The sequence below is a fragment of the Pseudorca crassidens genome, chromosome 15 (assembly GCF_039906515.1).
Source record: "Pseudorca crassidens isolate mPseCra1 chromosome 15, mPseCra1.hap1, whole genome shotgun sequence".
NCBI classification, from domain to species: domain Eukaryota; kingdom Metazoa; phylum Chordata; class Mammalia; order Artiodactyla; family Delphinidae; genus Pseudorca; species Pseudorca crassidens.
In genome coordinates, this window is record NC_090310.1 from 84,695,449 (window position 1) to 84,836,488 (window position 141,040).

Here is a 141,040-nt window from a genome sequence, read left to right on the forward strand (position 1 = left end):
GAATCATAGAATATGTGGTCTTTTGTGCCTGGCTTCTTTCATTTAGCATCGTTTTCAAGGTTCACCTACGTCATACCATGTACCCAAACTTCCTTTCCAGTTGTGGCTGAATAATATTATAGATACACCACACTTTATTTATCAGCTCATCAATTGAAGGGCGTTTGGGTTGTTTCCACATTTTGGCTCTTGTGAAAAATGCTGCTATGAACATTTGTGTGCGAGTTTTGGTGTGGACATGCGTTTTCATTTCTCTTGGGACTGTGCCTAGGTGTGGACTCACTGGATCGTACAGCAATTCTATGTTTACCTTTTTGAGGAACTGCCGAGCTGTTTTCCAAAGCAGATGCACCATCTTACATTCCCACCAGCAACATGTGGGTGTTCCGACTTCTCTGCAGCCTCGCCAACGCTTGTTATTGTCTGTCTTTTTGATTCTAGCCATCCTAGAGGGTGCGATGTGGTATCTCACTGTGGTTTAGGTTTGCATTTACTTAGCACTTTTAGCATACTGCTTCCTCCTCTACCAAACGAAAGAAGTGGTCTTCCTTTCCCTCCTCCTCCAAATCCCCTCTCCCTGCATCACAAGACACCCTACTGAGCAGAACTCGTGAGGTTTCAGTGGAATCTCCGAGCAGGTCAGACTGAGTCTCCTTCGTTGTTAAGAGTCAATCGACAGGTCTTGAGTGCGTGTGCCTGGTCCTGCCTTGGGTAGCGGGGTTGGAAGGTGAGAGCAGGTGCTGTGTTCTCTGATGACACAGGGTGTGTGGGGAGAGACACAAACACTCCATGGGGTCGTGTCCTTCGAGGAGGGCCCTGAAGAACAAGAAGACTTTTATAGGAAGGGGGTGAGGAATAAGAGACTCAGCACTTTTTCCTTTCATCTTTTAATAACTATTCATTCATCACCGATCGTGTGCTGGGCATCGTACACGGAGGCCAAAGGCACAGAGGTGGGACCATGCCTGCTTTCTGCCTCTCCCCCTAGGAAGCTGGGACTTGGGGAAGGCAAGCTTATTTTCCATCTTGACGCAATCCCTCCAGCTATGTGAGCGGTCCCTAAGTTGCAGGCCAGCTTGCGTCTATAACAATTGCATGCAAATCACAGTGATGAGAACAGCTGACATTTGTGACCAACAGGACACACTTAGCAGCCACCAGCACCTTTGTAACCATTAAACACAATGGCCCGTGCAGCGGGCTTCTAATTGCTCCTGCACTCATATGGAAAGTTCCCTTTTGGACCCGGCTAGGTCTGCCCAAGCGGCACCAAGCTCTGTAGTATGTTGAGATCCTGATGCTTTCCATCTTGGTAACAGAAGCTCCTCAGCCGTTCAGAGAACAGTTCCACGTACAGAAGTCCCTCCCCCAGTTTTAGATTTTTATTTGATGGGGTTTCCAAGTTCCTTACGACAAACTGTCCTGGATGCAGCAATTATTTTGTTCAAGGTCTCAATCCTTCACTCCAGGTTAGGGCCGGGGCATAGGACTCTGGGGTGCAATTCCTGCCCTTCGGCGGGGAGCTCAGGGCTCTGGACGAAGCATATCGCCCATCCGAGGTCGCCCTCTGGTTTCCTGGTGAGGGCCCGAGCGTCACATAAAGTCTGGCTGTAGTAACTGCACAAACATCTCCAGTCATCTGCTTGCTGTCTTTCAGGCTTTGCTCATGATCTATGTGTTTTCCGGATGTTCAGCATATACCCTATTTCTGTCAGGACTTCCCAATGAAAAGTGGGTTTGTTTACTTTGTGTTAGGGATGTGAGAAGCCCTTTCTTTTTTTCCTTTTCACTTAAACGACAACGGCTGTGTTTTAGAAGATGGTGCTTGAACAAGTCAGCAAGGGGAAGGGCCCTGACCGTGACCGTCAGGAAATGTGAAAATAAAGGCCATCTTGGGGGGCTCTGCAGCCATGCAGCTGGTCCAAAGGCCTCGGGAGGAGAGAAGCGTGGGCTCAGCTTGCTAATTATATTTCAAGATCTACCCTGCCTTCGACAAACTGGCTGTGTAAGTTGAGACAGTGCCTGGGGGTCCCCAAGCTGAGGGATGCTTTCCCTCTGCCCCTGATTGCTGGGGTGTTGACTGAGCAGTTCTTTCTCCTCGAGCCCTACTTGCAGTGTCCACTCTGGATTGCAGACAAGCTTCCCCAAGTTCAGGCTTCTACCAGGGCTGGGGTTCACGGCCATAGTAGCCGAGGGGCCCATCTACCTGCCCAGGCTCCAGGGTACCACTGGGAGAGAAGCAGAAGCAGAGGAAATGAGGGAGAGATGCCCTGAAAGGTATAAGGTTCCAGGGCAAGGACTGGGGTGCATCCCAGACGTCAGCAGCCTCCCAGGGCAGAAGCAGCTTTGGAAATCACCGGGCCCGACCCCCAGCTCCCAGATGAGCTCACACTCCCTGGTCTCCGCTCGGACGGCAGACAGGAGGGAACACGAGGCCGAGCAGCCTCCTTGGCGCCCAGAGCCTGACTCCGTCCTGAGCATCCGAAGCACACGTGGTCGGCCCTGAGCCCTCTCAGCCTCTCGGCCAGGGCCCTTCCTGCAGCCCCCGGAGCTCTGGCTCCCCCGCACCTCAGCTGAGGGGCTGGCTGGGTAATGATGCTCACAGCTCCCTGCCTGGGCCTCCCTCTGAGGGTCAGACACGTAGCAGGTGGCCGGGGCCCGTCCTGTGCAGTGAGCCAGAGCCGGCTTGGCACCCTGCCCCTCACTTACTAAACTGAATCTGCTGTTCGGTCACCCAGTGATGATTTTCAATCAATGTTTATTGACTCCTGTCACTCACTTGGGCTGTGCTGGACCCCCGATGTGCAGCGGGGAGCAAAGCCCAGCCCCGCCCCATCAAAGCTTCCAGTCTGGTGGAAGAAACAAAGGAAGCAAAAGAACCACGCACATAAACATCTAATTACAAATGTGCAACGTGCCATGAAGGAGAAGAAAAGAATGTGATGACAGATAATAACAAAGTCTACACGTTTCAGACAGGGTGGTGGGATATGGCCACATGTTTACCAAGCTCTAAGGGATAAGTAACAACGACAATAATAATAATAATGTTAACAGTAATCAGTAATTTTTTGAGTGATTAATGGGTGGTGTGGGAGGCATTCTAGTGTATTGTCTTTGTATGTATTGACTTATTTAACAATGGCAACAATTGTATGAATAAGTACTGTTGTGATCTCCATTTTGCAGATGAGCAAAATGAGGCATGGAGAGGACCAGAGACTTGCCCCTGGTCTCAGGGTTGGTACAAATGGCTGGGATCAGAGTGGAAGTAGGACTAACATTTTCTCAAGCAGAGGCCATGCCTGAGTCAGTGCTTTTCAGCTGGGAAATGAAGGCACAGGGATGCCAACTCTTCCCTGAGGGCGGAGACCAAGCCTCAGGCCCCTCAGAGCCTGGCCTACAGGACCCTCCAAAGGAGCCTCGGCTCCAATCCTGTTCCCGCCCATATTACTGCCCAGGGTGAGGTCGGGGCAGGAGAAGCCTAGCTTCCAGGCCAGTCCCTGGTGAGGCCCGTGCGTTCCTGACTTGGTGGCAGAGGTGGGGTTCTCTGCCTGGCTCCCCTATGCCAGAACAGCCGGTGGCACGGGACCTGGTGCAGTGGGCAGGCTCCGTACTGAAGCTGAGACGTTTGCAGGGGACCCTAGGACAGCTGTGCTCCCAAAACACCTGGGATGGCAGAGCGTGCGTCCCCGGGGTTGGGAACGATGAGATAGATCAGGGCGGCTGCCCGCAAGCAAGTGTGGACGCCTCAAATCCCAGAGCCCAGGCCTGCATCCCCGGAGAGAAATCATGCTCCTGGGCGGGCGAGCTGGGAGGGGGTGGCTGGACGGGCGGGGACCAGTGTGCGCTGGGCAGCCGAGATTAGATAAGAGCCTGGGAGGAGCGAGGATGGGCGGGAGCCCGCCGTCTGCTTCCCTCAGCGGGAAGTACGCTGGGTTTGGGTGTCTGATTTGGGGCGAATTCCTCCCCCGCAGCTCCCCACTCAGAGGATTAAACAGATTGGAGGAAGTGGGGTAATAGCGTCGTGGTGACAGCCCAATTTGCTTCCTTTCGGAGGGGATCTCACGTCTCCTCCGTCCTAGCTCCCTCTTTCCCAGAGCTCGTCGTCTGCGCCTCCCTTTCCAGGCAAAGGCAGGTCCAAGGTCATCCCATTTTCCCCCAGGCAGCCTCTGGCAAACTGCCATGGCCAGCGAAGGCTGTAGGAGGCAGTGAACGGAGACGTGTGAGTCCACAGGCCACCCAGGTGCACACAGACCCCGGCTCGCCCCGTCCCAGCTCTGCCCAGGGAGGCCTGGCTGTGGCCCCCACGCTGGTCTTGGGGCCCAGAACTTAAGTCTCAGTTCTGCCGGTGTTACTCGTTCTCACCGCCACTTTGTTTCTGTTTCTCCATTGGGACAATGGGTCGAGCAGCTAGCAGCGCCTCTCCACTTCAAGAGCCTGCTTTCTAGGCCCCTGAGGGCTCTCTAAGAACCTCCTCTTGGCTTTAGGGTCGGGTTGAGTTTGAGTTTGGCAGGGGTTGGAGTGCAGTTAGGGTTAGGGTTAGGAGGAGAGTTTGCATTAGAGTTCGGTTGGGTTGAGTTGGGGTTAACGTTCTGTTGGGTTGGCTTCAAGCCTGGGCTCAGATTTAGGAGTGAAGTTGAGTGGCGTCGGGTTGGGTTGCGTCGGGTTTAGGGCTGGGGTAGGGTTGGGGCTGAGGTTGAGTTGGCTGGCTGGAGTTACAGTGAGGTTTCCACTGGGCTCGAGATCACAGTCAGTGTTCGTTCGGGGTTCAGGCTGAGTTAGGGTCAGTTTGGGGAACAAAATATCTATCCTTTTGGCCTTTCCCCCTTCTCCTCCTTCCTAGGAATGACTGGGCATGACTGGGACACTGCGTGACATTGGAGCCAAGACCAGAGGACGTTTTCACCTATCAGAGCACTAACGCAAGTGAGTTTTAAGAATGTAGTTATAGGGTGTGTCCTCTTAACGCGCCTCCCATGGACGCAGCCCAGAGAGCGAGGAAGGGGTGACCCAACAAATAAGGAACCGCTTCCCCAGACCCAGTTCTGGGAGCCAAGGTGCTGGTTTGGCTCGTCTGGAGGACCGGGGCAAGCAGAGTTGCACCTCACTGACTTACAAAAGGCAGAAGCATTCATTCTATCCCCAGAGCAATTTTTGTTTGGGCAGCTCCCACCTGAATCCTTGACCTCTCTCTCCCAGACCACGCTCTCACATGACTCATCACTGAGCCCCATCCATTCTCCCTCCTTGTAGCTCTTTTTTATTTTTAGAAAACATAAGCATTTTTAATTGACAAGGAAGAGAAACAGATCATTTAGCTATCAGTTTGTATATAAACAAGGGAAAACTAATCTGAAAAATATATATGGAGTGGGGCTTCCCTGGTGGCGCAGTGGTTGAGAGTCCGCCTGCCGATGCAGGGGACGCGGGTTCGTGCCCCGGTATGGGAAGATCCCGCATGCCGCGGAGCGGCTGGGCCCGTGAGCCATGGCTGCTGAGCCTGCGCGTCCGGAGCCTGTGCTCCACAACGGGAGAGGCCACAACAGTGAGAGGCCCGCGTACTGCAAAAAAAAAAAATATATATATATATATATATATATATATATATATATATATATATATATATGGAGTGAAGTACTTTGCTGTATACCCGAAACCAACACGGCATTGCAAATCAACCACATTCAGTTTAAAAAATTAAAAAGTCAAAAGCAATTGTATATTCGCAGTTATGGGTTTGTGAAGTGTCCCTGTAGCTCTTGAATGCATTCATCCGTCTCCACCCCTACCGATACCGCTTACATGTGGCCACCGTCACCTCTCAGCTACCCCAGAGGAGTCCTAGCTCCCAGGTTTGCACTCTCCCATCTCAGCCTTGCGAGGCTCCTGGGACATGGCTGGGAACCCGCCTCTCCCTGCTGAGCTCTCTGCAGGCAGGCATGGTCCAGCCTCTACTGACCTCGCCACCCCCCTCACCTACCTCTCAACTCTACAGCCTACTCTTCATCCATCTTGATCTCCCTGCTCCCCAAACGCCCCCCTGACTCACACCCAGAACACGTTTGAAGCCTCTTTGCCAGCTTCATCCCTGTTCCTCCTCAACCTGGCCCACCTGCCCCCAGAGCCTTGCCAGGAGGGTGTCAGTGGCACCGTTGGGTCCATTCATGGCATTTCCACCTGGATCTTTAGGCAGAGGCGCCTGCCAACAGAGCTGGGCTCTGCAGGGAGCTTCCCAGAGGCCCTGGCTGGTGGGGGAGCAGCTCAGAGCACTTGTGTGATGGGCAGAATCCACGTCCTAATTCCTGGAAACTGTGGAAAGGGATGTTGCAGACGTGATTAAGTTATGGACCTTGAGATGGGGCGAGTTTCCGGGATGGTCAGGTTACGTCCAATCTAATCACAATGGGCCTTAAACACAGGGGACGTTTCCGGGCTGGAGTCAGACAGAAATGTGACAACAGAAGCAGGGTCAGGGATGCACATGGGTGCCTTTGAAGCTGGGGAAAGGGGGCCATGAACCGAGGAATACGGGAGGCAGCTAGAATCTGGAAAGACAAGGAAATGGATTGTCCGCTGAAGCCTCCGGAAGGAACCAGCTCTGCCCACACCTTGACTTTCGCCCCGTGAGGCCCACCTTGGTCTTCCGACCTCCAGGACCATGAGACAGCAGATTCGTGTTGTTTAAGCGACCAAGTTCGTGGTAGTTTTTTTACAGCAGCAACAGGAAACTCACACCACCGGCTTTGGAGTGAACAGAACTGGGTATCCGTATCTTGGCTCCGGAGCGGAGTATCTGCGTGCCCCTGGCCGAGGAGCCCGCTCTCACCTGGATTTCCTCATCTGTAAAATGTGTATCTACCTCATCAGGTGGCTCGTCCACTCAAGTCCTATTTCTTGAGCACCAACTACGTGCAGGCGCTTCCGTGTCCCCTGCCTGACGTGGAGGACGAGCTCAGCCTACGGCACCACCCGGACCCTGGTCCCCGCCCACGGCGGGCCCTGGCAGGATCTACTCCTTTGGTCTTGCTGTGGAGCTGGGGGCTGAGCAGAGGGTGTTCTGTGGACTCTGACCCCGGACAAGGGGCACAGATGGGTGCACGTGGGCACGTCGATGCTCCGTTTGGTGGGCGTGGATGGACGGACCCACGTGCTCCAGGACTCTTGAAGGCAGCCTCCTTGTCATCAGAGGGTGGGGAGGCCTGAGCTGGGTCAGTGGCAGAGGTGAACAGTGGGGTCCCGAGAAGAGCGGGAAGCCCACGTGGACGGGCGGGCTCTTTGTGACCTTGAAGGTTTGGCAACTTCTCCCTCCTCTCTCCTCTCCTTCCTCCTTTTCTCTTTTTCTCCTTTCCTTCTTCTCTCTTCCCTTCTCCTTCTGCTTCTCTCTCACTGTCTTTCTTCCACGAGTAGCAATTATGCTTAGTGAGTGTGTGTGTGTGTGTGTGTTGTTTTATTTAATAAATCTCGTATCTAAACCTGGCCCGCTCCTGGGTGGTCCCAGCAGCTATCCCCTCCAAGCCCCAGAGTATACACGAGCGAGAACAATCTGACAACACAAAAACGCTTTGAGGAGACATCTCCCGGGGCAGATTTGGGGCTCTGAACCTCCTTGCTGGGCGCCTCTCCTCCTGGTTGGGTCCCCTTCCCGCCTCCCTCCCTCGTCCTGGGGAGGCCAGCTGGGTGGTGCTTGGGGCAGAGGCCCCGGGCTTCTGAGAACCCTGCAGGAAACCTCTGTCATGCCTTCTGGTTTCATGAGGTGGTCTTGGATGCTGACTAGACCCACCAGATTGGAGCCCAAGAAAATGAAGAATGGGGTCCCGCGAGGGTCTGACCCGGTATAGAGTTTCATTCTGTTGGCTCAGATGCGCCATGGTGAGTGCTTTCTGAAACTCTGGGGGCCCCTGCCATAGCCTGGAACTAAGCACAGTGCTTCCTGCTGCCACGGAAATCACAGCCCCGGCCGCCAGCCTCCAGCCTCCCCATCTTGGCTCTCCCTCCACCTCCTCCAAAAGCCCACCCATCACCGTCTGAACTCCACCCCACACGTCGAGGGACTCATTGTCTCCTGCAGACCTGCTCATGCACCCCTGTTCTCAGGGAGTATCACCACCATCCCCTCTCCCGGCCACCCAACTTCAAATCCACGCACCAGACCTTCCTCTCTCCCCTGCTCCACAGCTGACCCTGGCCACGCCGCCTCCTCCAAGGACTCTGCTGGCCTCGCCAGGGAAGGTGTGCGCATGCGTGGAATTGGCTCTGTTGCGGTCCCTCCGTCAGCCCCCAGCCAGTGGGCAGCACCGGGATGCGGACCTTGTCGAGTTCACGGCTGCGTCCGTCCCTGGGCTGAGCACTCGGTTGGTGCCTGACGACGTCAGGATAGATCGGCAAGGAAACAAACGCGTTCCTCTGACTTGATCACAGCACTCCAGTCTCTTGCAGAGTTTCGTCAATTCCCTCTCAGAAATAAGCCTCCTTGCCACTGCATGCGGTTGAATTGTATCCCCTACAAAGAGATGCCTGCCCGGAGCTTCAGAATATGACCTCATGTGGCATCAGGGTTTTGGCGGATGTAATTAAGGTAAAACCTGGAGATGAGATCGTCCTAAATTAGGGAGGACCCTAAATCTAATGACAGTTGTCCTTATAAGAGACAGAAGAGGAGGAGACAGACATGGAGGGGAAGGTCGTGTGCAGACGGAGGCGTCTACAAGCCAGGGATTGCTGGAAGCCCTCAGCATCTGGGAGAGCCCTGCGGCAGATCTCCTCAATCTTCAGAGGGAACAGGGCTGCCAACACACCTTGACTTTGGACTTCTGGCCTCCAGAACCAGGAGAGCATACATTTCTCTTGTTTGAATCCTCCCAGCTTGGGGTAGTCTATGGCAGCCCTAGGAGACCAATGCACCCTCCTTACTGGATCTAATAACCTGCCCCAAGGAGCTCCATCAGCCCACCGTAGATCCCAACCTCTCATCTACCTTGAAACCTGGTCTCTAGCTGGGGATGTGGCCTGTTCCTGTCTCCCCAGTGCCCCCCACCTGTGAATCCAGCCCATCTCCTGGGCCCCCAGCCACCATCTCTCTGCCCCCTGTGGTTCTCTAGAGAGCAGACTTCCTTGCTCTGCTGCTGGAGAAGATGGACGTCGTTGCCTCTAATGGCCTGCCATCTATTCCCCTTCTGGTAATGGTGCATTGACTTTCCTTTAGGGGTGGGAGGCTATCCTTCCCCTATTTTCAACCCATGAGGTCTTCGTGGGGTCCATGACCCAGGGCGGCTTAATCAGAGCAGTCCACCCTCTGTCCACTATGGCTCGCTTAGAGATGGGCACATGACTGGTGGGTCAAGGAGATGCACTCATGGGCTTTGGGTGGGACTGTAGGGAAGCAAGCCTTTCCTATGGGATGGCTGAGGTGGGAAGCTATAAACTGGGATCCACCATGAGCCACTGTGTGGGGAGAAACTGCCTAAGAAAGAAGCCAACAGGGAGGAAACCAGAGCTCAGAGCAGAGCAAGATACTTACAGCACCTTTAACGTGCCTGGGTCTCCCCGTGTCTGCAATCCACCCTATCCCTCCAGATAGGCGCTTTCATGAGAGAGTGAAGCCCCACGTTTTTCCTTGAGCCACACTGAACTGAGTTTCTGCTCTTGTCAACCAAAAGAGCATTGTTGACCCAAGAAGACAAACTGTACCTCCTCCCAGAGATGAACAAAAACGAGGGAAACAGGGAGAGTGTTTTCTTCTCACACAGCCCTGATCAGCTTCGGGTTCCTCTGGCCCGAGGCCATGTCCATGGCTCTCGAGTCCCCACTGACCCTCTCCCCCCACTGTAACTAAAACGAGTCGCACTGACCTGGGAGCCGTCTCCCTGTTTTCGGTCCTCCCTCCAAATCACTGCTACACTTTTCTTCCTAAAAACCCAGGCCTCCTGTCCCCCTCACCTCCACCCCACTTAGTTCCCAGCTCTGTAACTCACTTGCTGCTCTGAGGACGCACAAGCTTATGTCTGAGTGGTTTGCCTGCCGTCTCTGCTCCAGACCTTGGGCTGCAGAGACGGGGATGGTGCGACAGCCGGGGAGCCCCGTCTGCGCGCTGGGTGCTTGTTAGATGCACGAGGCAACGACTGGTCCCAGCTCCGGGGGCCCAAACCCACCCAGAGCACCTGTGATGTGCCGGGCCTCATTCTAAGCACATCCCGTGGACTGTGATCCTGGGAAGTGGTGTTAGTCGTCTCCGTGTCTTGTAGATGAGGACACGGGGGAAAGGGCCGTGGAGTGACTCGTCCATGGCCGCATGCGGCTGGTATGTGATGGGTGGGGGAAGGGGGTCCCTGGTTCCAAAGCCCACAGCTTACCAGGAAGGAAGGTGGGGAGGAGAAGGAGAGAGAAAAGAAGGAGGGGGGGAGGGAAGGAAGGAGGGGGAGGGAGGGAGGGAGGGGAGGGGCTGTGGGTGTGTGCACGCGGGCGTGTGTGGTGTGGGTTGTATAAGTGAGCGTGCATGAGTGTGTGGGTCTGTGTGCAAGGGTGTGTGTGAATGTGGCTGTGAGTCAGAGTGAGGTGGGGATGTTTGTGCGAGTGTGTACAGGTGGGTGTGAGTGTGTGCATCCGAGTGTGTGTGTGTGTGCGTGTGTGTGTGTGTGTGTGTGTGTGTGTGTGTGTGTGTGTGTGGCGTCCCTGCTGCTACCCGCCGGCTGCCCATCACCACATGCGTTTTGCTGCTGGGCCTCATCAGTGTGCGCAGCGCATCTCTGGCCGAGCTGACTCACGCCAGCAACTCGCCGCGCCGCCGGGTGAGTCAGTCCCCGGCAGAGCCGCAGGGGTGCGGGCCCTGCGGCACCGAATCCCCGCCTGCCTCCTGTTCTCAGCCTGAGCCCGTGGTCCGCCCACACGGTGCCTCTGGCCCTCATTGTCTCGAAAATGCCACTTCGTGAGCTGGGATGGGAGGGTGACGCCCCCAGAGACTGAGGACGCTCTTCCCAGACAGACACAGAGGGCAGAGGGCAGGCAGATGCGCTGTCCAGACTGCCCGCTCAGCAGCCCCTCGGGTGCCGCTCACGTGCAGGCAGGGGGCACCGTCGAGGTCATAGCAGCCCCTGCCCATCGGGAGAGATGGACAGCAGACAGACAGACAGATAGATAAGGAGCAAACCGCACGGCGAGAGCGCTGCTCTGTGTTCCTTCGCAGGTGTTAGGGCCACCTGAGACGTCGTCCACGTTTATTTGTGTCCTGAGCACACACCCCCCAGTCAGGGCTGGACCCTGTGTCTGCCCCAGCCTTGCCCACCCAGAAGGGGAGGAGGCGGGGGTGGAGGACGGCCAGGCAGTCCCCGAGGGACGCCCCCCCCCCACTGGGCTCTCCATTCACCCCGCTCCTGGCGGTGCCCACCCAGCACTGGGCGCTGCCTGGGTGAGCTCAGTCTACGAACCACATCCAAACACCCAGATTTGCAGAGAGCAATGCAATCAGCTTGACTTTCCCCAATGAGCTTGACTTTGGGGACTGGAGAAGTGACGTGTAGCACTCTCCAAACCATTTGTAGATCAGTTTGTTACCACTGATGACGGAAAGCACGCTCTAGTGGCGGGGGAGCTCGAGATTTGGGTTTTGGCTATTTCGTACTGCACTGTGGTCCTGGCAGGGCTGTAGGCTGAAGCCACGCAGCCTTGGGCCTTCCTGCCACACATACTTCCCTTTGCCTGGCACCACCCTTGACTGGGATCCTTAGCAATTTTCTCCTCTGCAGAAAATTGCTGGGCCTCCCAAGTGCCCAGCTCGGGGATGGCTCAAGTTTGGGGTTCGAGACAGGTTTCTTGGGTGACCTGGCAAGATGGTGGAGGTCAAATCTGTTGAAATTGGTTCCATGTCTGTTTGTGTCTCAAACTTTTCCTTCTGACACTCTGGTTCCCTCCTCTCCTTCCGTGTCTTCGCCTTGGCTTTCTCCTCTCCCCACCTGCTTCCTTGTCCTCTTCTTCCTCTCTTTCGCTCTCTCTCCTCCTTCTTACAACTTCCCTGTTCCTCTCTGAGTAGAATTCAAGGAACTTTAAGGACAGGACAAGAGTGAGCTCGTCAGGGTCCCTTGCCTTGGTGACCCATCTCATACTGAGAATTGGGTTCCTTGTTGTATCTGCTGAAGTTGCTTTTCTAGAAGAGTCTGTGAGATACACACACCGGACGGCATAGTGGTGCCCTCCAAAGTCACAAGACTAGTTCGATTCCCAGCTCCCCTGTAGCTGGGAACTAACTATGTGCCGGGGCTCACTTTCTAGGAAGGAAGCCAGGCACAGTCCCAGCTGGCCTGAGCGCGAGGCAGAGGGAGGCAAGGCCAGCAGAGGAGCCGAGGAGAGGAGCGCAGGTCCAGGCTGGGAACCAATATGGCGCTGGGTGGAAGTGGCAATGGGGTGGCCCTGGGTGCGGCTCCGTGTGGTCTTGGTCAAACCCCTTCCCCTCTTGGATCCTGTTTCCTGACCAATTAAAGGGAGACCCATTCCCTCGCACGGGGATGACATGAGACATTTGTTGAGTGCCCGGCACACGAGAGGGTTCTGTCCTCACGCGAGGGCTAGACGGAGGTGTCTTCCACCGTGATTCCCACTGGGCAGAAGAAGAAACTAACGCGTTCTTTCCGCATGTTTCCCGCCTCTCTCTTGAGGGCTTCGGAGGCCAAGCTACGGGTTTGGACGCCCCCGGCGGGATGGGGGTAGGGACCAGCCCCGGAAGTCTGTGCTGGGCAAGGCGCATCTCATCCCTCGTGGCCTGTGGGGCGAGGGACCTTGGGGGCTCTGGAGTAGCCGGTATTGTTCCGGTTTCTGGGAATGTCCCTCTCAGCAGCCTCGTTGCTGGGGAGCCTCCTGTCTAGGGTCTGTGAAGGCTCGCCTCCTTGTATTTCCTTCCACACTGATGTCCTGACAGCATTGTGTGCTGGGGTGGGGGTCGGAGGTGGCTGTCAGAATATGGTTTCCCTCGAGTAGCTCACACAACTGCTGAGATATTTGGTGACGTGCCCTCTGTAAGGCCTGTGCCCAGAGACCCTGTCTTCCAGTGGCTGCCAGGGCTTTCCATGCCGGGTCACCTTTCCGGGGACCATCAATATATGGAACTTATTTTTAATTTAAGAGAACAACAGACTCCTCCCTCCCCTCCCTCCCCCGCCTCCTGCCACTGCCCCTGGCTGTCCCGGAAACACAGGGTTGTTGCTACCTCTGGGGTTTTGCTACTGTGTCCAGCCTGGAAAATCTTCTCCACCCAGCCCCCCTTGGCTTGGCCAAACTTTCCCAGGCTTTGGGGGCCACGCCAATGCCCTGGAAGGACCAGAAAAGCCCCACAGACACCCTTGACCCTTCCCACCTCCCCATCACCCCCTGACCTCTGGGCTAGCAAACTGTGTTGCTCTCTCCCTGAGCATCTCCTCTCCCTACCCTTGAGACAGTGTCTGAGAAGGAGAACAGAGACTTGGGAGGGTCTGGATGAAAAGTCCGAGGGGATGTAGCCTCGTGGAGCTGGGCGCTGCACAGAAAGTCCTGGAGCTGCCAGCGCCAGGAACGCCTACCTGGACTCTTTCTCCACACCCGCCACTTTCTAACCGCCAAGATGCATTATTTGATATCGTTCTCATTGAAAGCCCATTCTGTAGGCGAGAAAGCCCAGTCTCAGGGAAGCTGAGCGGCCTGCCCAAATAGATAGAGTGGTCCAGTGGGGACTTGACCCGGACTCTGACCCCAAAGCCGGGGCCTCCTACCTCCTCCGTGGACCGGCCCCCATGTCGAGTCCATCACGGCTGCCTTTTAAGACCCAACTGGGGGAGGGGCCCCTCTGAGTACTTAACATCAGTGACAAAATGGGTTTTTGCTGAGATTCCTTTTGTCATGAGGGATTTAAGTCAGTTAGGTTTGGGGTGGGGGAAGAGAGAAGGAGAGAGACAGGGAAGGGTGGGGTCATTGTGGCTAATTCAGTGCCTAGCACACCTCCCTCCGGGCCTCTCCTGGCTCCAGAAGCCCCCTCCCCAGCTGGCACGTCACCAGCCACCCCTGCAGATGACAGCCTGTGATTCACTGTCAGCCATCTGCTTTCTCACTGCGGGGGCCCAGAGCGGGACCCACTGGGCTGGGGGGCAGCTGCAGGTTGACCCGACGCAGCTCCTGGATGGTTTGCATTTTGGGAGACGCCGGGAGAGGCTTGGTCTCACCCAAGTCTGCAGATAGCAGCCTCTCACCATCCTGGGTTGGAGTTTCTTAACAGTCAGATAACCTCGCTCCCAGAGAAACAGCCTGAATGCCATTTACAGAGAGTGACACGATTTAATGAGCTAAAGCCTTGGGCATCCATGAACCAATGTATGGTGCTAGCCATGATGAAATGGCAGTTTTCTTAAGAGATACCCAAACCGAACGTCATCCAGAGCTCCGAGAGCTTCAGAGAAACTCCTCAGCTCTAGCCTATTGAAATTTCAGGCAAAATCCAAACACTTGTCAGTCTTATCACTACCGTGAAAATGATGTGTTTTTCTAATATTATGTGGAACCCATTTGCCAAGGGAGAGATGCCCCAGCTGCCTTGGGGGCTTAAAGCCAGCATCTTCCCCCTTGTTTCACATAATGCACACACAAAATCCCAATACCAGTTTCTAGAGGAAAGATTTTAGATGGGTGGCTTGTCCTCGAGAAGTTTAAACAGATAGAAGGGAGATAAATATTGAACTTTCATTAACTCCCAGTTGCCTCGAACTAGCTGTTCTTCTAAAGACTCCAGCGTGGGGAAACTAGAGCAAGTGGACAGCTACATATAAGACCTACTCCTTGAAAAAAAAAAACAAGAAAGTCTATCCCCCCACATCCCACCATTGTGGATCCCTCGGACAATGACCCCCTCAGACAGTAGCCCTACGGGCCCCCTTTGAAAGGGCACTATCTTCCCCCCAGACCCAGGTGTCTGTCTCTTCTGCCAGCCTTGGACAAATGGCTCCCTCCCCTGAGTTGCTAAAACATTTATCATCCCTACGATTCATGGGGCAATTAATCATGTGCTGCCTTGAACATGTCTTCTGCTGTTGTATTGAACAGCATTTAACCCTTATCAGTGGTGAAGTTTTCGATATCTTGTCTTTCTAACCAGACGTGGGCTTCCAGAGGGCTGGGCAGGCGTCCGCCTCTCTCTCCCCTGCCCGTAGCCAGAATGTGCCTGGTTTGTCCCATCGGGGGACGGGCTGTGTCTCCCGTTAAGAGTCAAGCGCTTAGCACAGAGAATGGTTACTCGTAAGCGCTCGAGAGCCTTTGGGTTAACATTATTGGCAGTAGTATTGCTATTTGGTTTACTCAGATATGCCAGGTGCTTCTGAAACCACCCGAAAACGGTGCCCGTGGATTTCCCTGAGGCCCTCTGGAATCCAGTTGGAAACTCTAGGCACTATTCCCTACAGAGAGGATGCATTTATCCCCCGGGTGAGAACTTGTCTTTCCTCCAAGGCCCTCGGTTTGTGTCAAGGACCCTTCAAGTCTGGGCAAAGGTGGTTGTTTTGGTCTCAAGAGCTGTGTGTGATTTTCAAAGAATAGAGGGTTCGTAGGCAGATCCTCATCAACTTCTTCCCCAGAGAAGTCAGGAAACGGCCACAAGGGGGGAAGTGCTGCATAGGGGGCATCGCTGGTGTGGCAGGGGCTCAGAGAGGCCCGTGCTCACTGTGGCCGGAGATACTCATCCGTGTCCCAGCAACAACCCTTCCTGGACAAGGGAGAGGGTAAAAAAGCACAGGAGGCTGGGGGAATGTGTGTGTATAGAGCAGCGTTCCCCACCCGTTTTGGCACCAGGGACCGGTTTCGTGGAAGACAATTTTTCCATGGACGGGGGGCTGGGTGGCGGGGAATGGCTCAGGCGGTGATGCGAGCGATGGAGAGCGGCAGGTGATGCCTCGCTCGCTCACCTCCTGCCGTGCAGCCCGGCTCCTAACAGGCCGTGGCCCGGGGGCTGGGGACCCCTGGTATATATAGAAACTACTTCTTTGTCATTTTCAATAAAATGGTTATCGTTGGACCATCCAGGAGCGCTCTACCTACCTCTGCCTACGCTAGCTCCCTCATCTGGTTTTTAAAAGTCCCTCTGGTTCCCGTGTGGAAACCTGGGAGCCCAGCGAGGGGACCTGTCATGATGTCATGGAGCAGGGAGGCAGCGGGGGGACCAGGCGGGACCAGATGGAGCGAAGCCGGTGTGTTCCAAAGCCCGCCTTCCTGAACCCCACACCTGGCTTTCCTCCCCCTTCCCCCAGCACCCTGCCTGTGTGTTGGTCTCCGCCATGAACAGGGGGCTCCCTGAGGGCAGTCACTCTGGTTTGACTGCCTCTGAACACTGGAAGGCAGGCAGGCCAGTCCTTAGGTCTCTTTTCCTGGTTCAGATCTTCCCAGGAATCCACCTGTGGGCTTTGATACAGCACCCGGGCCCTGGAATAAGAGGAGGCTTAGCTCCCAGGCTGTATATTATTCCAGTCAAAGCCTAGCCATGCTGGTTTGTCCCATCAGGGGACGGGCTTTCCAGTCAAAGCCATGCTGCATTCCTGCCTGGGGTTTACGACTCTCACGGGGTCCACTCTACCACCCACGTTCCAGCAAAAGCGGGATTCAGGGACAGCTGGGACCAGCCTCAGGCCCAGGAGGAGAGAGACCCACATCTCCCCGGAGGGCACCTGGCCCTGGGGACAATGGGCCCTCTGTTAGCCTGTGGTGATGTTACTAGGACTTAAAGACTCTTCCGTGGCCCTGGCTTGCTTTTTAAGAAACAAAACAAGTTAAAAACATACCACTCCAGAAAACAAAGTAAAAATCAGTGATGATGGAATCCAAGGGGCGGGATGACCCGAGCTCCATCCTGGCCCTAAAGAAAGAAGGCAACGCAGGCCCTTCCTGAAGTCATCCTGGCAAACGGGGCTGCGTAGACCCCACTGAGGGGGTTTGGTGCTGAGGAGGGGTGGGAGGTGGGAGGTGGTACCCACCAGGGCAACAAGCCAGAGGGCAGCTCTGACCGTTAATGTTGCCTTCAGCTCTGGGGCGTCTGGATCTGAGGACAGCTCTGGATGCCCAGGGGCTGCTGTCCACATCCAGCCGCTGTCCTGATCACCCCTGGCGTGGACCGAATTGTGTCTCCCCCAAATTTCACATCTATCCAGAACCTCAGTGGCCTTATTCGGAAGGAAGATCTTCGCAGATGTACCTAGTTAAGGATCTTGAGATGAAGTTATTGGTGGGCCCTAAATTATTATTCAGGTGGGCCCTAAATCCAATGACTGGTGTCCTTATAAGAAGAGGAGAGGGGACTTCCCTGGTGGTACAGTGGTTAAGAATCCGCCTACCAATGCAGGGGAGACAGGTTCGATCCCTGGTCCGGGAAGATGCCACATGCCGTGGAGCAACTAAACCTATTCGCCACAACTACGAGCCTGTGCTCCAGAGCTCACGAGCCACAACTACTGAGCCCGCGGGCCTCAACTACTGAGCCCACCTGCCACAACTACTGAAGCCCACTTGCCTCGAGCCCGTGCTCTGCAACAAGAGAAGCCACCACAATGAGAAGCCTGTGCACCACAACGAAGAGTAGCCCCCACTCGCCACAACTAGAGAAAGCCTGTGCGCAGCAACAGAGACCCAATGCAGCCAAAAAAGAAGAAGAGGAAAGGAGAAGACAGAGGCAGAGGGGAGAGGATGATGTGAAGACAGAGGCAGAGATTGGAGGGATGCAGCCACAAGTCGACGACCAGAAGCTGGAAGAGGCCAGGAAAGGATCCTCCCCTAAAGCCTGCAGAGGGGGTACGGCCTTGCCCACACCTTGATTTCAGATGTCTGGCCTCCAGAACCGGGAGAGATTAGATTCCTGTTGTTTTAAGTCACCCAGTTTGTGACACTTTGTTTCAGCAGCCCCAAGACACTGATACAACCCAAAGGAGGTTGAACTGGAGTCTGGGTGGGAAGACAGTTGCAGAAATCAAAGAAACCTGGATGGGAAGCTGCACAAAAGATGGGGGACCGGGCTGTGGGGGCTGTTCCAGGCTGCATGGGGCTCTGATAGCCAGAAAGGTGGGGAAGAAATGGGTAGCCTAGAGACCATCCAAGATGGTGGGCCAGGGCCCTCGGGCCTTCTCCAGACGTGGGCTGGGCTCCAGGTCTGTGTCTGACATGGCTTCCCACTTCAGACCAGAGGCCCTGGGATGGCTGTGGCCAGGGGCAGCAGCAGACCTTCTCGGGGTTCCTCCCAACCAAGGGAGAGCCCCTCAGCCCTGAGCCCATGTGGGGGGCTGACGCCTTGACTCTGGCCAGGCCCCACCTGCCTCCCCTTCTGAGACCCTTTGCTGCAGGGTCTCTGAATAAAGAGCACCAGGGCCTGAGAGGGTAATGCCGTCCAGGGTTGAGCCCTGGCTCTCTTGCTTACCAGCTGCGCAGCCTTGAACAAGCAACTTCACTTCTCTGAGCTCCTCTCTCCCCCTCTTTAAAATGTTGGCCAAGCCTCTCTGAGCCTCAGTTTCCCCATCTATAAAACGGAGGTACTAGGTTGTTAGAAGGACTGAAAGGAACTTGGCTGGGGGACTCTTAGCACAGGGCCCAGGCCAGGTGCATGGGCATTAGGGCTTTTGTTCATCTTATCCCGTGCTAAGGGACAATTTCTCCACTGTTTTCCATCAGCCAATGGGTTGGCCGCACCATTGCTTGCCCCCAGTGCTCACCCCACCCGCAATTCATGTGGGAATGTTGTGCAGAAGCCAGCTTCTCGGAGGACCAGTGAGCTCACTTCAGGGGACAGGGTTGCTGTACGGGTTTCCGCAGCAGAAGAGTTAACAGCAACTTCAGGGTAGTGACCAGGGTTCCATGAGATGTGCAATGTGGTTTGTTGCTTTCTAGACAGGCTTTGCAAAGGCCTCCTTGTCCCTTGCACCTTCCACGAAACCTTTTGAGCTTCATTCCTTCTTCCTTCTTTGGACAAATATTTATTGATCACCTATAGTGTGCCTGACCATCTGTGTTAGGGCCAGAGTCATGAGCTGCCCGGGCCAACTCAGATCTTTTTTTTTTTTTTTTTTTTACCATTTTCATAGCGTTTATTTTTATTTATTTTTTTAACCATTAAAAAATTTTTATTCATTCATGCAGGCATTCCATGTAGTCATTCATTTATTTTTGTTTTATTGAAGTACAGTTGATGTACAATATTATATAAGTCACAGGTATACAAGAGTGACTCACAATTTTTAAAGGTTATCCTCCATTTATAGCTATTATAGAATATTGGCTATAGTCCCTGTGTTGTGCAATATATTCTTGTAGCTTATTTTATACGTGATAATTTGTACCTCTCAATCCCCTACCCCATCCTGCCCCTCCCCCCTTCCCTCTCCCCACTGGTAACCACTGGTTTGTTCTCTATATCTGTGAGTCTGCTTCTTTTTTGTTATGTTCCGTAGTTTGTTGTATTTTTTAGATTCCACATATAAGTGACATCATACAGTATTTGGCTTTCTCTGTCTGACTTATTTCACTTAGCATATACCCTCTGAGTCTATCCATGTTATTGCAAATGGCAAACTTTCCTTCTTTATGATGGCTGAGTAGTATTCCATTGTGTGTGTGTGTGTATATATATACACCACATCTTCTTTATCCATTCATCTGTTGATGGACACTTGGGTTGCTTCTATATCCTGCAGGCCAGCTCACATCTAGTGGGCAACACAAGGTGCTGAGATAGAGACTTATGGAAAGACCCAGCAGGAGGGTGCAGCCAGAGGACTTCTCTGAGGGGGAGTCATTTGAGCTGGGACTTGGAGGTGAGGAAGGAGCCAGACATGGGAGGAGCTAGGACAAGAGCAGTTTAGGCAGAAAGAACAGCAGATGCAAAGGCCCTGGGGAGGGGAAGGCTTGGCCAGTTCTAAGAATGTATCCAAGTCTCCCATGGCTGCATAGCAGTGGGTTCCACTGAGGAGCAGGGATGCAGGATTGCCATGTGATCAGAGACAAATGCCCTAGTGAGACAGCCAACACACTGGCATGCCTCCTCCTCTAGGAAGTCTTTCAGGCTGGCCATGGTGGAGGTGAGCAGTAGCCCCTCAGGAAGCCTAGGCCTTCTGCCATGGCCTCATCTGGCCATCGGCACTCATGGCTCTGCCTCCTAAGGGTCTTTGCTTTATGACGGATGGGTGTCTAATCCTCCCAAGATACACAGGATAGGGTGACAAGACGTCTGTTACTCCGCCGATCACCAGGATAGATGTGACACATCTGGCTGGCCAAGTGGGTGACCCCTTATCTCCCAGAGCTACATACTGAGAGACCTTCCCAAGGAGGCGCAGCCCAGAGCTCTACGTCAAACAGAATTCTGGAGCGACACGTGCAGTGAATGATTAGCGATGTCTGCTAGGAGCACGGGAGGGAAGAGACGGGCAGGCATACCATGTATTCGCCATCCTTCATCACTGAGAGCCTCATTTCCCCTCCCCAAAGCCCCATATATTGTCCCCCTCCCCATTGCCCCATATATAGGTCTTAACCCAGTGGTATATACATGATAGATGTTAAAAATATTTGTTATTTGATCGATAGTTTATTCAATAGTTGTTATATAGCCTAGTGACTACAAGCTAGAATAAGCGAGGGGGAGAAGAGCCTGAGGGGCTGGGAGGATCTGTGTGCTGGAGAGGAGACTGGGCGGGGGGATGTGCCAAAGACCAAGATCTCGCCAGTCTGGGTGTAAAGGAGTCATTCTTCTACGCCTACTAAGTACAGACGACGTGGCTGGCGCTGTCCTGGATGTTGGAAGTACCGTGGTCCCCGCTCAGGAAGGCACCTTCCTGTCTCTAGTTTCATGAACTCGATACCGGGGAAACCCTGCTTGCCTCTCCCAAGGCCAGGTCCTCAGGGCTGAGATGCTGGGCCGGTGTGGGAGTCTCCGCACTCCCTACGGAGGGGGAGTGGGGATCTGTGCTGTTTGACAAACACTCTTATGAAAGCAGCCCTCGGCAGGCAGGAGGGAGAAAGGCCCTATTTAATGGGGCCGCGTGTCAGAGTCTGGAGCTTACATTTTCTTCTTGAGAAAGGAGAAATGCCATTGAGACCCACCCCCCTCAAATGCATACATGGGGGCGTGATTTATTAAGCCACACGTCAGCCAGTGTTTTCTCTGAGTAACTGTGAGATCTTTCCTCCTCTCTGAACAAGACACCAACAGTATGGTCACTGTATACCTTTTTCCACTTTTTCCAGAGCCAAGAACCAAGGGAAAAAAATTAAAAATGAAAGTGTAAGAAAAGTAAAGCTTAGGCCATACCCACCCCAGTTTGGGGAGCTGTGTAAGGGAGGTTCTCAAAGAAACGCCAGGCCCCAACTGGCCTTCCTTGTTGGGATCTGACGTGCTGGAGGGCCGCAGACCCCTCTCTCCCTGCAACTCGGGAACACATCTCGCACCGAAATGGGGCTGATGCTCCTGTAGGTCGCAGAGCAGCAGGAACATGGGGCCTTTGGGAGGATTCTCTGCGTCCTGCGGGCCTCTCTGAGCACTCAGAGGAAGTGACATCTTTTCCCAAGAGAGGGGCCTCCTAGGCAGTGATGTGTCCCGGTCCAGGTGAGGGGTTGCCTCGCACCAGCTTGGGGTACAAGTCTTTCCCGGTTCCCCACAGTGTCAATGTGCCCCAGTCCTTGAGGCAGCAAGAGCCTTCCCCTTGAAGGCCGCCAAGTCCTGACAGCTACCAGCCTTGGGGACCCCATCCAGGGCCTTGGGACATAAAGAGCAGTGGATCTCAACTGGGGGTGTCTGACAGTGTCTGGAGACATTTTTGGTTGTTACAGCTCAGGTTTTACACTGGCCTCTCATGGGTGTGGACCAGGAAAGCTGGTCAGCCTCCCAGCAGCGAACCAACCAGCCCCCAGGTTGGGGACCTGATCTAGAGAGATTTCTCTCCAGCTGCCTTTCTTTCGAATGCTTGCAGCCACGTGGAAACTCCTCCTTCTGTCTCTCAGGACTCTCCTGTGGGTCAAGAATATATGTACCCACCTGAGGAGCGGACAGACTGAGGAGTCCGGTGGGGAAGTGACCTCCTTGAAGGCCAGGGACAGTCATTGGACAGCTGTTCCCGCCCCTCCCCACCTCCCTCACTCTGTCCTACTCGGTTCTTTGATGGTGGCCTGTTGCACCTTTAAAATCAAGTGAGAGCGAGAGCGCCAGAAACATTCCTGCAACCTTTTCCACCAGAGGAAAGAACGTGAAGCCAGCTGGAGATCCGTGGTTGTTAAAAGACAAAAACAAATCAGAAAGAAAGAAAATGTTCTTAATGGTGAATCTCCCTGGAGCAGAGAAGAAAGTGCTGGCCAGCCCTTGTGTCACATGGAGACGTTCTGGAGAAGTTTTGGGAGAAGGGCCTCGGAACCCTTCCGTTTCAGGTGACGGCCAGGGCAGGCGACCACAGGGATGGGGGAATGAGACCACCCAGCCGGTGGAAGCCCGCCAGACCCAGTGTGGAAAGGAAAGGCCGACTCAGAAACTCCTCTGTGGCTGTAGCTTGCAGGGACTGGATGGGGGCTTCCAGGCCAGAGGAACTGCTGCTCTCGGACCACAGCCCTTAGGGGCACAAAACGTTTCAGAACTGGAGAGGGAGACGCAGAGGTGGCCCACAAGTAAAGACTCGAGGAATGGGCAACAGCCCGATTAGATTCAGCCAAACCCCAAGTCCTTCGGGCGACATCACAGGTGCTGCTATTCCCTCTCCCTGAGACACTCTTCCCCAGACAGTTTCTCTGCTCCAGGGTCACCTCCTCCTAGAGGCCTTCCCGGATCACCCTTCATGTGATTCTACTGCCTGCCCTGAGGCAGGGACCTTGCGTCTTGCCAGCCACGGCATCCACCGCAGCCGGCTCTGGGCCTGGCACACTCTCAGTGTCTGTCCCACCCCTGTTCCTGGGGGCTCTGCTACGGCTGTCCTCGGAGGACTTGCTTACAAGGTGCTCTTGGCTGGGCGGGCTTAACCAAGGTCATCGTGGGTGGCATTCGTAGATTCCCGCAAAATTTACAACATGATTGAGGGGCTGGGTGTGGGCCCTGGAGCCAGCCGGACCTGAGTTCCATCTTGGCTCTGCCTCTCCATGACCTCAGGAACGCTGGCCCCTAGGACTGTTTGGAGGGTTATTTGAGATGACTCGGATCGGGTGCTGAGCACAGATGTAGCACAGCACCTCCTCCCCGCAAGGAGAAGCACGGTTAGGCAGAGTTTCTTGAAAAATGGGATGCTTTTTCTTCGTGAGCCAAGAGCCTGGGGATGTTTCTTTCCCAGTAGGTCCTTTGGGGGCCACCAAATCTTTCCAGCCTCTGTGTGCCTCGATTTTAAGAACAAGGAGCTGTGAAAAAACTGCTCCCACACATGGGGAACTCAATCATGGGATTTGCATGAAAAGCATCCCAAAGCAGCCTTGTTTAGCATCCAGACATGCATGGCCCCTCCCCAGTACCCTTCCCAGGTGTTAAAGATGGCCCATCAGAGCCTCCTGCGCTGGAAACAAAGGAGTTGTCTGTTCAGTCACCGTTGCCCATGCCCAGCATTACTGTCAGGGGCCCAGGGAGCCCTGCTCCAGCCAGACCAGCCTCTGGGGAAGGGATGCTGCCCTGCCATCTCTTCGGGATACTGTCCAGGCCCCCCCGGCAATCCACCCCCCAACTCAGGAGACAAGCCCATCGACGATTCTTCATTCTGGGCTGGTGACGGCTGGCTTCCCAGGAGTGAGGAAATCATCAGGCCTGGGGGCTCCCTCCTGTCACTCTGGATCCATCTGTCGCTTGGAAAGTTCCTCCAGGACCAGGGCCATTGGCCAAGGCTGACACAGGGGGCAGAACGCCCTCATTTCACACGGAGCTGCACCCTGAGCCCGTAGCCCTGCCGCCAGCATGCCAGCTCACGCAGCCTCCGGCTTAGCCTCAAGCCCAGGCGCCTTTGGCAGGGGTGCAGTCAGCCTGCCGGGGCCTCGTGCGCTCTCCAGGAGCCAAACGCGGGGTCCGTCCCCTGCTCTATTCCCACCGTGGGGACTGCCTCTCTTCCCAGGAGGTCCATCGTTCACTTACTATTCATTTATTCTTTCATTCACTCCACAAATGTTTACAAAGCCCTCACTCTGCCCGAGCGTAATATAGAAATGCATCTGTGGCCCCGCAGCTCTTTGTGGTTCTGAAATGGACACAAGGAAATCCTTGTTTGCGGCCTCTGGGGCTCGCTGTCCCTTCTGCCGCCGGCCCAGCATCGACTTTCCCTTCTTCCACTAACAACGCCCTGATTTTCCTTGGGAAGGCCTCCCCACACCTGCCTCAGCCCTTGTGGGTGAACCAGGCCAGGCCACACAGACCCTCCCTCCCCCAGGGATAAAGATTGATTGGTTCTGGGATGAAGAGGCAGGTGACCTAACTCTGACCAATGAGGCTCAGTTCTGGGACCTTTACTGGAATGACCAATGAGTCCAGAAACGCTGGTCGAGGCCAAAGAATCCATTCGTCTTCCATCAATCCAGGAAGGCGTTTTGAAGGTAGAGCTTCGGGTCTTAAATGATGGGAGAGAAGTGAGTGCAGCCAGCCCTCCCACAGGTGACCAGTCATCTTCCGACCCAAGAGAAGCTGGCTGTGTTCTAAGCCTGTGGATGGCTTTGCTGAAGGGTCCGAGTCCTTTCCCCAGCATGTAAGTGGTTCCCTGCTTCCGTCCCCTCTGACCTGCACCCCCAGCCCACTTCCTGCTCGGGAACAGGCCACGATCTAAGTGATTTAGTGAGAAGGGAGACCCACTCTCCCAGAGACCCACACAGAGGAGATGCTGGTCTTCGTCGGGAACCCAGGGAAGGTCCTAATTCTTCTCAGAGGGACTCTAGTGTGCTGAAGGCCATGGTGGGGGTCGAGCTGGGTTCAAGGCCAAATCCTGCCACTGGGCAGTACGTGACCTTGGCCAAATGGCTTCCCTCCTGCGGCCTCCGTGGTCTCTAAGTATCTGTCTAATAAATTCATTATTTCTAAATCAATTAGATAGAAATGCTGAGGCCAGGAGGCTTGGAACAGGAGCCAGAGACGTGGAGCAATGACCCTTGGGAAGGTGGCTGCCATCTGTTGTGTTCTGAGAGGTCCTCCCTCTGCTGAAAGGGGGCCCAATTCCCTGAGACCGTTTCTCCCCTTTCGTTTTTCTTCTGTTCCAGGAAGAGCAGGGTAGGAAATTCTGTTGAAAAAAGGCAGAAGGACTCCGCGTTGCTAATGGCATCCCGGGGTAATGAAACGTAAAACCGTGTGAGTTATTCAGCTTCACATAATGCTTTTATCAGGGGCCTGGAAAGAACTCCTTGGCAGGAGGAGGTCTGATTTCCTTGGAAAGATGGAATTCTGGTGAGACCAGCAGGGAGCCGGGCCCTCCCAGCACAGACGCAGGGTGGCGAGATCTGCAAGTCAGCCCGAGGCAAAGACCAAGACGTGAAATTTCTCTCCCTCCCTCTCTGACACACACGCACCTCTCCCTCCCTCTCTGACACACACACAGCAAGACCACGGTTTATCCCCACTTCTCAAAGGAAAAGCTGTGTGTGGCCTCTCACGTGGCCAACTTTGAAAGATACCTTGACTCCAGGACGCTTCTAGAATAAAATCCAAACGCCCGACTTCCAAGGCCAACGAGGCCCTCGGCTCTGACCTCACCCCTCACGCTCTCCCCTCCTTCACGACCCGCCAGCCTGTTGGCTCCTACCTGTTCCCCAAAGGCTCTGGCTTGGCCCACCTCGGAGCCCTTGACCTCGACCTTCAGTCTGAGCCTCTACGACTGGCCTTCCCTGCTGTCCTTCAGATCAAGGTCGTTTGTTCTGAGAGGCCTTCCCTGAAACATCCCTGGTCTAAAGCAGGCCACTTTTTTTTAGTTTTCTGCTGGCGAATCCTTACTTTCTGAGATCGCATTATTTATTTGCTGTTTATTTTCTGATTCTTCCTCCTGGCAAGGGAGCTGTCAGAGGACAGGCAGCACACTGGTTTGTCCATCCTGTGTCCCAAGTCAGGAACGATGCCTCCGGAAACTTGCAAGAATCTCCTTGTGGCCCATCCCGACTACAAACATGGAAGAAAGGGGATTCTAGGAAATGTCGTTCAGCCTGGCCAAGTGCTATGGTCTGAATGCTTGTTTCCCCCCACTGCCCCCCGAAACTCCTGTGTTGAAATCCTAACCCCCAAGGTGATGGTATTAGGAGGTGGGGCCTCTGGGAGATGACTGGGTCACGAGGGTGGAGCCCTCATGAATGGGATTAGTGCCCTTATAAAGGAGGACCCGTCGAGCTCCCTCGCCCCCTTCCACCGGGTGAGAAGACACCAGTGATTCACCAGGACGAGGGCCCTCACCAGTGGTCGACCTTGCTGGCACCTTGATCTTGGGTCTTCCCAGCCTCCAGGTCTGTGAGGAGTAAATTTCTGTTGTTTATAAGCTAGTCTGAGGCATTTTGTTCTAGCAGCCTGTCTGGACTGAACCGGGCAACCGAAATACCAAGTTAGCATATCGGAGAGCCATCCTGAATCAGTATTGACTGATGGAGTGAGTGAGTGGTTTTGGATTAAGGTGTGAACTCCTTAGGCTGGAACATCATTCTCCTTATGGTGCATTAGGGTGCATCTTCTACCTGCCCATTGTCCTCCCAACCATCTTTAAGGGTCTAGGAACACCCAGGCTCGTCTGAGCGTCCCGTCCCCCAGAATACTGCTCTTCACCCATCCATTGGCTGGCCCTCAGCACCTTTTAAGATTCAAGCTTCAAGCGATGGCTCCTTTTGGAGTCATTTTACACCAAGACTGAGTCACAGCCTTCCTCTGTGCTCCCCTGCTGGCTCTCCTCCCTGGAAGCCACCATTGTTCCATATTTCTTGCATCTCTTTCTAGAGATGTCTAGTCATTTGCCAGCAAAACACATATATAATTTTTCCTCATGTGAAATAGAGCATACAGTATTTTTTTTCTGGATCTTGCTTTTTTTTTTTTTTTTTCTCTTAACACTGTATCTTGGAGACCTTTCCAAATCAATATATACTGAACTGCTTTATCTTTTTTTTTTTTTTTTTTTGCGGGCCTCTCACTGTTGTGGCCTCTCCCATTGCAGAGCACAGGCTCAGCAGCCATGACTCACGGGCCCAGCCATTCCGCGGCATGTGGGATCTTCCCGGACGGGGGCACGAACCCATGACCCCTGCCTCGGCAGGCGGATTCTCAACCACTGCGCCACCAGGGAAGCCCTGCTTTATCCTTTTTAACTGCTCTACAGGATTCCATATGGATGGACCATAACCTATTGCATCAGTGGCTTTTTGCTGGGAATTCAGATTGTCTGCCCGTTTTCACTCTGATAAACAACACTGCAGTGAACATCTTTGTACATGACCATATCATGCTTCTGCCCCTTCCCCACCTGGACAACTTCTGATGCTCTATGAGATTCCCTCTGAGAAGCCCCCATTAACCTTCATTAAGTGAGGCCAGCTGCCCCTCTCTGGCTTCCAGGCAGCTGGTGGTTATGTCCCCTGTAACACTTACTGGAAGATATTTATTGAAGTGTCTGACTTTCCTTGTGTCTGGTTCATCTCTGAACCTCTGGCACAATCCACAGTGCCTGACACAGAGTAGGCATGAGATAAGTGCTTATGGATTGAACAAATGTCACATTTAAACCCCTGACCTTCAGGGGACTCCAGATCTCGCTCCTTCTGCATGGTCACCTCCCCAGTGTTTACGGGGCTCAGTGGGGCTCTCTCCTGGTCCCTCGCCCACCTTCTTCTGAGCCCTGCTTCTTCAGCTCCGCCCATGCTGCTTCCCCCTCTCTGGAATGTCCTCCCCCTTCTGAAGCCCTTTCCCATCGTTCCAGGAAGAGAGGTCCTCCTCTGCTTCCTTCATGAGGAAGCTTTTGCTGAAATATCAATCTCTCCCTTTTCTGAACCACTGCTGCCTTTATAGTCACTTTGGCATGTTTTTTCAAGCTCCAATGCTCACTAATTTTTTCCTGTCTGTTGGTTTTGTGTCCCCAGCTAGACAGTGAGTTCTTTGAGAGCAGAGCGTCTTCCATGACCCCAGAGGCTCCATGATGCTGTGTTCATGGTAGCTGTTCAATACTTCCGTATTGGGAAAGCAGTTGGTGCCTTCATTGACTGAGTGGGATCTCAATGCCGATGGCTGGAAATGGTGCTCAGAGCACCAAGGAGGTGCTAAACATCTCAGTCCTGGTAACCTTTGAAGTAGGAGATGCGACCCATGTAGAAAAGTCTGTGGGAGCTTGGCCCCTCCCTAGACCTCTACCCCACCCTGCTTAGACTGGGTCTTCGGCAAGAGTGAGTCCCAGTTACATCAAGTCGTGTCACTCTGTGGTCCCCATGGGCCTGCACACAACTCTCCACTGAATGTTGCAAGTGGCACACGCCCTGCTTCCCCGGCTCCTTGGGGGAAAGAGGGCACCTAGAGAGAATTGAATGAGTTTCGCTCAGACTCATGCCCAGTCATATTTCCATAGATAATTTGACTCCAGTCTGACTCACTCAGCCTCTATTTCCACCAAAAAGACATGAAGCACACCGTTGATCCCGTCAGGGGAGAATAGGTGAGTCACATCTAATAGAGCCAAAGGAAACACTTAACTAGGTTTGTAACTGAACTTTGGAAGCAAAACAAGAGAAGGAGGGTGGGTACCAGAGGCATGTGTTTACCCCCGACAATCCAACCTTGAGGCTCAAATTGGTTTAGACTCTGGCTAAGGATGAGCCGGACTTTCAGAGGAGATCTGCCAATTGGAGATGCAGAATTGAGCTGGATTTTTCTCCCTCTGTCCTCAGTTTATACAAACTTCTCCTTAGCCCCAATACACCTCGAGCCATTTGGGCTTACGGATGCCTCCTGATCACAGGTAGCTGGCCCTAAAGACATCTACCCGGACTTCGCTTGGTCCGGCCTGGCCTCACAAACCTCACATCCCAAACCCTGGGCTTTGGTTGTAAAACAAGGATCCATCTTCCCACTGTGATGTGCTATAACCTGCCTCATTCCACATCCCCCATCAGCAGTGCTCAAATGTCATTCATCCAGTCACGCTCAATGAGCAAGTACTTCCCCCGGCAGTGCCTGCCCTCCCCACGGCCCCCAACGAGTGGAGAAGACAGATGTGGAGACAGACCAACACAAGACAGCGTGGCGTGTCCTCCAGGCCATGAATGGGCATGGTGCTTTGTGCTCCAAGAAGGGGAAGCGACTGATGTTGCCTGCGGGGCTGGGGACAGGCTCACTGGTGACATTGGAACCTGATCTTGAAAGGTGAGTGAGTCTTCCAGGAGGAGGGGGTGGGAGTGAAGGAAACAATCCAAGGCAGAAGCTATCAGATGTCAAAAGGCACAGAAATGGTCAAGACGGAGGGTGCGGAGAATGTTCCGCCAGGCGGAGGATTCCCCGTGGGCGCGGCTCAAGAGGCATGGGCGCTACAGGCACTTAGAGGCAAAGTTAAGGCGTTCATTTCGTCTCCACATGCAGTAGGGTGACAGAGCAGGCGTCCAATCAGGAGAGAAGCACGACCAGATTGATCTTTTTGGGAAGGTGACGGTTTAGAGAACATCCTGCATCAGGGACCAGCATTAGACGCGTGGAGACAAGGCTGAGAGGCCGCTGTTGTGATTTTCCCGGCAAAAGGGACGAGACCAGTGGAGCGGTCGTGGGCACAGAGGGGCAGAAGGACCGCCCATACGTAGGAGGAGGAATCTTTTGCATTCTGGTTGTGGACGGTACGTTGACTCAGGCAAGGAGGATCTAGGATGGTGGCTGCTGCCAGAGGCTCTGCTTAGGGGCTCGGCTGACCGGTGGTACCACCGATGATCAGGAATCCAGGAGGAGGAGCATACCTAGGTGGGAAGCCAGGGGTTCCCTGTGGGACAGGGAGGACATCCGGGAGGCTCTGTGCTGTTGGACACGGTGGAGTCTGTGGAGAGAACCTCTCACCGGGTGGTCCCTGAAACCACGGGTAGGTAAAGGGTAAGATAAGAAAAGCAAGAACCAGACATCTGGGGACTGGGCCACAGACAGACTACGAAGGAGTGAGTTTCAAGGAGAGGCAGATGGCCATGTGTGAAGGGCACAGAGTAAGGATTGAAAACTGGCTTGAGGCAGAAACCTGCTGCATGCGAGTACCCAATGTCCCTTTTCTTGGGTCCAACACACGGATTTCAGAAAGGGCGAACCTGCAGTGCATTGTGTTCGGGTGGCTCAGACCCAGCCGCCCTCACCTTCCTGAGTCCAGAAGCGGTCACAGGACCTAAGCCCGACCAATCAGATGATCACTACTTTCTGGCCACAGTTTGGTGTTTAGGGTCCAGGGATGAGGATGGAACTAAGACAGGCCAGTGAGAGTCGGTTCTAGCCTTTTGTTGAAGTTATTGAGAAAGAGAAGCGTCCTTTCTACTGGGGTTGCTATGCCATGAGACACCAGGGCTGGGCTTCCAGGTATCAATTTGCCACCTCCTGGGGAGAGCTAGCCTGAGCATGAAACCCACGCAGAGGAAGGAAGAGCTGAGAGATAGACTCTTGTGAATAGCATTTCCCCTCTGGATCCAGCTCTGCCTAGATTTTTCTTTCCTTTCTTTTTTTTTTTTTTCTTTCTTTTTTTTTTTTTTTTTACTTATTTGGGCCAATACATTTGCTTTTAAGCTGAAACCAATTTGATTTGGGTTCTGTCCCTTGCAGCCCAAGGAGTCTTGACTCTTACTAGACCACGTGGCTAATGAGAGGCTGCTGGTCACCAGGGTGGCATCTGGAGAAGACTGGGTCCAGGTCTGTACTTGACAACAACAGTCAGAATACCATGGACAGGCCAGTGGTTACCGCCACGGGAAAAAAAAAAAAAAAAGAAATAGATGAGCTGGCTGTGTCTCAACGCCTGTTAACGTGAAAACACAATGATTTCTTTTATATTTTTCAAGGGTTGAGTCATCCAGGTCAGCCCCGCCTCGGCACTTCGACTAATTGATCTTGCCAAGGAAGATGGTTAAGATGTGAAGGTTGATTTATTTGAGGACACATGTGTCAACATCATCCCACAGAAGAAAACAGAGCACAGAAGAGAATAGAATGTGTGCTTTGCTGGCATGAGCTGTTACTTAAGAGGTTTCTTTGGGGACCTCAAAGATCAAAAGCCATGAGGTTAGATATCTCAGTCTTGAAGTTGATCAAACACAGCCACATGGTATGATGGCCCAGGGCCCCAGGAGAGGATGTTCGTTTCCCAATGGCACAGACGAGGTTGGGGGACTATTTTACGTGGGGTGATCTGAGTCCTGAGTCGTGAGAAGGAGCCAGTCGTGTGAATAGACTAAGTAGGCAGGAGCGGCAAGTTCTAAGGCGGTCTGAGAAGTAGTAGGAGGGCCAGTGGAGCTGGAGCACCGTGAGGAGGAAGTGGGGAAAGAGGACCAGAGGCCTTGACCTGCTGGCATATGCTGGTCCTTAATATATTTCCTCTCATCTTTCCATCTGTCATTCATCTAGTCCATAAACATTTACGACATGTAGACAATGGGTGGCACTAAGAATTGAAGGAAGAGTTCACAAAGCAAAAGGGGAAAGACCCACAATCTAGGCAGAGAAAACCACCTGATCCAAGGCCTGGAAAGGGAAGAGCTTGCTGTTTGGGGTGGAGGGCTGTTGGGAACGGTCTTGAATGCCTGGCCTCCCTCCCCGCAGACCCCCCACCATACAGAACGCCCACATGCAGAACGCCAGGAAATGTTGATACGTGAAAAAAATGTGTCAGTGAAATTCGTGATCCTGAGATCAGTCAGATATAATCTTACACTATTTTCAGCCAAGGGGTAGCAGTGAACAAAGGCTTAAGGAACAGTGAGGGGAGAAACACTTAAGATGGAGACTATTCCATCAATTAGCTTAATCTGTTTCTGCCAACCAAGAAAAGACCGTCATTAGTTACTATTAGTGATGGCCCGGCTTGGAGAACACCTGTTTTCTGCTGAGCGTCGCTGGTGTGGGCCAGAGGGAGCTGTTTCAGAGCCTCAATCAGGCAGTAACATGATGAGAGTCGCGCTTTGGAAAGGTCACCACGGCTGCAGGGTAGAGGATGGATGGAGGGAAAGAGAGAGTGTGTGTTAGGCTGTTGGAGAAACACACATGATGAGAAGCAGCATTTGGGCAGAACAGTGGAGGCTGCATTCCTTGAAGGCCAGAGGTTTGCTCTGGTTCAGCCGTTTTAGCAGTGCCTGGCAAGAGCTAGGCAGAGCCACTGCTAGATTTTTTAGAAATGCTTCCTGAATTGAATTGTCTGCTATAAAAACCTAATGGAGTCTGGACAAAACAAAACTTGCCTCTCTCTGGCATCTCTCTGCTCACGAGAGGCATCGTGGCTGAAGGCAGACAGAGCTAGGGAGTTTCCAGAGGTTGGAAATACTCAAGGTTTTGAGGAGCTATTTGGGGAGACAGATCACAAAGCTCCTGTTTCCTAAATCTGGTCAGAATCTGCCTGTTACGTCGGATCTGTGCAAAGGAGACATTCATGAGGCTCGGGGGCTTCTGCTGCTCATCCTGATAAAAGAATGACCATCTGTCTTCCAAAAGGCGCTAGGAAGGCCCAAGGTAAAAGGGGTCCATTTGAGACTGTTTAAACCCCTTTTCCACCTGTTTAGACACATCTGGGTTCCTAAGACACAGGATAAGAATTTTGAAATGTATTCAGGGAGTACCCAGTTCCCACCACCATGACCTACTATTTGGAGTTTGCCGTGAAGCCTTCCAGGGAGAGTCCAGCCTACGTGAGCTTTGTGTCAGCAAGACGGCTCCTGAAATAAAACACGTGGCCACGGTCGGCACACTTAGTACGCGCTGGCCCCAGATGAGGGCTCCGTGAGCCCTATCTCATCTAAACTCCTTCCCTGAAGGGTGTGGGTCTGGCGCTGCTGACCCATTTTGTCTAACCACTGACCTATCTGCACTTGAAAACCTTCTCCTGCCCCTGCCATTGTCTGGCTTCAGCCAGGAAAGTCCATGTTTATGGTTCCCTTCCGCACTGATTAAGATGACAAGAAGACAATGAAACACTTGTCTCCCAAAGTGACTTCTTGCATCCACTGGCAAAATGTTAGAAAGTGGGTACAAAGCCCAAGAAACAGGACACCCAGGCTCTTTGAGCTTGGGGAGTATTACAGAATCCTATCCCAGGCCAAGAATGAGTCACAATGAAAGCTTTTAAAATATAAAACCATCAACCTAGATTTCAATTCCAAGGAAACACATACTTGGCCATGAGGGAATGCTTGAAAAAAAAAAAAATCAGTCTTGAGCCACTTGACAGGAAAATAAAACAGCCAAGGAACATTCAAATGTAATGATTTACATCCTCCCTCTCCCCCCAACCCACCTCCCTTCCAGTATGCGTCAGGGCGTACACGGACTGGACACGGTCTCCACCAGTGTGCATGCCCTGGCCAGGGCTTCCATTTCACTTAACACTGTTTCACGCACATGATCTTGTGCCTGGACGCAGCCAGGTTATAACTGCACGCTGCCATCTTTGGGTTGCTATGCCAGTCTCACGGATTCTTCATGATTTCCCTGCTCTTGGGCTCTCGGGTTGCTTGAGGTGGCTGTTTGGAGAATACAGGGATTTTTCTTCCATTATTTATGTGGGCAAGCGCCCGTTCATCTCTCTCAAAGAAATGGAAGCTTGATTGATTTCCTAAATGTAAGAACGAGATTGTCCTGCAATAAATATTTAAGACTGACCAGGAAGGGTGACCACCATCTGCTGAAACACAAGCCCAGGAATTACTTTGTTAAGCTTTCCCAGTGAAGGGAATGAATGAATAACCATCCTATATAATATCTGCTCAGTACCTGATAGTTGACAAAGGTTTTCACTTATCTCATTGGATCTTCACAATAGCCCCGAGAGGTAGACAGGGCACGGATTATACGGATTTTTAAAACCCCACATTTTCCCCTTCCTAACCGATAAGGGCTCTAAAGGCTTAAAGTCACTTGAGGGAGGTCAGAGAGTTTGTGGAGGGTATCGCGGGTCTCTAATTCATTCATGCACATCAAAACAAAACATTTATCTGGAGCCTGGCCCCAAATAGATGAAATGGCAGAGGGTACAAAGATGAATAAAACACGGTGCCTGCACAGGAAGATCACGTTCTAGCCTGGGGGAGAAAGCCAGAGATAAACACGTCCCTGCTTTGCAAGGTGATGAGTGCTCAAAAGAAAGGAACAGGGTGCGGACCACGTTTCTAATCTGATGTCTTGCCGAACACCGGTTCGGTTGTTATTTACAATATCTGTCCCCCGAAGGGGGGAGCAGGGGGCTTAGCCGTGCGCCCCGGGTCAGGTCTCACTGCGGGGATCGCACGCGGTGTGGGGACAGTTCTCTCCCTCTTTCGGCAAACAGGCACATATCTCCCGGGGTGCCGAGCTTGCCGGGGGTCCGCACACAGGTTCCCCGAATTTCCCTCCACGAGATAAGCGGGGTCCCTGCCTTTGGAGCAGCGGCTTTCTCCCGCCGCAGCCTCCCGCTCGGAGAGGCAGGCAGCTCGCTGTCCGCGGAGACACGCGGCGGCGAGACGGTTGCGAGGTTTTGTCTCCCCCGAGCATCGTCCACCGCCCGCGAAAGCCCGCGAACGAGCGCCGCTAACCCGCGCATCTCCCTCTCCCGCCGCCTGGCTCCGGAAACCACAGCCCCTTCCTCGAAACGAACGCGCCAGCCCTGCTCGCTGGCTCTCCCGGTTCTTTTTCTTTTATGCATTTTGATATATCCTTCCCAAAGATATGTTTCACAACAATTTTTAGTTACACAACCGATGCACAGAAACATTCTCCTTTAGGAAAGAAAAATGATATATTTCTATCTAGCAGGTCGCCAGCTGCCCGGCGGATCCCCGGCGGGACTCCGCCGGGCGCCCCGCGGGTGCAGCTGAGAGCCGCACGCGGGTCTCCGCGCCGCCTGGGCGGCCGCCCTTTGTGAGCGCCGACACCGGCTTTGTGTTTCCCGTTTTGCTTTCCTTCTTTTTTGCAAACCCGGAGCTTAGCACGCGGGAAACGCTCGGAAAATACACACGTGTGTGTAAAGTTTGTTTAATGCAGGACCAATTGAGGGGATGGGGGCCGTTCCCGAGTGCCGGGGCGATTTTCCTTTGTTAAGACCTCAGTCGCGAGCGTGGCACGGCGGCCCCGGCTCGCCCGGGGAGGGGAAGCCTGCACAGCCCCGGGCCCGGGCCCGGGGGAGGCGCGGCCGCCTGGCTCCGCGACCCCGACCCCCTCGGGCCCGCGCGCCCGGCCCAGGCCGTTTCTGGCTCGGGCTTCGGCCTCGGGTCGCCCAGGGGGTGACCTCGTGCCGCCGGTGGGGTGGCCTCGTGCGGCCCGTGGTGTGGCCCCGGGCTGGACACCTCTCGGGGCGACCGCCTAGTCCCTGCTCGCGCGCTCGGGCTCGGGCGGCTCGATCCCAACGCGCCCCGGCGGAGCCCCTGCCCGAATCCCGGCCACCCGGGTCCCCAACCTCCAGCCGCGGTCGTGAGGGGCTCCCCGACCCGACTCCAGCGCCGGAAAGCGGGCCGGGGGCGCGGGGGGCGCGGGACCAGGCTTGGCACGCCGACGCGTGGGCCCACTAGGCAGGGAAAAGTTGCTGGGGGCGGGGGGGGCTGTCAAAGTTTCGGGGAACTTTTCCACTTGAGATTCTACAACCCTGCAGTGCCCCCTACAGAAAGCGGCAGCCGGGGAGGGCGGGCACCCCCCACGACCCCCGACCGCAAGCGGCGGCGCGGCCCAGGCGGCCTGGAGCTCTAGCTGCAGATTTTGCTTTTGCTTTTTTTTTTTTTTTTTTTCCCTCCTGGTTGTTTTTCTGATACATCTTTTTTTTTTTTTTCAGAATTGGAAAAAAAAAAAAAAGAAAGAAAAAGAAAAAAAGCGAGCGTGAGCCTCCGCCTGCAGTGGAGCGTGCTCGGCCTCCAGAGGCAGTCGTCTCCAACTTTTCCTCTCCCGCCCCAACTCCGCGCGCCTCAAACTACGGCTCTGCAGGAGCCCAAATTTGCCTGCCGCTCGACTCCACTCTAATAAGCGCGTCAAGGCCCCTGGCGGTTGTTTGCAACGTGGGGGCCACGCTCTCGAGGCTCAGGCCCGCCCGGCGGCCCGCTCCCGGTGCCTGGGCCCAGTTGGGAAGGGGAAACCGAGCGTCGCGGGAGCACCCCGGGAGAGGGCGGAGCGCTCCCGTGCCCCGGGGCAGGGAGGGGTGGGGGGGGTAGGGATCTCCCGCGCCCGGAACGTTGCGAGCAAGGCTTATGAACGTCGCAGGGGGGCACTCGCGAGAGACGGACAGGAAGAGGGCCAGGGGGGACGCCAGAACCCGGGACCGTAGCACGGAAACGGCCCGGGGCTGAGCAGGAGTCAGATCCCAGGATGGAGGGAGCCGGAGAAGAGGAGTGAGGAGGCCGGGGAGGCAGGCCCTGCTGCCCTCCTGCAGGCCGGCAGCCTGCTGTGGCAGTGCAGGACCAGGCCGCCCACAAAGGGAAGGGGTCAGGAGGTCGGGCCTCGGCATTAGCAGGCTCAGACCAGGCCCCAGAAGGCAGCAGCAGGAGTTCAGGGCCCAGGCCTGGCTCGGGTTGTCCAAAGGGGACCTCAAGCAGGCCTCCCAGGCCCCTGGTGGGGAAACTGAGCTGGAGACAGGCCTGAGGGCCCGGCCCAGACGCCTGTGTGTCAAGTTAGGCAGAGCCGGCTAAGGCCCTAGGGGGTGTCAGAGACTAATGTGGTAGGGGGCTTCAGGGCCTCCCAGTCCAGAGCCGGATTGGCGAGTTAGACGCTTGTAGATCCAGGGTTGGATTGGGGAGGGGTCTCTGGGAAGTTGGCTAGCAACGCAAGGATTGGGGGGATTTAAGTGCTTAGAGATCGAAGGCAGGTCTTGGGTAGGGGGAGTCAGACAATCGGAAAGCCTAGGTGGTTATTTGGGGAGGGGTCTTTGCACTTAGACGAAGCGCAGAGCAGCGGCTGCTCAGCTGAAGGCCTGAGGCCTCGTCCAGAGAAGCTCCTGTGAAGGGTGGGCTAGACTAGGCCAGGCCAAGAGAAAGAAAGTGAATAAATCTGGAATCGAAGTGGGCGGGGGGGCCCCTGAGCGGGGGTCACAAAGGGTGAGACATGGCCACCAGGCGTTTAACGGACGCTTTCTTGTTGTTGCGGAATAATTCCATCCAAAACCGGCAGCTGTTAGCCGAGCAAGTGAGTAGTCACACCACCTGCAGCCCTCTGCATTCACGTAGTATCGCTGCGGTGAGTCTCCCGGCGGCCTCTCCGACACACGCACCGTGTGCACTGCGGCTCTGCCTGTTTGTCTGTCTCTGTCTGTCTCTCTGTTTAAAAAAGAAGATAAGACTAGTACGGAAATGCAGGGTCTCTTGGCTGGGGTCCGAGAGCATCGATCACCCTGGCTGGGGAAGAACCAGTGCTAGGCCCCTGCTCCACCTCTGCCTTGCACTCTCTCCTCACTTCCGCATCCCTCCCAGTCCCCCACCCCCCCCACCCCGCCTCCCCGCCGGCCGTCCCTGCGCGACCCGCAGCCTCCAATTTACATATGTTTTAGCACTAAGGTTTGGAAGCTTTGGGCCTTTCTGAAGCCTTTTCGTTCCGTTTTGTTTTAAGCTCCCCTCCCCCACTCCGCCCCCGCAGACTGAGCCTCACTTCGGTTCTGCTGGTCGGGTTGCAGGCTCGCAGACCCAAATCCTTGCAAATGCACGATGCCCTTCCCCCAAAGAGGAAGGAGTTGTTGTTTTGGTTTTTTTTTTCCGTCCGTTTTCTTTTAATGGTCTCGCAGCCCTCTGTGTTTCGTGTTCCCTGTGAATAATTGCTTCGCTGTTTTTCCTGGGGGCTCTCGTTTGTGAGGCTGTAAGGTGCTAGCTTCTTCGTTTTCCATTTCCCAGACAGGAAATTAAGCTTTTCCCTCCATTCGAACTTTTTAAAAAGAACATGGTGTGTATGTGAAAATCAACCCCCCCAAATAGCCCACGGTTTTTGATTTAATTAACCTGAAACTTTCTTTAGCCCAGGAGTAGAATCTTTTACTGGGAGGGCCTGGAAAGATTGCTGTTGCTTTTCTGTTTGTTTAAGGGGCTCCTTTCTCTTCCTGAGCCTCAGTTTCCTGCTCTGTTGAATAAGGGGGTGTGTGTGCATGATCTAAACAGGAGGAGGAAGATGAGCTCTGTGGTAGCCTAAATGGAAAAGTGAAGTTATGAAACTAGTTTGTGGTGGTGGTCGTGGGGGGTCCTTGCTGTAGACGGGCTGGGTTTGAATAGAAGCAGCATTGGAGGAGGAGAGAATAAAGTCACCCCAAGACCAGGTTCTTGGAGGTTATACTTGACATATACAGTTTGGGGAATCTCACATTTATTTCACCTGTTAGGGACTGTATTCCCTTTACATTTTTTCTTTATGACTTGATCTAAATGCGTCACAAAAATCAGGCCATCTGTCTTGATTATTGACAGAGAGTCTACAAAGACAGTTTTTCCTTTTTGTAAAAATCACAAGAGGAAAATGTATTTGGTCAGCTTGCGTATATAGAAAAGATATTGTAAACTGTGAGCAGTTTTAGGAATAAAGTCACAGTAAACTTAGGTCAAAAAGCATAGAAAACAGAGGGACAGAGTGTGTTTAGCTTTTCATTTACTTAAGAATTTGAAGGTTTTTTACGTTTGTAAACTGAAAGAAGTCGTATTATACTGAAGTAAGTGCAAAATGGGAACGGGCTAATTCCAGCGCTAATTTGGAAAAGAATGTTCTGAAATAAGCCAAGAAATAGAGAGTAGAAGTGGGTGGAAAAAACAAAAAAGATCCTCCATGAAACTTTAGTTTTGCTAAATAAGATGTAAAAATTGCATGTTCCTTAAATGACTTGATTTTATGCTACCTCGTGGGGAGAAAAAAACAACTAAAACTCCCGTTAATGTTTTCTAAGATGTCAGTCTTTAACTGATTTTAAAACATAATGTTTGCTTTAAAATTTTTAATCATGTAAGGTTCAGAATACACAGAACCATAGGATAACATGAGACTTTTTTTTTATAATCATTTGGTCAGACGGTTTAAAAACCTGGTGTCTGAGATAGGCAGCTTTTTAAAAGTGCATCTCTAAGTCAAATCTATTTTTAAAATGCTTTTCGAAGTTAGGTAAATGTAAATATATATATAAACTAAGTCAAATATTTTCAAATATATAGCTAAACTGTACAATTTGGAAAAATAGATATGTCAGAAAATGTACAGGTATATTTAGCTAACTCAGACATTTTCTTGAAAATAGATTTCTAAGTCAGACTAAAAATACATGCCTAAGTCAGAGCGGTAAGAAGTGTTTTTTACATATTATACCATTTAAAATGTTACGTATATTGGTTTGACTATTTAAAATCTTTCTCAGATCATTATGAGCAATTAGATCATTTAAAAGATCCTTGTAGTCAATTAAGACTACCTAAAATATAGATTTTTGCAGTTAAACAAAGATGGTTTGCCTAAGTTAGAATTAAATAGAAGTCACACGTTTATATATTTTAATTGTGTGCATTAAAAAACATGGCATGTCATAAATTTCCGAAGTGTTTAGGGGTGAATTATTATATTTTCAGCTTGCTCACAGTTGATTCTACAGAAACCATTTATACACACACACAGACACGCAAAATTAAATATGTCAAGATGTTAGCATGACTACATAGAGGGTACAATATTTTCAGTTTTTCTGGAAGTTGGAAAAATGTTAAACATTTTGGGGAAAACTATGTCTAACACAATTTTTAAAACTTTATTAAATAACTGATCTGATATTTTTCACTGCATGTCTAGCTCATAAAAATTTTTAAACCTCATTTCTGAGTTGTAAATTTCAAAATCATGTAGCAAATCAAACAAAATTAATGCTATAAAATTTGAATATGGACTGGGTTTTAGGAGGTATTAAGAAATTGTTAGTTAATTAAACTAATCAAATAAATTTGTTAGCTCTATTAGAGGGGTCTCCTGAAATGTTTCGTATTGAAATGTCAAAACATCACCTAGTTTATATACTTAACCCCGCCCTCCATAAAGGAAACAAATAAGGCAGAGTGTAACAAATTGTTAAGTCTACTGATGACTATGTGGGGAGAGGCTATGCCATTTTACATAGTTTTCTATATGTTTGAAAAATCATAAATAAAAACAACAAATACCTGGCATGTTAAAAACACAAGTAAAACAATTAAAAGGCAATTTGTATATATTTATCTAAAACTCAGGTAATTAAAAAAGGAAGTAACTAAATTCTAGAGTGTAACTTAATTAAAAAATCATAAACTGAAATGTCTACTTCCTAGTTAGAAGAAAAAGCTGTAGACCTTGATTTTGGGGTGTGCATATTATCTCACAATTAGAAATAAATCACATCTGAAATATTTTTGTTTGTTTGTTTTAAATCTGAATTTGCACATCCTTATTTTAGGTGAAAGTTGTGGAAATTGACTGTCAAGTGGTGTTTGTGTGTGCGTGTGCGTATTACACACCTCAAAACAAAGGGCACTTAAAGCCACATCATTCAAAGAATTTAAACAGGCCTTTTTTTGCATCCTAGTTGGAGGAAAAAAGTAGAAGTTGGTGGGTGGTGGTGGTGGGGTTACTGTGTGTACCTATACACGCATATAAAACAGGTCTGTGCCGCATTCAGGCAGATATGTCACAGCTAAGCAGGAATTTAAGGAGGATGTGCGGTGACAAAACAAACAAAACGTCCCAAGGGCCAGAAGGGACCTAAAGGTCGTTTGACCCAACATCCCCTCTGTGATAACCCCTCTGCCTGCCTTCCTTGACCGCATTATGTGATGGGGATAGGAAATTCCAGCAGCCGTCACCCCTACCTCTTACACTGCGAAAAAAAGTCCTTGCCTCTATTAACCCCATCTCTGTCTGTGTCTTGCATCCTGTGATCCTAGCCCTGCTTCTGGGCCCCCGGGTCTCTGACACAGGAAGCCTCTTCCTTCTCCTGCAGGAGAGATAACCCTGCAGCTTGCTGGTGCCCCGGAGCTTTCTCTAGCTCAGCAGTCCCGGCTCAGGCAGAGAGGTTAAGTTTTCTTGCCTATGAATGAAGTCTAGTTTCTCTGTGTGCTTTTTAAAGTTCAGCACCCAGAACTGAACAAAATTCTACTTAATTGTATTCTCGGTTGTGTTGATATTAGTAAAACTAATTGTTAAAAATAGACCAGGGGGTTAATTTTTAGACTGTCAGCAAAAATGCAGCTGTTGGCATTTCCCATTCATTCTGTTTCGGTCTCAGTTTTGGATGCCCCATCACGGTTATGCCTCAGGGCAGCGTGAAATAAAGGGAAGGGCCCTGGAGTTTAAACCTGGGAATTTAGGGCTAAGTTTCACTCTGTGGCTGACCAGAATGTAGGTCTTCCTGCAAGCTTTTAATCTCTTCTGACATCTTTTGCCTTAATTATAAATGGAGGGTTTGAGTTAAGTGATTTCTAATGGCCCTGTGGATTCAGCAGTGCTTTCTCAGATTCTGTTTCCATACATTGTTTCTCCTGACCAAGGCTTGCATCCTTAGCTTTAACTTGAAAAGGAGGAAATCACAGTCAACAGCATTGCCCTGCTCATCAGCCCGATGCTACCTCAAAAATTCTCAAAAGTAGCTCCAGTACTGTGGAGAAGAAGCTTTAACGTTCTGGCTGCCAAGTGCAGGTTTTAAGGCAGCACCTCATTCAGGTAGTTACAGGCAGCTTAGCTTTAAGGAGCTGGAATGAATTTACAGCATTAAATAATCGTTCAAAAAAACGTGTAAAGTCTTGAATGAATGATAAGTAGATGTTGAGTTGCTGTTCTGATCCGATGAGGTGCTGTGTGACTTGTGTGGTTTCCTTTGATCTCCTGAGACAGATCTTATAGAGGATTTGAGCTACTATGTCAGTGTTTACTGCTTCGTGTACTCTCTGTTTCAGAATAATGCACAATCTATAAATGGAAGCTAGAGTTAATTGGCCTTAGATTAGTTTGAAAGTAGCACATTATTTTTAATAAAACATGGTGTGCTTTGGGGGAAAAAAAACAACTGAGGATTAACTGTGGTTTTAAGAAAACTGAGGTCCTTCTTCAGTCTTGACTATAATATTAGCCAAGATTTATTGAGAGCTTACTATGTGCCTGGCACTGGGCTTAGCCCTCTCCAGGTGTAACCCTACTTCATCCTCACAGAGCTCCATCAAATAGGTGGTGTTGTTTTCTCATGATACAGATCTGGAAACTAAGGCTTAGAGGAGTTAGGAAACTTGCTCAGTATTGCCCACCTAGTGAGCCAGGGAACTGGAATGGGAACTCAGGCAGACCTGGCCCGGAGCCCTGTATTACCTGCTGGGCCGCAGGAGGCTGGGTGCTTTTCCCGGACTTGTGCTGCAGGTCCCGGAGAATGGAAGAACCCATTAAAAAAAATCTTTTTTTTTTCTTACGATGGGATTGCATCTTTATTTCATTTTACAACCATGCAAGTCCATTTTGACTTGCATATTGAAAGTTCTATGTTTTAGTCCATGCTGAGTCTGTTGGAAAGTTAGTTCTCTGTCTTTAGAATCCAAGTATGAAATCATTGTATATTTCTCTTTAGATCTATTTGCTTTTCTGCTTCTAAAGATTCCATTTGAGCAGAGAGGCATACTTGAGAATAAGGGTACTTTGTTGGATAAAAGTGAAGCAAACTTTTACTTTGGTAGTAACAGAAATAAAGTAAGTATCACTATAGCATAGACCTGTATTTCCAACTCATTTTGCTCAACTCTTCCAGACTTCCTGAGTAAACACAGATGGGTTTCCACTTATTTTTCAGTTTTATGTAGAAAGTTCTTTAGACAATAAATTCCACATGCTACTTGGAGTTTTCAGTATTTGCTCGATTGTATGCCATTGGCAGGTCAGAAACCTAGATGTAGACGTTATAAAGATTTAGAAGGTGATGGTATGCAGTACCGTGTTTTCATTTGGCTGTATTTTGGTTTTTCCTGATGGTAATTCTAAATGTTTTAATTCAGGTCTTGACAACATTTTCTGGTAAATTGGTGGCAGGGGGAGTTTTGAAAGGCCTTCTGTTTTTAAGTAGCAAAATGGGAGGGGATAATGCTCTTCAAAAAGATGACCTCCTGAATTTAATTCCCAATGTGGCATGGTAGTAGCTGCCCATCACTAGTAACTCCCTGAATTGTTAATAAAATTAGAGAAACTGGAAGGTGGGGTGGAAAGAGGCCTGAACACCTGGGTCTGTCCCCATCTCAGCCCTGTGACTTTGGGGAAATGGATTTATATATTCCGAAGCTTGATTTTCCTATTTGTTAAAAAAAAAAAAAAAAAAAGAGTCGTATCTAGCCCATGATTCTGATTTCACCTCTTGTCAACTAATAATTGTAGAAACCAAAAGATCAGGGTGTGTGCTTGGTTGATAATCCAAGAGGCCAGGCTCCTGTGCAGCAGAGATCTTAACCAGGGTTTGCAGTAATGCTTTATCCAAAGATTGGATGCCAAGGAGCCACTGCAGAACAGGCAGATGTGCAGACTGAGATACTGAATTAGGGGTTTTGCTTTGTGTCTTGTTTTATTAACAGAATCACTTCCATGCTTTCTTGCTGAAAATGTTAAGCTTTTAAAAAAATAAAGAGGTTTTCTTTTTAAAGTAAAAGGTAATTAAATCAGATTTCCATTTGACACTATCTTCTCTATTAATATCTTGTAGTACTACTGTTATGGCAGGGTGTGTATAGAAATATAGTTCTCTTGCTCTCATGGCAAAGTGTAGAAGGAATGAAGAGCACTTTCTATAGTGTCAGCCGGTTGGATTTTTACATGGAGGAATGTTGTGGTTACACTGTTATTGCTGTCATTGTTTAATAATATTTTGGCCCTGATAGACCAGTTTCATTTGCACTATTAATTTTTAAAGAAAGAAGTTATGGTTTTTTATTTTCTAAATTGACTGCTCAGCATAAAAAAAATCAACAGTTGATTATTGAAATTCACCACTAATTATGTCAGTGATCAATACTGTAAAAAAAAAAAACAAACCTAGTTGTTCAGATTATCTGTCATTAGTAAATGTCTGTTCAGAAGATAGAGTTCCACTTTGATCGAAAAAAGAACCTTTGGTTTTAAATTGAAACTTAATCTTCTGCCTGCCTGTGCTGCTTCCTTTCTACTCCTCCTTTAAAAACCAAAACAACAACAGCAAAAAAACCCTCTCCTTACCTTTTGTTTTGTTTTACTTTCCTTTATAATAGCCTAATAAATAACTGTGTGCCTTCTAGACTAATAATAAATAACTGTGTGCCTTCTAGACTAATAATAATGCATGCGAAGCAAATGGGAAGAGTTTTTCTTTTCTTTTACCACCTGTGTCTCTCTCCGGGGAAGAGTGGTTTCTCGGCTTGCTTATTACCACGGAGAAAGCCGTGTCTTCGGGATTTAATCTGTAGAGCCCTTGCATATGTGGTCACTCGAATATTATCTGAATTCGGCCATAGACAATTTGGGGGGTTTTCATTTTCTAATTTTGCTGCATTTGCAGGGCTGATTTACATGTTAAAATTTACATTTATTTGACATGGTAAAATTACATTTCAGCTTTGCTCTCTTGATTTTATCTTCCTCAGGGAAATTTAGAATCTTGTGTATGATATTTGATATTTATGAAACAATACCATTATATTTTATTGAAACTAAAGCAAGTGTGTTTTATTTGTTTCTATTGTATTTTAATTTTTACAACTATTTATTGTTTGTATCCTATCTCATTTACCAAAACAACAATCATGGTAAATAAAAATAAAAAACATAATAAGGTAAATATTGACGTAGCTTTTTTTTTTTTTTAAAAAAAAAGGAAGAATCAGAAGGGGGAGATTTTTTTAAATGCTTTGGTTAGTGGATCTTTATTTTTAGTCAACTTTACAGTTGCGTAAAAACTCAGTGTTTTCTCAACTGACCATCCCTTATCTGTCTGTCTGTCCCCATCCCTCTTTTTTTTTTGCTATCCCTAACTGGATGGGCTGATGGGAACAACATATCTCTCAGGAGCTGGATGAGGTATTGTGTTTTGACTATTTTTGTATGTTAGTTTATAAAATTATGCCTGTTTTTCTGAAATCTTTGGTCATATGTAAAATGCTAAGAGTGTACACATATTTTAGCATTTGTTTTGATTACTTCTAATTGTCGTGTTTTACAATTTAATACTTAGGATTTATTTAATGTAGTTTCACGCCAGGTGAATTGATGATCTAGGGAAGGGCTTAGGAACATTATTTACTACTGTCGGGAAAGTGTCTCAACTTTGGAAGCAGTAAAATTTCTTGCACTTAAAATAAGCCAGACTGTTTTTAGGATTATGCGTGCAGCTCCCTTGATTCCTGAGACTGTGCAGTGAGGTTGCTCAGAGGTGTAGAAGGACGTGATGTCTGGCAAAAGCCCTAAGGAAGCAGGACCCGGAGCCACTAGACCTGTTGAGATGTCTGCTGAGGTGTCACTGGCCCCGAGCGAGTGGCCCTCCGGTTGTGCTGACTGACTAATCGTTACGTGCCCCCCCCCCCCGACTTCCTAGCAGCACGATTTTGGCCTTTTCATCACTTATTAGCAATTCTCCCAGAAGATGGAGAGGGTACGTGTTCACAGCACTTTATTCTAGTCGTGTGAATAAAAGCGTTGAGGAAAAAGGGGATTGAACTGTGATTGTTGGTTTTGTGTTTCTGTTATCTTTTCAGCCATGAAGGGGTTGAAAATATTTTTCCTAAAGGTAGACCTTTTTAAAAGAGTCCTTTTAAAATTGGGGGTGGGAGAGTGTCATTGGTTTTTGTTTTAATTTTAGAAGTATGAACGGTGAGGTGGGGTTAGGGCCACTGTCTTCAAAACCAGTGGGGTCCCTTACTAGTTGATAATAACAACAGATGGGAAACAACCTAAAGGTCCTTCGTGGAGAACTGGTTAAATAAATTATATAGCAACTCTAATTCCCTGTACTGTACCTGTTAAAAAGAGTGCAGCCGGTCTCTGAGGGCTGCAGGGAATGAGCTCCCAGACACATGGCCAAGTGGGGGAGAAGCCTGATGCGAAACACTGGACACCGCGATTCCTACTCTTAAAAAAAAAAAAAAAAAAAAATTATTTTTTTAAGAAAAATAACTAACATTCAGGCTTGTGTGTACTTAGATTTCTGAAAAGAGACAGAAGAAACTATTAACAGTGGATACCTTCCAGGAAAAGTCTGGGATGGAAGGGAAACTGCCTTTCTGTTGCAAACCCTTTCCGTAGGTTGGATATATATTTTTAAACCATGTGTATCTATTACTTGAATCATTAAAAAACAATTAGTATTTAAAACCAAACCCATCCATCTAAGAATGGATGCTACCGCTTACTGAACGGTTTGGAAATGTGGGACTTGTGGCCCCAAAAAGGAAGTGGGCCGTGGGGAAAAAACAAACAGCAGAACAGCTTAAGTTTGAACACTTCTCCCACCGGGCCTGTCAAGGGTCGTCTTTCCTGAGGGCTCCGCCGTCTGAACCTATTTCCAGTCTCTCCTACTTCCTCTTCAGGCAGCAAGTTCCAGACACTGGCTCCCCCCGCAGAAATTCTCTCTGCCACGATCTCTAGCAGAGACCCCGAGTGGAGAGCTCCTTCCCAGCCACACGCACCTCACGTGCCAAGAGGCCCTCTGAGCTCCAAGCCTTTCCATTCCGGGGCCACGTGGCCCTTCGGCCACCCGAGCCACTCACTTCCCCTTCTTGTCCTTTGTCCAGAACCATTGTATCAGTGAAGTGAATTGTATGTGACCTGTCTTTTATTGACTTCATTCATTCATTCCATTTACTGTTGTCTCACGCAGCTAATTATAATTGCGTGTTTATTACCGCGAAGTGCTAGGCACTGGCCGAGGAGCTGGGGCTGTGTTAGGAACGGTGTCCAGAGCCTCACCTTGCCAAGGCTGCGGTAGAGTTTCGAATCGATCCTGGCGTGGGTCTGATGGAAGCCCACCCCTGGGTAGGTGAGGCCTGAGCACACTGTCCTGACTGCGTCACTGGTGGCCTCCTGCAGTGTGTTCACATTGGTTTGTCGTTTATCCTACTCAAACCAATTCGAAAATCTGCTGCACCTTGGGGATAGCAGGCTGTGTTCTCCAGGAATACTAAGTAAGGTGTGCCCAGGGAGAAAGCCCACCCACCGTTCACCCTTTTGCCCAGTGTACGGCCCTGTCCTCTGCTCTCTGCTCTCATCTACTCCCTGCCTAGGACAAAGTCATCTCCCAAGTTGTTGGGTTTTAAAATTCATAGGAGGAACTATTAAAAAATAACAAGGTATAAAATCAGGCTCCCAAACCATATAGCCTGGGAAGGGCAGGGTGAAGTAGCAGGGACGTGGGGGCCACAGGCTGGCTCACTGGTCCCCCTGCTGAGGGCAGCATTGAGAAGGAAAGTCTGTGAGCCCCTCGGTGTCTGTATTTGTAGAACAGGGAGCAGTCCCCTCTGCACTTTTGTTGTTGGGACTAAAATGACCAAGTCAGTGGGGGTCCAGTACCAACAGAGCGCAGGTCTTTTTTTTTTTTTTTTTAGGATGTATATAAGAGTTGAGAAAAAAAGGAAAATCAGTGAAACTAGTAACACTGTATCTGGGTGGTGTGATTGTCAGATTTTTAAAATTTCTATATGTGTTGCACATTTAAAGAAGTGTCAATTTTGAACATTTATTGTTTCATAATCAGAGAAAGTAAACACTTTTAAAACTATCACAGATTAAAAGAAAACAGAACTGTAGGGCTGACCTTCCCTGATTCTCTTTTCTACAGCAGGCTTATTCACTCCCTCAAAGAACTGAGACTTCTTCAGCCTAATTGTCTCAATTAGCCTTCCGAGCCCAGTGAGTTACGCTTGTGGTCTGACTGCATCATACACACTCCCACACTGTCTCAGGTGGAAACCAGAGCTGCCAGGCTGTAATTGTCCACGTCCCTTCTGGACTGTTTTTAAATGTTCGTTGCCACAGAACATTTAAAAAGTCCAGAATTGTCAGTACTGGTTCTTATTACCAGGGCCTTATGGCTGAACTTGGTGTGTTTTTTTACATGGGTGTGTGGCGGGGGGTGGGTGGGAGGGGCTGTGTTTGACTTTCCTAGTCCCTGCAGGGGCCCTGCCATTTCCGTAATCTTACGGTACACCAAATCGGCCTTCTCGTAAAGGCAGGGTTCGCTAAGAGGAGGAAGGCTGTATGTTTGGGACAGCAAGATTTACAAGACTGTGCTCGTGTGTGTGTGTGTGTGTGTGTGTGTGTGTGTGTGTATGTGTTCCGTCCATAGATCAAGCACTCGTGCATACTGTCTGGTACTCGTTAAAGGGACAGTTGTCAGTGTCTAAAGTGGACCAGGAACAGAAGGTAATTTTGATGAGCTGAACAAGAAGCCTTTGGGTGCGCCATTGTGAGCACCCATTTCAATCTTCCTGCCTTGATGGAGTTGAGCTGGATGACTGGGTTGTGGTCGTGCACCCTAGAGTTCTTGGAGGACAAGAGTTACAAATCAAAGAGACAAGAATTCTTAATCCTCATAAATACAATTTTATTAAAAAAAATTTTCTTATTTAAAAAGAAAGATTTTTTTTTTTACTTCAGAAGCACAAGTTCATTAAGAAAAGCTTTAATGACCAACACCATCTATTTGGGAGGGGGACACCGAATGGAGTAGGGACAAGTAAAGAGAATGAAAAGTCTGGCAGCTTTTTAAGGTCTGAACCGACTTGGATGGCAACTTGAAAACTGATACATTCTGGATCTTAAAAATGAGAAAACGTGTTGAGATTGGCAGTGAGGTTTCTGAAGTTGAAAGGGTGATTGTTTTGCATTTAAGATGTATTTTTTTAATGTTCATATTTGTTCCCATTTTTAAGTGACATTTATCTTCAATTAGGTTTTCCCTTCCCAAAACAGTCTTAAAAAAAATAGTACATACTGTGAAATATACTACAAATCCATACTGATAAAATAAATGCCACATTTCTTCTGAGTCAGGCTGCTTTTCTTTATCATGATGAGCTATTGCTGCAGATTATACCATAAAGGGGACAAATTCTTCCCTGTTTAAAGCTCTCAGTCTCAAAGAATCAGCTCTTCTGTCTTATTGGCAACATCCTGATACAGCATGTGGGAAAGCCAGGGCCAGCTAGATGGGCTAGCATCTGTCCCCCTCACGTGGGCATCTCTCGATTAGCAAGCTTCCTCAGGACACTTGAAGAGGGTGTGTTCGCACACTCTTTTACATGCGTTTTTTGGGGGAACGCATCTGTGGTGTAAAATCAAGTACTGCTTAAAAAAGAGTTGAATCCACTTCAACTGACTTTTCATATGTGATTTATAATTTCTTATTTGTTTCAGAGAAGTTGATACTAATTATCGTGCAGATAAATTCAGGTGAATGCCATCTCTGTATCCTTTTTAGTTTAATGTATATTAGTAAACCGTAACAGCAGTTCAAAATCGTGAGTTTAAAAACTCGAAATAAAACAAATTCCTATTATTCTTTATTGAGATATGGTGTCATAGTAAAACATAGTGGGTTAGGTGATAAACTGGCGTAGTAGAAACTATGACCCGTAGGTGTGGCTTTGTATGAACAGCTGGAGATTAAAGATCAAGTTCTGCTCTCGGGCAACTCTACAGTGCCTGCTGTATAGCTGGCAGACGCTGGGTGCTGATGTGTGATTTGTCCCTTCCGTTTTGGTCCTCGTGCCCTCCACAAAGTTGCATAGCTCTTGGTGACTTTGGGGCAGGACTTCTGAGGCATACACAGCTCTGTGTGGAGTGAGGTCTGCACCTTGGGGCTGCATCTGCAGCTGGTCCTCGAGAGAGGCTGCTCTGTGGATGCCTCTGTGCTCAGCCAGAGCCTGTCCTGTAGTCCCTGGCGTAGTTGGTAGGGAGTGGATCCGAGGACCGTGTCTGGTGTTATCGTTTAAGTCTGAGGGCTTGTTGTCCTGGTGCGTTTAGCAAGTTACAGTTATATTTCACGCGCCTGCCAATCCGGGTGGACGGTGCTCCTGGAGTAGCCGATCCAGGTTTTAATCTGTCACATAATACGCTGTGACCTTGGGCAAGCTAGTTAACTTTCCTGAGTTTCAATTTCCTCATTTATAGATTGGAATAATAGTTCCTAGCTCACCTAGCTTTTGTGAGGATTAAAATAATAAAGAGAATGTAAACTTCCTGTTAGTGAACTCTTAAAAACAGACGAGGTGGCTCTGGTTGAGAATTACCATGGCACAGACGCAGAGCCCCAGATAGTGCAGGTGGGATGACGCACCATTTGTTTAAGACCTGAAATGACACCGGCCCTGCAGGGCCCACGCGGCGGCGGAATGCGCTGGCCCTGATCACGACTCAGACACTCTGGGAGCACTTCTGGGGCTGCTGGTCCCCTGAGCCAGTGGGGGCAGCGCCGCCCCAGGCATGACGGGTGGCAGACGCAGGGCTCTCATTTGCTTTTAGGGACTTTGCTACAGTCCCCCTGCTCGGGATTTAGGGCTTATTACTGGAAGAGTTCTTTTAATTTAGGCTTTTCCTTATGTGATTTATCTTCCCCCTTCGTCTGAGGCTGTTAAACATTTTGCCTTGTTCCTTTATTGTTAGAAAAGCAAACAGGTATTTGCCGAATGAATGAAAAACAATAAATTTAGATAAATGCAGAGGTGGGGAGAAAAGCAATATAAATTCTTCACCCAATTCTGCAGTGTGATTTAGAAAATTTACAAAGTGTTACCTGTAAAGGACTTTCATGTGCTGTTTTCCGTTCTATTTTGATCATCATTTGCATCTTTTGAAACTGGCATTTGTAAGCGCTGGGCTCCAGAGGGTACCTCGGGACCCTTTCAGCATTTACTGCCTCCAGGCCAGAGGGCAGCTTCAGCATGCTGAACCCATGATTTCCCTCCCATTCTTAAAAGCTTCCTCCGGCAGTGTATTATGTAGGTAAAGTAAACAAGAACTATCGAGATCATTTCAAAATAAGTGAAAATGTTGCCCGTGGACATTTAACCAAAGAAAGGAAAGGACAGTGTAAGAGTGCCTTGAAATTTTAAGGATTGCTTTTGCCAAGTGGTGGATAATTTGCTGACTGTTTTAGGCAATTCTTTCACACAGTTTAACACATGGTTAATGATCTTGTGACTAAGATAACTAGATCAGCCCTATTTACAAAATAAGCTAAGTGTATGTAAGTAAACCGTGACCTTTTTGTGTTAGTTCCATTTACAGCCTAGAATTTTTTTTTAACTTGCATCTGTCTGATCAAATTAATTGCTGAGGTTCATGCCATCCCATCATAGTACAGTACTAAGGTTTTTCTTGTAAGGATCTTTTGTTGACTTTTTCATTACATTTCCATAGCCAGAGCAAGTCAAATGCATGTTCACAAGTATGCCCAAGGAAATTAAGAAGTGGTGCATGAAGAGACAGGAAAACCATTCCATACCCTAGCAGTATCAGAAGCAAGTTTGTAACACAGGGAAGTGCATTTATTCCTCCATTTCTGAATCTTCTTAGGGAGCAGCAGTAAAAGGGAGTAAGACTGTGCTTATCTAAATTGAATTTGAATAATTTTTTAATGTCCCTTTATTTCCCTGTAGCTTGCTGATGATCGCATGGCTCTGGTGTCGGGCATTAGCTTAGACCCAGAAGCAGCAATTGGCGTGACAAAGCGGTTACCTCCTAAATGGGTGGATGGAGTGGATGAAGTAAGTTGAATGTTGGTTTCACACTCTCTTATTTATTGAGGTAATTAGGACATTAACGTATTTTAAGATACCTGCCAGAAAGACTCGAATGAGTGTCCCTGGAAGTACGTTAGATTTAGGATTATTCTGTTCACATACCACAAGAAAGGGGTGTGTGTGTGTGTGTGTGTGTGTGTGTGTGTGCACGCTTGTGATTTTGGTTTTAGTACTAACTACCTGAATTATAGAAATAAACTGAAGAACTGTGTAACCAGGAGGAGTGCTATTTGAATGTCTGGTCGTTTGAATTAAAAGTTGCTCAGGCAGCTACAAGTTGGCTGAAGACTGAGCTCCGTGCTGTGAGTGTAGCCAGTTGTCTCAGAGGCAGGCAGACAGATACCTGGCAGGCAGCAGTGATGTTCTGTGATTTCATTTGTTTAGATACAGTACGACGTTGGCCGGATTAAACAGAAGATGAAGGAGTTAGCCAGCCTTCATGACCAGCACTTAAACAGACCCACCCTGGATGACAGCCTCGAGCAGGAGCATGCCATCGAAATAACCACCCAAGAGATCACGCAGGTGAGGACGGAAGGGGCCCACAGGCGGGAGCCTGCGCTTCCCAGCCTTCTCCCCCTCTCAAAATCCAGAACGCGGTCCGGCTCTAAATCAGATTGCAGATTAGTCCCAGAGTTCCACTTCCCAACCGGAGGTTCACAGAGGGACTCTAGGAGGCCCTGAGCTGCTCCAGGTGGCAGCATCTGCTCCATGCCTTGGAGGAGTGGGGACTGTTTTTCATTTGTTCGTAGATGCTACTGTGGATTGATTTGAAAATTAAATTCAGAACATTATTGAGTTCAATCATTTGGCTTTAAGATGTGTAAGTTCTATTGTATACTAGTGTGCAAAATTTTTTCATGTTAAAAAAAATGGTGGTTGTAACTGAAAGGATGGAGAGCTATTGCCCCAGACTGAGTATATTAGTATCCTAGAGAAACTCAGCATCCTAGAAATGTTTCTTGTAAAATGTTAAATTTGAATAATTTTTAAATAATGTGACTAGTGTGTAAACTAGCACTTACATCTTTCATTTGTTAAATCTCCTGTGTGGCTGATGCGCAGAGAAGCGGTGTGGTGGGTGGGAAAGCCCTGGGGTGTTGGAGTGTTTGGATCCTGGCTTTTAGCGATGTAACAACGGCATGATTCTCATTTAATCCCTTGGACTCCAGTGTTCTCGTCTGTAAAATGGGAGTGATAATAATAATACCTGCCTCTTAGGGTGGTTGTCGGGACTAAATGAGAAGAAGCCCGTAAGGAGTGATGCACACAGCGTGCGCGCGCACGCACGCACGCGCACGCGCACACACGCCCCATTTGTTCAGGTCCGGTTCAGCATTGATCTCTTGGCCATTCTCGGAGCCAGCCGGTCTGGACAGAGCGCTGTGTGTCTCACTCTGGCCGGTGAGCGAAGAGGCCGAGGGGCACCTTGGGCCATCCCCACACACACCCGCCGGCCTGCTGTGAGCGCCACCTGTTCTCCCAGCTCTTCCACAGGTGCCAGCGTGCGGTGCAGGCACTGCCCAGCCAGGCCCGCAGGGCCTGCTCGGAGCAGGAAGAGCGGCTGCTTCGCAACGTGGTGGGCTCCCTGGCGCAGACTCTGCAGGAGCTGTCCGCCCGCTTCCGGCGCGCGCAGTCGGGCTACCTCAAGCGTGAGTGTCCGCCCGTGCAGGGCCTCGTGAGTAACGGGGGTTCCGGCGTTAGAGCCTGCAACAGCTTGGTGTTTTTACCCTTCTCTTTTGCTACTAGTCTCCATTTTGTCCTGTGCCTTTCGTTGTTAGCTTTTGAGCACGTTCCCACCTTACGGAACAGAAAGGAGCTCCCTTCCGCCCCCAATGGGAAACCATGCCCAGGTTGAAACCACGGCGACAGGGTGTCTAATCGTTCTCATCTAAAAAAGAACAAAACAGAAACATAGGCCGTGTCAAGTTTAAAGTATTTGAAAATCAGTCTGGCACATTTTAAAAGCTTGTAGCTTTCTAGATGTTAGGGGTGGAAGAGCTGCTGCTAAGTAGGTAAAGAACAGTTGTAATCATGTTAAAGCTTCGTATTTGCACAACAAGAAGTATTTGAGAGAGCGTCTCAACACCTGTCCTGGGAGTAGTTTAAACAAACGTTCTCTCCCCAGGCACAGTGATTTACTCGGCCTCCCTTCCTTCCTGAATAGTGCCAAGTCAGCCCTCAGCTACACCCTCATTCTGATTACCCTATAAACTGGTTTTTCCTTTATTGCCATTGTACTCAATAGTATCCCCACATGCTCCCCCAAAACTAGTTCTCCCTCCTCCTGACAACTGGCATATTTGTGTTTTAATTTTACTATTTCTAAAATTTGACTAGGGCCATTTGGAATTCTACTAGAGATGGTTTTAGGGAGAGATGTTGATTTTTTTTTTAATGTTTTGTAACAGCAGTTAGATTAAATATTTCTGCTTCTCTTAGAGATTCTCACATGGTTGTGTCATTTTGTCATTCACTTGGCGTCCAGTGAGTTATACACATTTACGGTGTGACTTTTGTCTTAGATAACCCCAAGTACTCCATACTGTTGCATGTTTGTAGTCCTTTACTGTCCCCCCCACCTCTGTTGGAGGTGAGATAGGGCTCTTTTAAAGCTGCTAAGAATGTCTCCATTTTGACTGTTGAGTTTTACTCTAGATTTCCCCTTTTTAATGGTGGGACAGTAACCAGGATGGTTTACGTATTCAAGTAAAGTGAATTCCTATCCATGATAGGCCTGAAGAATCGAGAGGAAAGATCCCAGCATTTTTTTGATACATCAGTGCCACTGATGGACGATGGAGACGATAATACTCTTTACGATCGGGTACGTGAGGGGCTGCAGAACTGACTGCTGTGCATTTGCGCGCCGGTCTGTTTTCCTTCTCTTCGTGGACCTTTAACTTCCATGCGATGCAAATGGATCAGCCCTGCGTGACGTGCACATCCATCAAGTGGCTTTTGCAGCCGGCGGAAGAACGGTCATGGGGGCCATACTGCTTCTTCCTTTCCAAAGGCTGCAGGGAGACCTTGTCATCTGCCTTCCAGAACCTTCCGGAAAGCAGTCTGCCCACCCCACTCCTGGGAAGAACCCAGAGGTGCGCAGGCTTCTCCCCGGTGGTTTTGCTCCTTAGCCCTTGGGTAGCTGCAAACGCGGGGTTCTCTGTGTCCCCTGCTTTGGCCGCTAGCGCTTTAGAGCCCGCTTGTTTGGGGAATTCGGATCTTTCCTGTTAGGGAAGAATAAGCGCTTATCTGTGGTTTATGTGCTTTATAGCACTAGTTTCAGAATTTATTTCCTTTCAGCGACATCTAAAATGGTACACTGTAGCTTTCCTGAGGGGAGTGGAAGCTAACGCACACATTCCGTCCTTTTTGTTTTGCTAGGGTTTCACAGATGACCAGTTGGCGCTGGTGGGGCAGAGCACGCTGATGGTGGACGCGCGGGAGCGGGAGGTTGGCCGCATCGTGCAGTCTATTTGCGACCTAAACGAGATATTTAGGGACCTAGGGGCCATGATTGCAGAACAGGTACGTGAACTTACCTGCCTCCCCACCGGGCTTTCCTGCCATAGTATCTAGTCCTTCTCCAGACTTTTCTGGTTCTGCACTTCCGTCAGGAAAACGATTTGAACCTACTCCCCGAATGTATGTGTATGTGTGTGGAAGGATTGTGTACATATACTGCTATCGTTCCCCATAAAAACACTAATAAACTTTTTTTTAGATAAAAAACAAATGTCAGTGACAGTTCTCCTAGTCTCTGCCTCTACCCCAAGGGTGCTTATGGGAGCACCCCACGGTGGGGGCCTGGTTGGTCTGCCCATGCTCAGCAGTGATTCTGCCAATAGATAAGGTTTCCCTTCTAATTTTGGCAGGTTATTGTGTAATGGCAACTGGAACCACTAGCTCTTGAGTAGAATTAAATTGTTTGTTCGCTGTTGCAATCTGATTAGGGTATTTTATTATCTTGCCAGCAGGGATTTGGGTCCTGATCCCCCTGAAACCAGCCTCAGAATGGAGTGGCGAGGCTCTGGGAGATCTAGTTACATTAATTACTCCCGAGGCTCCCACGGAACTGCTCTTGCTGTCGTCTCCTAACACAGCACGTTTCCATTCACAGCCCTGTCCTTCTGCGTAGCCCAGTGTCCCTTCTTCCTGTTTGAACCAAGAGATTAAACAATTAAAAACAAAATTCTCCCTGAGGCGAGTGTGTAATTTTACATGTGGCTTGGAGCTCACCGTGTTTGTTCTGACCCGTGGAGCCACATGGTGACTGACGTTTATGGACGTGATAGTCAATTTCCAGACCTCATCGTAACCAGGCCTGGCTTAACTGGCCCTCTCTGCTTGCTTGAATCCAAGTATTTAAGCAACAAACGGGCACAGACGCAAGCCCTTCACCACTCAGAGCCTATTTCCACTGAACCGTATATTTTTTAAAGCCCCAGTAAGTCTGAATATGGCATATCCTGCAGTGGCTAAATCCAAAAAAGAAACCTCAATTTGTCAGTATCTCTTTCTCCTGAGCTAGACTTTGATTGCAACTAGTGCAGCAGCCTGCCACTGTGAGTGCCTAATATTGCACGGTGATGGATTCCAGACCTGGCAGTGTGTACCTTTTCATCACAGTTAAGTAAAACAGATAATTCTGTGGATAATGATGTCTGCAATTTGCATCTCTTATGTTTGAAGTTCCGTTTTCCCAGTTGTGGTTGTTGATCGTCTGTAACTGTCATTTATTACTCAGGGTACCGTCCTTGATAGAATCGACTATAATGTTGAACAGTCCTGTATCAAAACTGAAGATGGCTTGAAACAGCTTCACAAGGTAATGCCATATCTTTCAGTGGTTGAGAATTTGAAGAACTATTATGAGATATCAAGAATTCATGAGAGGCTTCTCTTCCATCATAACTGTCTTCGGCATTCTCGTCTGCCGTCGGCTCGAGATAGGACTGTAAAAATGCACCATGTCGTTTTATTCAGAGCCGACCACGTGCACTGTTGCCATTTTCCTGCAGTTAATGATTCCGGGTGTACCTCACACGCAGGTCTGAAATTGCCGAGAATCCCCTTTCGTGACAGGGAATTCTGAAGGAATTGGGGTTTTCTCCCTTTTAGAAAGTGTTTTATTCCTTGTTTAGGTCTTCTTGTTTTAGGAAATCGACTTGAGTGGGTATTTGTTAAAATACGTGTCGAGCATTCTATCTGCTTGTTGCTGCTGACTCAGGCCTCTCTTTGTTGTGATACTTTTCTGATAAATTGCTGGTGGGGATTCATTCTGGAGGAGATAAAAATCTAATTTTCCCTTTTAATTACCGCAGTATATCTGTGTACTACCTTGAGGAAAGAGTAGTTTGTTGAAGTGAGAGTACTAGCTCTCTGATTCTTGGCTAATAGTAAAGTGGCTGTTTCAGGAATGTTTTTCATGATATTTGTTAAAAATAGATGGAAAACATCTTAAAAATCCTGTAATGAGTTATGAGAAACATACACATACGCTGCTGAGTGACTCTCATATATAATTGGGTGCATGTTTCCTTTAAAAGGAATGTGATACTTCACAAATAAAATAAATTGTGTCCATTTCCTCATGTCTTTGAGACCTAGCAGTATCCCTAGCCGTATATAATGGTCATTTTTCCTAGTACATTCACTAACGTACTTCTCTATCACCTTTCTGAAACCAGCCACTTCCTGTGGCAGAGATGGCCGTATCTGACGGTAGTGTCAGGTTTACAGAAAGACCTCGCATAGGTCTGACCAGAAGCCCTTCACTGCCTCTTGACGTGCTTTTGTCACCACATGCCGGATGGGGAATGGCGCTCCAGCATAGACTGAGAAAAAAGAGGCTGGCCTTGTACATGCGGAGGGCTTTTTAAGCGTTGGGTTCATTCGGTTGCCAAGCTTTGTATATTAAAAGAGTGAAAACTAACTTCAGTTTGTCACTCTGTAATGCCCGGCCTTTCATATGCTGTTGAATTACGCATCGGTTTTGAAGTTTCTTAAATAAAAACTAGCGAAACTTGTTTTTTGATATAACACAGATAAAGGGAAAAAACTTTCTCCGCGCGAGTGTACAAATCTAGTGGGAACTAAAAATTTTGTTTAAGGTTCTGCTTTATAAACCGTTTTGAGAGGTTTCGAAGTATACCATTTGGTGTCAGCTTCCGTGGTGTTGCAGGTTACTTATTAGAAAACTAAGCACGCGCCGTCCTCTTTCTCCAGGCACGGCTGGCCGTTGCCTTGGCGGTCGGCTCATCTGAGGCTGATGGAGCCTTGGGAGCTGCTCCACACGGGCCGGGCTCTCCAGACGGGTGAACCTGTCTGCGCTGAGGTTTCCTCCTGTGGCTGAGTGGCTCCTGGTGGGCGGGCAGGCTCGCTTAGGAAACAGACGTCCTGGTCAGAAGGTTGGTGGGGACGGGGAAGTAGGGCAGAGGAGGCTGCACGTTCTGAGCAGGTACGGCCCTCAGGCTGTCTCCTTGCTTTCACCTTCACTGTGAAGCAGCACTGTCCACGGAAGGGCAGGACGTGCTCTCCCCGACGTGGGCAGTGACCCCCTCACGACTCTCTTCTCCCCTCTCCTTTCTGTGGGTCACATTCTGCACCACGGGCGTGCGTGTCACTGGACGCACAGCACTGGACTCGGTGGGTTGTTTCTGCGCTTGATGCCACAGGGCCAACTTTCCTGTTTCTACTTCAAAGGTTGAATTTCTTCTTGTTCCCAAATTCAGAGGAGGTAGAAAACAAGCTTCTTTGGGACCCTCGGTTCCATCCCTGCTGGCTGTGGTAACTTTAGCCAGGTGTTCGATTTCTTAGTGAAGGAGCTGTGCGTTTATCCAGAGAACTGTGTCCGGAAGTGAGAGGCTTCTGTTGAAAGAGTGGGTCCTTGTGGTCAGTGGAAGGAGAAGTAAGGAGAAGCGGCCCACAGGGATCTGAAAGCAGAGCCTTCTGCCTCTCCGGCGGCCTCCGTGTGATGGCGGGTCCCCAGCGCGGGCGTTAGCGAAGCCGGGTAAATAGGGAGCTCCGGGGTCTTGGGACTCGCGTGGATTGAACCCGCGGGAGCTGATGGCAGGGATCGTGGTGATGGAGCCGGTGGCAGAGGTGTCGGGTGTGTGGGTGCAGACAGAGGCCTAGGACTGGAAGTGAGCGAGACACGATTTGGGATTTGGGGGAAAATGACGGCCTTTTTTCCCTCCTCTCTCTGTAGGCAGAGCAGTATCAAAAGAAGAATCGGAAGATGCTTGTGATTTTAATATTATTTGTCATCATCATTGTCCTCATTGTTGTCCTCGTCGGCGTGAAGTCGCACTGAGCAGCGTGGGGTCGGTGTGTGAGGCCCGCGTGGACCCGGGTGCGCGCGCCCGGTGCCCGCGGGTTCCTGCGGAGGCGCGGCCCCGGGCCCGTCGGGGCCACGAGCGTTTCCATGGACTCGGCCGCACAGTCGTGCTCACGCGAGGGGAAGGGGCTTCTGGTTTTCCTTCACTGTCAACACTTGAAGGACCTTGGATACTGCTGCAGATTAGAGATGAGTTCTCTCTTCAGTTATAATATATTTTTTTTTTAGAAAGAGAAAACGAGTTGAAGGTTCACAGGCCTCCTCACGCTGTTCAATATATTATATCTGTATGTGCTATTTTTTTTAGCAGTCACGTCTGAGCAGCATGTTAAAATAATTTTTGGAAAAATTTTTTTTAAACCATCTGGTTTTTAAGAAATTTGGTACCAAAAATTTATGAGTAAAGGCAAAAATGCCTCTTCATTTTTCTCGATATATTTTCCAGTTGAAAACAAACTGAGAAGTCCTTTAAGAATTTATAATCCATTCCCCATTAACTTAATTTAGCTTTTCCATCACTGTTAATGATCAGAGTAACAAAGTGTGAAAAATAAGAAACCATCATTGATGTTAATTAACACATTTAGATGGGCCAGTTAAAACAGCTTTATAAGTTTAAATTAATTGTAAATGGAGTATTCCTCATCTAAAATTTGTGCACTGCATGTTCTCCTATAACCAAAAGGGGTTACTAAGCAAAACCGCCTAAATTTAAAAGTTGGTGATTTGAAATAACCTCACATTGAGAGGAAGCCCGGTAGTGTTGTGAAAGTCGCCAGAAGCAGCCGGTGTGTCCCTGTGCTCGTCCCCAGCCATCCTTGCTCAATGCACTGCTTATGTACTCACTACTTAATGACCTGTTCAAACCAGACACCATTTAATGAACTGTGAATTTACACAGAGGCCATTCTAAATGGGTCACCCCATATAGGATTAGTGGGTCTCAAATTATTAACCACACATCACTCCATTTCAAAGTAAAATATTCCACCAGTGGTTTGATTTATTGGCCTTTCCATTGCCACTTACCATGCCCCGAAAGTGGGCCTATTCTTGCAATTTGTGAAAATCCTGCCTAGAAAAGCCCCTCGTTTGTGTGCGCGTGAATCAGATCGCCAACGTAGGACTTCGTTGTTTACTTACCTATTATCAATATGGTGCTTGAATATATCCCTGGACCTGTGGAATAATGTGGAAAGTGATGATAACTTTGAAAACTGAAGTTGTTCATGTTTTAATTGGTCTTGAGACACCAGTATTGTTTTAATGGTCTTTGCATCATTTTCAATGGCTTTCCATGATTTTTACCTTTCTTAAAATGTTTTAAAAGAGCATGATCTCATTAAATGTGCTGCCGTTAATTTGGACCAGTCACATAAAATGTCTCTCTAGGATTGACTTTGAAGTTATTTCCAGAAATTGAAACTCAAGTCCCGAGATTCAAGTTGTCCAAACAGATCATGGGCTTAAAACCCAGACCCCTGCCCCAGCCTTCCCTTCCCAAGTGGTTTACGACGCCGGGCAGTCACTGGTTTTCTTATTACTGATGTGGCTGTAGGAGGATCTAAAGGTGCCCCTGGCATTTCAGGAAATAGCACGGCATTCCCTGACAGTTATTTATTGGGAAAGAAGGTCAGGGGATAAGAGGCCAGCACCTCCTCGATCGCCCCTGAAACGGGGGGCTTCTGCGGTCCTCGAGAGTAGCTGTAGGCGTCTTTCGTCTCAACGGTTTTGACCTCATGGAGTCAAGCTGCTGCTAGGAGTGGGGCTGTCGAGATGAGGGGCTTCCCTCCCAGACAGTCTGCGATGGTGATATGGGTTACTGCTGAAGCTTTTCAAGTTTGAAGGAAAGTGACCCATTAAGAAAGGATCACTGTTCATTTGTATTTATTTTCAGTGAATAGGGTGACTAGAGTTGGGTTTTTTACCCAACTCATTTGGGTAACAGTATGAATCTGACTAGGAATGGTTTGAAGGATCCTGTGTGGGATCCGGGCAGCTGACCGGATCCAGTGCAGTGCCAGCTAAAGCCCAGCCGTCCGCTGCCACCACTGTGGCCCAAGGTGGGGAAGTGGCCCTGAGCCCACGCACCGCAAAGCACTGTACTGCTCTGCTGAGCCTTCACTTGCGGAAAGCGCGGCAGCGTTGCGGGTAGCAGGTTAGTACTCAGCATCCCGGCACCTGAGGGTCCTTCTCGCCCTCCTTTTCCTGCCGGCAGCTCCGGTGGCGGTGATGGCCTGCCCAGTTTCTCCCCTCGCCTGGAGTGCGCCCCGAGAAGAGGACCCACAGGGAGGGCTCCCCTGGGCGCAGCCCGGACCCCTGCCCCCTGTTAACGTGCCCTGGGTGGCTCTGTTGACCAGGGCTGGAGAGGGGAAACGTAGACATTGACTGTCAGTTCCCCAAAGCTCCTGATCTTTCCCGGGAGATCGTAACTGAAAGCTACTGTCTCTTGTTTTATTAATTTGGGGTTGCGGGGAGGTGCTGGCTCGCCCACCATGGGTGTGAAGCCGCATACGTCTCTAATTTAACGAATTTACTGCGTTCTCTGCTAACTGAGAAAGCATTATTTATTTGTTTTGACACAAGCGCTTTCAGTGTTTTATCCTGGCTAATGGCTTCTTAAAAGTAATAAAACCCTTCCAACCTAATTGGTCAGATAAGACTTTTTTTCTTGTGTGCTTAAATAAAGCAATTAGTGAAGCGCTTCTATCTAAAATGACTTTTTTTGTCCTTTTTTTAAAACTAATTTACTGTTACTGGAAACTTTTTGTACAATAAAGCAGTCGTGCAGATTAAAGAACATCCTGCTATCCTAGTATTAATTTTAACGATGGGGTGCATGTTTTCTTCATGTGTGTCTGTGTTTCGGGAGAGCCTGGCCTGTTCTGTGATCGTTTGGGCTGATGACTGTTTGTTTTGTGCCGAGGCCTTTGTCTCAGTGTCTGAGAGTCCATCTTTCTGTCTGATGGGCGCTTCCAAGGGGACCAATCGATTTGCTGTCCACTATACAAAAAGACAGATAATTACTTTCCTTATGAAAATGTATGCTTTCTATACATACCAAGAAACACTGGGGATCTTAGGTAAACCCGTAGTTACGTGTGCCTTTTTGAGAAGTAATTCGTACACAAGGGCTCCGGGAGACTTGAACTTCTAAATGACTTTGAACGTGGCCCATCCTATTAATCCGAAAATTTCAGAGGTGGTGTTTGCCAGTCGAACTCAAAGCCAGGACCGTATTTCCCCTCGAACGTCCTGGGCTCCTCCAAGGCCGGGATGGTTCTCTGTTAACTCATCGCTGACTCTCACCCGTGTATGCCTGGCGAGAGATGCCATCGGGGCGCGCCGGGCGTGTGTCTTCTTAGCTACGCCCCAGGGTCCGCACACATGGAAGCGGGAGCTGACTCTGCAGGCGGTCTCCTTGGGCGCCAGGCGTTCAGTCCTTGGAGGTCGCTGGTGCCCCAGGCAACACGGTGTCTTTGGAGCCCGCTGATCCCCACGGAAGAAGCAGCCTCCTCTTCCTGTGCGCTCACCTTGTCTTTGGACTAGAACCACAGCCCCCCAGCTTGCTTATCAGCCATTGGCTCTGTCCACGATCAAGTCCACTCTCCGAGGATACACACCGAAGAAACGCTCCATCCTGGTGGGGCCACGGTAGAAGCGGCCACACGCGTGGGCTCTGCCGGACGTGTGTGTTCCTTGAGCGGTAGCCTCGTGGGTCGTGTTCCCGCTGAGGTTTTGGTGGCCTTCTCTTGAGGTGGTGCTCCAGGTACGCGCAGGTACAGTGATTGGAAACACTGCCTGCTGGGCAGAGAGCTCCTTGGGTGCCGACCCTCAGGCGTGACTGTGTCGCGTGTGGGCCGTTGGGTGGTTCCTCTCAGGGACACACACTGACGGTAGGAGGACAGGCTGCGAGTAGTTGCCCCTGTCAGTGTCCTGAGCGCCTTCTCAGAGCTGTGATGGTAACCTGGAGTCGGAGCAGCCTAGAATCCCTCCTGGTTTGTCCGTCACACCTGTGTAGCCACAGCAGAACGACTCACCCAGCCTGCCATCATCTGCTTCTGCAGTTATTGGGTAGCGTGTTTCTCTACTTGCTGGCTTATTAACTCTGGTCATCAGGACCCCCTGTTCTAGTCAAATGTGGGACCCATGCAGAGAAACTGGCTCGCTGTCTCCACAGATCGGACACTTATTAGTCGGGTGTAGGGAGGATGGGATGGTGCTAATTTATCGGCTGGTAATCCTAAGTGTCCTCTCCTCCTAAGATGTAGAGGGGCACACTCGGTTTGTTTGATGTTAGCTACACTCTGAAACTCAGCGCTGTGCGCACGTGGACGTGTGGGCCCGAGGTGTAGATCCCTGTGTGTGTGAGCCCTTTAAAAACTCCTCGTTTCCTCTCTCCACGTTCCCTCCACCACCCAGGTGCCACCTCGAACCCTGCTGCCTGATGTTTTTGTTTAGTTTTGTTTTTAACTTGGGAGACAACAACCCCCTTCGAAATGATGGGTGTTAGAACTAATGAGGGTGCTGGTGCGGGAGTGTAGAGCCTCTGCTCGTCCGAAGGTGTCTCCGATTCAGGACGTGGAGTCGGACGGTGGGCATCAGCCGTGTGCCGCGCGCATCCCGTCCCCCGACTCCGCACCACCCCCACGGCGGTCTGCGGGTCCGTGGCTGGGTCTTCTTCCAACACAAAGGGACATTCCACAGCGTCAAATGGTAGGGATTTGTGTACAATTATCTGGCCAGTTGAGGCAAAAGAAAATAACCGTTTGTCCAATTGTCCAAATGAGCTCTCTGGCCTGCCCTGAATGTTTAAGATAATTGTGTGGGCCCCCGTTTCAGCTCTGCAATCTGGCTAAAATGGACCATTTAAGAGAGACTCCACTCAGTGCGGTGCACATTGTAAATCGGGCTTAGTTAAGCTAGACCACTGGGTTTAGTGATCTCTGTTTGTCAACTGTTATGCTAAAATTGCTTTTTAGCTAATTGTCCAAATTCCGCCCCTAGGAATCACGATTTCTCTCATTTTGTAATTGTTGTAATGGAAGCAGAAGGGCTCTGGTTTGCATCATTTGATCTCTTTTGCTCAGAGGAAGTGCTGAGGGAATTAAATGGTTGTTTTTGTTTGTTTTTTTTTTTAACTTGGTGTTCTGATTCGGCACCATAATAGACCTCCATTTTCATCAGCTGTTAGGGAAATAGAGCAGCCCCCCTTCTCCCCCCCAAACCTCCCCCTTTTCCAGATGGGGAAACAGAGCCGACAGAGGGTTTGCCAGGGTCACGAGACTAGTGGAACGCACGGCGGGAACTAGAATCTTCGACTTCCCAATTTCCAGACCAGTACTGTTCCTGCTTATGCCCTTTTCATTGTTCATTTCTTTCCATAAAATTAAATGACCTTCTTCCAGAAAGATTTAATGGTCAAGATGTGATTTGGTAAAAGCTTCCTCAAGGATTTTTTTTTTTCTTATTACAAAGACTAGAGCAGACTGAGGCTAAGAGAGATTTGCCAACAGCGGTATGTCATTACCCCGAGCTCAGTTTTTCGTGTAATTGGTGTGAAGAGCTGGCTGCCGATGACTAAGGCTGCCGCCCAGCAGACAGTAACGCTGCTTTTGTGATATGCCTCGGTGTGCGTACGTGTCCATCTGCGGTTGTCTGCATAAAAGGTGTACGTCTGCATAAAACGCTGACCAAGATGGATCGTGTCATGTTGACGTTGTAAATAATAAAAAACAGTCTCGAGCAGAACTGATTTTACAGTTGCCTGAGAATGTAGCGCTTCATTTCCACGATAGGCAGTGGCTAGAAATTGATTTTTTTAAATCCAATTAAGCCTCAAGGTTGGTTATCCATTTAAAAGGTCGGCTGAGTTAAACGATGACAGTACCTTCAGTTCATGCTAATAATTAAATTTACACAGGACTTCAACACTTAACGTCCTGCCTTGTGGAGGCACCCGTCGTGTGTTTTTGCACAACAGCGGCAGGCGAAAGTCCCCGGCGAAGGTGCAGACACACAGCAGATCGTGCACCCTGACTTGCTAAGTGCCAGAGCTGGCTGCCATGCAGCCCTGTCACTCCTTCCCCTCGGACTGCCGCAGCCCCCCGCGCCTGACACTGTACCCCGCCCACCTCTCCTCTCCCTGTTCTATGGCCCCAGGAGTACTGGAGGATGGAGAGTAGCCTCTCATTTAAAGGAAAGGGGAAAAAAAAGAGGGGAACTCTTGGTATATACACAACTTGGTTTCACGTGCTGCTGAATTTATAATGTCACAAATCAATCATGTTTTAAAAACAGTACTTTATAGTGCGTACTTACTACATGTTCCCAACGTTTTAAGAAAAAGCCTTCAGAATGTCTTTTTATGGTTCTCATAGGTGATGTTTAAGTGTTACTGAATTTATGAAGATGTTAGGAGAACCACAGACCTGATTGGAATGCGTTTTACTCTGTTTGGGTTATAATGTCACTCAAGTTTCGTAAATCACCGAGAAGGGATAAGTGATCTGATTTCAAACCTAGCATTTTAACCTGCATGGTAATACGTGCAAGGTTGCTGCATCTTTGTGCTTCCCATCCATGACTAGGAACCGGCCCAAAATATGGAGCCTTCCAGAATCAGTGAGAAAAAAATACTGAATTTCCTTCTCATGGGCCTTAAAAAAAAAAAAAACCCCAACGATTTCTGGTGAATTTTTCCCTCCCCCAGCCTCACCTCCACACTGCTCAGCTCTACCAAAATCATCAGCAACAGATTCGGATTCGTCTTTACTTTTGAAGAGATCCACATTTAGATACTAAGATAGACGTGTTCCTTTACACAAGAGTGTTTCTGCAAAAAAAATGTGACTCAGGTTTTTGAAGACTGAGTCATTTTCAAGGCACTCGAGAAGCCTACTACTTCAGAGGATGCTATAAGGGAAGCTTTTCCTAAAGAAACGATTTCTTGATCAAAATAAACACGGACCCCTCGTTTCGCTTTCCTATACATCTCCATTTTATAGGCTGAGTTTGCTTCAAGGAATGTGGAACCACGTTTGGTCTGTTAATGATTTCTCTCTTACTTCCTTCAGCCACCCCATCCCCAGGCTCCAGGTCTTCAATATGCCCTTGAAAACTTTTACAACCACAAAAATAATTTTGCAGGTGTTGAGAAGTAAATAGAAATTTAGTTCCCGAGACATGAGGGTCATTACTATCTGACACTCTCCCCTTCCTGGGAGAATCATTTAGGCTGCTAGCACGGCCAGGGGGCTCCGAGAGCAACTCATTCAGCCCTCATTTTATCGAGAAGCCCCGAAAACTGATGCTAAGAAGGCATGCTTTTTGTTGTTCATAAATGATTCCACTAGTAACGTTTTTATTAACACATTCTGTCGTCCCACTGATCCTGGAAGGTTAAAAACAAACACAGGACTTGAGATGAGACTACAGAATGTGCTTTTAAAGCAAAGCGCAGAAGATGACATGCAATATGCTGTCTTTTGTGTAAGATCCGTGAATATATATCGTCTTTTTTTTTTTCAAAAGGAAACAAGAAAGATAAACTAAAAAGTAATAAAAATGGTTACTGTGGGAGAATGCGGAAAGGGGTGGGACAGGAGATTTCTCTGAGCGTTCCTTTTTACAGCTTCATCTCTTGAACCGTACAAATGTTTTACGTGTTCAAAAACTGAAAATGTAAAAAAAACTACAAAACAGCTGTAAAACAAAGAATGTTGCCCGTCATCCAGTTCTACCTACCATATACCCTGAAAGGAATTCAGGGTGGAGATCAGGAATGAGGCCCTCTGTGCTCTGGGAAAACAAGGAGAACAGGCCCTCAGATAGTTAGATCTTTTCAGGAGAAAATTTCATGAACCTAGATTCTTGTATCTTCCCATACTTAGAAAAGTGCTGAAATCTTGAACTGAGGTATCTGTTCCTCGTGACTAATAGTAACCTTCTACCAAGACGTGTGCTTGATAGCACCTACCCCTTCTCCAATATCACATATATACTGACACCTCCCCCCGCCCCACCTCTTTGGAGCAGTTCCTCAGAGCTCCTGGGCTAGAGTCCTCAGTGAGTCCCCAAATAGAACTGAACGCACGGCTCTCACGTTGTGCGTTTTTACTTCAGTTGACCCAGCAAACCCTTATGTTGAATACAAATAGAAACAGGAATCTAGATGGACGTCAGATAGACAGACCACACAGACACGAAGTAAACTTTGAAGATCTCAGTGGGATACATTCTAAGAACATGAAGGAAGAAAGGAAGGAGGGAGGGAGGGAGGGAGGGAGGAAAGAAGGAAGGAAGGAAGGAGGGGAGGAAGGAAGCTTGATGCGGTAGGTTTGTTGTCAGGAGTGGACGCTATTTGGCGAGAGTTGTAGGAAAGTACAACTGAGTGTCCCTATAAAACAAATTCTACTGCTGTCCTCTAGAAGGATTGGGAGCGGTGACACCCAAGGAGCTGTGAGCACACCTGGAATGCAGTTCTGGGTTTCTCCATAGGAAGCTCTTACTTTCTTACCAGCCACTCCCCCAACCAAAAGGAAACAGGGTTCCTTGGAAGTGGCTGGCTGTAGATGTGGGGCAAGGAAGGGACACTGTGACCCCCGGGGGTCATCTTATTGTTCCAGAAAGGACAGAAGTACACAAAAACCGATAGGGACATGGGAAAAAGACACAGGAGCCTGCCTGCTGGGCTCTCATCGGCCTAAGTGGGGACGCTTGGAGCAGAGATGCTGAAAGATACCCACTTACGTATGTCCTCAGTGGGGGAAAGGCCGGCATCCTGGGCTTGCAGCCACTGCAGTCGCCCAGGCCCTGTCTTGGGTTCAATGCTCTTCTGTCACCATCTTGAAAAAGAGGCTCCGCATTTTCATTTTGGCCCTAGACCTCCACAGGTGATGGGCTTCTTTACTCAAGAGTACCAGGCAGGGCTTCCCTGGTGGCGCAGTGGTTGGGAGTCCGCCTGCCAATGCAGGGGGCGCGGGTTCGTGCCCCGGTCCGGGAAGAACCCACATGCCGCGGAGCGGCTGGGCCCATGAGCGTCCGGAGCCTGTGCTCCGCAATGGGAGAGGCCACAACAGTGAGAGGACCGCGTACCGCAAACAAACAAAAAAAAAAAAAACCAGGCAGCAAGTGTAGAAGGGATAAGCTAGCTGGAAAATAACCATGCTGCAACCAGTCCTTGATGCAGGCAGAGATCATTATTGGATTTGAAAGCCATGGGGGAAAGGTTGTCAGGAAACAGAACATTCTCATCGTCTCAGAGTGCCACTCCACACATTATAAAGAGGAAGCTGATTTCCATTCTATTCGGTATAAAGGGGGAAGTGTGCCTTCACCATGAAGAGATCTGGCCGACCCCGCTTAGACCAAGTTACCAGCCTTGGCCAATAAGGCGAGACAGCCTAGGTTATGCGGTTCCTGATGGGGCCCAGTGGGAAACACAATGTGCACTGTTGCCAAAAACATCTAACCCGAATCTAATCATAAGGAAACCATCAGAGGAGTCCAGACTGTGGGGACCTTCTGTGAGACGCATCAATGTCAGAAAAGACAAAGGCAGGGATTGTTCTGGATTAAAGGAGACCAAAGAGCCTTGACAACCCAGCAGAACGCCTGATCCTTACTTGGATTCTGGATTTAAAAGGAAAAGGCCATGAAGGACATTTTGGGGACAAATTAAAGGAGTTTCAATGGGAACTGCATATTAGGTGATAGAATGGCTTCTGTGTTAAATGTCCATGGCTGTTGTCATCATGGGGGCTGGTGTCCCTGTTCCTAAGAGAGATGCACAGAGGCATTTAGGGTTAAGTGTGTGCAGCTAACTTTACATGATGCAGAGAAAAATACCTATATATACACCCATACACATCCATACACATATATATGAACCTAGGTGAAGCGCATATTCATTGTACTGGTTTTTCCATAAGTTCATGCATTTTTCAAAAAAGTGTTTAGGGAAATGTGATTTTTATGGCAATCAGTTAATTTTCAATCCTTGAGGGAACATACAAATCTTCTAGTTGCCACGTCTGACGCAGTATTTACAAAATGTAACTGGGAGGCTCCCTGAGGTCCAGGCGTGGTGATGGAGGGCACACGCTGGACACAGGCAGCCTCCAGGGAGGTCATGCACGGGTCACCCACCACCTTTCTTGGATGGGAGCTCCCTTGCAGGCCAGCTGCTCCATGGAGGGAGGTGGCTGGAGCCAAGCCTTCCTCTGCATCCTCTGCGAACAAGAAGCAGCAGGTCATTCTCAACCAGGAACAAGCCCTCCCTTGAGGCACGTCCACTGGCTTTCAGTGGCCCGCAAGGTCAAGTCCAAAGGCCAGGGCTCAGCATACATCTCACGCACACTTTATGTGCAGCCACGGGAGCCACGGTGGTTCCAGAATGGGCCCTGCCCGTTAGTAGTACTTTGGGTCTTCGCGTGAGCGATTCCCTTGTCAGGGATCAGACTGGCCGGCACACCTGCCCTCAAGACCCAGCTCAAATATCTCATCCAAACTCAGTCTTCTCCCAGTGACTGAATTTCTTGGTTTTACTGCTGTGTTTGTTCCTTCACCCCTGTGCGCACGTGCACACACGCACACACGCACGTGCGCGCACACACACACACACGCACTGCTGCACATCCCCAAAGCCTGACCTGGCCTGAAGCTCTTCAGAACTGGTACTCATATGTTTTGATTTTATATAGGTAAACTCTGGCATGAAATTAACACAAAAATGCACATTTCATACACAGAGAGCCATCTTACATGATATGACTTAAGTATTATGTTCTAGTGTGTAACCTGTACCAAAAAACTTCCTAATATGTCCTGGGAACTTTATTCTGATTTCTTCCAGAAGATTTTAGTCTTTTCCTCAACTCCTAAATTAAAAGTCTGAAGACCCAGTTGAGTTTGGAATGAGTTTCAAGTCATCAAAAACATGAGTTACTTCTTGGGTTGCATTAAAGAGCCTGGTAAGTTGTTTTAAATTTTCATTTTTTAAGAAAATTAAATTGAGGTGAATTTTTCATTGACAGTGAAATATATACTAAGCTCAGGATTAATACCTTCATAAAAATTTATCTAAACAAAGTGGGGCCTGTCTTATTTATGTTGAAGTCTGCAGAGTCTGCAGAGAAAAGGGGAAAGTACTTTCCTGGAATATAGTTATATCTGTCACAAGCGGCATCTTGAGGAAATTGGCAGGCGTTTGAAGTGGAATAATTCCTTAGTGTTCTGTTTAGTTTGGATTTCTTCGATTCAGGGATGGCTTAAAACCAGAATCAGGAATATCTGCTTCTAACAAGCATCTACCATTTTCTCTTGCTTTGTGTACGTAAGTGTTCAATAAATGTTGGTTACATTTAATCATCTTGTTCACCCTTTCTTGGGGCCATCGGGGTTATTCAGTCTATTATTAAATACGGAAGAATTCTAAAGGGAAAGATGGTCTACCAGCAGTTTCTCTGCCCCCCTCCCACCCCCCAACTCCCTGTACACAAACACTGCCAGATCTGGCTTTCTGAAATGTGGCTTAGATCCTCCCTCACTTTGCAAAAGTCTATGGATTGAATCAAAGACTCCCTGGTCCCCCTGACCCTGCTCCTTCCCTAGTCTCTGGCAACCCGCTGCTCTTACACTCTGGTTTCAGAGCCCCGTGGACACGGGGGTCCGTGCCTCCCCCCATCCCCGTCCCGTCCCGTCCCATCCCGTTAGCCTGCGTAAGTCCTATTTCATCCATCAGGCCAGGGCTTAATGTCCCTCACCTTCCAGGAAGCCCTCCCCACCGCCCCCAAGTGCCCCACACGCCTGTCTGCAGCATGTTTGCAAACAGAAGAAGGAGTGATAGATCTTCATACATGCTCTTCGTACCCTTTACAAATGTGTGAAAACATTCAGCTGCTTTAAAATCTTTTGAGGAAAATAAGCTCCAATTAGCGCCGACTTTTGTGTCGGGAAAGCTGAGGGTTTCGAAGGAATTCCTTTCACTCAGTCAGAAACTGAGGGCTGCTCTGTGCCAGGCCCTGAAGAAAGAGGCTCTGGTCCGTGGGATGCTTGGGGCCGTCTGCCCTGTGCCAGGGACAGACGTGGAGGGAGCAGACAGGGAAGATGGGAGTGTGGCTCGTGCGTGGGTGGCGCAAGTCACAAGTCAGGGAGTCAGGGACACGCTGGGAGGTCAGCGGCCGTGGCGCTTGGCTGCCACACTAGAGAGTTGGCTCTGCTGCTTTTTAAGGTTGGTTATGAAGAGAAAACTCTAAATATAAGAGGACGGGTGCATGGAACTAGCTGAGGTAGCAGAGAGGGGTGCCAACCAAAGACCCTTGAGCAATCAGGATGTGGACGGGATGGAGTGACAGGTGTTTATCTTTAAATGACTCCTGGTAGAGCTTCCTCAACTGGGTCCCCACCCCTCGGACCCTCGTACCTGAGCCGCAGTGGGAGCCGGGCACACTCACCATCCACCAGGTGCCCCCCACCCTCTAGGGGCCCCTCCACTAGCCTTCCCTCCTCAGCGAGGGGTGGGCTCAGGGGTCTTGTAAACCACTGGCTGTCCCTCCTCTCTCCCTAAGCGCGGTGGGAGGCTGCAGGGACAGCTTCTCGCAAAGGGATGGTCTGGCGAGGTGATGCCTGGGTTCATAACTGGCCATCCTAGAAGCGGCAACCTGAATGGACACCCAGTCCCCGGTGCCCTCGTGACATCCAGGACAGGCCTGGCAAATACTGGGGTCTGACAAAGGTTCAGGAACCCACTAAGGAGAAGGGGACTATGTACACTGCCTAGCATGCCAGGGGGGGCCTCGTGCGACTGGGAGCTGGCCCGAATCCAAGAATCACCCAGCCAGCCCAAACGCGACAGGGTGTGGCGAGGGCTCCGGGAAGGGTCCAGCTGGACCGCCACTGCCGCTCAGAGACCCCTGGGAGGCCTGCCTCTCCTCGGGGCTGGGCTGGCTCAGGGCCCACCTAGACTGTGGTCTGGTGGACGGGCTGGGGTGGCCTTGAGGTCGGGCCTGCGTCTGCTCAGGACCTGCTGGAGCTCAGGTCCACTAGGGTCCGCTGGCAGCCTGCCGGGGCTGGGGGGCCCCTTCCCGGAAGTACCGTCTGGAGAACTGTTTCCTCACTAGCACGGAAGGACCCACCTCGGGACCTGCCCCAGGGTCAGGGCCTGCCACGGTCTGAGGCCTGCCGGGGCTTGAGGCCTGCCGGGAATGGGGCCTGGTGGGGCCGGGCCTGGGCCTACTGCCTGCGGTGCGGGGCCTGGCGGAGTTCGGGGCCCGCCACGGGCCGGGGCCTGCAGGTCCGGGCGGCCCCGGGCCGCCCAGCCCGGGCCTGCCCCCCGCCCCGCCGGCCCGGCGCCCCCTCGCGCCCCGGGCGGGCCCTGCACGTCTCGCGAGCGGCCCGGAGCGGCGGGGGAGGCGGGGCCGGCGGCCGGGCAGGGCCGGGGCGGCGCCGAGGCCCGGCCGGAGCGGGAGCCCAAGCGCGGCGGGCGCGGTGGCCGGGGCGGGGGGCTTAGGCCGGCGAAGATGGCGAGCGTGGGGCTGCAGTTCCAGGCGAGCGCCGGGGACGCGGACCCGCAGAGCCGGCCGCTGCTGCTGCTCGGGCAGCTGCACCACCTGCACCGCGTGCCCTGGAGCCACGTCCGCGGGAAGCTGCTGCCCCGGGTCACCGAGGAGGTGAGCGGGCCGCGCCGGCCGCCATGCGCCGCCCTGCCGGCGAGCGGAGGTCGGGCGGGGCCGGGCCGGCCGGGAGGCCGCGGAGGCCCCGCCTCGACCGCCCGGCGCCCCCAGCCCGCCCGCCCGCCCGCCGGCCCGGGCGCGCCCAGCAGGGCAGGCCGGCCGGCGAGGCCCGGGGCCGCCCGCCTCCCAGGAAGCAGAGGAGCGGGCTCCCGTCCAGCAGCCCCGCCCGGAGGCCGCGCGCGCCCCGCACCCACCCGGGCCGCAGGCTTGTGGGCAGAGCTGGCCTGTCCTTCGACCAGGCGCGAAGGAACTGCCCTCGAGGGGCCGGGCCCCGGCAGCCTGCGCGGCCCTGACACCACCTTCCAGAACCCTTGTGGCGGTGCCGCCCACCCCCCTCCAGGGGCACCTGGCTGCGTCCCACCCCAGTGCAGGTTTCCAGCGTTTTTAGCAGAAAAACGGTCCAGCTTGGCCGTTTAAGTCCCCACTGTTGAATCCCACGAGGGTGGACGCGTGCCAGCGTACGCACACAGCGCTTATCTAGTGAGATGTGACACTTCTTAATTAGGGATCCTGGGTGCCGCGGGGAGGCTGCAAAAGGGCCCTTTTAGCAAGTGAGGCAGGCGTCTGCGCGCAGGGCTCTGGCCGGCGGCCCTGTAAAGGCTGGTGTCTGTCTTGTGTCTCCCCTTCTGATGCAGCTCTGGCAGGCTGCCCTAAGCACGCTCAACCCCAGCCCCACGGACAGCTGTCCCCTCTACCTGAACTATGCCACCGTGGCCGCCCTGCCCTCCAGGGTGAGCCGGCACAATAGCCCCTCGGCCGCGCATTTCGTCACCCGGCTCGTGCGGACCTGCCTGCCGCCGGGAACCCATCGGTGCATTCTGGTGAGTTCTTCTGAGGGGCCGGCCCCGCACGGGCCCCCGAGCTTCGGGTCGCTGCGTGCTGGCCTGTTGGCCGGGGCCTGTGGCTCAGCCCTCCGGACCGCAGAGCACTCCGGCCCACGGTATCCCCGGTGCGGATGATGCTGCCGCGACCGCACCGTGCAACCCCGGCCTTACCGCTGCCGGGGATACCGAGGGTCCCGAGACGGAACGGTCTACCCCAGATCAGATCTGAGACACAGAGCCAGGCTTCCTGAGCCTGTGTCCGCTGTGCAGCGCTGCACGTCCTGCCTTCCTGTCTCAAGAGGCAGTTGACCCCATCTGGTGGCTGACATTTTCTTCTCACATCGTGGGACAGTGATTCCGGGGAAGGCCCCTGGGATGATGGCTTTGCTGGGGCGTCTCCGTCCAGATTGTTTCCACAGTGGCCTCTGACCCAGCTGTGGGGCCCTAGCACTTCCTGGTGGCGGCTCCCATGGGTTGGGCCCTGGGTCCCATCCCCCTGCCCCAACCCCGCTTCGCTCCCCTTCACCACAGCTCCACTCTCTGTGCTGCAGATGGTCTGTGAGCGGTCGGATGCCTTCGCCTCGGCCTGTGCCCTGGCCCGCGCTTTCCCACTCTTCACCCAACGCTCGGGGGCATCACGGCGCCCGGAGAAGAAGACCGTCACAGTGGAGTTTTTCCTGGTGGGACAAGACAACGGGCCAGTGGAAGTGTCCACTTTGCAAGTGGGTGTCTGGAAGTTCAGACCGGGGCCCCATGCCGCACTCCCCGCCACCCCCCAGCTTGGGCAGAGCTCTCTTTCCCACTCCCTGGGAGGACAGGACAGGGCTGCTGGCATTCCCGAGAAGGCCCCCGGGGCCTGTCCAAAGCCGGGCAGCGGGCTCCCTCTCCCCAGGTGGTCTCGTTCTCAGGGTTCGGTTCTGTTCAGCCAGTGTTGATCAGGCACCCACCCCGCGCCGGGCGCTTTCACGTTTTGATGCTGATGCTCCTGCCCGTGTGTGTATCGCGTTACCCTCATGGTGCACTTTTACATATGTTATTTCATTTGATCCTCCTTCGTTTGATCCTTTTGAGGCACGGCGAGGCTGGAAGTGATTTCCAACCTAGAAGTCCTCGTGTGGGCCGAATGCCAGCTTTCCCTCCCGTGGTGACCCTCCCAGCCCAGGGGTGCTGCGGTCTCACCCTCCCCACCTGCAGCCCCCGCTCCAACCGCCAGACTCAGGTGGTCCTTTCCCCTCCCCTCCCTCGCCCGGCGCTCTGTCTCCAGCCCCTTGAGCAGCCCCTCATCCGCCCTGTGCCCCCAGGTCTGTAACTGCTCCCCCTCCACCGGGATTCTTTCCCCTAGGAGGAGACCATGTGCCTCATCTCTGCCCTCCTGAGACAGCGCCTCTTTTCTCTTCCCTTCACCTCCCATGGTCCGATTGCTTTGCCTGTCTTAACTCCCTTTCCCCCCTCAGCCCACCAGCATGGAGTTCGCCCACCCCCTTCCTGACATTGTTTTCCAAGGGCCACATCTGTCTGACTTGAGCACTGGTCATCCCTCCTTGAAGGGCACCCGCCCAGCCCTGGCCTGAGCCTTCTCTCCTCCCTGTACCTTTCCCGCCTGCCCCGCCCTCTCCGCATTCCCTTTGTGGTCGCCACCCCCCACAACCGTGGGGGCATTCTGGCCTCACTCCCTCTTCTCTGGGTGGTTTCAGTGCCCCTGGGTTCCAGCCTGCAGTTGGACGCCAATGATCACTCCTTCCCTCCAGCTCCAGGGAGTTCCTTCTGAGTTCTGGGCTGGGGCTGGAGGCCTGAGCATCCTCTAGCCCCTCCAAGCCCCTCTCCTCCTGCCCTCAGCCACAGGGACTGGCTTCCTGCTGTCCCTTGGCCTCACCAAGCCCAGTCCTGCCCAGGGTCCCTCTCCAGGGCCCCTCCGGCTCTGGTTCTGCCTGGTCTCAGTCCGGCTTCTACCCGCATCCCTTCCTCGGGGAGGCCTGGCCATGCTGGCTAGCCCGGCCTCTCCCACACTGCCAGACCCTCTGCCAGCCGAGAGCCATCCGCACCGGACATGACGCATCTGAGTTTAGCCTCTGTTCCCTGCGCTGGAGTCAGAGTCCCCCAGCCCCCGGAGGGCAGGGTCCTGGTTCTGTGCATAATAATCCCCGCACCGGCTTTGTACGTGATGAAGGGTCTCCCCGGCCCCTACATCCCACCCGTCCTACTCTGCCCACCTGCACCCCACTGTTCTCTGGGACCATGGCGGCAGCCTCCTAACTGGCCTCGCTGCCTCCACACTCCCCCCTCCGGTTCCGCTTCCCACTGCCTCACAACCAGGCAGGGGCCAGCGCTTTGCGAGTGCGTGTCAGGTGTCAGGCGCTGCTCCGCACACGTGTGCGCACACACTTAATTCTCACAGCTGCCCAGTGAAATGGGGTCTGTTAACTGTCCCCACTTTAGAGTTGAGCAGACTGAGCCTCAGAGATATTAAGTGACCTACCGGGGCCACGCCAGCAGGGGTGGAGCCGGGCTTGAACCGCGGCCGCCGTCCGTCAGCCTCTTCCTCTTCTGTCCTGGATCGTGAGCACAGGAGTCTCTGACACCCCGGCTGGCCTTTTCCTCACCACGGGGACCACCTAGACCCCGTGTCTGTGGCCTCTCCTACCCTCCTCCTCTGTGGCATCTAATGGAACAATGTGTTGTGATTCTCTGCTGGACTTGCGTCCCTTGGGCATCTTTGAATTCAGAGTCTAGTGTGGAGCCTGGTGCACAGTAGGTGCCCCACAGACAGAGACCCTCACCCTCCTGGGGGAGAGCCCGCTGACAGGCAGCGGGGGCTACACGGCACATCTCTCATCTGAGCTGTCAAGTCTCTGCCTCTGAGGCTCCAGGGTTTAACTGCCTCGGGACAGCCTGAGAGGTGGCTGGGCTGCCGTTGTGGGCCCGGAGCCTGCCCTCCCGGTCCCTGCGGCGCTGGAAGAGGCGGCGAGGAACGGGGTGCCGTCCTCACCCCCGCCAGACCCACGCTGCGCCTCTCTCTTGATGTTGCCTCCTTCCTGCACAAGGAAAGGCAGCCAGGCCCTGGAGGTGGGTGCTGGAGGGCCAGGTGGGGCAGGAGGCAAAGCCGAGTGTCAGGGCTGACGCTTGGGGCCCACCTTGCTTTCTAAACCTCATCTCCTGCTACGTGGACAGCCGAGGGGAGAGGGGATGAACATGACCTCTGCGTGTGCACGTGCCCTGTCTGCAGTGCCTCCCGTGGTGGCCGGTGGCAGGCTCCTGCTGCCCTTTGGGCGCTGGGTCGGTGCGCAAGGCCGGTCTGTCTGTGTCCTTTCCTCCTGGCCCTGTGGCCAGAGCAGTGTCACATCAGACGACCAGGAAAAAGGGTGGGGGGCTGTGACACTCACATGGGGCCCACGTGAGAAAAACACCTCCCCAGCGGGCCCAGGGACCTTTTCTCCATTGGGAGGATCCAGAGAAGCTCCTGGAGGATATGGCCTTAGAGAAGTACCTCAAAGCGTAGCTGGGATCTTGGCAACAGAAGGGGAGTCGTTTGGTCTGCTCAGGCCACCATGACAACAGCCCACAGACGGGGGGCTTGAACAGCACGTGTTTAGGACGTCCAGGATCACGGTGGGTCCTGTGAGGGCTCTCTTCCCAGCTTTCAGACCACCACCTTCTTGCTGTGTCCTCTTTTTTTTTTTATAAATTTATTTATTTTATTTATTTATTTATGGCCGCGTTGGGTCTTCGTTGCTACGCGCGGGCTTTCTCTAGTTGCGGTGAGCAGGGGCCGCTCTTCGTTGCGGTGCGTGGGCTTCTTGTTGCGGTGGCTTCTCTTGTTGCGGAGCACGGGCTCTAGGCCCGCATGCTTCAGCAGTTGTGGCTCGCGGGCTCTAGAGTGCAGGCTCAGTAGTTGTGGCTCATGGGCTTAGTTGCTCCGCGGCACGTGGGATCTTCCCGGACCAGGGCTTGATCCCATGTCCACTGCATTGGCAGGCAGATTCTTAACCACTGCGCCACCAGGGAAGCCCGCGGTGTCCTCTTCTTAGGGGCAGTCATCCCATCATGGGGCCCCACCCTCCTGACCTCGTTGAAACCTGATCACCTCCTAAAGCCCCCTGATACCACCCCATTGAGGGTCAGGGCTTCAGGACATTCAGTCCATAACAGAGGGCAACACCTCCTCCTGAGAAGGGGGTAGGGGGTTGGCAGAGGCCAGACATAATGTGTGTTCAGAGGCAGGCAGGAGGGCCACCTGCCACCTGGATGAGGGGCGTACGTAGCAGGAGGTGAGGTTTAGAAAGCAAGGTGGGCCCCTCGTAGGCCGGGCAGCCAGGCTTGAAGGGCTCCTCTGATTCTGGAGCTGCGTTGGACTTCATGTAGACGGCTGGAGGGTCACGGGCAAACTTTTGCTTCCCTTCTACCTGCCCTCGCTCCCCTGGCGGCAGCCCTGCAACCTCTCCCGGGTGACGTGTGCCTCTGACACCTCTGGGCCCCTGGCCCTTGGATGAGGAGGGATGCCTTCCACCTGGTCCCGGGGCCCCAGTGACGGCCTTTTGTTTCTCCTAGTGTTTAACAAGCGCCACAGAAGGCGTGCGGCTGGCAGCCCGCATCGTGGACACGCCCTGCAATGAGATGAACACAGACACCTTCCTCGAGGTTCGTAGCCCTGGGGTCCTGCCAGGACTGGGATGGTGTCGGTAGACCCCAAGGAGAGTCAGGAAACCCAGGGCTGCAGGGGTATGGTCCACAGTCTCTGCACCTCGTCTGGGGAAGCCGCGGGCTGCTGCGGGCAGAGTCCTGCCATCCACCCGGAGCCGAGGGGCCCCCAGGCCTCAGCTGAGGGTGGAGGGAGGGCAGAGCTTCCTCCCCAAGGCCCCTCGGCAGGACTCCAGCCATGGGCTGCAGGAAATCGCAGATTTGGAGGGGGAGCCGCTTCTCCTGGGTTTAATCATGCTCAGAGCCAAGAGTCAAAGCCACGGCATCACAGCCCATCCCTCTCCCACCGTAAGGCATCTGCTCACCCCTGGCCCAGGCCCTGGCCTCGCCCTGATTTAAGCCGTCTTCACGTGTTTGTGTGTTGTTGTTTTTTCCATGAACACGTCCAGGAGATTAAGAAAGTTGGAAAAGAACTGGGGATCGTCCCAACCGTTATCCGGGATGAGGAGCTGAAGACAAGAGGATTTGGAGGTGGGTGGGGGCTGGTCCTCGCAGATCCTGGCCTCAGGAGCGGCCCGGGGTACCTGGGTGGCAGGGGGGCACCAGGCTGCATGGTGTGTCGTCCAAGCTTCACTCTGAAGGAACCCAGCCCGCGTCCAGCCCCGAGGCCAGACCCTGGGAAGCAGACCATCTGTGGGGGAGAGAGGAGGCAGCGATTCAGATTCTGATTCAGATCCTGGAAGCCTCGGGAGCCAAGGCCTCCCCCACCCACTCCCTCTGCAGCCTCCCACGTGCTGCCGTCCTGGCTGCCCGGCTCACCCAGCAGGGCCTTTCTGTTCCTCGAATACACAAGTTCACGTCTACATCAAGGCCTGCACTCGCGGCCCTTTCTGTCTGGGATGCTTTCCCCCGAGAGTCTCACGACAGGGCCGTCTTACCCTGCACGTCTTGGCCACCTCCTCAGAGAGCCTTTCCTCATTGCCAGGCCCGTCCTCCCCCAACTCCCAGGCGCTGAGGTGCGGTGACGACTAGGACAGGAGCTGGGAAGGTCACTGTCTGGGAAGGTCACTGTCGTTGTTACCTGAGGCTGCAAAGCCAATTACCCCAGAAGGTAGCAGCCGAAAGCAACACGTGTCCCTTGTCTTGCAGTCCTGTGGGGGGGGATCGGGCATGGCTTAGCTGGGTCCGGCCCAGCGTCTCTCTTGAGGCTGCGGTCATCTGAAGGCCCCACTGGGGCTGGCCGCATGCTCCCAGCAGGGCTCACTCACAGCCCCGCCAGCAGGCCTCCGGGCCCCACTGGCTGTTCCTTGTCTTGTGGGCCTGTCCTTGAGCAACTTACAACGTGGCAACTACTTCTCTCAGAGCAAGGGCTCCGAACAAGAGCCAAGAAAGAGCAACATAGAGGCAAGGTCTTCTTCTGTCACCTAATCTTGGGAGTGGTCTTGTCATCTCTGCCACACCCAGAGGCACTGAGACCTGCCGTCCTGCCCACACTTCGGGGAGGGGATCCACACTCCCGTGAATGCCCAGAGGCAGAATCTGAGGCACGCGTTAGTGGAGGCAGAGGCCGTTCAGTCAGAATCTGAGGGCACACGTTAGTGGAGGCAGAGGCCGTAGTCAGAAAGCTTCACGGAGGAGGTGACGTTGGCAGCGGGTCTTGCAGGATGAGTAGCAGTTTGCCAGGCAGCTATTACTGCCTCTTATCCTGGTTGCTACGGTTACTGGTCCGATTACTGGGGGACCGTGAGGCATGGGCTGTGCCCACAGCAAGCCACAGTTTTCTTGAGAAGATGGGGCCCAGGAACCAACAGTGAGGCAGTGGTGGGGGCGAGGTCGGGAAGGGAGGTACCTCCTGAGTGCACAGAGAGGTCAGGGAAGGGAGGGCAAGCAGGGGCTGGAGCAGCCTTGCAGAATTATCCAGAAACCACTTCATTCTGCAATCCTGTTCACGTCTTTCTGGGAATGATACAGTATTTTTTTTCTCAGCGGGTTTTCTTGCCTCACAGTACTTCGTGCAGAATTCATTTGCAGTCCCAGGGCAGTGAACTCATTTGCCTTCCCCGATCCCACACTGGCCAGGGGGCGGGAGGGGGCGGGAGGGGGTGGGAGGGGGCAGGGAGCTCTCCGGGAGGAACGTCCACAGGCCAGTGGCTACTTTGGGGGGAGAGCAGTGTTGCTGGGGGGCTTCCGGGAGTCCTCTGCTGGGTCCAGCCGCGCCTCACTGACGTGTCCTGTGCTTTCCCTAGGGATCTACGGTGTGGGCAAGGCCGCCCTCCACCCCCCAGCCCTAGCCGTCCTCAGCCACACCCCGGACGGAGCCACCCAGACCATCGCGTGGGTGGGCAAGGGCATCGTCTACGACACCGGGGGTCTCAGCATGAAGGGGAAGGTGAGGTGCGGGGCTGGGGCTCGGGCGGGGCCGGGTGGGAGGGCCCCTTCTCAGGCGTCGGAGGAAGGAGCAAGGTTCCTGGGCCTCGGAGTCGGGGCGTCCAGGGGGGAGACAGTAGGGCCCAGTCCCCCGAGAAGCAGACGATTTCACGCCCACACTTCAGACAGGAGGCAGGAAACAGAAAATCTGGAGGAGAAGAAGGAAGGGGCCTGGGGAGACGCCCACCATCTCCACGACCGTCTGAGGTCCCCCAAGAGGATGCTTAGTGGTGGTTCTCACGAGACCTTCGGAAAGCAGACGCCCTGTTTAAAGGGAGGGGAGTTTGGGCCCAGGAGCCAGGCGCCTGGGAGCGTTGCTGGGAGGCTGCAAGTCCCAGAGTCTCTCTTAAGGGCGGCCCCTTCTCACGCCCAGGGGCCTGCCCTGCACCAGGAGCAGGGGGAGAGGTGTCTTCACCTGCTCATCCCACACGCAGGTGCTCCAGGCCCGGGCTGGGCTCTAGGGGGAAACTGGAAGAGGAGAGTCAGCCATCCCGGAGAGGGAGCTTGTAGACGGCCGAGCGCGAGCCAAGCTCGCGCAGGGAAGACACTGGCGACTGGCAGCCCTCGTGGCTCTCAGACGCGTCCTCTTGGCCCAGATGGTGTTTTAAAATCCGAATTCGTTACCAGCATTTAAAAACAGGAAGAATTCTCACAGGACTGGGTCTCGTACCTTTTGTAACCTCAGGGGACCTGGCAGCGCTGGTCGTGCGTTGGCACCTGGGGGCGCCCTGCTGGAGCTAAGCGGCAGCTGCCCCTGTGGGTGCGCCTCCTGCCTCCGGCTGGCGGCCGGTCCCGCCACTCCCTGTCGCTCCTCTGACGTCACACCCCAGGGTCAGCTGCTGTCCCTGTCGCTCCTCTGACGTCACACCCCAGGGTCAGCTGCTGTTTAGGGTAGGGCTTGTGCTGCTCCTCTTTGCACTTCTGTATTTGGTACCCAGAGTGGAGGATCTTTTTTTTTTAACATCCCTCCTCTTCTAAACAACAAAGTTACTTTCAGGACTAATCGGGAAATGAAACAAATAATAAATGTTTAAAAAAACCAAACACCAGTCGTGAATTCCCCGATAGTGAATTCCCTTTTATTGAATTCCATACATATTATCATGCCAATAAAAAATTAAAAATGAATGTTATAATACAAATAAAGAAAACAGTCATCCATTAACACTTTTAAACAGCATTAATGTGGGCTTACCTGGTGGTCCAGTGGTTAAGACTCCACCTTCCACTTCAGGGGACGTGGGTTTGATCCCTATTCAGGGAAGTCCCGCATGTCGTGAGGTGCGGCCAAAAAAAAAAAGAAAATAGCATTAATGTCATTTTTGATAGGAAGAAACTGACGCCTCCACGCTGTTCTCGCGTGGTGATGCGTGCCAGCATCAGGCTCTGCTGCCAGGCCTTAGCTTCTGGGGACTTGTCAGTGACTTTATCAAAATTGGTCATCTTCACATCTTTGTGTTCACTAGACAGAGGTGCCAGGTTGGTCAGTCTGTGTTCACTCACGGTTGATCCAAAACAACACAATTCATTTTAATTTTGAAGAGTTTCTATCCCATGAAGCAGCTGATACACAAATACTCAGGGAAAGTCTCCAACAGTAGGGTCCCTCAGCAGAGACTGCTAAGAATCCCATTTCCCAAGAAACTCCCCAAATTGGTATAGCAGCCATGTCTCCGGTCCTTTGAGATCAAGTCCAGCAGCTTTCAGACGTCTGTGGAGTAAAAACATTTTAAACACCACGACTCCAGTGGTTCCCCGAGACTGAGGGCAGCGAAGAGGCTCGCTGCTCCCTGGGGTTCGCTCCGAGCGCACCATCCGAGGGCAGGAACTCGCCATCCCAGGCGCCGTGGACGCTGACCGGCCGGCCGCCTCCGGAGCCCGCCCGACTCAGAACCAGGGCACCTCGCGGAGTCTGCGCCACCGGCAGCGATGAGCATCCGTGTAGGACGGTGTTGCTGGAGTCAGTGTTGTAGGAGTGAACATAGGTGGATCTGAAGCTTTTATTCACGTGATTAGGGCTCGCTTCAGCCAACAGCAGGAGGAATATTTTTTCCACTGATGACAACAGGCAGACTGACTTCTAGTCGGTTTATTACCATTTTAAATTCTCTGCAGATGATGAGCCCCTCTAGCTGCACCTGGGGCTGGCTACCTGCCCACACCCTTGACGAGGGCTCTTGCCCTGAGTTCTGGGGGCAGGATTTCAGGCTCATTTGGATGGTGGCTTGTTGGAGGGCAGGAGTGAGAAGCAGGGCTTCCTGGAAATTAGTCATTTTGCCCGTGGTACCCTCTCCCAGTTTTGCAGGAAAAACCCCGGTTTTCAAGGCAAATCAGGATCAGCATGAATTAACAGGTCTCGAGTGTGTTAGACTCAGGACCCCTTCCAGTCTTAACAAGTATTGATTCCAAAGAGATTTTGCTTATAAGGGTGATGTCTGCTGGTATTTACCCTACTAGAAATTAAAACTGGGAGATTTTAAAGATATTTATTAATTCATTAAAAAATAACAATATGACCCCATTGCATACCATTGTAAATAATACAGTTTTATGAAAAGAACTGTATTTTCCAAAACGAAAACAAATTACCGAGAGGAGTGGCAATGTTTTACATTTTTGCAGCTCTTTAATGTGTGCCTTAATAGAAGACAGCTGTGATCTGCATTTAGTCTGTTGTGATCTGTTTTGGTTGAAATATAAAAAGAAAATCTGGCCTCAGTCCTTTTGTAGTTAGAGAAGGGAGAAGCATTTTAGTACCCTCTTCAGGTAACTCAGGACATTCTTCTTTGCTATTACACCAAAACTCGACAGGTGGGAGCTTCTGAAAGGTTAGTTACGATGTGGAATCTGAAACCACGTCTGTGAGCTTTGGTGTTCTGCTACGTTGAAATCTGCGGGGTCTGTCTTGAACTTTGAATGTATGATTATAATATCACCCATGATGTGGGTCATTTGGAAAATATTGTTCACAGAGTTATGCGGAACCTCCAGATTTTGACACATCTCATTCTATAATATTTTTAAAAACCATACTCGTTAATATCACCATCTAGCTCATGTAGAAAGGTGAGTGTTAGGAAGCCCTCATGGAGGCAGATACAAGTTTCCCAAATTCTGGTTTTTGCTTGGCAGCTCCGAGTTTACCACTGGCACCAGGCAGTGCCCAGTGCCCTCCTGGAGGCGAGAGGCTCACTTTGATAGTTTTTGAGAAAATGTCTGCAGATACCTGAGTCTAGACCCCCAGCACGTGTCCGTGGTTCCTCCAAGTACAACGGTGTTTGCAAGAACAGAGAGGCTTGCTGAGCTCAGGAAGGACTCAGTGCCCGCTCCCACTTGGGCTCCAGCCGACCCACCGTGACCGACTGCCGGGCGTCGGGGAGAGAGAGCAGGGCCTTCCCGGCACCTTCCGTCTCATCACAGACAGTGCTGGGAACGGCTGTACTGCACGGCTGAGATTTTGAAAAGTTAATCGTTTACTGCTTCAGCAAGAAGACTCTAGTGAAATGAGCAGTGCCTTAGTTCCCAGAAGGCCTGGAAATGAATCCAGTGACCACCAGTTCCCGTGGGGCCCCGGGCCATGGCTCCAGCCATCACTGCCCCTGCCCCATTGGTGCAAGTGTCAGCCTACCAGTGACCAAGGCGTTACCATGGAAATCATTTCTCTTATAAAAACAGGAACGACGGGTGGGGTCCGAGAAGCTGACACAGTCAATTGAGCTGCGTTTTTGGTGGGACATCTGTTCTGCCCGTGACGGGGGATCACGGGCTTTCAGGGACCATCTCGAGCCATTTTCTGTGTGGCCATTTTGCAAGGGGTTTGATTCTAGGTCTGAGGCCCTGTTTTTCCATTTAAACAATCTTGTGGTTTCTTGCAGATTAGGTCAAAAGAGATGGCTTATTTTCAGTAGTGCTAGCTGAGTCATTTTCACTCAACTTAATTGGAAAAGCAGCTCCGTTTATATCTAAAGATACTTTCCATTAAAACTCGAGGCTCACGTAATCCAATAAGGGTTGAGAAAAATCTCTTGGCACCTTTCAATCCCAAATCCTCACATCCGATGACCTGTTGTTAATTTAAAATACGAACCTGTCGGTTAGTGTTGGGAACCTATGGAATGTAAAAACGCGTACCTGCTCTCAGCTAGCCTAAAGAAAATCGTGTTGCCTCTGGGGCCGGAGGGCGCCTTTGTCTCCAGTGATCCTCCCATTAGACCCGTCACCCCAGAGACGCCAGCTGGGGCGGGTGGCAGGTATCCTCAGGGTGGGGGTGGGATTGGTGACGTCACAGTGACTGGTGACATTTGGGAAGAGCTCCCATTAACCCGGACGGGGCGGTCAGGGTAGGGGGACTTGGTCATGGCCTAGCCAGGAGCCAGGCCACGGCGAATCCGGCAGCTCTGGACGTCTCCCCCTCCCCCCCCCCCCCCCCCCGCAGAGTTCCCTTCAGTAACTCCCAAAGCTCTGCTCGAGCCGGAGGCACCCTGGCATCTTTAGCCCTTGCTTCCCGTTGCTTCTAGGGGACCCCAGGCGACCAGTGGCGTTTCCTGGGTTCTGTGGGCACCAGGTCCTGCACCTCCGGGGCCCTGATGTACGGGCTGCGGCAGGGGCCCTGGCGCTGGGGGGTCAGCATCCGCTCACCTCTCTCTCGTCCCCCTGTGCCACCCACAGACCACCATGCCAGGGATGAAGAGGGACTGCGGGGGCGCCGCGGCCGTGCTGGGGGCCTTCAGAGCCGCCGTCAAGCAGGTGGGTGCGGCCCCATCCTCCCCTCGCGGCCCTTCTCCCCAGAGCGCCCCCCCGCGTCCTTCCTGAGCCTCTGCAGCCCCCTGGCCCCTTTCCCTCTGCACCCCAGCTCTGGGCCCCTCGGGCTCCTCCACCCGAGCCCGAGCGTGTCACCTTCGCCTGTGCGTCTGGCTTCACGGGTCCCCGCTGAGTTCTGAGAGCCTCGCCCGTCCGGACCGAAACGGGAAGGGTGCCGTGGAGCAGACTGCCCGCCCGGCCTGCCCGCCCTCACTCGGGGTCCGGTGCTCAGGGTCGGGGTCTGGGGAGGGCCGGGCTGCTGTTTGGAGGAGGGGGCCCGGGGTCGGCCCTGGAGTAGCCTGGGTGGCCACTTTGAGCACAGACGTCCAGGGTAGCCGGAGGGCCCCTCACTCCCCACCCAGGGCACGCCAGGCCTCGTGGAGCCCAACGATTGGAACCAGATTCCTGAGCCAGAGGAGCCCTGTTGGGGGGGCCAGCAGCAGTGGCTGCTCCCTTGTACAGGGTGTTTATCCAGCAAAGGGGGGTGGGCGCACACCGGCCGTCCAGGGCCACTTACCTCTCAGTGTGGCTCCTTCGGGCGCTTCTGAGAAACCCGGCCCTTCGTGTCACCAGATACAAGCTCTCCTTCCCCACAGACAGGGGCCACCTGAGCAGCGTGGCTCCCGGGGTGGACGTCCAGTGAAAAGATTCTGGCAAATGGTTTCTGCCCAGGCACCCCCGAGAGGGGAGCAGGAAGTCCGGGAGGAAGGAGGGCTCGGCCTGCGTCCCGACGGTGCCGGGGGTCCTCCCTAGGAGGGAGAGCTGCGGCCACAGCACCGACCCCCCAGGAGCAGCGCGTGGCCCCCCCCTCTGCGGAGCCAGGGGTGGGGTGGGGAGGGGGTCTTGGCCCTCGTCCCCTCGCCCTGCTTGGCACACGCAGGCCCGGCCTGGGGGCCGCACCCAGCTCACCTGCCCGCCTGGGGCCCTGCGGGCTGAGCCGGGCCCGCCCCCTCGGTGGACGAGCTCGACGGGGATGCGAGGGGAGAGGCCCAGCCGCGGGCGGCCGCCGCTTGTTGTCAGCTCGTGGGGGAGTGTCTGGGGAGCTCACGTGGCCACGCTGCCCGGAGTCTTTGCTGAGGGGCCCGGATGACTGCCCGTGGAGGGTCTGTCCTGGCCTCCGGACAAGCCGGCCGGGAGGCGCCGCAGCAGGTAGACCCGTGCTGTGTGCAGGGAGCTGCTTGGCAATTACCGCCGATTCATCAGCTGGCGGCCGTGCGTGGTCTCGGGACCCCTCTGGACCCTCCACCGCCAAGCGTGCTGCCGTGGGGTGCTGGGGGTCCCCACCCCACAGGGGCCAAAGCCCGGAGGCTCCGCTTGTAACTGGTTTTGTAAGGAAAGGAGCGGGCCTCAATACGAGCCTCGAAACGCTTAACGACGGAGACAGGTCGTAACCCGCAGAATAGAACAAGTATCCCCGCGTCACAGGGGCAGGCACAGTCACTATTCACAGCAGAATCCCGGTTGCTTACGGTACAAGTGACAGAAATAGAAAACCACCATGTGGCAAACAGCAGTGTAGTAATTGTCTCAGGTGAGAATGACCCACAGATGCTAAAACCAGAGGTGAGTGTGGTGAGAATGGGAGCGAGGAGGTGAGTCCACGCAAGGGCTTCTGCAGTGGGACACGGGGCAGGGGTCACTGTGTCCCCGTGGACTCCACCGGGCAGGGACAGCACACACGACCTGAGGGTAGGCACAAGGAAACGCCAGAGACAAAAGGCCAACCTCAGAAGCCCGCAGATCAGCAGGTGTGTGGTGAGCGACCGTGACCGCTGGCCACCCTGTGTGGGCGGGAGACAAGGGCTGAGCGAGGCCCCTGGGGAGCGGCCGGGCTGGGACTCAAACCCGGCAGCGCAGCCCTGCTTCCGGGCTCCACGCTGCATTGCACGGACTTTGGTGGCGGACCCCTGGCCTAGAGCCCGCCGCCAGGACCGCGGGGAGTGCCGGAGGCTGTGCTCGCCACTCCCTGGACTCCTGTCTGCCTGTCTGTCTGTCTGTCGCTGTCCTGGTGGGTCAGAGGGGAGTTCCGGCCCATCCTTGCCCCACCGCCGGCACCCCCAGACTGTACCTGGAGCCTCCGCCCTTGTCCCTACAGGGTTTCAGAGACACCCTCCATGCCGTGTTCTGCCTGGCTGAGAACTCGGTGGGACCCGGCGCCACGAGGCCGGACGACATCCACCTGCTGTACTCAGGAAAGTAAGGCCGACCCCGCCCGCCCACCTCACGGTGCCTGCCCCCCTCAGGTTGTCTCTGTTGTTGGAACTCGTGGCCCTTCCCAAGACCAGGCTGGCAGCCCTGGCCACGCCCAGCTCACCCCGGCCAGGGCCAGACGCAGTGGGGAGGACGCCCTGTGTCAGGAGCCCCTGGGCAGCAGCCGCTTGGTCCCAGGGTAGCCGCGAGCGTGGCCGTGTCGCTGCGCGAGGTGTTGGGCGCCCCGCAGGGGCTTGGGACCCACCCTGCCTTAGGGGGACAGGCCCTTGCCGACCTTTTGGCTTACCGTCCTTCGGGTGTCTGAGGCCTGCACCCCTAGACCCCCAGCTGGGGGGCCCTCCCTGCACCTCCTCCCTGAGATCAGCCCTTGGGCTACTCCTTCTCAGCTGCAGGAGGAGACACTCGAAAGTCACAGCAGGCAGCCTCTGGCGGAGCAGGTGGCCCAGGGTTCAGAAGAGCGGAGTCCGCTCGCCCGCCCGCCCAGCCCTCCCACGGGCGCCTGTCCCCAGGGTGACCCCGAGAGACGCCGCCTCCCCTCACTTACCCAGGCAACCCTGTTCTCCCGTCTGACAGATGAGGAAATGGAGGCACGGGAGCGGGGCGGGCGGGCATCGCTCCGGACCCCCTTGCTCGTGGCCCTGGCGCTGCGTTTCTGTCGGGGACAGGAAGGAGGGGCTCTCAGTGGGGTCTCGGCCGCACCCTAGGACTGTGGAAATCAACAACACGGACGCCGAGGGCAGGCTGGTGCTGGCGGATGGCGTGTCCTATGCGTGCAAGGACCTGGGCGCCGACATCATCCTGGACATCGCCACGCTGACCGGAGCTCAGGTGGGGCTCTCAGCAGCGGCCCCCGGGAGCCGGAGGCCACCTTGACTCTGAGAGGGGCGGGGTCTGCTGTCCCTTCATCTTCGTAAGGGGCCGGAGCTGGCCCATGGGGCTCCGTGGGGGTGCAGGCGCGCAGGGCCCGAGGACCACAGCGGGAACGTCAGGGCAGGACAGGGACCGTCCCCCAGGTGGCCGCGCTCAGGCCTCTCTCGCTGTCTTGCTGCCTCACTTTCTGTTGGCCCCTCTTCTGTCCTGGGTGTTCCCCACCACCCCGACCTGGATACCCTCCCCGCCGGCTCTCTCCATCTCTCCCCACGTCCCCAGGGCATCGCCACGGGCAAGTACCACGCGGCAGTGCTCACCAACAGCGCCGAGTGGGAGGCGGCCTGCATGAAGGCCGGGCGGCAGTGCGGGGACCTGGTGCACCCGCTCGTCTACTGCCCGGAGCTGCACTTCAGCGAGTTCACCTCGGCCGTGGCAGACATGAAGAACTCAGTGGCGGTAGGTGTGGAACAGGGCGGAGCGGGGTCAGAGCGACCCCGAGAAGCAGCAGCAGGTCAGGGCAGGGTACCCCCCACGAGGCCCCAGATTCGGGCTCCGGTCGGGGGAGGGGAGAAATCATCCCAAGTGGGGACGCGCCGCTCTCTGGTCTCGCTGCCGGCGTGTCCGCTCGGCGGGCGCCGGGGTGTCCTCCCCACTCCGGGCTCTGCCTCCGTCGCCCCCATCAGCTCTTTCGCTGGCGCCCCCCTCGCCTGGCGTGAAGGCAGACCCCATAGCCCACGGGCACGGCCCTCGGGGTCACTCTCTGCCGCTCCCCGCGTGGTCGCTGAGGACGGTGGGGTGGAGCGGGTGCGGGGCATCCAGCGAGGGCCCAGCTGGACGCAGCCCCGAGGGCGCTCTGGGCGAGCCCCTCCTCAGCGTCCCCGCCGCTGGGTGCCGAAGGGTCACGGCCGTCCTCCTCCCCCAGGACCGGGACAACGGCCCCAGCTCCTGCGCCGGCCTTTTCATCGCCTCGCACATCGGCTTCGACTGGCCCGGGGTCTGGGTCCACCTGGACATCGCTGCGCCCGTGCACGCCGTGAGTCCAGGCCCCGGGGGTGCCCCCGCCTCCCCCCGTTAGGACTCACTTGGCCGGCCGGCCGCTCTGCTCCCCTCCCTGGCCCCTCCTCACCCTCTCTTGCGTCCAGAGCCCCTCTCTGGCTCCAAAGCTGCAGGCTGAGCTCATCGGAAACATTGTGTGTGAGGGTCACACGGCCAGCTGTGGTCCCCCTGACCTCTGGCCTCCTCATCCCTGGGAACAGCGTGGCTGCTGCGTGGAGTCCGTCCCAGCCGACCCATCCTCGGCAGGAGGCCCAGGGCCCTCGGTCTCGCCCTTTCCCACCCCAGGGAGACGGGCTGGGGGCAGGGAGCCCAGGGCCGTGTCCACCAGCCCGTTGCCCACCGGCCCGGAGTGTAGCGGGACAGAGAAGGGGGCCGTGGGGCATGTTGGGGGGCAGACGCCCTGGTCCGGGAGCCAGGAGTCCCCACCCACACCCCGGCCACGGTTTGCCGAGCGGCTGTGGCTCGGCCGCACGTGTTTCCACTGCCCTCGCCCACAGGGTGAGCGGGCCACGGGCTTCGGTGTGGCTCTCCTGCTGGCGCTCTTCGGCCGGGCCTCTGAGGACCCTCTGCTGAACCTGGTGTCCCCGCTAGGCTGTGAGGTGGACGCCCAGGAGGAGGACGTGGAGAGGGACTCCAAGAAGCGCAGGCTCGTGTGACGCGGCTGCCCCGCCCGGCGGCGCTGGGCTCTTTACCTCACTTTGCACTGATTAATTGTAAGCAATTGGAAGATTATACCTTAAGATGAACTTGGGTTTGTTCTGTTTTTAGTTGTCGTGGTGACGGAAAGGCTCCTTCTTGTCAGGCTTAGGAGGCAGCTCAGGGTTTGGCGGGGGCCCCGGGGAGGGCTGTGCGGGCAGCAGTGGGCTTGTTTCTGTTTGATTTGCCGCCAGCTTCTGCAGACCGCGCTCCCTGCTGGGGCCTCCGCACGACCCCGGGCCCCAGGACGCGTGCGCGGCCCTGACGCTCTGGGCTGCGCGGCCCTTGTGTCCACGGTGGGTGCCGTGGCCCAGTCTCCAGCTGGGCCCTGTGCGTGGCACCCACATTACAGAGAGCCCAGGCCCGTGCTCCAGCCAGGGCTGCCGCTGCCTCCAGGCAGCCCTGCCCTTTGAGAGGATGGAGGTGACTTACTTCGGGGACCCAATTTTATGGAGCAAGAGGAAGCTCTACTCTGGCTCCTTAGAATTCACTGGGGGTGGAAGTAAATATGGCTGAACCACATCACATTTTTGCCTCCGTCTCACTCTCTCTCCAGCCCGTTTTAGAAAGCAACCCTGACGCCTGCCCATGGGCCTGAGGCTCCGGGATGCCACCACCTTCTCCCAAACCAGCATCTGGCTTTGAGATGCAGCTTGTCAACCTCGTTTTTACAGATGAGCACCCTGGGGCCCTCGGGTCCAGGCCTGCACACAGCCTGGGCCATCTTGGATCTGAGGGTTCAGAGCGTAGACTCCTCGGGCTCTTAGGGCTTTCCCACGACCTGCAGTCTGCAGGGAAGGCTGTCCCGACCCCCCGAGCACATCACGAGGCAAGTGTTGTACGGGTTCAAGTGAAAGTCCCCCCCGGGCATGTTCCTAGGTGCTGAAGGGCCCAGTCTGGCCAGGTTTCAGGGAGACCCCTGACCTGGGCCCAGCGGAGGAGATCGGGGACTCGGGCCCCACCCGGCATGGCGGCGGCTGCCCACGCCTCCTCTGCTGGGGACGGGAGGGCGAGAACGTGGCTGCAGGACACTCGTCCCCAGGCTGTGCCCTGACAATCAAGGTGACTCTTTCTGGGTTTGGTCCCAAGCATGTATTTAATGACTGCCTGCTGTGGGCACAGCCCCGCCTGGGAAAACCATGGCCCACGTGTTAAGTCGCAGTAGTAGTGGTCACAGGGTGCTCGGCGGGCCACGCTGTGAGCTCAGGGAGGCGCGGGGGCCGGAGGGGCCAGGAGCCTTCACGGGTCATTAGCGTGCTTAATGGTCTTGAAGGAGGCAGCTCGCTCCAGCTTCCCCCGAGAAGCCCTGGAGGAGCCAGAGATCACCGAGGTGGCCCAGCTCCTCCTCCAGGCAGCTGGCACTGTCCCCCCCCACACCCCCCACAGAGGCTGCAGGATGCAGGGTCAGGGAGCCGGGAGGAACTGAGTCTCCCTTGTGTGGGCACAAAGGCGGCCTCAGGCCCGGGGACTCAGCTGGGGAGCAGCTGCAAGGGCTTGGCATCGGGGGACCCAGGGCTGAGGCAAAGACCCTGCTTCTCGAGGCCAAAGGGCCTGAGGACGTGACGGCTGCTTCCTATGGCCCCTCTGGAGCCCCGGCAACAGGGTGGCTGGGGGCCGGCAGGCGCCGCTGCGTCCACTTGATCGTGGTCTCGGGCGAGCGGTACAGGAAGCTGAGCCTGGCCAGCAGCTTCTGCTCCAGCTGCAGCTTGCCCAGCTCGCGGACCGGGAAGACGGCAGCGCAGAGCCCGAGCACGCGGACCACGTCGGGCAGCTGGTCGTACATGATGGACCGGGCGATGCCGGGGAAGTGCTCGTGGATGAACTTGGCCGCGACCATCACCACCGACACGTAGAGCCCGACGAGGCTGGGTGGGGGGCGGCCGTCAGCGCCGCTGTCCCGGGAGAGGGGTCACAGCCCCCGACTCAGCCCAGCTGGATAGGGGCGCAAGTGCTAGCTGCTCACGGCCCCCGAGGCCTCCTGTGGGTGGGTCTGGGGTTCCAGCCCCCGCCTGGGGTTGGAGGGCGGGGTGACGGGCACCCGTGGAGCGACACACGTTATTACCCTGCACACAGGAATGAGGGACAGGACGGTGGGAATGTCCCTTTCTGCTAGTGGCTTGTGTGACAGACAGTAAACCACCATCTTGGTATGTTTCTGAGGCCAAGGGAACAGGGACTTGTGCCCCCCCCCGGGGCAGTTCTGGGGTGCAGGGGTGAGGAGGGACCGGAAGGTTCTGAAGAGCCCAGGGCACGAGGCAGGTTTTTAGAGCCGGGGGAGCCTTACCTGTATCCCGCCAGGAAGTCCAGTCTCCGGGGGCTGACTTTGTCGTGAAAGATGACCAGCTCCATGTCCTGGCCGCAGCCCCGGCTCTGGTCACAGCCTGGCCGCCACTCCTGGACACTCGGCCGCCGGGCTGGCCGTGAGGGCCTCCGCCGGCCTCAGCTGCTGCAGCCGGACTGTGGCGTTGCAGAAGACGACCAGGCGGTCCACGTCCCAGGACCCGTGGGAGTGGGGTGTGCAGGAGACACAGCATCAGGCCCTGGGGACGTCTGCAGGCTCGGGAAGACCCAGTGTCACCCAAGGTGACCGGGTCAAGGAACTTGCCTCGGATGGGCCCGAGATGGACGTTCAGGGAAACGAAACCTCTAACGCTCTCCGGCTCTCCCCATACGCAGTGCAGCCTGGCCCTGCACCCGAAATGCACCCCTTTTTCCTGCCTTGTTCAGGGGCCCCCCACCTGGAGGCCCCTTCCCCAGCCGGCCCCTGGCAGTGCCTCCCGATGGGCCGGTGGTTGTGGTCTCCCTGGAAGGCTCAGCCTTGTCCCCTGGTGCACACTGATGCACCCCCTAAGAGCTCTCGGGGCCCCCAGGAGCACATCCGCGACCCCGCCAGCCCCCTCCCCCGGTCCACGTTGGTTGGGTTGGCATCTGCTGCAGGACACTCTGCCCAGAACCTCTGTTCACACTGTTCCCTGGCAAATTGATGTTCAGCAGTTGTTTATTTGTTTGTTCCTTAACAAGAGGTTGCTTTGGTTTGAGATTCAGCAAAAACACACGCCGCCTTCTGCTTCCTCTGCATTCAGGATTCAGTAAATTAGCTGTTCTCCAGTTGGCTTCGGGGCCTCACCTCAAATGAGCCTCCCGCAAGCTAATGCGTTTAAAAGCCTCGGAAAAGTACCAGGCAGCACGCACGCGACAGACAGCGTCAGCCCGCGAGCGGCTGGCTCAGCCCTGCGCCCGACCCCGTCTGCCCCAGCAGCGCCATCTGAGGCCGGGCAGGGATGTGAGGGCGGGACGGGCCCTTATCAACTTCCAGCCGGGGGGCCTCTCTGTGGTCCTGCGAGCTTTGGGGATGAGTCCAGGGAGGAGTCTTCAGTCAGGAAAACAAAAGAGACGAGAATGCACAGGCCACTTCACAGTCACCTGCAGTTAGCATAGTTCAAACACCAGGGGCCTCCGTCTGAAGCCGTGAGTTCCTATTGGCTGCGTGAGAAACTCTGCGGGGCTCAGACCCCCCGCCCCCTCCGCGAGTCAGCTGAGAAAGTCTCCCCAACTCCGTGACCGTGGCCTCCCTTGAGATGCCTGACTGTCCCTTTCTTCTAATGGGTCGGCTGAGTTTCTGTGGCGTCCGCGAGCGTGCTTGGTCCAGCGTGGGGATGGCCTGAAGGCGGCTTCCTCGGCCAGCAATCTGTATTAAGCGCCACCTGTATGCACCCGTGAGACACGCACTCCTCTCGTGGGGTCCTTCCCAGCCTGCAGCCCTGGGGGGCCAGCTTCTAGCTGGGGAGCCAGAGCTGGCCTGTGGGAAGCTGGAGGTGGGCTGCCCCCGGCACCCAGGGGGCCTGAGCTGTAGGCGGCTCGCAGGCCGGAAGCGGCCCTCAGGCCCACCTCAGACACTCACTTTCTTGTACCAACCATGGAGATGTCATTAGCAACTAATAAAATAGTATCTTGTAAGCAATTTGCCTCGTTCAGGGCACATTATCTTATTCCCACCCCGGGGCACGGAAGCCAGTGTGTGTGCGTGCGCGCGCGCGTCAGGCAGGCGGGAGATTCAAGCCCAGGGGGCCGGGCTCTTGCTGCATGATTTCCGCCTTCCGTCCAGAGCCCTCTGACCTTTGGCAGCCCTCCCCATAGTGCAGGGCGCGGTAGGCACCCGTCCATGGAAGAATGAGGTGAGTCCACAGATGCGCAAGGCCGAGGCTGGCCAGACAGAAGCGGCCAGTTCACAGGGCCCGTCACCGGCCAAATGCCCCCGGAGCTCTGCGTGCGGCCCCGGGCTCTGGGCCTCAGTTTCCCCATCTGTCAACTGGCCTTGGACCCTCTGGCCTCCTGTGATCTGAGAGGCTGGATGCTGAGTGTGCTGCTGAGGGGCTCCAGGCCGGCAGAACTGGGTTCAAACCCCAGCCCTGCCTGTTCTGTGGCTTGAGAGCTGGAGCGTTAGCCGGTTACCTGTGTCCTAGGGACCCCATGCGCCTGGGGAAGTGCTGCCTAAACAAGGAAAGGCCCGCACACTGCCGCCCCCGCCCGTGCCCGGCGCGCAGAGGGGACACTTACACGGGCTCGCTCCTGGCGAGGCTGAGCCTTTGGACCAGCTGCCCCGTGTCTCCGCGTCTGTGTAACACCCCGTGTGTTTGCCGGATGCTTCCACGGTCCTGACCAGAGACACATTCCTGAGGGTGGAGGGAAAGGAGACACGATGCTGAAAAACAAACCAGCCAGGGGCATGGGGCAGCTTCCCTCCCACCTGGCTGCCAGGGCTCCCTGCTAAGATGGGCTGAATGACCCTTGTGTTCACCTGGGGCCCCTCAGTCCCCGAAGCCGGAGGAAAGGGTGACAAAGGATCCTGCCACTGGGGGAGTCTTCACCAGGCAGCATCCCCCTCTGCCCTCTGCCCTCTGCACGCCCTTCCTCCACGCGGGCCTCACTCAGCCCTGGAATTGCACCTGGGCCGGCACACACGTCTCCCACTTGCCCCAGCGCACCTGAGCATCATTTAAGGCCTAAGAGGCCAGCAGGCATCAGGCTTGTGGTCCTTGTGCTCCCAGCACCTAGAGGCTACTGTGAAGTTGCCCAAGGCGGGTGCTCAGCACAGGAGGACGGTGGACACGGCCAGCCTGTCCCGGCCCCTCACTGGCCCCCGAGCCTCAGTTTCCCCGTCTGAAGGTGGGGAGGGAAGGGGTGCTCCAAGTGGAGGTACAGCAGGTCTCCGAAATCAGGGTTTCCTGGTGTTATGACAACAGGAGGTGCCCGGCCACCTTGCACGAGGAGAGTCGTCACGGCAGAGGGACCCCATTACACGTGGGAGCTGCCATCGTCTGCGCCCGAGCCCAGAAGACAGCACGGAAGGCAAACGCCCTGCACTCCCTCCTGCCAGCTGTGCTGGGAACCTGGAGAAGGTGCCGCGTGCAGGGCGAGGGCCCTCCATGCCTCTGTCTCCTGTCAAGGGCTCTTTTGTGTGTGTAGGCGAGTCGTCAGCCAGGGTTGCAAGGGCCTGGCAAAGCACAGTCCCACCAGCCTGCTGGGGCCCCCCCGAGGAAGGCGCCGTTTCCTCCTGTGGATGGAAGACAAGGCAGCCCCATTTCCTCCCCAGCTCTGGCAAGGAAATGGGCTATAAATAAACAGCCCACAGACGACAGTTACAGCAGAGGGGACGGCCTGGCTCTAAGAGGGGGCCCTGGGGAGAGGGCTAGTTGGGGAAGTGCTATCTGAGCTGAGATTGCAAGGATGAGTGAGTATTAAATGATGCAGAAGATGGAAGAAATCATTTCAGGCAGAGGGAACCACGTGTGCGAAGGCCCTGTGGTGGGAAAGGCCGTGACAAGCTGGAGGGGCGGGAAGGAGGCCAGCGAGGCTGGAAGGGAGAGAGGGGTGTGGGGAAGAGGGTAGGGGGGAGTGTGATGGGCAGGCACAGCCTCGCGGGCCACGGGCGGGAGCGGAGTTTTTATTCGAAGAGCAAGGGGAGCCGTGGAGATGTTTTGTGCAGGTGAGAGGCAGGTTGAATTGACACCTTCAAGAGCGCCCTCTGGCTGCAGGTCACCAGAAGCCTGCCCCCCGCCTCCCATGCGCAGAAGGGAACCCACGTCGACACCCAGTGTTGGCTGGGATCAACCGAGTTGCTGTGGAGGCCAGGTTTAAGGAGGGCCGGTGAGAGCCAGCATCCTAGGGGCTACAGTTCCCAGGTGTCTGGCCCTGAAAGCTGATCGCCACCTCTGCAGTCGTGGACGCCACGTTCCTGTCCCCCCGCAGGGCACAAGTGGGACAGGTTTTGTGGCCCTGCCTGCACTGCCCCTGCCATTTCCTGGTCACATGACCTGGCCCCAGTGTCCTAATCAGCTGCACTTAAGTCCCTCCACCAGTTAAAAAGAACACGGTCTAACATCCACCTTGAGAGGGTCAAAACGGTGTCAGCGGTCATGAAAGACCCATGGCGGGCAAGTCTAAACTCTTAACAAATAGGAAAGACAACAATTTGAAGAAACTGGAGAGTGACAACAGTAGAAAGTTGTTGGAGCCTTGGGGTGGCAGGAATTCCACCAGAAAGCCACAGTCTTACGGGCGGGTGTGTTAGAGAAGAGCTCTGGGCTGCCCCGCAGGCGACAGCCACGGTGATGCAGTTGCGGGGTTGGGGGAGGGGCTGTTCTGCCGGGAAAGAAGCAAAATGCCAGTGTTTAACACCTCCCGAGGGCTGGGTCTGACCTCCATCCAGCCAGGTTGGAGGGGAGGAACTGGAGTTACCTCCTGCCTTAATCAAGTGAGAAAACCAGACAAACGTATAGAATGCGATGCTTTTCAGACACTAGAAAACATGCAGCACGAGAGGGTCATCCCAGAGAGAAAGGAAGCAAACGCGATGAGCTGCCTGCCGTTGCCCCAGCTGATGGCCCAGAGGCCTCTTGGCTACATCACAGCCCAGAGGAACCCAATCAGAGCCCAGGGAGCTCCTGAGCGACAGGGGGGACAGAGCTGAGGATTTGGGAAGGACCCAGGCAGCTGGAGTTGCAGGGTGGAGACCTGGAAAGCAGACAGCTGCCCAGAGGGAGGGAAATCCAGAGCTGGGCAGAGGGTTCCCTGAGCCTCCAGCTGAGTCCTGCTGAGCCCATGGCTGGGGGGATGGGGTGCCTGTGGGAACAGAGCTGCACAGGCCTCAGTCCCAGGGCCAGGGGCTTGGGGAGGTCAGCAGAGCTGAGACCTGAGACACCACCACTCAAGTCCATGCTGACCTCTGAGTGGGACGCATGTGGGCATTTGAAACCAGCACCACCGGAGCCTGGCAGCTGAATGGACAGGAGCCAGTGCCCACAGAAGGTAGACGGAGCTTGCAGTGTGAACCCAGCTGCTAAAACAGAACCAGGAGGATGGGGGAGGGAAGGGGGAGGAGGAAATGGAAAAAGGAGAAGGAAACCCACATTCTCCAGGGCGTTTTTAACAGGATCCAGTCTTCTCACATAACACAAACAAACAAGATGTCCAGGATAAAAATCCAGCATTACTCAGCACACCAAGAACGAGGAAAACTCTGACCAAATCTCTAGGGAAAAGGCAATCAAAAGATGACAGCCCTGAGATGACCCAGATGTTGGAATTATCAGACGAGGACTTAGAAGCAGCTGTTCTAATTATCCTCCATGAGGGAAAGCCGTACGGTCTTGAAATGAATGGAAAAAACAAGTTTTGGCAAAGAGAGATAAACTATAACAAAGAATCACTAAATGTGATGTGGTATTCCTGGATTGAATTTTGGAACCAAAAAAAAAAGAAAAGACATACGTGTAAAAACCGGTGAAATCCGAATACAGTCTGGAGTTTAGCTAATAATAATGTATCCACGATGTTATCTTAGTTGTGACAAACATACCATAATTCATGGCAATGAAAGACATTAACATTAGGGAAAACAGGGTGAGGGGTATTTGGAAAGACTATTATCTTTACAACCTCCTGCAAATGTAAACTTTTATTAAAGGAAAAGTTTACTTAAAAAGAAAGAAAAATTTTAGAACTGAGAAGCAAAGTATAAGATATAAACATTTCACTGAATAGGCTAATAGCAGAATGAAGATGACAGAGGAAAGAGTCAGTACACTTGAAGACAGATCAATGGAAATGATCTAATCTGAAGAACTGAAAGGATGTTTTAAAATGAGGGCCTCAGGATTTGTTAGTCAATATTGTAAGATCTAACAAGTCATTGAAATTCCTAAAAGAGGGAGAGATGAGGGCAGAAAAAAAATGTTTTAACTACTTTATGGAGATATGACTGACAGAAAACTTACAGATAGCTAATGCAGTAAATTACAGATTTATAGTTATAAATTATAATAAAAGATTTACATTACAAATGATAAGTAATTGTGTTTGGAACCCGGGACACCATCATCACTATCAAATCACTACTGATGCATTAACCCTATCCATCACCTCTGAAAGTTTCCTCCCGCCCCTTCATTTTTCTTCTCCTTTTGTGGTTAAGGGCCCTTAACATAAGATCTACCCTCTAAGCAATTTTTCAAAGTATACAGTTTAAAGTATTTTTCAAAGTATACAATACAGTATTGTTAATCATAGACCCTGTGTTTTACAGCAGATCTCCAGAATTTATTTGTTTTGAATGGCCCAAACATTCACCGTTTCCACCAGAATGCAAACAAAAAAAAACTTTTTTTGAAAGAAGAATGGCTAAACCTTCCCAAATATGTCAAAAGACATAAATTTTACAGGTTCAAGAGGCTTCAAGAACTCCAAACAGGATAAACTCAAACAAAACCACACCCAGGCACATCAGAATCAAGTGACTGAAAACCAAAGATAAAGGAAAAGATTGAAAGCAGAAAGAGAAAAATGATGCATTACATGGAGGTGAGCAATGCCTGGAAACGGTTCATCAGAAACAGTGGTGATCAAAAGACAGGGAAACAAGACGGCATGCTTGGAAATTCACAACAAAAGGACTGTCAACTCAGAATGCTAAATCCAGCAAAAATATTTTTTAAGAATGAAGGCAAAATAGAGGACTAGTCAGAAAAAGAAAAAAATGGAAAGTATTCATCACCAGCAGACCTGCTTGAAAAGAAATACGAAAGAATGTTCTCCAGACAAAAGGGAAATGATACCAGAATTAAACTTGGAACATCAGGAATGGAGGAAGCACAACAGAAAAGATAACTATCTGGGCAAATATAATGGACTCCGCTTCACGTCTCTTGAGCACTTTAAAATCCGTATGACTTTAAAAAGCAAACAGGGTAACGTTGTTGGGGAGATTCAATGTATGTAGATGTAAGATAATTGACAATTGTAACAGCAGGTGAGGGTATAGCATAGAGATGGTAAAGATAACTATATGATTATAAGGTTTCTATATTTTACATACAGTACACACATACATACAGTAAAGTATTAACACTAAATAGATGGTGAAAAGTTGGAGAGATATATATTATCCCTAAAGCAACAACTAAAAAGTAACATAGAGTCAAAAATTCAATGGACAAAATAAATAGAATACTAAAAAAAAAAAAAATTCAAATAATTCAAAAGAACGCAGAAAGGGGAACAGAGGGAAAAATGAGGAAGATAGAAAAATAATAAAATGGTAGACCTAAATTCAACTATAGCAATAGTTGCATTAAATCTGAATGTTCTAAATACGGCAATGAAAAACAGATATTACCACATTGGACTGGGGGGAAAAGAAGACCCAATTAGATGATGTCTCTAAGAAACGCATCTTAAATTTAACTGTAGAGGGAGCAGCAAACTGGCTCACAGGACGAATCCAGCACATGAACTGTTTTAGAGAATGGTTTTTACAATTGCTACGGGTTGTGAGGAACAGGAGATGGAGACCTTACGCGGTCACAAAGCCTGAGATCTACGCACTGGCCCTTTACAGAAAAAGTTTGCTGGCTGCTCCTAATGACAGATTAAAAGCACAAGGATGGAAAAAAGACACAGTTAACACGAATCAAAATAAAGCAGAAGTGGCTATATTAACGTCGGACAAAGAAGACTTCAGGGCTTCCCTGATGGCGCAGTGGTTGAGAGTCCACCTGCCGATGCAGGGGACACGGGTTCGTGCCCCGGTCCGGGAAGATCCCACATGCCACGAAGCGGCTGGGCCTGTGAGCCATGACCGCTGAGACTGCCATGTGAGCCATGGCCGCTGAGCCATGGCGTCCGGAACCTGTGCTCCGCAACGGGAGAGGCCACAGCAGTGAGAGGCCCGCGTATCACACACACACAAAAAAAGAAGACTTCAGTACAAAAAAAAACCACCAGGTATAAACAGGGCCATTAAATAAGGAGAGAAGAACTTACCAAGAAGATATAACAATCCCAAATATGGGTGCCCCAATGACAGAGGGCCAAACTACACAAGACAAAAACTGAGTGAACTGAAAGAAGAAATAGACAAATCCACAGTTATGTTTGGAGACCTCATCACTGCTTTCTCAGTAATCAACAGAATAGGTAGACAGAAAATCAGCAAGGATATGGAAGATCTGAACAACACTATCAACTTGACCTAGTTGACATTTACAGACCTCTCCAGCCAATGGTAACAGAATACTTATTCTTTTCAAGTGTAAAAGTCTGGACTTCCCTGGTGGCCCAGGGGTTATGAATCTGCCTGCCAATGCAGGGGACATGGATTTGAGCCCTGGTCTGGGAAGATCCCACATGCCACAGAGCAACTGGGCCCGTGCACCACAACTACTGAGACTGCGCTCTAGAGCCTGCAAGCCACAGCTACTGAGCCCACATGCCGCAACTACTGAAGCCCGCGCACCTAGAGCCCACACTCCACAACAAGAGAAGCTACTGCAATGAGAAGCCCGCGCACCACAACGAAGAGTAGCCCCCGCTCTCCACAACTAGAGAAAGCCAGCGCACGGCTATGAAGACCCAACGCAGCCAAAATATAAATAACTAAATTAATTTTAAAAAATAAAGATAAAAAAGTGCAAGTGGAACATTCACTAAAATAACTTATATTCTGAGTCATTAAAAAATTAAACTTAAAGGAATTAAAATTATACAGTGTATATTCTCTGACCATAATGGACTTAAACTAGAAATTGATAACAGGTATCTGGAAATTAAACAACACACCTCTAAATAACCCATGGATCAAAGAGGAAGTATCAAGTAAATAATCTAGAATTCCACTTTAGAAACAGAAAAAGAGCAAATTAAACCCAAAGAAAGCAGAAGGAGTGAAATAAAGCAGCAATTAGTATAATTGAAAATAGAAAAATAGAGAAAATAAAGGAAACCAAAAATTAGTTATTTGAAAAATCAATACATTTGATAATGCTCTAAGCAGACTGAGCAAAATAAAAAGAGAAAAGACACAAATTATAAATATCAGAAATGAAAGATGGAATATCATGACAGATGCTACAGATATTAAAAGGATGATAAGGTGATCTCTCTATGCCATGAATTCATTTGGAAGAGTGAATATTATTAAGATGTCAATACTACCTTAAGCAATCTACAGGTTCCATGGAATCACTATAAAAACCTCAATAACATTTTTTGCAGAAATAGAAAAACCCATTCTAAAATTCATATAGAATCTCTTGGGACCCCAAATAGCCAAAACAGCCTTGAAAAGGGGGGAAAAGCCTGAAGACTCATACTTCCTAATTTCAGCACTTACTACAAAGCTATAGTAATCTAAACAATGTGGTACTGGCATAAAGACAGACATATAGACCAATGGAATGGAATAGGCTAGAAATAAACTCTTGCATATATGGTCAAATTACTTTTGACAAGGGTGTCAAGACTATTCAATGGGGAAAGGACAGTCTTTCAATAAATTGTGTTGGGAAAACTGGATACTCACATGCAAAGGAATGAAGTTGGACCCTTATCTAACACCATGTATACAAACTAACTGAATATGTATCAAAGACCTAAAGTAAGACCTAAACTTATAAAGTTCTTAGAGGAAAACATTGGGTAAAAGCTTCATATTAGATTTGGTGGTGATTTCTTGGATATGACACCAGAGACACATGCAACAGAAATAAAAATAGATTAAATGAATTTCATGAAAATTTTAAAATTTGTGCATCAGGGGCTTCCCTGGTGGCGCAGTGGTTGAGAGTCCGCCTGCCGATGCAGGGGACACGGGTTCGTGCCCCGGTCCGGGAAGATCCCACATGCCGCGGAGCGGCTGGGCCCGTGAGCCATGGCCGCTGAGCCTGCGTGTCCGGAGCCTGTGCTCCGCAACGGGAGAGGCCACAACAGTGAGAGGCCCGCGTACCGCAAAATAATAATAATAATTTGTGCATCAGAAGACACTATCCACAGAATAGAAAAGCAACTCATAGAATGGGAGAAAACATTTGCAAATTGTATAACTGATAAGGGGTTAATATCCAGAATACAGAGAGAATTCCTAAAACTTGGCAACAACAACCAAAAAACCCCAAACAACTTGATTAAAAAATGGGCAAAGCACTTGAACAGACATTTCTCCAAAGAAGATATATAAATGGCTGATAAGTACATGAAAAGATGCTCAACATCAAGAATTATTTGGAAATGCAATCAAAACTACAATGAACTAACTATAATACGTACCTAATACCCATTAGTGTGGCTAGTCTCAAAAAACCAGAAGGTGATACTGTTGAAACTTTTGTGCATTGTTGGTGGGAATGTAAAATGGTACCACCTCTGTGCAAAACAGTATGGTGGCTCCTAAAAAAATTTTAAATAGAATCACCATATGAACCAGCAATTCCACTTCTAGGATTACACACAAAAGAATTGAAAACAGTGTCTCAGAGATATTGGTATAACCATGTTCATAGCAGCATTGTTCACAAAATATGGAGATAACCCACGTGTCCATCAATGGATGAACAGATAAGCAAAATATGGTCTATACATACAATGGACTGTTATTCAGCTTTCAAAAGGAAGGAGGATGTCCCTGGTGGCGCAGTGATTAAGAATCCGCCTGCCAATGCAGGGAACACAGGTTCGAGCCCTGGTCCGGGAAGATCCCACATGCCGCGGAGCAACTAAGCCCGTGCACCACAACCACTGAGCCTGCTCTCTAGAGCCCACGAGCCACAACTACTGAGCCTGAGAACCACAACTACTGAAGCCCCCACACCTAGAGCCCGTGCTCCTCAACAAGAGAAGCCACTGCAATGAGAAGCCCACGCACTGGAACAAAGAGTAGCCCCTGCTCGCTGCAACTAGAGAAAGCCCGCACACAGCAACGAAGACCCAACACAGCCATAAATAAATAAATAAATTTAAATAAATAAATAAAAATTTAAAAGATAAAAAATAAAAAGGAAGGAAATTCTGATACATGTTGCAACGTGGATGAATCTTGAGGACACTATGCTAAATAAAATAATCTAGTCACAAAAGTACTGTATGATGCCACTTATATATGAGGCTTTTAGAGTACTCCAAGTCATGGATACAGAAAGTAGAATGATGATTGCTAGGTACGGAGGAAAGGGAAGAATGGGGAGTTAATGTTTAAGGGGGACAGAGTTTCAGTTTTACAAGATGGAAAGAGTTCTGGAGATGTATGGTGGTGACGGCAGTGCATTATGAAGTTAATACCACTGAAAATAGCTAAAATGATTAGATGGTAAATTTTATGTCTATTTTACCACAATGAAAAATTGGGGGGAAAAGTAATGCATATTATAATCCCTGGAACAGACATTAAAAACGATGTGTAAAGATGCATATTTGAAAAGATAACAAGGAATTAAAATGGAATATTAAAAATACAGAAACATTTCTGTTAACCCAAGAGAAGGCAAAAAACAGAAAAGCAAAACAAAACAAAACAAAAAAGAGAGAGATTAAAAACAAATAGCAAAAGGGACTTCCCTGGTGCTCCAGTGGTTAAGACTCTGCACTTCCAATGAAGGGGACACAGGTTCAATCCCTGGTCAGGGAACTAAGATCCCACATGCCATGTGGCATGACCCAAAAAAAAAAAAAAAAAAACCATGAAAAATGGTAGGCTTAAACTTGACCTTATCAATCAATCACTATGTTAAAATGTAAAGGGACCAAACACTCTAATTAAAAGGTAATATTGTCCAATTAGATTTTAAAATCCAAGATCTAACTGCATGTGATCTACATGAAATAATTAAAACACAAAGACAAGGATTAAAAGTAAAATGATGGGGCTTCCCTGGTGGCTCAGTGGTTGAGAGTCCGCCTGCCGATGCGGGGGGGCGCGGGTTCGTGCCCCGGTCCGGGAAGATCCCACATGCCGCGGAGCGACTGGGCCCGTGAGCCATGGCCGCTGAGCCTATGCATCCGGAGCCTGTGCTCCGCAACGGGAGAGGCCACAACAGGGAGAGGCCCGCGTACCGCAAAAAAAAAAAAAAAAGTAAAAGGATGGGAAAAATTTGCTATGCAAACAGTAAACACAAGTTAGTATGACTACATTAATGTGACACAAGCAGACTACAAGAAAAATATTGCCAGAGATAAAAAGGAACGTTTCATAATGATAAAACGTTTCATAATGATAATGAAAACATTTCACAATCCATCAGGAAAGCAAGACAACCATAAATGTATAGGCATCTTAATACCGAAGTTTCAAAATGCATAATTGCAAAAACTTGATAGAATCAAAGGAATAGAAAATTCCATAATCATAGACGGATTTTAACTTACTCTCTGGAACTGATAGTAAAACTGGACCCCCCAAATTAATAAACATGTAAAAGATTCCAACGTTATTATCAACCGTCTTTCCTTATTGACATTTATAGAACACCATACCCAGCAACTACAGAATATACATTCTTTCATGTAAATATGTAATATGTATCAAGATAGACCATATGCTGGGTCAAAAAATGTCTCAGTAAATTTCAAAAGATTGAAAACTTATACAGAGGTTGTTTTTTTTTTTTCCTATGAACACAATGGAATTAAATTAGAAATAAAAAAAGACATATAGTAAAGCTCACAGATATTCGTAAATTAAGCAACACATGTTTAAATAACACATGGCTCAAAGATGAGATCACAAAGAAAAAATTTAAATACGTCAAACTGAATGACAAGGAAAATTCAACAAATCAAAATCTGTCAGATGCAATTGAAGCAGTGCTTTGAGGGATATTTATAGATTTTAATCTGTTTTGGAAAAGACAGAAAGGTTTAAAAATCGATGATATAATTTACCTTTTAAAAAGCTGGAAAAAGAAGAGCAAATTAAGCCCGAGTAAGAGAATAAAGGAGATAATAAAGATAAAAGCAGAAACCAATGCAATAACAAGCAACACCTAAGACAGTGGTCCCTGAGCACCATACTCTATACCCCATGTCTTATGAGGTCTTTCCACTATCATTCATGGGCTTACAAATCATTCCTGGCCATTTTCAGCTCCAGGTAATATTCCTCCTGTTGCTTTCCAGTGTGTTTTTTCTTTCCACCTTGATAGTTTCCTTGCACATGTATAATGATCCACACTCAGCTACAGACTCAGAGGAACCCTCTACAGATGCCCAACGTTTTCTCTTTGTTCAGCTCTCTCTCCTCCCTACTCTGACTTGCAAATTCTCACCACTGTGGCCTTCCTAGACCCCAAACTCTGCTCAACTCATGGGGACCATTAGATTCTGTTTGCAGTCCCACTCCCTGTGCTGTGGCCTTGAAACTCTTTCCAGCCGCGCGCACACACACACACACACACACACACAAAGAGGAAAAAGGAAATGAAAAACAAACGGTACATAGTAAACCGTGCAACAAGATAATTCAGACTCAACCATGTCGATGATCATGTTAAATGCAAATAGTCTAGATGCACCAGTTAAAAGGAAGAGATTGTAACATTGGATATAAAAATAATAACCAAATCTATGCTGTCTGTAAGAAACCCACTTCAAAACTTATAAAAGGACGGAAAAAGATACGTTACTAACACTAACCAGAAGAAGGCTGGAGCTGCTATGTTAAACAAGTCAGAGTGGATTTAAGAGCAAGGACTGCTACAAGGATGAAGAGGACCATTCCATAATGATAAAGGGGACAATTCATCAAGAAGAGCTAATCCTACTAAATATTTATACACCAAGTAATAGAGCTTCAACATACATGAAGCAAACACTGACAGATTTCAAAGGAGAAATAGACAAATCCAGAGTTAATTACAGTTTTTGATACTTTCTCTCAATAGTTGATACAACAGATAGATGGAAAACCAGTAAAGGTAGAGAAGACAATAATACTACCAAAAGCAATGGCAGAACGTAATTCTTATCAAGGACACGTGAAACATTCATCAAGATGGACCATATTATGGGCATAAAACAACTCTTAATAAATTTAAAAAGACTGAAATTCTACAGATAATATTCTCTCACCACAGTGGAATTAAATTAGAAATCGGTATCGGAATAGCTGGAAAATTACAAATATCTGAAACTAAAGCACACACTTTTAAATAATCCATGGGTTGAAGAAGAATTCACAATAGAAATGAGAAAATATTTGAACTGAGTAAAATTTAGAACATAACTTAAAATGTGTGGGATGCGGTTAATGCTTAGAGGGAAATTTCAAGCATTAAATGCTTATATTAGAAAAACAGGAAAAAACGCAAATGACCTACAGTTCTACCATAAAAAACAAAACAAAACAAAAACGGTAAAATCAGCCCAAAGTACAAGAGAAAACTGAAAAACAACATAATAAAATCAGTAAAAGCAAAAGCTTATTGAAAATATCAATAAAATTGATAAACTTCTGGTCAGATTTAGCAGGGGGCAAGATGAAAAAAGATATAAATTACCAATAGCAGAATTAGAGGCCATCATTAAAGAGCCTAAGTGAATGTTATGAACAACATTTTGTCGATAAATTCAACTGAGATAAAATGGGCAAATGCCTTAAAAGACACAATCTATAAAAGCTCACTCAAGATGAAATATATAACATGAATAGCTCTATAAACATCAAAGAAATTGGATTTGAATTGGAAAACTTTCTTGCAAAGACAACTTCAGGCCCAAATGGCTTTGCTGGTGAATGCTACCGAACACTTAAGGAAGAAATAATACCAATGCTGCGTAAACTTCCAGAAAATAGGAGAGTGCACTTCCGAATTCATTACTCTGAGACCAAAACCAGACAAACACATTACAGGAACAGAAAGCTATAGCACAGTATCCCTCATAAAGATAGATGCAAACTTCCTTAACAGAATGCTTTCCAATTGAATCCAATTATATCTATATGTGTAATACCGCATGATGAAGTGGGATTTATCCTGGGAACTCAGGTTAGTGTAACGTTGGAAAATAAATGAATGTAATTCCTATCTATAGACCATAGAAAAAAAGCATATGATCATCTCAACAGGTGCAGGAGAGGCCTTTGACAAAATTCAATATCCGTTCACAATAAGAACTCCAAAAAACTAGGAATAGAGGGATATTAACCCATTAATAAACACTTCAAAAATCTTCAGCTAACATCATAATTTATGGGTAAGGACGGGATGCTTTCTTAAGATTAAGAACAAGGCAAGGATGTCCAACTCACCACTCTTACTCATAGCACTGGAAGTTCCAGCTACTTTAATAAGGCAAGAAAAAGGGAACTCCCTGGCTGTCCAGTGGTTAGGACTCCGCATTTTCACTGCCAAGGGCCTGGGTTCAATCCCTGGTGGGGGAACTAAGATCCCGCGAGCCGCGCCGTGTGACCAAAGAAAAGCAAGAAAAAGAAAAGGCACACAGATTAGAAAGAATGAAATAGAACTGTCTCTGTTTGCACATGACATGACTGTCCATGTATAAAATCCGAAGGCATCTTCAAATAAAACAACCCCGCCTAGCAGTAAGAAATGAGTTTAGCAATCTTGCAAGATGTAAGATCAACAAGAAAAATCGACCACATCTGTATGTGCCAGCAATGAACGTGTGGAACCGAAATTTAAAACACAGTGCTGGGGCTTCCCTGGTGGCGCAGTGGTTGAGAGTCCGCCTGCCGATGCAGGGGACGCGGGTTCGTGCCCTGGTCCGGGAGGATCCCACATGCCGCGGAGCGGCTGGGCCCGTGAGCCATGGCCGCTGAGCCTGCGCGTCCGGAGCCTGTGCTCCGCCACGGGAGAGGCCACGACAGTGAGAGGCCCGCGTACCGCAAAAAAAAAAAAAAAAAAAAAAACCTACAACAAAACGCAAAATAGACTATAAAGCAAAAAGATAATAAATAAAAAGTCCGTTAACATAATGTCAAAATATTGGGGGGACAAGTAATATACTGTTTGTCCCTTAGAAAGTCCATTTTAAAAACATTTTCTTTCTAAGCATATAATTAAAAATTAAACAGATGGTTTTTGTTTTATTCTAGTACTCTGTATCACAAAATAAAAGCAAAACACACTGACTGATTTTTTTTTTTAACCAAGCAAACCTCATCTGTATTGTTAGAAGTCAGGGTGGTGGTTTCCCTTGAGAGGGGGGTAGCAACCAAGGGAACCACGAGGCAGCCTTCTGAGGGGGGGTGAGGTTCTGTTTCTTGAGCTGGGTGCTGGTCACACATGTGTGTTCAGGGTGTGACAGTTCATCAAATTGCACTTATCGTATATGCATGTGTATATATATATGTGTCTATATGCATCCACTTTTCTCAATGTTTCTCAATTATACGTCTATAAAATTAAAAACAAAACCAAATTAATCTTAAAAAGTTAACCATAGTGAAAGATTGGTGAACAATGAATAATTCAAAGTAGAAATTGTTTTTTGAAAGAGAGAAGTGAGAGAGAGAGGAAGGGAGGAAGGATGGACACAGTGCCTGACACCCACGTGGTCCTCATTCAAGGTCAGTCATTATGATTATTATTTGTGGACTCCTACGGTTGACCTGTAAGATCTGGGGAGTTAAGACGGGGCTGTGGGTTTGGGTGGCGCCAGATTACCTCTGAACGGTCCAGGAGGTGGTGATATAGATGGCAGTGGCGTCGGCGAGCTCCTGGACCATTGCTGTTTGGTCAGCGGGGCTGACACCCCACAGCTTGACTTCTGATCTTGGCGAGAACGATGTCCTCTGGTCTGAAATCCACTAGGAACTGTATGGCGGGCTGGGGGCAGAGGGAGAGAAGCGAACCTGCATCAGGACACGGTGCGCCTCTGGTCGTCGTTTGGGTTCATGTCTGTGCGCTCGTTGCATGGATTTGCCCCTTTCCCACGCCAGGTCTATTGCATTTTAACAACTGGAGCGTTATGAAGTGTTAAATCTGGTCGGGATATGGGAGAAGGAAATGCATGATGCCCGGTGGCCCCCCTGGGCTCGGGAGACGCTCACGGGATAGAGGGCGTGTTGCTGGGTCAGCTGGTCATAGTCTGCGTCCGAGAAGGCGACCAGATTCCATGAGCTGCTGAGCGCTCATGGAGAACAGGGTCTGGGAGGAAGGAGGACAGTGGGGTAGGTGGGCTTCAGAAAACTGGCCGAGCTGTGCCCAAAGAACTTCTGTTCTCTCTGCGGTGATGAGCGTTGGAAGTAAACACACAAGCTGCAATGAGCTAAAATGCCAAGGGGCCAGACTTGAGGAAGAGACTCAGATCTCTTCTCTTTTGAAACCAGCAGGAGGAGGAAATGGGAAGGGTACGTGTGGGGGAAAGAACAGGAACGAAGGCTCAGAGGCCGGTCTAAGCTCTGAACCCACACCTAGGACCACAGCTTGGAGAACAAGCGTTTCGGTCTGGGAAGCAGGTGCCGGCACCTCCCCCCTCCCCTCCAGCCACCTTGTAGCTGTTGATGGCGATCTTGACGGACACATCCAGGGGCTGGTTGGTCACCCCACCCACTGTCTTCAACAGGGCCATGAAAACCAGGGGGAACCACATAAGGAAGACCAAAGCGCACATGGCGATGCGTCCAACCCTGTACTTCACGGCTTTCTTCTGCTGCCGCCCAGGCGGCCGGGGGTATTTCTGCAGAAGGCGGGCAGCAGGTCAGGGCCAGGCAGATACAGACTCAGTGGGGGACAGGTTGGTGAGTGACCCCCCCCAAAGTTGGGGGAAGGCGGTCAATTCAGGGAATGTCTAGTGGTCCAAAGTGCTGGGGTCAGAGAGAGTTGGACCCAAGTGCCGACCCCTCGTTCTTCCCAGCCGTGTGACCTTGAACCCAAAGCCATGCTGCGCTGCCTGCCTTTCTGTAAAATGGGAAAAAATGGTACCTGCTTCTTCAGGGGGGTTGGGCATCCGTGAGATGATGCTGGGAGAACTTAACATAAAGTCTGCCATTTATGGAGGATATCCTACAAACTCCTGAGCCCCGAGTGAAGCAGGGCCTGGGCCACGCCATGAGGTGAGCACCCGGCCCACTGGGCAGGGCAGGAACCTCACTGCTCCGGGGGGACGGGGTTGAGACCAGGAAAGCTGCCACCTCCAAGCCTCCTGAGAGGCAGGAGCTGCCGCGTGCCCACCTTCTCGGACTCCTGGTAGCACTTCATGATGAAGATGTTGGCATACACGTCCTCCAGGCATATCCAATTGGACAGGTTGAGGGCAGTGTCAGTCCACACCCAGTCTATGACGACCCTCAGCTCCAGCAGGAAAGGTACCAGGCGGAACCTGGGAGCAGAGAGGACCACTGTGAGGCTGGAGGGCACTGGTCCACCCAGGGGTCCAGCCCATCCATCCATCCAACCTGTCTGTGCGACTGCATCTCATCCTTGCCCTTCCCCCACCCCATCCATCCGTCCAGTGCCATCCACCATCTCATGCATCCTATCCTGTCTCTTCCCATCTCATCCCACCCCATCCCAGCCACCCCATGTATCCTCCATCCTTTCAGCAAGTAATGTTACACTCTGCCAGGCCCCATGCTAAGTACCTAGGCTACGCGGGTTAACAAGAGCGAGAGAACATCCTAGTTGGCGGACACCGACACTAAGTAGCTAAACGTTTCTAGATCGTGGTAAGTGCTACAAAGGAAATAAGCAAAAGGGAGTGGCAGAGACACTCCAGTTGAGCAGCTGGGGAGGGTCTTTATGCCGGGACCTAAAGGATGAACAGAGGCAGCTCTGTGGAAGGGGGTGGGATGAGGATTCCCGGGACAGCAGCCCCCCCAGAGGTTAGAAAGAGCTGGACACAGTCTGGGAACAGAGTGGCCGCAGGGGCCCACGGAAGGGAAGGATGCGAAGTGAGGTAGGAGACGCGGGCAGGATCGGGCCACGGGGTCTCGTGCGCTGCAGTGAGGAGAGAGTGTGTAGGGAAGATGTGCAAACACAGCCGGTTCCCTCTTGCCCTGTTTCAGCCTACACAGGGGTCCCAGGACCCCCTCGGACGTGGTCCCATCAGAGAGACTCCGTCCCTCCAGACATGGGCCCAGAATTTGTCCTGGATGGGCCCTGCAAGCCCCAGTGGGCCCCTGCCAGGTACATCTGAAGCTCCGTTCTCTACTCACCCTTTGAACAAGATAAGGTTGATGAGGTTGAAGTGTTTGGTCAGGAAATTTCCGAGGATCTGGTTTGGGTAGCCGCACCTGATCCAGTAGGCGGACGGGCCAAAGTAGATGCATTTCACCAGGTACCAGATCTGAGCCACGTGGTTGAGATTAAACCTCCTGCAAACGCCCAGAGAAGGGGAGCATCTCAGTCACACCTGGGCCTCCACAGCCCCGCCCAGGAATAGGAGGGGGCTCAGGAACCCAGTGCACTGAGCTCATCAAAGCCAGGAGGAAAACTGGGGTTATTATTTCAAGCATAATTGTTAGTTGGGGAAGAAAGGAAGAAAAAAGTAACACTATTTTTCCTCAAATGATTTGATTTGCAGGTGGCCTCTGGGGACACCTGGGCTCCCTTTACTTTCCTGAAAAAGGCAAGTTTTTATTCTCCACTCACCTACTCCTGACAGAGGAGCCAGGGCCGCAGCTGCAGGTGTCAGAACCTCGCCCCTCTCGGGCTGTCTGCGGCTCGGCTGATGACTTATTCTTAAGATAATCCTTAAATCTTCTTTGTTGGGCCGAAAGGAGATCATCTAATCAGAAGGGCCTCGGGAAGCTCTTGACGTGCTTCTTGGCAGAACGGGGAGAAATGAGCCCCCAGCGAGTTTGCTGCAAACGTCTCTTCTGGAGACAAGTTTCGAGCCAGGCCCTGGGGTCCAGGGGAGGTTTGATGTCTCTGCTGCTCTAAATCTGGGCTTGGAGCCCAGGCCTGGGGTGGCAGGTCAATGCCACCTTGCGTCCCCCGCCGTTTCTCAGCTGAAACCCGGCCATCTCCTAGTCTCCCTGGCAGGCCCGGCGTTGGCCTTTTTCGTAGGGAGGGAACGAAAGTACAGCTGGGCTGAGCCAGGGGAGTCCCTGGGGGAGGTTTACGAGGCCTGATAAATATTTCTCGAGCTTATTTACAGAGCTGCTCGGGGATACATCAGCGGTCCAGTCCTCTGCTTCTCACTCCATCGGAATTGCAAGATGCTCCCCGTGCAGGTGGATCTTTGCGTTTTTTCTTTCTTTTTTTTTTTGGTTTTTTTTGCAGTACGCGGGCCTCTCACTGTCGTGGCCTCTCCCGTTGCGGAGCACAGGCTCCGGACGCGCAGTCTCAGTGGCCATGGCTCACGGGCCCAGCTGCTCCGCGGCACGTGGGATCTTCCCGGACCGGGGCACGAACCCGCGTCCCCTGCATCGGCAGGCGGACTCTCAACCACTGCGCCACCAGGGAAGCCCTGCCTTTTTTCTTTTGGCCGGGGGCGTGGGGGGGTGGTGGGGAGGGAGAAAGGAGGGCCGGCAAGGCAGTCAGGGTACCTCTTGGTGACACCAGGCAGGACGAAGAAGGGCCAGAAGTGGGTGCGGAGGACTCCGAGGACCTGGAAGGCACACTTCCCCAGCAAGGCCTTCCGCGGGTAGAGGGCCTGGTCCCCCAGCATCGTGCCAAACTGGATGAGCCCCATCGCCAGGAAGGCCTTGGGCACCGGCTCCTCCAAGAGCGACTCCGCCAGGTCAGCGGCTGAGTGTTTCTACCGGAGCCAGAAAGGCGGCTTAGGAAGCGGCTGGCGGGGGGATGTGTGGCCGAGAGCGCCCCCCTCCCCTGTCCCCACCATCCTCACGCTGCAGGAGCTGTAGGAGGCATCACCCTTCTCAGCCTGGACCTCGGGGGCCCCTCCTCCCCTCACTCTGTGTGCCAGCCTCCAAGTCCTCTATTACAGAGGCTTCGCGCTGCTACGTCCCTCCCTGCACCTGGGTCCCTCCCTCGGCCCCTGAAAACCCTGGGCTCCCCTGCTCTTCTCTCTCTCATTCCTGTCTTGCCCTTCAAGGCCTGTTCTGATGCTGCTGGACTCCAGAAACCCTCCTGAGCTTCCCTCCCCGTCCCCTCCCATCCCCGAGCAGAGCGGGTTCATTACGCGCCCCAGGACCCCATCTGGCCTCATGGAGGCTGGATGCCCTCCAGCTTGGACTGGGGTTTGCTGCTCCCAGATACGTGTCCTGTTTCCTCAGTAGAAAGCTCAGTTCCTTGAGAGCTGGGGCTGCCCTTCACAATTCCATGAGCCCCAAGACACAGAGCAGAACTCACCCCCCAAAATCTGAAGTTGGAGGGGACTCTGTCTGCTCCCACTGTCACCACCCCCCTCCCCTTGGACCACGGAGCACAGGCCACAGCTGAGGGAGCTACGGGGTAGGCTTGTCCTCCCTCCAGCCCCACTCTGGCTGGCAAACGGCCCCAGTTCTTGGAGTGAGGGTCTGGGCCTTGATGAATTCTCAGCACGTGAGGTGGGCGGTGGAGTGGGACGGGGGCAGAAGTTCTGGACAGAGAAGCATGCCGCCAGCTCGGAGGAGACCCTATGCCCGCACTGCAGCCCCTGCCCCACTTGTATCTGGCTTTCACCTTAGTTAGTATGGGCTTTTCAGAGAAGCAATAAAACAGCGACATAGCAACTTGGACGGGGCATGGAAAGCAAGAGCCGTTTCAGTAATGAAGTTGGTGGAATTGCTATTCTAAATAGAGGGACAGAAACGGGGTGGGGAGCGAGACAGACCACCCTCTGCTATTAAGAAAGCCTGTCGTCTGCCTGGTTATTAAGGAACTGACGGCCACACCCACCCCCGACTCCGGAGGGTCACTGCAGCCCCAGGAGCCCAGACGTCTGGGTGGAGGCTCGCAGGAAAGCCAAGTGCTGAGCTGGGCAGTCTGGAAGGCTGTGCGGGCCCGGGGTCGCGGGCTCACCCCAAAGGCCCAGTAGCCAAAGAGGACAACGGCCAAGTTGAGCATCTCCACCAGGAAGGCGAGGGTGTACACGTTGCACACCCAGCTGGCTGGCGGCCGGAGGAGGTTGGAGAAGAACCGGTGGGTGGAGTGGTAGATCTGGAGGGTCCTGCGGGAGAGAGGGTGATGCTGAGGGCCGCCCTCCTGGTTGACCACATCTCAACCAGTGCCGGCCAGAAGGCTCTGGGAGGAGGTCGCAGCTGACAGATGCGGAGGCTGAGGACCACACACAGGTTCATTCTCCTAACACCTGTATTCTCAAAGGGCACAGGGGAGGCTGCCCTGGTGTGCAGGGACCGACCCCCGAGTGACCGCCGTGCTGCGGTCTCTTGATGTCTTCATCTCCACCCCCTTGAGAGCTGGTTGCTTGAGGTCCAACCTAATCACTAACCCAACCGTAAGCTCTCGAGGGTCTCAACCAAAGGCCAGTGAGATGCAGACTGGAGAAGAGCTCGGTGTGGGGGACCCTCCTCCCTGCCAGGTTCTCTCTCTGTGACACGAGGCAAGTAGCTCTGTGGCCAAGCTTCCGGCTCCTCACCAGCCCAACGGGGCTCGTGAGCCCTGGCCTGACTGCGCCATGGGGCGGCTGCAAGGGTAAAGTGTGGGAGTCAATGTGGAACAGCTCTGAGGATGAGACAGTACAGCGGCCATGTTTGATTGTTTGTGATATACAGGGAATCCTACAGGTGAGCAACAGGAGGGCAGGCAGGTGACTGGGTGGATGGATGGATGGGTGGATGGATGGATGGGTGGGTGGATGGATGGGTGGGTGGATGGATGGGTGGGTGGATGGATGGGTGGACGGGTGGATGGATGGATGGGTGGATGGGTGGGTGGATGGATGGGTGGGTGGATGGGTGGATGGATGGATGGATGGGTGGGTGGATGGGTGGATGGATGGGTGGATGGATGGGTGGATGGATGGGTGGATGGGTGGATGGATGGGTGGGTGGATGGATGGATGGATGGATGGATGGATGGCTGGATGGGTGGGTGGATGGGTGGATGGGTGGGTGGGTGGAAGGATGGATGGATGGATGGGAAGAAGGAAGGAAGAGTGTTTGGATCCAGAGTCAATAGATTGATGGAAGAAGGAAAGATGGAAAGACAGAAAGATGGGTAAATGCAAAGATGGTTAAGTGGATGGATTATTGGAAAGACAGAAGGAGAGACCAAAGTATGAATTGAGAAATGCCTGGACAAAAGCAAGGATGGACACACGCTCCGCTACAGTCCTACAGACAGACCAGCGAGAAGGAAAGGTCACAGTAGACGCAAGTCTGGGATCCGGCTCCTACATGGTGTTTTCCTGTGGCCCAGGAAGATGTGGGCCCTGGTCTTCACCCAGAAGCACACGGCTCCCCAGTAACCACGAGGCCATGTTTTTCATGCCAGATCTACCGGCAGTGAGGTTCTTGTCTGTGAGGAAGGGGGAAGGATGGGAGCCCCCCGGACTCGCAGTCCCAATGCTCCAGAAGGAGTTCCTGGATCACCTTCTAAGGCCCAGCTTCTGGGCTTCCCGCAGCGGCGGCCCCGACAAGCTTCTGCTGGGCCGCTTTTGTCTGAACGGCAGCTTCCTGAGGAGGCCCCATCTCTTCCTGCACCCTAGGTCTTGGGGACCCCCTGGCAAGACATAATGACACAGGCCTTCCCCTTGACCTTTTCCTCCAGAAGCTGTTTTGGCCGGGGCCACCCTGCCCCCACCCTCAGGCTGGGAGGGAGGGAACTGGTGTCACGTGGTTGCTGCCAGCATCTGGGCCCAGGCCAGGGGCTCCCGCTGTTGCCTCCCCGATACCAAGGGCCCTGGTCTGGACCCCAGGCTGCAGAGAGGAAGGCCTGGCAGGCTGAGGAAGCCGATGGGGAGGCCTGGGCACTGGGCAAGGACAAGGGGACTGCAGACCCTCTCCCAGCCCAGGGATTTGGGGACCCCAATGGCCTACACTTTCCCAGACTCTGCAGCTGGGTTGAGACCAATGAGGGCTCCTCCTTGGGCCAGACCTTGGGGTCTTGGGGCCCAGGGCAAGTGGGGTGCAGCCTACCTCTACATCCCACGCCCCACCAATGCCTCCAGAAGGCCCAGCAGGGGACTGGCAGTGGCAATGGCAGCTCCTGGGATGAGGGGTCCAGCTGGCCTGTCTCTGGAGGTGCCCATCGCCTGGAGCCTCTCTGCTGCCTTTTCTTCTCTCCCTCCTACTCTTCTCCCCCTTGCAATGGCCTGGTCCCACGCAGCTGGTCCCACAGCCCCAAGCCCTGGAGGGACCAGGGGGAGGTGGGGGCGGGGCTGTGGAGGGGGCGGGGACTAGTGTCTGTAGGAGGGAGGGGAAGGGCCAGGAGGGAGCGGGCACTGGCCCCCTCTCTGAGGCAGACCTCACAAGGCAGCGGGGCCTCAGGCCAGGGGCCCAGAGGGTGCAAGGGGTCGGCCATCTCCTCCGTTCTGGCCACCATGGAGCCAATGATCAGTTAGCCTGGCAGTCGGCAAAGGCTCTCAAAGTTCCCTGAAGACAGTTGATCTGGGGCGTCTCCAAAGGCAGACAGAGGACCTGGGCCACGGGAGGGTCCCTGGGCTGTGAGCAGGGCATGGGATGGGCAGGATCCCCCCCAGTCCTGACCCCCTCTCCTGACTCCGCCCGGCTGGATTCCAGCCACCGAAGAGTGGAGGTTCGGCTGGGCTCAGGGCAGCATCCCTGCGCCAGGGGCGGGGCCCGCACGCAGGAGCCGGAGGGGGGGGGGGGGGCGGGGACCGGGGGGCAGCAAAGATGAGCGGCAGGAGGGAAGAGGACGCAGCAAAGGGGCCGCATCCCCGGGCAGCTTCAGGAAAGGAGGGCCCGGCCTTCTGTGGAGCAGACTGCCCTCCCCGTGCTGTCTAACTCACCGTCCAGTCCAGCCTTCCGTGGGGAGGAGGGAGTAAGTCTCTGGCAGGAAGAGGGGAAGGAGGTTTCTAGGGAAGGCCAGGACGGTGCCGGGGAGAAGGCTCCGCAGCGCAGGGCCAGATGGGGAGAGCAGGGGAAGGGGCGAGGGGCTCTGAGGCCGCGGGGAGGTTGGGGCGTGGGGAGAAGGGCCTGCGAGTGCAGCCAGGAGGCAGGCGTAAGCTGCAGTGCAGCCTCCTGCGGGAGGTTACCGGGAATGGGAAAGTCTCAAACCAAATGATTCAAAACTTCACTGGAAAGGAAACACACTCCAACGGGGAACAGAGCAGCCGTACGACCGGAGGCTGAGCCAGGCTTCCGAAATTCAATCATCAGTCTCTGCTGTTGAGATGTCCGGGGCAGGGGGGCTCCCTTTCCTCGTCTGGTGGGCGGGGACAGGTATTCCGCCCTCGGCCAGTCCGCCTCTCTTGTTCATGACTAGCAAATGTGGAGGGTGCAGTCAAAGGTCACAGCCCCCTTCTCGAGGTGGACGCACCTTCACGGTGGAGCGATGCAAGAACAGGGCCAGCGGCTGCAGGTCGCACAGCACCGCCCGGCCTGCTCCTCAGCCCCGATGACGTTGGGCAGAGCAAACGGCTTTTCCCTGTTGATGCCAGCATAGTGTTTTGTGGTCCAGGGAAAGAGTCCAAACTGCGAAAAGTATTTGACCACAACAGTGGCCTGAATAAGGGAAGGAAAAAGAGGCAAGGTCATTGCAACTGGCCTGAAAACACACACACACACACACACACACACACACACACACACACACACACACACACACCCCTAAAACAAGTGAATGCCCAGGAAGCCTCTTTATATAGGCCGCCAGGCTTCACAAATGTAAGGAATTGTCTGGTCATCAGCAGAGGCTAGAGATTAAAGGAAATAAGAAACCGCCGTGAATACGTAAGTTGGCCCCATGTGACACTGCTGAAGGCTGGTCAACCTTTTTTAATTTCTCTGAGCTCTCACTCCCTTTCTAATTTCTCCTGACACTTGTTGCCTGCTAAATCAATTTGATGCGTGGCAGGCAGATTGAGGCGGCTATCCCAGCGTGCCCCCTCTCACAAGCCAGTAGCGGAGTAGTGATTTTTAGAGACTTCTTTATGCTGAAAATGCTCAAAAATGGCTTTGTTTCCTTTGGCAAGCAGGGAAGGTCACCCGAAGCTGCCAGCCTTTCAGCGCTGCTGTGTTATCAAGCATCCATCATGCCACGCAGAGTTTCTTGAAAGCTTCTGTTTCACAAACTTCTAAACGTCAGGCTCTCTAGCTAGGTGAACAGCCTCCTGCCTCGAGGCCCCCCCACCCCCACCCCTTGCTTCTGTTTGGAAGGGCAGGAAGTGGAGAGGCGCTTCCTCTCTCCTGGGGGTGGGCAGGGGGTGGCCGCTACTCGTCTGTCCCAGGAGTGCGGGCAGCCAGGGGCAGAATCGTGGATGGAGGACCCCCCGCACCCCATTCAATGTACAAAACGTGGTATGGACTCGAGCCCTCGTCTTAAATTCTGCCTTGGACCCAATGCCCTCTTGGTTTCCTTGTCTGTAAAATTACAGGGCTGGTTTAGAACATCTAAACCAGTTTGGCCCTCGGTAATTCCCTGAGCAGAAAAACGTATTTTTGTTAGTCCACCTGAACCGAGAGAATCAGCCCTGTGATAAGAGCGCCCGTGAGGCGGCCGCAGCGGATTCTAGGCCAGTGAAACTCGGTTCATTGCAAGACAAGTTCAGGCGCCCGCGTCTGTGATTGTCTCTCCATTAAGTGCCCTGCGTTGAAAGGCCATCCTTCCATCGAAAGCTATGCCCTGCAGGCGGCAGCTGGAGCTTCAAAGACCCGGGCAGGAAGGGAGGGGTTGCCCCGTGAGAACCACCTTGGATTCATAGGAGGTGAAGGTGATTCCGGGGCAGTGACTGGGTATCATGGGGGAGACCTCCCCACTCACGGTGGATTAGGAAAAGGCCACGTGCACATGAAAGAGTATGGTCCTTTCTGCTATAGTGCAAATGCCGATAAACACCGAGGGAGGAGGGGTGGACCCCAGTCAGTGACCTCAGACCTGTCGTTCTAGACCCGGTGTCCCCTCTCACTACAGTCAGAGACAAGGCCTGGCTTGCCTGCCAAACAGCCTATCCAGAGGCCCCAGTGGAACCCCACAGATTATCCAGACTAAGGCCTTCTAGTGCAAGATGGTATTAACTAAAAGTCAAAATTGTCGGAAGACTTTTAGGGAAATTAAATTGTATTGGACTCAGTTACAAGCAGTAAATCATCGGTTTCACTTGTAATTAGGAGAATCTGCTTATATATACAAAACGTAGCACAGATTTTTAAAGGCATATTCCTTCCAGTGGATTAAAATATTCTTTATAGTGGTGTTTATTAGTTTTTTTAAGCCACATTTTTCTTCCTAGCTCAGAAATGCTAGGATAGTAGAGCTTAGGGGGCCTGACCAGAGAGAGCCCAGACTGGCGGCTGCTTCCCCTGGGGGTGTTTTCAGTGACTCTGAAGGAGGGAACCCAGAGCCAGGAGGCTCCCCTCCCTCCCTGTCCAGGTCTCTGGGGGGCAGGGGAGTCATAATTCATCCCCCCAGGCTGATAAAAATGATGTGATGGGAGAAACAACCTAATGACCGGTACTTAACTTTTGCACTAACTAATTTCATGGACCGGCTGTCTTCAAGTTTACAAATGTTGCATCCGAGTCAGAAAGAGCAGCAGAGAGCAAGGGCTGCTGGTAAGTTATGTCCAAGATGCCAAAAAACAAAATAAAATTAAAATAATACAGACATGCGTTGCCAGAGATGATGTGGGATAAATCCACTCATGTTTATCGTGCGCCTACCATGTGCAAGGTGCCGTGGGAGCACCGTTCATCCCTGTGTCTGACTCTTGAAAGCTACCTTGCCCTGGGGAGGGCATGAGTGTGGAGGGGAAACGTTAGGGGTTCCGTTCTCTGGGTCCCCCGGCCGCGTCATCACTGGACACGAGCGCTCAGTGTGTTGCCCTGAGGTTGCATCGAAGGTGTGCGGGGTGCGGGGGGTGGAGACGGGCGGGCGGGTGCCCACCTGTTGGCAGGAGCTGGGTCTGCGAGGGGGCCTCCTTGGCACCTACCTCTGTGTAATAGATCGCTGCCATCCAAAATCACCTGGAGGGCCTGGGGACAGAGAGCACGGCCCGCAGGAAAGGCAAGATGGGGAGAACCATGGAGAGGTTGGAAGCGCGGAGCGTGTGGTGGAGGATGGTCATAAAATAGCACAGCGTCTCCGAGCTGGCCACGCCGCCTGGTGCAAGGCGAGGGTCGGCTTCACCCGCCGCCACAGGCTCCGGTAAATCCTGTCCGACTGCTCCAGCTCGTTGGGGCAGCCTGGAGGCAGGAAGACACCTTGCCATTAAGTCCAGGAAAGACAGGCTCACGGCCCTGGATGGGGTGGGCGTGGCCTGGCCTGGAGAAAACCCAGTAGGTAAAAATAACTGTGTTTCCCCAAACTCTACACAGGGAGCAATTTTCCTCTTTCCTGGAGCACTCAACCACAAAGTTTTCTATCGCACAGGCGCTCCCCAGATGCATTTTAAAAAATACGTGATTTGCAAAGAAAGCTCCTTTGCTCACAATTTCTCTGCTGAGTAAAGTATTTCCAAACAAGTAATCAAGTTCAAAGAACCACTTGCTTTGCCTTCTGGTGTGTGTAGTGTAGCACCTTCTGGCTCAGCTTGCTAACCTGGACAGCAGTTTGGGCTGCTGCATTGAACAGGAAAAAGGTGCTGGTCCCTGACCTGGGTCACAGATGATTCGTGCCTTTTAAGTTACAGATGCCTAGCTGGCAACATCCTAAAAGGAGCTCTTCTGCTGGAGCTGCTGGTCTGTTTGATTCTCTGAATGGGTGGCATAGAACAGGAAGGTTGGCAGCTATCGGGCGGGGACGGGGGGCGGCTCTTGGACTCGCCAGCCCACTGGCTGCGAGGGACAACCTGCCGGGGGTGGTGTCCTCATCATCTTCTCCTCCACTCTTCCCCCCTCCCGGCTGGCCCCAGCGACAGTGCGTTACCATCTCTGTGACCTCTCTAGACCCCAAAGACATCATTTTTTAAAACCTTGGATGACCAATCGATTGCATTTGCATCAAAGGACATTCTAAAATTTTAAAAAAGGCTCATGGATTTTGATTCCAGACTCCTCTCATCTGGAATTTGCAATCACTTGGGACGGTCTGAGATGTATTCCTGCACCATTGATGAAGACTGCATGGCTTTGTCGAACAAGCCAGCAGCAGACACTGAAAGGCTGTTGTGTTCTAGACCTTGAGCTGGGCTGCAGGGGCACAGAGATGGACACAGCAGGCCCCTGTCCTCACAGCGCTCATGTTGCAGGGGGCAGGGGCGTCCCGAGGACGGGTCTGGGGCCCGGGGTCTGGGTGAGAGCCACTTCTGAAGTGGCAAGGAAGTCCAGAGGAGGACAGGGGGCCAGGTGGCTTCCCAGAGCGGCGGCTCGGCTGGCTCTGGAAGGACGAATGGCAACGCCCCCAGGCAGAGAGGCCTGGAGAATGGGCATTCCGGGCATGCGTTGTTAGATCCCGTGCAACGCAAAGAACACGGGGCCCAGGGACTAGAGAGCCCGTCAGGTCACGAGGGGCCTCGCGAGCCAGGCTCATTCTGGAGAGCCAGGAAAGACCTGGAAGGGTTAAAAAAGGGGACGACAAGGGCAGGCTGGGGTGAGTTGAGGTCAGTGTGGAGAGGGAACCATAAGGAGGAGGTGGTGGCAGGGAGGACAGGCTGGTAGATCAGGCGAGAAGCAGTGACAGTCTGAGCAGGGCCGTGGGCACAGGGTGGGGGGATGCGGGTGGAATCCAGAGACATTTTCAAAATAGAGCCCTGGGTGCCACGCCCCCATCCCCCCACCAACCGGATGCGATGAAGAAAGAAAAGAACAAAGCTAGCATCTCCTCCCAGGACTCTTCACTAGGAGCTGGACAGCCTGTGAAGGCTTTGCATGAGTTTTGGGGTAGAGCTTTCGCCAACAGAGACCATGCGGGGAGCACAGCGGGGCACCAGCCCGTGGGGAGAGGGAAGGAATGCGCTTGGGTTTTGCAAGGTCAGAGAGGGCTCCTAAGTGGGTAGAAGCCCTGGCTTGGAGCTCAGGACATGCGCTGGGGAAGAGCAAGAAGGGACAGGAAGGGGGCAGCGGGGGAGGGGCCAGCAGAGCAGAGGCTGCCGAAGCCAGGAGGTCCCGTAAAAACTCGAGGGACAAATAGGGCAGCTGTCGTGGCGAGGAAGCGTGAGGCTGCAACTGACCTTCCGCCCTTTACAAGAAGTCTGGTGGTGAAGAGAGGAGAGGGAGGAGGACACGATCTCTGCAGACCCAAGAAGACCCCAGGCTGCTGGGTCACTAAGAGGAGTGGAGGGGACGGGCTGGGAACAGAAGCCACGGAGAAAGGGGAGAAGGTGGGCGAGAGAAGCCACGGCTCCTGGGACACAGGGAGGGGTCAAGGTGGCAGCTTTCGGGCAGGGAAGATGGGATGTTCCTTCTGGGATGGTGGACCAACCAGGGCTGCGCCCACAGCACCTGGACGCCCACAGCACCTGGACGTCCGCGACGCAGCGGCACTGAGACGGCAGAATGCGGCCGCAGCGTGACCTTGAGCCACCGACTGTCTGGCCTGTCTGGCCTCAGTTTCCGCTTGTGTCAAATGCGAACCCTCCCTGGGTTCTTGCTGGCTAAGGGGGTTAATCGACACAAAACTGCTCAGGACCCGCCCAGCAAGGGATCAGCACAGGGAAAGGCCACCGTTCCGCCCACACAGCCATCACCACGGCTTTGTCCTCCTCTGTCCCACAGTGTCTAGGACACATGCAGCCACCGCTGAGGAGCTGGATGGTCTGGGGACAAGCTTCCTCGGGTTCCTCGCCAAGCACCCCTCCCACACTCCCCCGTCCCGTCACGTCTGCAGGCGGCAACTGCTCCACTCAGGCCTCCCAGGTGACTATTTTAATGGGACCATTTACAAGGTCACAGCTCCCGTGCGGCTCACTTAACATGCCCAGAAAAAGAGGCCCTGTCAACACCCACTGGGGCAGCCTCCAACTTCTCTAAAAGCCAGATTTCACATTTGAGAAAAATTACATCTCTGCCTGCCGCGGGCCACTGTTATTCGGACTCAGAGTATAATTTCATGGCATTAGCAAAAACGGTCCCTTTTACAGCTCTCTAAATGTCCTTGGCCCACAAAACGCAGTCTTGACCTTCAGAGAGACTGTGGTTTCCCAGGGGACCCTTGGCACCTGAGGTCGTCCCAGGGCAGGGAGGCTCCCGGGAGCTGAGGGCGACCTGTTCCCCGCCTCGGAGGTCCTCCAGCTACTCCTCAGGGCGCCCTGCCTGGAGCTGCAGGTGTTTCTGTGCTGATCCCCTGTGGCCGTTCCCTTTGCCATTTCACCAGGCAATGGGATATCTTCCTGGGGCAGCTGTGGTGTCCCAGGTAACCCTTTGCTGTCCAGACGCCCCTCTTGCCTCTCTTCCCTCCTGGCCGGGGCAGCTCGTGGGGACTCTCGCGATGGCGCATGGCAGCGTCTCAGAATGTTCTCTGTGGTGGCCTTTTTCCCCTATATAGAAATTTCAAATCATCGTTACATTAAGAAAAAAAAGAGAGAGTGAGAGAAGCAGATGCGGTTAAGGGCGGGGAAGGCGGGGAGAGAGCCGGTGTGTCTACTTTCCATGACAGGAAACAGATGGAACACAGTGCCTTGCACATTGCGTCTCAGAACTCAAGCTAGGATCGCCGAGGGGCTGTCCCACTGGGGCCCCGAGTCCCCTGCGGGAGTTCTGGACGCAGGTGGCAAAGCCCTGCACGCCCCTGCCGGCCACCACAGTCCAAACCTGCAGGGAGGTTGGGTGGCAGGGCCGGGGTGGGCAGTGAGGCCTCCAGCCATCTCGCCGGGAGCTAACGCGAGGCGTAAGTCACGCGTCAGCAGACCGGGTGACTCTCCGAGCTGTCGGCGTGGTGTAATTAAAAGCAACTGATAGGGCAAGAGATGCCAGCTTGCCTGAGTGACAGCTCGCCACCAGCCGTGGCGCTCCCCCCGCAGGGCCTCGGACACGGGGGTGCTGTCCCCGCTGAGTGCGCGCAGAGCCACAGTGACATCGTCCAGCGGCACCTGTCCCAGCACTTAGGACAACTGGGCTGTGGTGATGAGCCTCTGGGCCGGGCCTCCTGCGGGGAGACAGCAAGAACCAAACAGCCCGTGAAACCCCACCGGGAGCATCCCTCTTTCTTTTCGTCAACTTGCCTCATAGCGACAAGACAGTGAACACCGTCCAGTCCACCAACCGCCTCTGGAGGGGCTGCCGCGTGGGAGGAATTTCCCTAGACGTAGCGGTCCTGTCCGCAGTGGGGCCTCCGGGTGATGCCGACGGGCGCCGGGGCGAGCCCCAGAGACAGCCTTTGCATCTGAGCACCCTCAGGCAGCCTCCACCCCTCCTCCCCCCGAGGAGTGGGCCGCCCTGTTACTGTTTGCCGTCTGAATAGCTAACACGAATTAGGCACTTACCGTGTACCAGGCCCTGGTGTGATCTTATGGTTTGGCCCTTTAATCCTACAGCAACCCTCTCACTCAGGTCCTCTTACTACTGTCCTCCTTTGGCAAATGGAGAGACCGAGGGCCAGAGGAGTGAAGGAATTCGCCCCAGATCGCACCAGCTAGTGGGGATGGGAGCGGGTCTGACTGCAGGCCGCCCGGGCTTGTGCTGAAGGAAGGGTCACTTGAGATGAGAGATGGAGAGGACTCTGGAGAAGGCGCTCTGCCCACAGGCAGGGATGAGCGAGAAGAGGAGACCCCCTCTGAGGTCTGGCTTTGTGCCGGGTGGTCCCAGCCCCGATCCAGGTGCGGGGCCTCGAGCAAGGCACTGAAGCCCTCTGTCCCCCTCTTTAACTGGCCGTTGGCGTTGTGGGTACGCGGGTTGTGCCTGGCACATGGTAGGGCCTGGGTGGGCACCCGAGGTTGGGATTATGGGATTACTGGTGTCACCTTGGGGTGAACATGTGCCTGTCTTCTCCATGCCCAAAGATTCAGGCCTATTCACATTTCTCGATTATGACTTTTCAAGGGGGAGAAGCCCTTTGAGGGGACCAGGGCCCACTCTAGCCTCTAAGTGCGACCTCTCCATGGAAACGAAGGCTCCACCTGATGCTGAGAAGGGCCGGGGCTGCAGGAGCCCACAGTGAAACCCCCTTTTCCTACTCACTTCGGTGACACTGCGGGACATAGGTAAAAAAGCCTTGGTGAAGTCCAGCAGTTTCCTCTTGAAGGTCAAGTTTTACTTTTTCTCGTCTCTGAACTCTACCCACTTTCATCTCCGAGTGAGCTTGTCAGAGGTCTGCCCTGATCAGTGACGTGGTTTGCCTCCTGTAGTTTTGTTTTTCTGTCTTGGACGCGGCAGGGAACCTCCCGGATTCATCTGAATTCTCTGCTCTGGCCTCAACTTCGGCCTCACGAGTTGCTCGTCTCTCACCTCCTGAATCACCAAAGGAAAACAAAATAGACGGCGATTGGAAATTCCCGTCTGTTTTCAATTGACATTTTTTTGTAAATGTTCGTTACATCCCCGTAAGGGTGTCTGTGTGTCTAAGGCAGGTGTGATGATGGGGTCAGGGAAATTACGGTCCTCCTGAAACATACATAACATTGCGGGCCCTCTACTGGGGTTGCCAGTACGCTACAGGCACTGGTATCTAATCACCTGATCTTCGTTGCAGACGCTCCCCAGAGCAGGTCCATCTAAAGAGGAAAGCCTTTCAAATTTGTACTGGCTCCTGACCACTACTTGTCAGGGTCCAGGGCTTACCTCCAGCGAATGCCTCACTTAGGAAAGATTGGACACCTGACAGACCACATATTTCTCTCTCCCTGGGTCTGGTCAATGCATTCCAAAGTTCAAGCCATTACGGAAAACAGGCTTGGAAAAATGCATATCTTCCCTCTAATATTTCAGAATAACAAGTTGGCCTGTCAGCAAATGTCCCATTGTCCAAGCGGCAAGGATACCTCCATGAGGCACCCCAACCCAACCATCAGCGTGTATAAAAGATCCCCCATTCTTCCTACGTGCACCCATGTCCCCATCTTCCCTCCACACTCCACTTGCTGTCAAGGGACCCAGTCACCAGCCAAAACTGATTGACGCCAGTGTTTCCTAGTCGACCATCTATTGATCCAAGTTACCACACAAGCCCCACTTTGCTGTCGACAGTACCTCCAGGGTGGCACCGCCGGGCCCTCTCTTCCCCCCGGGGTTCCCCATCCCTCCTCCATCCTCAGAGCAGACGTGGCTCTATTGGTCCAGACGTCACGTGCGAGCTGCGGGGAGACCGTCGTAAACCCGGCTCTGTTCCCCGGCAATTTCAGGCATCGCCGGGCCCAGACCCTCCTTTTCTTCCTTAAAGGTCAAAGAATCTAATTAGAACCATCACTAACTGTATATTCTCGTTGTTGGTAAGCCTGAAATAATAAAAATCAGACCGAATGAGACTAATCAAGGGAGATGGAAAATCAATGTCATATTTGTTCCAAGTAATTTCCTTTCAGAAGAGAAAAGGCTCTTAGGAGCGGTTTGCGAATTTAAAAGATGTTTAAAGTTGCATCTAGACATCGGAACATCAAAGTCAAACCCAAACGGAATTTCACTGGATGATCTCGCTCCTCATTCCCGGAAAAGACAGTGCTGCTTGGTATAAAGGCTAAAACGGGTGACGGTCTTTCTCGTGTCTGCTTTAAGTAGCCCTGGCTTTGCCAAAAAACAAAACAAAACAAAACAAAGCAAAAACATTGAAAAACGCATCCCTTAAGACAGGAGCAAAGAGTAAGTAATATATGGGATTTTTTGCTCTTCCTTCAGTATTTTTTGGAGTAATTAATTAATTTCAACTAAAATGTACACTTAAGAAAAAACCCTAAATAACAGAAAGCCACAGAGACACACATGCATAGACATGGTAAAGGAGATTAAGACACACCTTCAAATAACTTATCCTCTTGCCTGAAATACCCCAAAGATATTGGTTGACATCTCCAGATAAGCGCCCTTGTTCTCCACTTGGTTTTGCATGTGCCCGTGGCAATGGGAGTCATTTATACCAAGAAGATTAGTTGACCAATTTGATACAGAAGGACTCGTTAACTGGCTTCCTCATGATTCCACCATTTTCCCCCAAGAGCCAGCAGGGAGCCCCTTCGGTGGGGAAGATACCCTCAGAATCACACCCTGATCTCACATTAACGAGCACCCAGCATCCAGGGAGGTGGGTCTCCAAAGCACTCGTTGTTCTTTTGAGAATTAGAAATCCCCAAACAAACTCGGGCTCAGGTTAAGTTCTAAGGCCGTTGTTCTACAAAGTCCGGTCCACCGCGGGCGGATCCAGCCATGCCTTTGGCGCCCATGGAAGCGTCTAAGGAAAGAGCATCCTCTGTGAGGACCATTCAGCCCACAGGAGGCGTCTCCTGTGCCTGCAGTAGCTCAAAGCCAATTCAAAGAAAAGTTACCTGGAAAAAAAGCCGTTCTGAGCTTTGGCCGATGATCTGTTGTTTCTGCCTCGCTTCCTTCTTCTGGCATTTCTTCCTCGCTGTCAGTCTCAGGGAAGCCATAGCTGCTAACCTGGAACGAGTGCCCTTCCGCCCCTTTGCCCACAGACCTCAGGACAGGCCTGGCCCCGTCGGAGACACGATGGGCGCCTCGACCTGGTGGGCACGTTATTTTATGTGTGGGGTTTCCTCCCTTCCAGCACCTTCTACAACGGAAGGGAACTCTGTCAAAACAGGTCTACCTGGTTCCCTAACTGGATTTAAATGATGTATTAGTATTGACATTTCACATTAGAGGCCTGTGGATTTCCGTCTCCCCTCACTATCAATCTACCTCATTAGCATGGAATCTCCAAATCCCCGACTTCCTTGGCTGCAGAAGCTCCACACCCCTGGTCCTGTATCATCTACAGATCGGCCCCATGCTGCCCTGGCGGATGGAGAGGACCCTGCTCCTCCACTGTCCCCAAAGGCACATACGCGGCTTCTTGCGTCCTGTTGGGGCAGCAGGCGTGAGCCCACTGCCTGCCTCCTTACCACGTCCTTGCTGCCTAAAACGACAGGCATTTCCTAGAGAATGGGCCTATTTTAGGGAACCCTGGAACTGAGGAGGGTTCCAACGGGCCCCCAATTCTCAGTCTCCTGAAGGGCCTTGCTCTAGGTCCCAACTTACTGGAAGGATGCTTCATCCAAGGCTGCCACTATTTTTTCTCCTCTTCATTTTCTTTTGTACTGAGATCATCTCAATAAAGACGGAACCCAAATTCATCAGCCATTCCCACCCTGGACCACGCTGTGATTATTCTAAAAATGAATCAGGGCTGAATCATCTACTGAAGAAATCAGCTCATTGAATATCTACTAACTGCCCCCCCACCCCCAACCTTACAAAATGATTCATCTGGACAAATCATTTAGTGCAAATAAGATTTGAAAAGGAAATGTATAAGAATATGTGTTTTCAAGTCTGCCCGGCACGTAAGCCGACAAGATTCCCAGGGAGGTCTGTGCTGGGTGGTACTTGGGGAGAACAGTTCTAATGGTTTCAGGAACTGGAAAGTACTAAAATGGAATCTCTTTTCTTAAAAGCACCATAATTCAGTCTTGTCACTAATTCAGACAGCGTCTCCCCCAATTAGGAAGGTTAAACCACAGATCACACTCTGCATATAAATTGCTAGATAAAACGGAATCGTCTTAGTGGTTGGTAGCCAAGGGGTGACATTATTCTCTTCAACTTGTTCAACCGAAAGAGCGAGCAAATCCTGTCCAATTGAAAAGGAAGAACTTTTTGAAAGGTATTTTATCTAATTCGTGACCAATAAAAAATGAAACGCCTTTCATCTTTAGCCACCTGGCCCTTTGGGAAAGTCATGTTTTCTGAAAAAAATCTCAAAACTGAAAGGAAGAAAATGCTGTTTAAGTAATCCACGGATTTCCAGAGGTCCAGCGCCCGATCAAATAGAACAGTTTCTGGGCGAGGTGTGTTTCTATTTTGCAAAAGGGGAGGGGTCCTTTCTGGGACTTCAGTTGGGGTTCAGAATTTCGTCTCAAAGCATTGTTCTAAATCTAAACTCTTCAGGTGCATCAGACAAAAAGACACCTCTATACCCTAGTTCTGAAGGGAGAGACCCATTTTCTTGCTGGCTTCAGGGAGAAGGTGCTGGTGGCAGAGGGCTCAGTTTACTGTCCCTGTTTCAAGCCCCGGGGCAGGTCACATGCTGCAGCTCACCTGGGGCGCAGGGCCCAGCAGCCCCTTCCTCTCAAGGAAGGCTGCTCGCGCTAACCGCCAGGTGGGCAGGACTCCTGCAGGTTCGCTTCAGAGCAGCAATTTTCTTTTGCTTCGCTTTGATTTTCTCCATCCCGGCAATTGAAGACAAACAGAGAAAGCCCTTCTCTTCTCCCGCGGTCAGAACACCTTTGCCATTCTGTTGGTTTCCGTGCTTGCCTTTTTCCCTAAACCCGAGGCAGAGGAAGAGATGCCTCGATATCCCCTCCTACCTTTCCCTTAGTTAAGAGGGCGACACCCCCCAGCCCCCGCCCAACAACCAGTGTCTCAGGCGCCCACGTGGATGGGATCCTCTTCCAGGTGTGCATGGGGTCCATGGTGGGAGGAGCACGAGGGCTGACTTCTCTCTGCTTCAGAAGGCGGAGTGGCTTCACAAGGGGGTTCGCTAACCGCAGAGGACGGCCGGGCAGCTGAGGGGCTGGAGTTGGGGGTCTCGCTGGTCTCAGATAGTTTGAGAATGTAGACTTAAGCAGGCAACAAAACAGAGCTCCACCAACTTCGTCATGCACACATCGTGATTTCCCCAATGTTAATTAATTTTTAAAGTTGATTACAGTCCATTCACTTTTACAACTTCGTCTCATCCTAAGCAATATATCCTTAAAGTCACTCACTGGATGGTCTAGATATGCCCCCCTCCAAAGTGCATTAAGATAAATAATGTAACCTTTAAGCGAAAAATTCATACATGCGTGACCACTGAAAACCTTCCTGGGTACCACTTGGGGTGCATGGGTTGTAGCACATTGGAAGATGCAACATGGTCTGGGCTGAGTAGGGTAGCGGGTGTCCCCTCTTAGCCAGGGACAGCCTGAACCAAGGCTCAGACCAAAGAAGGCAAATGGCCTTTTGGGGGAACAGTGACTTTAGCCAAAGCAGAAAGTCTGAGCCACCAAGAGCTTAAAGAAAGCATCACCTCCTCGTCTAAGAATTACATCAGGGGCTGGACCTTTCCAGGGGAAGCTCATGTTCCCATCACACTCAAGAGCCCGGCCTTTGTTTTCAGGGCTGGAGGAATCAGCCTGCAATTTCTGCTGCCTCCACCCCCTGATTGACCCACACTCACAGCTGGTTACTGCCCCATACTCTGAGCAATGGCGCGTTGCCAGTCTGAGGCTTTTACTCTTGGTGAAATTCAAAAATAAGAAAAAGAAAGAAAAAGGGGAAGTCTATAACAAAGAAAGAAATAAGTGATAAGACGGCAGCTCCTTTGCAAGGGCCATGCTTCCAGGGTGAAGAAAGAAAAGCCAACATAACTGCTTCGTGATGACCCATCGGGATTTTTTCTCGTCTTATTTTTTTCTCGTCTTCGTCACGGCGTTCCAATGTCTCCCTCAAGGACAGTGCCCAGAGCTTAGCACCCCTGTGTGGGCAAAAAAATACATTTAAGAAATCATCTTATGTGCATTTTAAGTATCTTACATATGTGTCTTATATGTAGCTTATAGGGAACATCTAGGGAAAGTCTTTGTACATTCTGTTGGCAAATCTGGTTTTGCACTAAAAGTCAAGATGACATGCGTCAATCATACATCAATTCGTATAACAAGACAGCTCGAGCCGGCTGCTCAAGATGAATTCTTTTCTCCTTTCTCCCCAAAGAGCATAAGCCCCCAGAACATCAAGACCAAGTTTAGCTCAACAGATTGAGGACAGAACACCCAACAAACCGTGGAAACTTTGTATAGGACTGGATGCTTGCAACTTGCCGGAAGACTGGCCGCACTTGGGCGGGTCTCAGGGTGAGAGGCAGTGGAGTTTGAGGGGACCGTGCGCTCAGCGGCGCATCTGCGTTCTAGAATGTTAGCCTGCACTCCGGAAACGGAGGGTGGGACCCCTTGGGGCTGAGCCTGTCCCTTCCTTTTGGCACAAATGTCACTCCCATCAATGAAGGCGAGTAGCCCCCAGGGCTGGTGGTTGATCTGTTTATGTCAGGTGAGGAGCTGTCACTAGAAGGGGCCAAAGGGCAAGCTGGTCAAGCAGCTACGTAAACAGGGACAGAAGCCTGAGACTCGGATGAGCAGGGCTCCCTAGAGAGGTTCCCAAAGCCCCGGACCTCTGCAGGGCTGGGAGGGCTCTGCACAGAAGTCGGCCAACCTCCCCTTCGACTCTGAGCTGAGCCTGGTCCCTCACGGCCATGGGGTTACTGTCGGCAGAGAGAAAAGCTGGTCCTTTGCCCTTGCCCTTCCTCTGTGTTTACAAGTCAGTACCTCCTAGGATCTCACGGCCCTACACAATTTGAGGCCCCAAGGAAATGACCAGGACCGGATCCCAGACTTGGGAAGAAGCGGCATTATTTTGGAGGGGCGGCATCTGTCCTGCTCTGGTCCTGGCCAGATGGACAACCCCAGGCAGGTGACCCACTCTGAGTGTCATCTCTTCCTCTGCCGAGGGGAGGGGTGAGATGAGATGGCCTGAGGTCTCTGAGAGTTCTAAAGGGTTGTGATCTTTCAACTAAATGTTCCTTCGTGTCTAATCGAGCCCCTGACATCTGACGCCTTTCTCCTGGGTTTCCTGGTACCTGGACGCTAAGGCTTTGGCAGCGTCCAGATCAGCTACCACGTAAAGGTGGTAATAACTCAGGAATATCCGTCGCTGTATTAGCAGGAAGGTTAAACACATGGCATCCCACAGGACCCCCGCTTCCTTTTCTGGGGATCACAGGCTTCATCCTCTGGGACGGCTGCATGGAAGACAGGAGAAACTGGGAGTCTTGTGGCCAGTGCCTGGGGTGTGGCCACCGCTCCGGATGGGGAGAGCTGGGGCTCCTCACCAGGAGGTGAGGTACCCCCCATCTGCACCAGCACCTCCCTGGAGCCGCAACCTCCCCTTCCCGGTTCCTTGTGGGGTGACTCAGGCAGAGCCCGGGGTAGACAGGGAGCTGATGCCTGGGGGTGGGGGGAGAGGTGATCCAAGGGGCTTGAGAACCTTCCACCTCAGTCTCGCTGGGATGTTCAGAAACCTTGTCTCCGTGGCCACAGCATTAAGCCCCGGAGCGCCAGACTTGTTTGTGAAAGATGAGATATGTGAGCTCGCATGTTTTCTTGACAAACCGAGAGAGAGAGAGAGAGGGAGAGCCAAGCCGAAGATGTCACTCAGAGGCAAGAGTTAAAATAAACACGTTTCTCCTTTTCCTCCGTTCATGAGAGGAAGCCGCTGACAGCTCCAGTCGGGCAGAACCCGGGGCTCTTCCCTCTCTAAACAGGCCCGAAGCCCGGGAGTCAGCGGCATGGCTGGAGTTTTGCCAACTGCGGTGCAGGGCTCTTGGTACAGGGTGGGAAACTCCCCGAAGCCCAGAGGCTGTCGGCTGGAGGGTGCCGTGCCCTTGACTTGGCATCAGGTCGCAAGGCAGAGTCTCACTCTCTCTCTTCTTTTCATTTGGTCCCTGGATTTTCTCCGAGAGGATGGTGGTCTCTTAATTTCTACCGGGGCTTCCCTCCATGTCACGTGAGACAGTGGTCTGGCAACACGGTCAAATGCAGCCCGTGAACTTGGACTGGATTCTGAGTCCCAATAATAATAATGATAGAAATAGCTGTCGTGACCCATTTAGGAGCAACTGGGGGCATTAGCACGTGGACTGAGTATTAGGCGACTGGGGAGCCGGAGTTGGTTTTCTCAGGATGAGCTGATAAGAATGTGGTTAGAGGGAGACGCAAGAGGGAAGAGATATGGGAACATATGTATATGTATAACTGATTCACTTTGTTATAAAGCAGAAACTAACACACCATTGTAAAGCAATTATACTCCAATAAAGATGTAAAAAAAAAAGAACGTGGTTATGTAGGAGAACGTCTTGGTGTTTGCACCTTTCCTCCTGGTGATTTCACAAAAATATGTCCGCACACCCAAGTACAGGAAGAGTAAAAGGTGGCAAAATAATCTGTAAATCTAGGGGGGAGTGGGGGTGACCATTGTACGATTCTTTCCACTCTTCTGTGCCTCTGATCTTATTTTCCTAACGACACAGGCGGGCTCTGCACTGGCTGTGCTGAACTGGGGGACTTACCTAACTGGTACCCTGGGACCGTGCAGTCCAGGCCGAAACTGTGGACCAGCCAGCCGTGGGAGATGAGTAAAGCCTCCAGGTACACACATGCGCCGACCTGCAAGAGAGGAAGAGTGTGGAAGATTCGCCGTGCCCGTGTCTGCACCGTCCCCGGCGTGGCCTCGCTGTTCAGTGGCATCTTTCATTTGTCTCCGTAGTTGTAACCTCGAGTTTGCTGGTGCCCCAGAAGAGCAGAATTGGCTGCTCAGCCTAAGAGGCCCAATCGTCCTCCTCCCCAAGAACGTAAGGAGGGGTTTACCCAGAGCCCATGGAAGAAGCTTCCATGTCGAGAGGAACCGAGCGTCAGCAGCTGAGTGGCCGTGAGCAAAGGTGTGGGCCCTGGAGGGTTATTGCCCTTCCCTCCCCTCGTTCCTAATGTTCTCATCAGCAAAGTCACCACGCCATCTCCGAAGACTCCTTCCTGCTCTCACGATCTGTGAGTTTTATAAAGGAAGACCTATTAGCCATTAGAAGATAAAGTCCTAAGATGTATGATACGAAAGGACACGGCGGTATCCCCGCCCGTGGAGATGCAATAAGATAAACTGGGGATACGATTGTCACCATTACAGTAAAAGCTAGTTTATTGGACAGGCAATCACTCAGAAGTTTTGGGGCCAATGAGGACCAATATTCTGAATGATGACCTGAGGCTTGGAGACCTCCAAAGAATGACTCCAGGGCTTCCCTGGTGGCGCAGTGGTTGAGAGTCCGCCTGCCGATGCAGGGGACGCGGGTTCATGCCCCAGTCCGGGAAGATCCCACATGCCGCGGAGCGGCTGGGCCCGTGAGCCATGGCCGCTGAGTCTGCGCGTCCGGAGCCTGTGCAAGTTGTGCCCAAGGGATGGCCAATCAGGCAAAGAACCAGCACTGGGGTCTGGAGATGGGGGGTGGGGGGGGCGTCCCAAATGTCTCCTAGACTAGCAGGTGGTACCGGGCTGGCCTCTTCTGGTGCTTCTCTGTCTGCCTCTCTCATGTGGAAATCTTAAGTCCTACCAACACAAGACGGGGGTAGGGAGGGAGGCACCAAATAATCTCTCGAGACCCCTTCCAGTTTCAGACCCATGACTTTCCTAGCCGTCAAACTGCTGCATTAATGTACTCGGTTCCGTGTTATTCTACTTTGCCCTTTGAAATGTGCACGCTACCACGGTCTAGCACCGTGAACACACCCCAGGATCGCTGGGGTATCATCTCCAGGTGATTAGCTAGATCATGAAGCGTGTTTTCTATTGCACATCCTTCCTTTCCCTCTTGATTTCCTTGGGTTCAGAGCTCTTCAACAACAAAAGCTACTCCGCGAAGCACAGCCTGCGTCGTGCGTGACACACGGGGGATCGTTTTACATGTTTCCACCTTTGGTAAACAGATCTTTGAAAAAGGCCTTTTAAGATGACTGTTGATTTTGGCAGTCCCTTTTTTAGGGTATTAAGACAGTCAGGCTAGGAAAACAAAGAGCCACCTTGAAAGAAGGACTATGTCGTACCGACAGGAACGTCTTCACAGCAATCAGCAGAGCCGAGTAGGCGACCGGGCAGTCCCGTGGCCAGACAGTGATCTTCACAGGCTGTAGGAGGAGGTGGCTCCCCTGCAGCATGGAGTATCCAAAGGCCACCGGGTACCCGGCACCCAAGATGTGGATCCGTGTCGTTCCCGCCATAAACACCAGGCAAAGCACAAACCAGAAATGATACCGAAAAACAGCGACTTTGACCCTGTCCAGTTAGGAGCTGGAAGATTGAAGAGGCGAGGGAAAAAGAAAGAGGATATCATTAGACAGACACAAAGGTACCTCCCACAGGTCATCTTCAGATAGAAGGACTTGCAGAAAACAGAGGAGGGGAGAGAAATGCAGCTAGCAGGAGACCCTCGAGACCCATGACCGTGCTCGTGAGACGGGAAGCTCCATGAGGCCAGGGTCCTTCACAGCGTCAGGCTTATCAAGGGGCAACTTGCATTCAGTAACATCCCCCTTTTTAAGGGTGTCGTTCTTTGAGGTTTGACAAATGCATACAGTCCTGGAACCACCACCCCAATCAAGGTACGGAATATTCCCATCATCCTCGAAGGGCATTCCTATGCCCTTTGTAGCAATCCGCTACCCCACCTCCAGGCAACCAGCGATCTCTTTTCTGTCCCTATAGCATTGTCTTTCCCAAAATACCATGCAAACGGCACCGGGCAGCATGTCACCTTTTGTGGGGGGCATGATGCGTTGAGAGTCCTCCTGTGTGGTCACGTGTGTCAGTCATCCCTTTTTATTGCTGAGTGATGTCTCAAGCTATGGCTGCACCATGACATAGCCACTCACCAGTTAATGGACATTTGGGTTGTTTCCAGTTTTCAGGGATTATAGGCAAAGCTTCCATAAACTTTCACGGGCAGGTTTTTGTGTGGAACTAAGTTTCCATTTCCCTTGGTAAATACCTAGGAGTGGAATGGCTGGGTCACATGGCAAACATACCTTTAACGTTAGAAGAAACCTGCCAAACAACAAGGTCTTAATGAATAGCACATGGAACTATATTCAATACCTTCTAAAAAAGAATATATAGGTTGCCAAGGGGGAAGGGGTGGGGGAGGGATGGAGTGGGAGGTTGGGATTAGCAGATGTAAGCTTTTATGTATAGAATGGATAAACAGCAAGGTCCTACTGTATAGCACAGAGGACTATATTCAACTCCTATGATAAACAATAATGGAAAAGAATATTTTTTTAAAAAAGAATGTATATATATATATGTATAACTGAATTACTTTGCTGTATAGCAGTAATTAACACAACACTGTAAATCAACTATAGTTCAATAAAAGAATATATATAAACATTTATATACATATGTGTGTTTGTATATATATAATTGAATCAGTTTGTTATACACCTGAAACTAACACATCATTGTAAATCAACTATACTTCAATAAATATATACACTTTGTTAATATACACTTTATAATAGTCAAAACAATGGAAATAATTACATGTCTAGATCATTGCTGATTAAGCAAATTAGGACATATTCAAATGATGGAATATAAAGTAGCCATTTAAAATTATGATTACAAAGCATTTTGAAGTCATGAGAAAATGCTTACAAACAAGTCAGTGGTAAATGATCAATCCGTGGAGGCTGTTACTAGCAAGAAACCAGGATGCAAAATTGCTTATAGGACATGATCTCTGCTATATAAAAATTATTTTAAGAGACTGGAAGAAAAAATGCTAAAATTTTAAGAGATTATGTCTGAAATTGCAACGATCTTTTTTCTGTTTATGATTTTCTTATTTTTACAAATTACAGCAAGTAAGGGTCATTTGTAGGATCAGAATAGAAGTTAAATGTTATCGCTGAAAAAAAGTAAAAAGACACTGCCCAACTGTCTTCCAAAGTGGCTCTACCACACTGCCTTCCCCCCAGCTACGTGTGAGGGTTCCTATTGACCTTCGTTCTTTCCAGGACTTGGTATTGTCAGGTTTTTGGTGTTTGGGGATTTTCAAAATCTTAACTGTTCTAATAAGTGTATTAGTGGCATCTCACTTTAATTTTTTTTTCACTTTAATTTTTAAATTGAATTTCCCTAATGACTAATGATGTTGAGCATCGTTTCAAAAAATTCTTATTCTCTTATCTTTTTGGGTTAAGTGTTTGTTCAATTCTTTTGCCCATTTTAAAAATTGCTTCCTTCATATTGAGCTACAGACATTCTTTATATATTCAGGATACAAATTCTTATCAGACACGTGTTTTGCAAATCTTTCCTCTCAGTCAGTGGTTTATCTTTTCATGATCTTAACAGTGTCTTTTGAAGAGCAGAATATTTTATATTTTGATGAAGTGCAATTTATTGACTTTTTCCTATGGTGGTTCCTGCGTTTTGTGTACTATTTAAGAAATCTTTCTCCAACCCAAGGTCACAAAGAGTTTCTCCTATTTTTTTTTTTTTTTTTTTTTTTTTGCGGTACGCGGGCCTCTCACTGTTGTGGCCTCTCCCGTTGCGGAGCACAGGCTCCGGACGCACAGGCTCAGCGGCCATGGCTCACGGACCCAGCCGCTCTGCGGCATGTGGGATCTTCCCGGACTGGGGCACGAACCCGTGTCCCCTGCACCGGCAGGCGGACTCTCAACCACTGCGCCACCAGGGAAGCCCTCTCCTATTTTTTTAATAGAAGTTTTGAGTTTTACATTTGGGTCTACAATCCATTTCAAGTTGATTTTTGTATATGATACGAAGTACAGATAAAGGGTTTCTTTGTGCATTGGGAGGGGGTTGGATATGGACATATCCAAACACGTTCCAGCACCTTTGATGACAAGATTATCCTTTCTGAACCATCTGTTCCATTGATCTAGGTATCTAGCCTTTTGCCAGTAGCACAAAAGTCTTCAACTCCAATTCTGTTCTTCTTTTTTCATAATTGTTTTGGATATCCTACGTCCTTTGCTTGTCCATATAAATTTATTAATTTCTTTAAAAAAAAAAAAAAAGAGCCTGCTGGGATAATAGCAGAGAGTTTTCTTCCTGTTGAATTCCTAGTGCTTTGAACAGTGCCTGGCACATGATAGGTGCTCAATAAATAATTTCGAATGCGAGAATGAGTGGGTAGCACATGCGAGGGACCCGGCCAACATATGGTATATTTCTGGAAGGAGTGCACTCAGGGATTCAGAGAAGATGATACAACCACTTGGGAAAACTACTTAGCAGCTTCTTAAACCACTAGATGTGCATTTACCTCATGACCCAGCAATCCCACTCCTCAATATTTATCCAAAGAGGTGAAGACATATGTCCACAAAACCCTGTGCAAAGATGTTCACGGAAGCTTTATTCATATTAGCTCCGAGATGGAAACAACCCAGATGTTCATCAACTCCTCGATGGGTAATCAAAATATGGAATATTCGTACAAGGGAATGCTACTCAGCCATAAAAATGAATGATTTACCGAAACATGCTACAAAATGGATGGATCTAAAAACTACGACGATGAGTAAAGGAAGCCAGACACAAAAAAAGTACATACCATACAATTCCATTCAGATGAAATTCTAGAACAGGTAAAACTACCCTGCGCTGCAGAAGTCAGGTCAGTGGTTGCCTGCTGAAATAACTTACTGGGAAGGGGAATAAGGGATGTTTCTGGGGTGATGGAAGTGTTTTGTGCCCTGATCCACACCCACCAACGCTGATTGAATATTATAATTGCAATCTGGACGTTTCACTATATGTAAATTATACGTCAATTTAATTTTTTTATTAAAAAAAATAATCATAGTCACTTCATCTCCAAAGGAAGGAATTCTTGGGCCCGCGATGCTGGGCAGAGGGGGGAGACTGCCTACCCACCAGGCACCCAGGACCAGGAGCCCAGGTCTCACTGGCAGAAGATGAAGTTGGGAATGGGGCCGAGCTGGGTGAGGTCGGCAGGCCTGAGCTCTCAGCTGCTGTCCACATTGTCCCCTGCCTGCAGCCTCACTGATGCTGTGTTCTCGTCCACAAACACCTGTCACTGCAGGGAGACCACAAGGAGCAGCAGGAAGTCAACTGCAAAGACAGGAGGAAGGGGTTGTGGTCCTCAGCAGGGGCTGCCCACCCGCGGTCATGGGTGTCCACGAGGAGCCCCCTGCGGCCAGCGAGGCTGAGTGCTTGGGAGCCTTGTCCTCCCGCAGCATCACAGGGGATCTTCCCTGCCCCCATCTTCTTGGCAGGGCACTTAGGACAGGAACACTGTGTGAGTTTCCAGGGGTCACTAGGCACCCTCAAAGGTCACAGAGTGTGCTGTGCCTCCCGGGGCCCCCTCACCCACTCAAATCGCGAATCCAAGCCACAGGTGGTGAGAGAGCCGCTGTCCCAGTGGAACTCTGGAATCCAAGGAGGGGGAGAGGCACAAAGTCTGGGTCTATCAGCATTTGATGGATGGATGGATGAATGAAAAAATGGATTTTGCACGGGACGGAATTCAAGGAAAAGGCGAGAGGTGGATGCAGGTAACGAAAACATGGACCATCGCCACAACTTACGCTTACATCCTCTCGTATAAGACTCAGCCAGTTTTCAAGAAGACGGACGTTGTCTAGACCAAGAAGGGCAAACCCGAAAAGCACACGGAGTGCTCACTCTGGGATGGGTAAGGGCTACCTGACAAAATCCAAATTTTGGAGGGGTTTTCTTTGAGGCAACCCTTGGAAATCTGATTTGCAAATCAGCCATCCACTTTGGATTTGGTATCTAATTGGATCTCTGGATTTTAAATCCGCTATTGAAAAATCCTCCTCCAACCTCCCAGCCCCATCAGAATAATGCTTATGAATTAAAATTCTCTCCGATGCAAGCATTTTTTAATTAGATTGAGACCTTGGAACCTGGTAACTATATTTCTTCACTGAGGACTGTCTGGGTGATTACAAGAAGATGAAATGGAAAGAAGGTTGGCAAAGAAGCAAGACGGAAATGACACTTGGTGCGTCCCAAGTTCTCAGTCGCCTGCCTGCTCCGAAGCTTCCCGAGCGAGGAGGTGCTCGGACACCCTCGGAACTCACAGAGTAACAAACTGGCATCTGGCTTCTTGGCAAAGTCTGGGAGATATACAACCGCTTAATGAGATTTGCATGTATTTCTGTAGTGATGGTCGTCCATGGGTGATCTGTAAAGGAAGGAGCAATTGTCTGTTTGTCTTCATTATTTTTCTAAAGATCATTGAGTCTGTGTTCTATTAATGCTTCTTTCAAGTTATATGGGATAACTAAGATGTTGGATATGATTTCGCGGTCAAGAGAAGGACTTTAAGTTCAGAGGATGCTGGGAACTGCTTCAACCCCCTAACCCCTGACGGCTAACTTGATCGGGTCTGCCTCGTGGTGCCAGGGGTCCTTCCTGGAGACAACTGCCCACCCGGGCTCCATCTGCAGGGGGCAGACCCGGGTGGACTCCCCACTTTGGGGGGCAGGGGCAGGGGCTGGGCAAGGCTGTGGGGTGAGAGGAGTGTGTGGATGGGCTAAAACCCTCAGCCTTGATCTGGGAGAAAAAGGGGGGGGTGAAGGCAGGAGGGGGGTGATGAGACTGTGCAGAGAGGGGAAGGTAAGGAACGGGGAGCTGA

General features: G+C 51.8%; 3 protein-coding genes across 11 annotated transcripts; 2 read left to right on the forward strand and 1 right to left on the reverse strand.

Annotated features, from left to right (window-relative positions):
* The first annotated feature begins 36,335 nt into the window (after nucleotides 1-36,335).
* STX16 (syntaxin 16) lies at nucleotides 36,336-61,949 on the forward strand. Of its 6 annotated transcripts, none has more exons than XM_067708598.1 (8): nucleotides 36,336-37,276; nucleotides 51,667-51,774; nucleotides 52,195-52,335; nucleotides 53,297-53,462; nucleotides 54,546-54,637; nucleotides 55,195-55,338; nucleotides 56,558-56,638; nucleotides 59,021-61,949. In XM_067708598.1, the coding sequence occupies exons 1-8, from the start codon at nucleotides 37,145-37,147 to the stop codon at nucleotides 59,123-59,125; spliced, it is 969 nt and encodes a 322-aa protein (XP_067564699.1). In that variant the 5' UTR covers nucleotides 36,336-37,144; the 3' UTR covers nucleotides 59,126-61,949. The 6 variants fall into 6 exon arrangements, with proteins under 6 accessions (XP_067564699.1, XP_067564700.1, XP_067564701.1 ...); XM_067708599.1 differs by lacking the exon at nucleotides 59,021-61,949 and adding an exon at nucleotides 58,039-58,594; XM_067708600.1 differs by having other exon boundaries at nucleotides 36,337-37,225.
* Nucleotides 61,950-72,581: 10,632 nt separating this feature from the next.
* NPEPL1 (aminopeptidase like 1) lies at nucleotides 72,582-94,358 on the forward strand. Of its 4 annotated transcripts, none has more exons than XM_067708597.1 (13): nucleotides 72,582-72,819; nucleotides 73,518-73,703; nucleotides 74,258-74,428; nucleotides 78,252-78,341; nucleotides 78,791-78,872; nucleotides 80,588-80,730; nucleotides 85,437-85,514; nucleotides 87,664-87,764; nucleotides 88,484-88,607; nucleotides 88,929-89,105; nucleotides 89,572-89,682; nucleotides 90,297-90,418; nucleotides 90,958-94,358. In XM_067708597.1, the coding sequence occupies exons 1-12, from the start codon at nucleotides 72,670-72,672 to the stop codon at nucleotides 90,414-90,416; spliced, it is 1,533 nt and encodes a 510-aa protein (XP_067564698.1). In that variant the 5' UTR covers nucleotides 72,582-72,669; the 3' UTR covers nucleotides 90,417-90,418; nucleotides 90,958-94,358. The 4 variants fall into 4 exon arrangements, 3 of the variants coding, with proteins under 3 accessions (XP_067564698.1, XP_067564697.1, XP_067564696.1); XR_010935466.1 differs by having other exon boundaries at nucleotides 72,583-72,819; nucleotides 90,203-90,418; XM_067708596.1 differs by lacking the exon at nucleotides 90,958-94,358 and having other exon boundaries at nucleotides 90,297-90,451.
* LOC137208079 (piezo-type mechanosensitive ion channel component 2-like) lies at nucleotides 91,975-115,213 on the reverse strand. The gene is given in 11 exon segments (XM_067708529.1): nucleotides 91,975-92,266; nucleotides 92,686-92,839; nucleotides 109,453-109,513; nucleotides 109,738-109,800; nucleotides 109,802-109,834; nucleotides 110,178-110,366; nucleotides 110,861-111,008; nucleotides 111,844-112,002; nucleotides 113,179-113,390; nucleotides 114,596-114,743; nucleotides 115,173-115,213. Coding segments are annotated over 11 exon segments (1,500 nt in total).
* Between the last annotated feature and the right edge of the window lie 25,827 nt (nucleotides 115,214-141,040).

Bases quoted from the DNA above. Each gene is read 5' to 3' on its own strand.
- STX16 (XM_067708598.1), top strand. From the start codon at position 37,145: ATGGCCACCAGGCGTTTAACGGACGCTTTCTTGTTGTTGCGGAATAAT. The intron at 37,277-51,666 runs GTGAGTCTCCCG...ATTTCCCTGTAG, and splicing joins ATTCACGTAGTATCGCTGCG to CTTGCTGATGATCGCATGGC. The intron at 55,339-56,557 runs GTACGTGAACTT...TTTATTACTCAG, and splicing joins GGGCCATGATTGCAGAACAG to GGTACCGTCCTTGATAGAAT.
- NPEPL1 (XM_067708595.1), top strand. From the start codon at position 72,670: ATGGCGAGCGTGGGGCTGCAGTTCCAGGCGAGCGCCGGGGACGCGGAC. The intron at 85,515-87,663 runs GTGGGTGCGGCC...TTGTCCCTACAG, and splicing joins TCAGAGCCGCCGTCAAGCAG to GGTTTCAGAGACACCCTCCA. The intron at 89,683-90,202 runs GTGAGTCCAGGC...CCTCGCCCACAG, and splicing joins TCGCTGCGCCCGTGCACGCC to GGTGAGCGGGCCACGGGCTT.